This window comes from Neoarius graeffei, chromosome 6 (assembly GCF_027579695.1).
Source record: "Neoarius graeffei isolate fNeoGra1 chromosome 6, fNeoGra1.pri, whole genome shotgun sequence".
In the NCBI taxonomy this organism is placed as follows: Eukaryota; Metazoa; Chordata; class Actinopteri; order Siluriformes; family Ariidae; genus Neoarius; species Neoarius graeffei.
In genome coordinates this window covers 29,171,735-29,293,630 of record NC_083574.1, presented here as the reverse complement: position 1 = coordinate 29,293,630, position 121,896 = coordinate 29,171,735, and the positions used below count along the sequence as shown (strand labels likewise).

At 42.8% G+C, this 121,896-nt stretch overlaps 1 protein-coding gene across 1 annotated transcript; it reads left to right on the top strand.

Annotated features, from left to right (window-relative positions):
* Positions 1–1,627: 1,627 nt before the first annotated feature.
* Positions 1,628–63,717, top strand: akt2 (v-akt murine thymoma viral oncogene homolog 2). Its single transcript, XM_060923544.1, has 14 exons — positions 1,628–1,738; positions 25,310–25,513; positions 25,743–25,871; positions 26,027–26,138; positions 32,116–32,254; positions 32,369–32,500; positions 42,024–42,089; positions 45,292–45,360; positions 45,445–45,567; positions 46,078–46,206; positions 46,335–46,549; positions 48,524–48,611; positions 53,455–53,557; positions 62,947–63,717. Exons 2-14 carry the CDS (start codon positions 25,468–25,470, stop codon positions 63,024–63,026), a joined length of 1,431 nt encoding a protein of 476 aa, XP_060779527.1. The 5' UTR covers positions 1,628–1,738; positions 25,310–25,467; the 3' UTR covers positions 63,027–63,717.
* The last annotated feature ends 58,179 nt before the right edge of the window (positions 63,718–121,896 follow it).

The window sequence follows — 121,896 nt, the reverse complement described above, 5'->3', positions numbered from 1 at the left end:
GGCACCAAGTATCAAGAGAACGTACAGTAAGAGAAAGGTCTCAGATCACCCAGAAACTCCCCCAGACAGCCCAGTGTTTTGTGGTATTTACACAGAATTTCTTATTGAATGTTTGCTCACAATAATTATTTTTTAGTTTTTAGTTAATAACAAATATAGTTTGTTTTTGTTTTGTTATCTGTTCACATCCAATACAGTTTACAGTCCAGTTTACAGAAGAATCTAATGTATTATTTTATGAGTAGGGGGCACTAGATGACAGTTTAAGATGTTAGTGATGCATTGTACATTATTCCCACTGGTAATAACATTATTTCTTACTATGATGATTTGATATTTGATGATATGGGGATGGAGTACTTTTAAAAATTATATTGCTTAATTGTACCTTAGGCCTATATTCCTTAAAAAAATGTTATTACATTGCTCAGGATTGTTTTTTTTGTTTTTTTTGGACCAAATAGTTAAATAAAGTTGTTAAGCAAAAAGCCATTGACTTTGGAATTGAAATTTGGAATTATATGTTGTAATGAGGCCACTGTCACCACCGTCAGTTCTAAAGTCACCATCGTCACAGGGAGTTTTATTTGCTTTAAATGAATATGCTTACATGTTTCTTCACTGCTGTTGAGTTATGAAAGTAATAGTCTCTTTTAATGCAAAAATAAGTTTGTTAAATAAAAAAACATTACTTTGTCTCCTGAGGCTGAAAGTAAATATTGTATAATATTAGATCTTTAAAGGAGTCCACGTGAAAGTGTATAAAAATTTAATAAAAGTGAATATTCAACTTAAGTGTATGTGTGCTAAGAATGCCAGACAATTATTTAAAAACTCTAAATACATATTAGACCAAATATATACAAAATAATTTGCTTTTTTATTGTGTCTGACGGTGTTGACAAAAACAAAGTAATAGCTGAAAAAATGCCTATTTTATGAAAAAAATACAAAATGAGGAGCTTGTACCGGTACATTGCTGAACAGCCAAGGCCTTGTCCTATAATGATATATCTTTTAGATTTTGTAATTTAAGTAACTTTTTATTTTCAAAATTAAAACCTGTTTTATCCAGAATCCCAAGAATCAGTGACCTGATGCTCCCTACCAGTCAGACAGAACTGAAGAAGCCTTTCGGATGAGAGGTGAAACGTCTTCAAGAATCTTCAAGCAAGTCCAGTTGCTCTCTTTTACCACCCACAGTACGAGTTTACCATGACCTGGATGACTGAGAATCTTCACAAACTGATTATAAAATGCCTCTAGGTGTGAATGTTTTTGTGCGTGATGCCATGTGATGGCTCCACCACGACCCTGACCAGGATAAAGTGGCTACTTCAGCTGAATGTTCAACTCTTTCTGTCCACACATACAGCATTTCATGTTTCCCTTGAAACCCTGATTATATCAACCCTGCTTGGTGACTCAGGCCTCATTAATAATGTAAAAATACATGTTTAAAAATTAATTTAAGCAGTTACAGCATATGGGGTGCATTAACCTCAATACCACTCAAATCAACCGAGTTAAATATGAAGAAAATAAAACGGAGTAATAGTGAAACCGTGAGAAAATGGGGGATGTTTTTATTGTTGTTGACGTTGATGTGACGTCACATCCTGTTTGTGCTCTGGCGAGGAGCTGAAGGCCTGAAGCCTAAAAAAAAAAAAAACCCGCTCCATAGTAGATTTATAAACTAAACTAACAGCGAGACCGGCGTGGTGGAGTGTGAGCTGTGGTAAGTGAAATTAACAGTGAAGAGTGTTAACGCTTCATTATAATAGTACTTAAAAAGAAAGAAACTCAACACCGAGAATCCGTTGTGTGTCTGTTGATGAGCGCAGTCGCTTTAGCGTTTAGCAGCTAATCCACGCCGTGAAAAGTAAAGTGATCTCGGCTAAACCAGTAGCTGTGCTAGCGTTAGCATTAGTTGATTAATTGAAGTGATCAGGGAAAGGGATTGGAAATGTTACGTCCGAGTGAAGTTTCGTTATTTCCTTGTGTGTGGTGTTCTGACACACGCAGTGTCCTCCATTTTAAAGCGGGGAAGCTGTGAGAGTGGAAATGTGGGACAGCTGCTAGCATGTTAACTGAGCTGGAGAACTCGCAGCTCTGCATGCTAACTTTTCCTGTTCGAAGCAGATTTAGGTTTAATGTTTTGCTGCAGGAGAGCGCTTTAGCAAATTTACGGCTAAGAGAGTTAGTTCTCGTTTTTATTTTTTAAATGTGTTCAGCGACCTGGAGTGGAAGTTAGGCCTACTCACTGCTGTCCTGTTAGCTTAGTCCGCACTTTGCTGGTTAACACTATCTGGATAGTCGTTTTGTTTTGTTTAATTAACTTGCTTGTGTACAGTTTTTGTATTTATAGTTCTGTAAGTTGTACTTCTGCAAGTTTATTATACTTCAGCTAAGTTTTGTAGTTCTGTAGAGCAGTTAAGGTGATGTGAAGTAGCTCTCCGATAGTTGGAGCTTCTTTCTGTTTAAACCCGTGGAGTCGAGTTCAGCTGGAGTCCTTCACTAGGTGTGTGTGAGAGAGAGAGAAATGGAGCGGCGGCTACAGTTATCGACACCTTAATGATCTTTTGGCCATTGCAAAAGTAGAAAAGACTTTCAATACGTAAATTGTGCATAAATAATTACTCAAACTTCCACTGGGGGGGAACGAGTTGGTTCCAGGTTACTTGGCGTATCAGATCACGTGATACCGTTCCACAATTATTGACACCGAGATGATTGATTATAAAACAATAATCGGTATGTGGCATTAAGTTAACAAAACCATAGTTTTATTTAAAAGTTGTTTTACATAGACTTTATATTTAGTACAAAATCTTTTTATGTAAATATATCCATGTCGGTGCTTACGTAAATGAGGAAGTAATTCTGTTTGTAAACAAATGAACTGATAATGTTGAACCTGTGTCCGAAAATCTTTTTGTTCCACTTTCTAAGTATTTTCGTAGATCACGTTTTGTTAATCATTGGTCGTTGTTTGTATTAATTTCTAGTTTTATAGTTTAACAATAAATCTCAACAGGTAATTGACATTGTAACCACATGAAAATCCAGGTCAAGGGTCGCTTATCATTCTCAAACCAAAATATAAAATGTCTGCTGATATGTGGTAGATATTTACAACAAACTGCAAAAAAATATAAAATGTCTGCTGATATGTGGTAGATATTTACAACAAACTGCAAAAAAAATAAAAAATTCTGAACAGAATGGAAAAAACTGAATATTTCAAGCATGTAATTTTTTTTATATGCTAGGAATTTAATTCTGGTCTAATTCTATTTATTGCAATAGGATTCCAAATACTCTATAAGCATTCCATTCTGTTATGAATCAGGGGAAAAAAATTATAAATCATAGCAATTATTTTTTTTAAAGTACTTGATTTACTTCAGCAATGTTACACAAAGATTGATCCATAACAGTTGTAAATGTTACTTAATTCCACAGGGTGTCGATAATGGTAGACACCGGTGAAAGTGATTGATACCTCACGTGACTTCTCAAACGCACGTTTAGATACAAAATGGTGACTGTCAAATGAAAGGGTAAGAAATAAAGTAGGTTTTGACAAGGACATCATGAAATTTCGGTGAATTTGATAAGTAAAAACATGTCCATGAGCTTTTCACCATGCTTACCTGTGATGATAACGTCCGGGTTTCCCTCAAATTACTGATCGTGAAAAAAAATCCGTCTCTGGTACCGAGCTGTGTCATCAGACAACAAGATCAAAGGGTAGGGGGTCTTCTGGTTGATTGATTAACCAATAACTGTTGTAACTGAGGCTACGTTTACACTAGACCGTATCTGTCTCGTTTTCTTCGCGGATGCACTGTCCGTTTACATTAACCCCCCTAGAAAAGCGGGGAAACGGGAATCCGCCAGCGTCCACGTATTCAATCTAGATCGTATCAGCTCCGGTGCTGTGTAAACATTCAGAATACGCGAATACGCTGTGCTGAGCTCTAGCTGGCGTCTCATTGGACAACGTCACTGTGACATCCACCTTCCTGATTCGCTGGCGTTGGTCATGTGACGCGACTGCTGAAAAACGGCGCGGACTTCCGCCTTGTATCACCTTTCATTAAAGAGTATAAAAGTATGAAAATACTGCAAATATTGATGCAAATACTGCCCACTGTGTAGTTATGATTGTCTTTAGGCTTGCCATCCTTCCACTTGCAAGTAATAAGTGATATGCGCTGGGATCACACACACAGCGGCTCAGTCCCGAATCGTGGCTTGTTCACTTCACTCGCGCACTCTGTGAGCTGCGCAGGGCCGGAGTGCGCACCCTCCAGAGGGCACTCGCTGTTCAGGGTGGAGTGATTTGGAGCGCAGGATGCCTGCGGAGCCGAGCGTATCCGCGTATTGGTGTTGCTGTGTGCACGGCTAACGGTTTTAGTGTAAACGCGAATCATTTTAAGAACGTTAATCTGATGATCCGCTGATTCGACGTAATGTAAACGTAGCCTGAGACTCACCTTTGTAAAAAAATTTATTTTTTTTTAATTGGTAAATCTGAAAAGGTGTCAATAATTATGGACTGTCAATAATTGTAGCTGCTGCTCTATTAGCATAATGCGGTGATCTGTGGAGTGATGCTTCATTTTGATAAAAGGATTCCAACCAGGTCAATGAATCATGGATGATGGCAGGATTTCCCAAACTCGGGGTCAGCTTACTTATAAATAGGGTTGCAAGAGAACATCATTTCCTCCTTTCATTTCGTTATTTGATAGATTAATATTAAAAAAATATTGCAGATGGATTTTGACATGTTAGTGGGAGTCACATTCAGACAGGCCATGACTATTAAATGAATTGTCTTTTTCACTCTCCTAACATCCTGACATGCTGCACAAGTGCAGTTCAGCAAAAAAAAAAGACACATGTTCACGCCATCCATCTACTGCCTTAAAGCAAACTAGCATTGGGTTTCAAATCACACACTTGTGTACTATTTTACAGTTATTGAGTACTGAGTAACTGGTTTTCCGATTAAAGTTAGTGCTTGAATTAAAAACAAAATTTTGTATGTCACCTTCAAACCTACCAAAAAATGTTTTGCATGGCAGGTTTCTGGATTTTCAAAAATTGTAAATACTTGTGCAGTGTGGGAAATATCATATCGTCTCTAGCTGCTTTATCCTGTTCTACAGGGTCGCAGGCAAGCTGGAGCCTATCCCAGCTGACTACGGGCGAAAGGCGGGGTACACCCTGGACAAGTCGCCAGGTCATCACAGGGCTGACACACTCAGTGCGTTTACATGCACATAGAGAAAATCGAATTTCTACTGTAACTCGACTGAAATCAAAGTTCTAAATGCCATGGAAACACCTTAGCTCGGCTGAAATCGAACCGAACTGGATTTCTCGTAATCGAGCTACGCGACCTAGATTATGCGATTGTAGCCGAGCTACTTGGTGCATGTAAACCCTATCGAGCTACGTAGTTGAGCTACTTACTTCAGCACTGCCCCTTCCGGGAGTGACGAGACCACAAGCAGGAAACACAACAGCCTCGGTCGGCATGACAACAGTAGTAGAAACGTGCACTTCTGGAGCAATGAGGAGATAGAGTTCATGCTCGTTCAGCTTAAGGAGTTGAATATATATATATATCGATGTTGCTGTCAGTGCTTAATTTGTGAAGTGGGAGGTCCTGGAACGCAGGAGGTGGGTGGGTCCGGCGACTCAAAAAAAAAAAAAAAAAAAAGGCGGGGGGTGGTTTACTATAACTTTGCGCACACACGCCTATTGTGTGTGTAAAAAAAAAAATATCAGACATTATGATCTTAGAAAACGCTTTAGTGACAAACAGTTACAGACAGTAATATGTCGTGATGTGTTATAAAATATTATTTTTATTAGGCTATATGTTAAATTATATATTAAATTTATCTTCTAAAATAAGACTGTACTCATATCACAACCGGTTTATTTCACCATTGGAGATCAGATCGCACAAGACATGAGTTAAATGTCTCATTTTAAGGATTTAAGTAGGGTATTTAAAAGCAGTGCCAGCAGGACTTCGTGGCTCAGGTGGATAAGGCGCCATACCATAAATCCGGGGACCCGGGTTCGATTCCAACCTGCGGTCATTTTCCGAGCCCTCCCTGTTTTTTTCCTGTCTCTACATTGTCCTATCCAATAAAGGTGGAAAAAGCCCAAAAAAGAGAATAATTTAAAAGCAGTGCCAGCAAACATAAGTGCAATCAATTCAAGTAATAGTTAAGAAATAAAAGGTTTACAAAACAAGTTGGAGAATTCATTTAAAAAATTTTAGTAAGCTTTCTTGTTTTTTTGCCATTTTTTCCACAGCGCAAGCTAACGGCTACAAAAAACCCGGTGTTCTATTGAGCGGAAGTATACACCCCATGTCCCTCCCTCTTCCCCTTTCGCATAGATTTTGTGGATGTCATAGGAGAGAAATCAACAACAGATATCAAAATCAAAACCGAACACTAAACAAATTTTTATTTACTTATTTAATTTATTGTTTGATTTTTTTTTCCCTTTGTGATGGTCACGGAGGTGATCTGATCCATTTAAATAGTTGCCGGAACACAGAATGAAATGAAAATAGCTGCCGGATCCGACAACGGAGGTTACGGATCTTGTTCCGTCATGTTCGGGCTCAAATTAAGCCCTGGTTGCTGTCCTTGTCGTCGTTCTTCTTGTGAACACGGAACTGATAACTTTGTTTATACTCTTGAATAGCTCTTCTTCATGACGACAACCGGAAGTGTACCAACACGATGGGGCGTGTAGCGCCACCTGTGGCTCGGGTGCACAATGTACCTCACACAATAGCTCGATTTCCTTGTCTGCATGTAGGATTGGATTTCTCTGGCACCCCTGCTGGGACCCTTAGCTCGATTACCGACAGTAGCTCGATTTGGATGTGCATGTAAACGCACTGATAGACACAGACAACCATTCACACTCACACCTACGGTCAATTTAGTCACCAGTTAACCTAACCTGCATGTCTTTGGACTGTGGGGGAAACCGGAGCACCCGGAGGAAACCCACGGGGAGAACATGCAAACTCCGCACAGAAAGGCCCTCTCCGGCCACGGGGCTCAAACCCAGACCTTCTTGCTGTGAGGCAACAGCGCTAACCACTACGCCACCGTGCCGCCCAGTATGGGAAATAAGGAATTTTAAGCAGACTGTCACAGGACAGACAAGTCTGAAATGATGTCCGCTTGTCTGAATGACGGGCCAAAGGCCCAGAACAATGTGGCCAAGGGTCGCTGAAGGGCTTTAGATGCCTGGAGATGGCTTCTCATCTATTTCCAGGCACATTTTTGTGATCTTCAAAGACCAAATTACACTAGACATTAGTTGCTAATTACACTACAAATTGAATATAACTTACAATAAAAACATGCTTAAAGTTATACCCAAGAAAACAGTAGTACATACTGATCAGTTCCACGTCTAGAAATAAGTATTGGGGGGGGCAAGGATGTTCCAGTTGGTTACAATTTACTGGGACTCATATATAGGTGCTGTAATAACACTCATGAACCATTATGTCAACAATGACTATTTTTATACTATGTTTATAATAGGTCTATAAGAAATTTAGTAATTAACAACACAACTATTCTTACATAGAGTTAAAATTTTGAGTACGAAATTCCAAGTAATTTGTAACAAAATGACTTTTAAAATGACTCAAAACTAGACATGGTAATATCATTTGGCATTCAAATTAAAATCTGCTGGACTCGAACTTAGAAAATAGAAGAAAATATAAATCTACATCCTACAAAGCACATGACTATAACTGTCATTCTTATTATGAATTTTAAAAAATTGCACACAACCATTGATTGGCAGTTTGGCACCTAACCTAATACTGTACTGCAAAGTTTCATGTAAACTGAACTCCATAATCAACTGACTGGATCAGATACTATCAAACCAAAAACACCAGTTCAGCTGCATCGTACAATAAAAACAACAGTGAATACTGAGTGCATTATTATTGTCTTATTTTGTGTGACACTCGGGGAGAGGGAGGTGCCTGTAAAGTTTGGCAGGGCTAGGACTTTGAGTAGCTGAGTTCTGAGTTTTTAAAGGCTGGCTCGAGCCATGACTTAAAGTTTTAAGCGAGCAGCACAAGCATGGGAGTTTTGGGAGCGGATAACGGGCCAAGGCGGGGTCGTACCAGGCCGTGCCTGGGCTGGTTTGAAGGGGCTTGGGGAGAGGGAGGTGCCTGTACATTTTGGCGGGGCTAGGACCATCGGTGGCCGAGTTATGATTTTTTATTATTTTTTTAAAATCCCTGCGCACAAGAGCGGCTGGAGCAAGGGCTCGTGCTAAAGCTTTCCGCGATCCACGCTCACTCCTGATGTCGGGTTGGATCAGGCCGTGCCTGGTCTCATTCGAAAGGTCTTGGGGAGAGGGACGTGCCTATAAAGTTTGGTGGGGTTGGGACTTTTTGGGTAGCCGAATTATGAAATTTTTTTTAAACAATTTTATTTATTAAAATTTTTCATATACAGTTCACAGCATCATTAACAGCAGTAGAGCTTCAAATTCCACCCAGACCCACCTCCCTCCCAAGCAAGACCCCGTAGGCCAACTCTTGCCTTCATCCCTAAAGAAAATAAATAAAAATAGATAAAAAAGGAATAATAATCAATTAAATGATAACTAAATACATTAGTTAAATAATAAAGAAAATAAATTAAAACCATAAGATAAAGAAAATACAAAGCACAGCAAATTACGTGCAGCACAGGACATGACATTGGCAATGGAGAAGCGCAGCTACTCCTACAGGTGTGCTACAACCAACGACCACCGCCACATCATTGGCAGAACTCAACTAGTTAACTGTGAAAAGTTATCCAGGTACATTTTAAAGTCACTCCAGCATTTGTCAAAGAGATGGGGTTTCTTTTTCACATTGAACATAATTTTTTCAGAGGCCATGTATGATTAGCCTGGGCCCGCCCATCCTAAGTGTGACGCAACACGGGGGCTGTTGCGAACTTAGTCTGGCAAGGCAAGCTATCTCCAGCTCTTCCAAGCTCCCGAAAAATCGGGAGCCAATCAACTTTGAGCATCTCCAACGGCCCTGGGTAGAGGCGTGTTCAAGGCAGTGACGTAGTAGAACTGCGACCGGAAGCCATAGATTGTTTACAGAATCTATGCCGGAAGCGCTTCATTCACTAGAAACATTACGAACATGGAGCAGCGGCAAGCCTTTGACACAGCGGTAGATGCTGTATTGAAAGCATTCAACGGGAAGTTCTCATTGAAAACGGAGCAAAGAGCAGCCCTGGAGGTATTTATCTTCTTCCTGTTACTCAAGCAGTTTCCGTCGCGTCACATGCGTCAGAGGAAAGAGTGATGTGATTGGTTTAAGCTTCATCACAGCCTTTTCTGGCTTCGACCAGTAGCAAACTGAGGCATTTCAGGGAGGCGGGTCAACCACACGCTTTGGGAAACGGTTGGGCTTAATATCTTTGCCAAACCAGTGCTCGCAGAGCTTTGAAGTTGCGTTAGCCAGACTAATGTATGATGCAACTTCCTTAAGCCACATTGAGACAGTAGGTGGGTTATCACTTTTCCACAACATAGCAATGCATTTGTTTCCAACAATTAGGGATAGCCTAATAAAACGTGGAATTATGAATTTTTAAAGTCGCGCCTGTGGGGGCCCCTGTTTCACAGGCCGTGTTATGGCATAATGTGTCTGGCATAATGTGTCACACATAATGTGCCCAGCGTAACATTTGGAAGTAGATTAGACCCATATCTTTACAATTTTTCATGGGCCGTCTGGTCCAATGCTTTTGAAATACAGATGGACAAATGCGAACAATACTGGTAAATGTCTGCCTTTTCCCACACTGCTTGTGAATATAAGGTCAGAGTTTTCGATTTTGAGACGCAGCCCATGACAACAGCAGAAAGATTTAAATGGAGACGGCACTGGTCTGTGTTTAATTTCAACCTGCGATTAAACTGCTCACTATTTTGCAGCTGCAGTTGGAATACCAGGCTGGGAAATGTTGCCTCCGTCATATACATAAGATATGCAACAAGTGTGTGAAGAATAATGATGCTGCTTCTGTATATGTACACAAAATCGCGCTTCACGCATAAATCCGGCTGCTTTGCGTTGGGCCGTATCACACCACCCCGGTGTGGATTATTTTCTTAGAATGACGCAACACTTCCCAGTAGACTGGAGAATCAGTGCAGGCAATATTCCTTTTAATTTTTTTAATCACGTATGCTAAACATTACATATGTTACTGGCACAGTGTTGCAGTAATTGTATATCATTAAACCTGAATTCAAAAAGCTGGTTGGTGAAGGCTTGCAATTGCAGAAGGTTGTTAATGTCCATGTGGGGTTGTGTGCCCAAAAGTTTGGGAACCCCTTGGTAGGATTGCTCCAGTTACCAGTAAATTTGATATTTGCAACAATGCAGTGTCATCACTTCACATATTTTGGTAGTTAACGTTACTGCATTTTGATTCTTTCACTGTACTTTGAAAAGCGCCTTTGAGTTCACTCTTTCGCCCTCCCTTTAAAACTAAGCCGGCAGCTCATGATGCAAGTCTTAACACTAACAGTCGTCTCCCTCTGATTAGTGACCTGCTACACTGCCTCGACTTATCCAGCTAAGTTTGGGAAAATGCTATGGATTCAGCAACTAGTGATGCTAGATTGCTGAAACTTGTCAAGAAACAAGGCTCTCTGAGTTTTTATATATACAGGCCTAGAAATTCATATTTTTTTCACCAGTCAGCCGGACTAGTTACCTTCCACTAGGGATGGCGAAAACTAAAAAAAATCTTGACCGACCACCGAGCCTCATTAGCTGGTTAAAGTCGGTTAACCTATGAGTTTAAACAGGGATGCAAACGGCGCGCCTTTTGGCGGATGCCGCCTTTTTCACGGCTGAATCGTGCAGATCCGATTTTTTTGGGGGGGGGGGGGCGTTGGAGTGTCTGAATAATTTCAACGGCATTTGCTTATTTAGTAATTTTAATACAGAATTTACTCTGATGAAATTATTCAGACACTCCAACGCCCCCCCTTAAAAAAAAATCGGATCTGCACGATTCAGCCGTGAAAAAGTCGGCATCTGCGCCTTTAGTTTGTGTGGAGAGATGATCTGCAATAACATGCATTGTTGGCTACAGACCGAAACATACTTTCAGAATGCACTGGCCAAGGCAGGACTAAACTCGATGTGCCTTCTAATAATAATAAAAAAAAAAAAACAGAATAGTAATTTGTAAGCTAAAAAGCCTGTGTCTACACTTTTCTCTCGCTGAGTGGCAGCTGTTTTCAACTGGGGCAGGAGGGCGGGACATGACTGAACGGGTGTTTCTGATTTGTCAGCTGTCTTCAACTGGGGCGGGAGGGCAGGACATGACTGAATGGGTGTTTCTGATTTGTCAGCTGTCGTCCTTACACCGCATGACATGCCACAAGCGTTTACAACACAGAATTCTCAGGTTCTCCGCTCCAAAATCGGCAGCTTCAAAACGATTGATTTTTTTTTTTTTAACCGACAACCAAAAAAAATTAACCGGTTGACGTTGATTCGGTCAACCACCGGTCAAACGGTCATCGGTTAACATCCCTACCTTCCACTAGCCAAAATTTGTTCATGTATGAATTTTACTTCTGTCAAAAATAACGCAAAAGAGAGTAGTTACCATTGTTCATGACTAATGTGCATTTATTTCAAGACCTGAGTATTTTGATACTGTTGTTAAACACATAAATGAGAACAACACAGAGCACCATAATATAATATCAACAAATAATAATATATTGGAAAACTTGGCAACTTGGTGTATGAGTATTGAAAACAAATCATGACTATAGCACCCAAAATATGTCCAATATGCTTTCTGTATTTAACCATTTATGAGAGAGAAAGCATTAGGAGCTTCATATTGACTAGGAATCAACTTGAAAAAAATTAATTATTCCATAAAAATCGTATCGCAGCCAAGGCCTACCCTGCTCCCACATTTGCTTATAAGTCCTTTGTTGTTTCTCCTCTTCAGACCGAGGTCGCTTTGTCCCCATCTCTGGCGGTTTCTGTATACCTTTCAGAAAATTCCAGATCGCAACGTAGCTTTGGCAGATATAGATGTAAACAACAACAAAAACACGTGTTTAAATGGGTGATAATGTGGCCACATCTATTCAATTTGATAACGTGATGTGGCAGTGGGGGCGTGGCCAAGCGGCGGTCTGTAAATGGAGGGCGGAGTCAGGGAAGGTAAGTGGTGGAATCCTTGCACCTGATGGGGATTAACCTGTGTTTGTGTGTCTTCTCCAGTGACTGCGCCCTTTAAAAGGAGAGGAGAGCAGAGAAAGGGAGCTCTCTCTCTCCAACCAGAACACATGTGCGCGTGGGTGCGCGCGTGGGGCTGGGAAGTGATAAAAGGCTGAAAAGCTAGCAATAAATAGTTCATTGAGAACTCAGTTCTGGCCTGCCGTGCTTCTGTGCTCCACCCACCTGGTCCAATACTACATGTGATTACCGTGATATTCAACGAGATGCGTTATATGCATGCACAGTAGTGAAAAAACTGACAGCCTGACTCGTACACGATATGATTCGGAATTCTTCGGTATCTTCCGTCCTGCTGATAAACACATCGATTAACACAGACACGGCACACGCTTAATATGTGGCGGCTTTAGTTGACGGTGTGTCTGAATCTTTGCTTCATATGTTTTTTATTTTCACCTAGCCAGCCCGGCTGGCTAGTGACAGGAATTACCCGCCAAATGACAAATGAAGTCGCCTCGGGCAACCGGACCACCGCGAATTTCGAGCTGTGATATATATATTGAGGATATTACACGGTTGCATGAAGATATAAATTGGTGAATATGTGTATCATGAGCGACGCGAACAAGTGAGAATATTTTCAGCATGAGACAATAAACTTCATATCTTTGTGCCACCATGTAATGTTCTTTGTTATATGGACGCATCCACCAAAAAAAAAAGCAAGTTAATCAAAAGAATTTAAATTTTGAACTGGTTTGCCATTTTGACAACGCACCTTAAGTCAGTGGGAAAAACGCTGGGAGTGACGTCATCAGAGTGAAATATCAGGAAATGTCAGTCAGATCTGTAGTGTATTTCATATGAAACATGAGAAGATAAACTTCATATCTTCAAGCCAATGTGTGATTTTCTTTTTTGTGGCTACTGCCTCATAGAGGCAGGAGCTACTATATCATTGTGTTGTAAGAATGAGTGTAACAATCGTGCGTTGCGCAGACGCATACAGGTGTTCCTATTAAAATGGCCACAGAGTGTGTACAGTTCGGTTGACCATTTGAAATAAATGGACTAAAGAAATCGCTTTCCGACATGTTTATGCTTATTACCGAGGTAAAGTGCGTTCCTATTTTAAAATACTCGTATACTCCAGATTGGCCCCTTTTTCGTGCCTTCTTCAGCCAGTGGTCCCATGTGTGATGTAGGTGTGACGCACTTCCGAATTGTTATGGGAAGTTGTCGAAAAGCGTATTGAGACCACTGAGCTCTAGCGCTGGGCCTTTTCCGGGAAATAAGAGTTTCGGTAATGGCGACAGCGTGTGTATGTCAGCCTCGGTTTGGAGGTTTCAGTTTAGAAAACTGTAAGAGTAGGATAATATAAAGTACAGACACTTGGTATATTTTACTTCTGTGACTTTTAAATTGTTCATTTTTGGATTACGCTTCATTTTTGTGGCTACTGCCTCGTAGAGTAAATATGTATGCTATATTTACTGTATGGACATGGTATCAGAAAACAATTTTATTTATAAGTAGCCACCACATGTACCCATAGGGTACCTATTTTATTATGTAGACACGTTCACAAACAAAGTACCCAAATTTATCAAAGCAATTAATCTATTTCCTCACGGGTGTCATATGGAGAGTTATGTCTCACAGTAAAACACTCGTGTCCATATAATATATGGTGATTATTTTTCTTTTAGGACAAGTGATGGCAGCGAGGCGGAGTCCCCTTCTACACCTTTGTGCAAACGGTGCCTCAGGTCATGTATGGTGGGAGGAGGCAATATGTTTAATCTAATGAAACCTTTAATGCACATACTGCACATTCCAATTGGTACAAAGTATTCCAGGAATGGAAAGTGCACATGATGACCACACAAATAAATTGATGAAAATAAGCTTGTTTAAAGGATGGGTATTGACCTTTTGTCCATGTGTATTCACAATATTTCCTGTCCTGGATGTAGCTGACAGGCTCGCCAGCTTGTAATGTAAGTTTAGCCGACCTGATGTTCCATGGGGCGAGCTGGCAGCCAGCTACTGTGATGATGGCACTAAGGCTGCTGTTTGTCATCTGAGGCTACGTCCACATTAATACCATTTTAGTGTTAAAAGCATCACTTTTGCCATGTTTATGCATGGCATCCACACTACTCCAGAGTTTTTGGGCCTCAAAAACGGAGACTTTCGGAAATGCAGCTGGTCTCGTTTTAGTGTGAAAATTCCATGTAGTGTTTTAGTGTAGACGGGTAAAAATGGAGACATTTGGAAACGATGATGCAGACATCCACATTCGCGTCGTGACTGAATCCTTCCGTGATTCGTCACGCTTCTGTCGCGTGACCCTTTTCCGGAACAAAACAAACTGCATCAGCTGTTTACGCTGGTCCGTGCATGCCAAGTGTATGTGAACGGTCATGTGATATGTATTTTCAGGTGTGTTATGGACAGAGATGAATTTTGATTGTGCAGACGAGCATTTTAGCTGCTTGAGATTTTCGTTTGAAAACTAAAATGTATGAGTGTGGATGTAGCCTTAGCTGACTTAGCAGTGTTCTCCTTAATGAATTAATGAGCGAAAGAATAATGAGGATATAGAAATAATCATGTGTTTTGTAAAATTAGCCTACTAACCCTACGTTCATGTCAAATGCAGTGAGGGTGTCAAAACGACCAAAAGTCAGTCATTTTCTCTGTGAGACAGCATCTCTTGGTGGCAGAATCGTTGGCAGTGCGTCTTGAGCAGTGGGAGTGTCAGAATCAAGTTGAAGTCCGGGTGACTTTATGGTAATGAGCTATGATGCAGTTCGACGGCAACCAATCAGAATTTAGAAGTGCTCAGCTCTAAAGAATACTTTTTAAAAATCCTTTTAGACCCTAACAAGGCAAAAAAAAAGTTTACCTGGTCTCTAATGGTATTGTTAATTTTGAAAAATTTTAATTATTTAAATTTTTAAAATTATTTTATTAAGATGTACCGGTTAACGTGTGTTGGCTTTGCAGCCATTTTAAATGAAGTTTTCAAGACGAAGCTTTCTGAACGACTTTCTAGCCACCTATTTCATCAGTGTCCGAGTGTCCACAAACTTACCAGCATCTTTGGCAGGGCAGCCAGAGCGAATGTTGACACACTCGCTGTGTTTTTGGTGTGAATATAGAGTTATAAATCCATCTATAAATCCATCCATCTATCACAGACAGATAGATAGACACAAGCAGGAAGTCAATATTTTCACACATTTAATGCAGTGTTTAACCAATACAACTCTTGATTTGTATTAATTTCATGAGTTTGTATGAATATTTGATTGATCGCATTGGTACCAAACGAGTACCGTTGCCATTCTACCATGCCAGATACCATACCGTACCAAACCCAAACTTGTGGTGTCAAACCAACCCTGCCCCTGTGTTCTGGGGACAGATGAAGCTGAGCCAGCTGTAAGTGTAACACAGTAAAGGCAGTGAATAAACAGGCTGTTCATCCCTTTTCTGGTTTCATTAATAAGCATGACTACTACTCATCGCTTTTCTGTAAATCTACAGCTTGCACAGTCGCAACGTCTTTGTAGATTGTTTTAAGTGAAGTTCCGCTTGTGGAAAGTATGATTGTCATTTAAATTAATTTCTGTAGAGTTTTACAATTCACTTAGGACCATGCATAAAAAGATATAGTATGACAATGCATAAAAAAAGAGCCAAACTATTTGTGAACATAGCTGTCTATCATCATACTCGTGTGCAAATGAACTTGTCCACCAGGGTGAAGTAAATGAAAAATGAAACCAAAGTCTCGTATTTTAAATGGAGAACAAGCAGATGAATGGGTGCAATAAAATACTGAGATTCGCTACTTACCACAATGTTCAAAATCACCAGTTCTGTTAGATTTTAGATGATGATAGAGGTTTATCAGTCAGGCAAATCGCACATGGGAGAGTGTGTTTATAGGCAGCTGGAGGCATGAGCATGCAGGGTGAGTGCAGTCGGTAATTACAGCGGTGCCAGTATTCACTATAACTTCAAGACCGCAAGTGCAATTTTGCTTAAATTTGGTCACACCGATCCACTTATAAACGAGAAATGAATTTAGAATAACTGACATTTCAGACACTATGGCCAAATGTTCTGTTTATTTTTGCTCTGTTAGCAGAAAAAGCTCCAGAAGAAGCGATGTTCACTTTATAGCACATCAGCTAACTGACTAGCTCACTTGTGTTTTGTACGTTCCCGTCAAAGGTGCTTCTGGGTAAATTGGTGTCTGCCCCCCCCCCTTTTTTTTCTCCCCTTGTCTTCCTCCAACAGGTTTTCACATTTTAAGTAAAAATATATATTTCTGAAGAGTCTTGTTTGCCCATTGATATCACTGACTCTACTGTTGAGCCAACACTGGTTCGAATTAAGAAGTGGAATTTTGCATGGCAAACACGGATGAGCGGAGTGATCCACACAGTGAAATGTCTGAGCGTGATTATAGGAAATCAAACTACTGGACTGAAACTAACTGTGGTATTATTATTATTAAAAAAAAAAGACTAGCGCAGATGTGTACTCTTCTTGTCTCTGGTACCTTGGCGAGTGTGAATGTGTGAGCATTTTGTGTGCATGCTTCCAGGAGGATCCAACTCTCTCCTCCAACAAACCCCCCCCATCTGTCTGTCTATCTGTCTATCCATCTATAACCTCAAATCTGAAAACGTTGGGACGATATGTTGAAATTAAAAATGAAAACAAGGGTTTGTAAATAATCTTTGACCTGCCTGGCACTCAAAACAATACAACAGCACATTTGATGTTTTACCTCATGAATTTTACCACCACCCCCCACCCCACCCCACCCCCCAAAAAAAAAAAAAACATGCATTTCAAAAAAAGTTGGGATGGTGAAGCAATTGTTATTTTGTAATGTTGCCATTCTTCTCACAACACTTGATGTTGAAATATGTTTAGGGACTGAAGACACCAAGTGATGGTGTTTCAGGTGTTATTTTGTCCCATTCTCAGGGCTTGACATTTAAGGACTGCCCGATTGCCCAGGGCAAGTGAAACATGCATTCGGGCAAGTGGAATATGTCCCTGACATGCCCGACTGGGCAAGTTGGAATGAGCATATATTACGAACTAGCACCACAAAAATTAGGCTTTTTGATCTTTTATTTCAGTTCCTAAAAGCATCCCTCACTACGTATCTGCCATTACATCTTGGCTGTTTTCTTAGTCTCTGTTTCATTTACTGATTTGCAAGTTATTTTATAGACCCCTTGTGCATGATGTTACACATCACGTGATAATTACAGCTGGGGTCAGACAGACACCGTCGTTTCATGCAAACAAGGCATGTCTTCTGTCTTCAGTATGGTTAATTTTTGCGCTGTTTTTGCTTGTTCAAACAGAGAAATGGATAAAAGGCATAACCGTCTCCCCGCTATCAAGAAAAATAGAAGCAGATGCTTCAAGAATAACAAGGAAATGAGTGGTTAAAGAATACGAAGAGAGGAGCTAAGCCTGAAAACTCCAGAGAAATCCACAATTGTATACAATGCATTTTATAAAAACAAAGTCGGAAGTGAGGATGGAAGAGTTTGCTTAAGAATCTCGTTTTATTTTATTTTTTTCTGCTCGCATTAGAGTTAGCGCTGTCATGAAAGTGTTTGATTTGCTTACAGGTGAAGCAGCTTCCTTATTTGACACAGAAAACCCAGATTGGTTTCAAACAACTTGGGCATAAAAAACTCAATAAGGAGCGACATGCGTGATAAATCCTGAAAGAACAGATTAAGAGCAGAGAGAGCTGGAGCTTTGTTTCTGTTATCAGAGGAACAGCCTTGTGCTAAATATTTTTATATATTGGGTTTTTTTTTTTATATCATCCATCTCTAGGTAAAAAACAAAACAAAACCCCATGCTGCGTCATGACAGACCGGCTGCACTGATTCAGTTGCAGGTTGCCAGGTCTGTATAAAACACACTAAACCAGGGGTCGGCAACCTTTTTGCCATGTAGTGCCAATTAGAAATTTTCTTGTTAGTTAGTGTGCCATTCAAATAGGTGTTGTTAACTATGTGTAATTAGACGCCACACATTTTAGACGGATATGAATATTTAATGCATTGAGCAAATGTAAAACACCATTGCACTTGTTTTATGCCATTAACCTCACACACAAGGTTTAAGACACCCCCCCCCCCCCCCACACACACACACACATTGGATAACAACATTGTAAGCAGCTTATACAAATTCACAAAATAACATCCAAAATCTTTCAGTAGGTAACAGGCCCAAGTTATTCACAATAAAGACGTAGCAGCCTAATGGAAATGGAACTGATGAATAATAAAACTACAGAAAAAAATTAATGAGTGTCAGAGAACATTGACAAGTAGCCTACATAAAGTGGCTTAACAATAAACTGCAAATTTGAAGTAGCCTTGTTACAAAATAAATGTTTTGTCTATCAGCCAATGTGATCCCTGGCCCTGCTCCCCCTTAGGTGGTGTTTACATTAGACTGTATCAGCGGATCATCAGATTAACGTTTTTAAAACGATTCGCGTGCACACCGCAACGCCAATACACGATTCGCGTGCACACAGCAACGCCAATACACGGATACGCTAATCACGTGACTAATTAGACGGCACGTCACATGATCCCAGTGCATATCGGGCATGCACAAGTCACTCACCACTTGTAAGTGGAAGGATGGCAAGCGAACACCTTCTCCAGCAGATAAACACACCTGGCTGTTATGTTCATGTTCTCACTGAGTTTAAGCGCCTGAAGGAGGTAAATAAGTTGAAATGTGTAAATAAACCTCAGTGCGGCTCAGCGCTTCCTCCTGCGCTCCAAATCACTCCGCCCTGAACAGCGAGTGCCCTCTGGAGGGTGCGCACTCCGGCCCTGCGCAGCTCACAGAGCGAGCGAGTGAAGCGCACGAGCAGTGATTCGGGACTGAGCTGCTGTGTGTGTGATCCCAACGCCAGCGAATCAGGAAGGTGGATGTCACAGTGACGTTGTCCAATGACGACGTCAGCTAGAGCTCAGCACAGCGTTTCCTCGTTCCTCAATGTTTACACAGCACCGGATCAGATACGAACTGGGTTGAATACGTGGGCCCTGGCGGATTCAAGTTGTTCCGCCTGTGGAGTCGTTTCCCCCGCTTTTTAATGTGCACGGACAGTGCATCCGCGACGAAAACGAGACGGATACGGTCTAATGTAAACACCACCTTACTTAGCTCCGAGAAAGGGGGGGTGGTAATTGGCCACTTTGAGTTGGAAGCATGCTTCCGAATGGCCCGTTGTCAGACGACTTCGGGAGAGGCAAAGTACATTCTTCATGTGTGAAAATATCTGTTCACACAGATATGTTGATCCAAACACTGACAATAAAGCCAGTGCGATATTGCGAAGACAGTTGAACTTTTCGGGTAAAGATGCCCAGCAGGATTCATTGGCTTTAAACAGCAGAGCTCCTCTCTCAGTCACATCACAATATCTTGCCATCACTGCCAAACGTGCCACATCATTCACATCTACGCTTTCGTCAAGCGCAATGCTAAATACCGCTGCATCTTTTATGCCAGTTGTTTGCTGCACCCTTACGTTTTCTGCCATTTCACCAATTCGTCGCTCAACAGTTCTGGCTGATACGGGCTTGTCTTTTATTCTTGATTTTATTGTCTCTTTATTTGGCAGCCCCTCAAAAAGACTATCCGAACCGGAGAGAAAGGCCTCCTTAATGTATTCACCGTCTGTGAATGGCTTTCCATGTTTAGCTATGCAGTGAGAAATTCACTGCATTCACTTCAGTGGCATTGTTTTTAGCTGAGGCAAAGACTTTTAAAGTGTGGGCTTGCTTCCCATACCTGCATACTGCGCGTGAGATTGATTCGTCCCTATCTGCCTGATCTTTGAAAGTCTTTTCGTGCTTTGCCTCGAAATGACGTTTAACACTGGATGTTCGACACACAACACTTTCAAAACACAACGTGCACACAGCACGGTCCCTCTGAGAAACGAACCCATATTCTTTGGTCCACGAGGAGAGGAAAGCCCGAACTGTCGGTTTCTTTGCCATCTTAGCGCAACTGCTGCATCAAGTGGGCCCGTCTCGTGAGAAATATGGGGAGGGGAAAGTGTTGCCAGATTGGGTGGTTTTAAGTGCATTTTGGCAGGTTTTGAACATATTTTGGGCTGGAAAACGTCAGCAGTATCTGGCAACACTGGGAGGGGGGCGCTATATTGTTGTGTAGTCATGCTAAAAGAGCAGGCTCGCCATGCTACAGCAAATGACAGTTCAAGATGACATTTGAACATTTTTAATGTGTTGAATAATTAGGTTTGTGAATCATCGTCAGTGTGCCACTGGAAATTCCTCGGCGTGCCAGTTGTGGCACGCGTGCCTAGGGTTGCCGACCCCTGCACTAAACAATAATTTTAAACTCAAACATTATCCTGTCTGTTATAACGCAGCACGCGGGGGGGGTGTTTAAACCTAGAGGTGGATGATGTATTTTAAGAAAAAAAAGGGATATATTCTCAAACACAGTACTGTTCAAAAGTCTTGGCACCCTGTTTTCTTCATACAAACTTTGTTATAGATTTCTGTTTTATGATTTCTACATTACCGATTAATGAACCTGCAGTCAGAGAGTTCTACACAAACACGCCAAACTTTACAACAGATGCATATGAAATGAAAATAAATCAACTAAGCCAGGAAAAACTAATTTTGGATAAAATTCTTATTGTCCTTTACAAGTAAAAAGTAATCAATAACCAAACTTCAACTCAATTTGTGATAATTTTATGTTGCAATTCACAACTATTCTATGGTTTTCCAAAAAAAAAAAGTAGTACTCGCAAGATGGGGGGAAAGTGATAATATTGGGGGGGTGGAAATTAATCCCCACTTGCCCCCCAGGGCAAGTGGATTTAAAAGTTAATGTCAAGCCCTGATTCTTCCTTCAAACAGGTTTTAAGGTGTCCAAAAAACCAGGGTGGTTGTCATATTTTTCACTTCAAAATTCACCACTCGCTCTCTGTTGGGGACAGAGGGGACAGGCACCCTCTTTATCCGCAGCCATGCCTTTGTAATGTGTGCAGAATGTGATTTTGCATTGTCTTGGAAAAGATGTTGTCTTGAAGGCAGCATATGTTGCTCCAAAATCTCAGTGTACTTTTCTGCATTAATGCTGCCATCACAGAAGTGCAGGTTACCTTTGCCAAGGGCACTGACACAATCCCATACCATGACAGACCCTGGCTTTTGGACTTCTTGTTGGTAACAGGCTGGATGGTCCTTTTCAACTTTGGTCCATTCCTTCCAAAAAAAAAAAAGACAGGGAATACTAATTCATCTTACTGCACGTTTCCACTGTATGATGGTCCATCTGCGATTCCTCCGAGCCCAGAGAAGTTGATGGCACTTCTAGACACGGTTAACATAAGGTTTCCTTTTTGCACAGTAAAGATTTAACTGGCATTTGTGGATGTAACTCTGTATTGTAGTGGTTGACAAAGGTTTGCAGAAGTAATCCCAAACCCATGTGGTTATATCAGTTATAGATGAAGGATGATTTTTGATGCAGTGCCATCTGAGGGATCGGAGATCACAGGCATTCAGCTTAGGCTTGCGCCCTTGCCCAAATTCACCAAATTTCCTCCACATTCTTTGAGTCATTTAATATTATGCACTGTATAGGGTGGAATATCCAAATGAAATAAACATTGAAATAACTTTCTCATGCATTTGCTGACAAACTGATCCTCAGCCCATCTTTGCTTCTCAAAGACTCGGCCTTTCCTGGATACTACTTTTATACCAAATCATGATTACAATCTCCTGTTTCAAATCGCATGATTTTAATTGTTTAATCTCCATTAGTAGCCCTAAATTTACCCCGTCCCAACTTTGTTTAGAATGTGTTGTAGGTTTGAAACGCAGGAAGTTGACCAGACAAAACATGAAATGTCTTGGGTTCATACTGTCTGCAATGAAAAACGGGTCAAAGTAAAATAAGAAATCACTGCTTTGCTCTTTTTTTTTTTTTTTTTTAATTATTTGCAATTTCCATACTGTCCCAACTTTTTCTGATTTGTGGTTGTAGCTTTCTGCACATCAGCCCTTGGTTTGGGGTGAATTGTAGTACTGCTTCGGAACAATGCAGGGTTTGCAGTCAGAGTAAAGAATTATAAAACCTGGAGAAGAGGGTCTGATCGTCTCTTTGCAATGTTTTCGGGCATACAGCCACGTACCTCCTCACGGATTGGATTGAAAGCAGGTTGACGGGCCATGTTTTAGACATGCATGATATGCTGTTAAACCTTTCAAGGTGTGCACATCAGCTCGTCCGTACACCTCTGCATGGCACACTCGCCCATAAACCCCCTTTCTGCGTTAGGACACAAACATGCTTCAACGCAGAAGTCTAAACCAGCATTGATGTGTGTCTCCTGCAGCTGGAAGTGTAACTGTCATTTTTGTTATTGTTTTGTGGGGGGCTTCAGAAACATGTCTGATGTGAATTGGTGTTGAGTTTGGTGTGAATGCTGAAAGAAACTGATATGGCTGATTGTGGAGCCTGAGGCAATGGGCCTCATTTCTCAAGTAGGATACAAACAGATTCATTTGTAACTTGTTTGTATGATTTTATTTGTACCAGGCATGTAGTGATGTATCGTGCAACAATTAATTGCGCTTAAATTTTTGATGATTTGAATTGATGAAATAAACTAATGGCTATTATTATTATTATTAGGCTGTGTAATCACTGTTTTTCCTAGCTGTAATTGTGTTGTTAAGACAGCAGAGGGCAGAATAACGTACATTCGAGTGAATGGAGAGAGGGAGTGGAGAAACTCCTGCAAGCAACATTTTACAATTACTTGTCATCTCTAGCTGCTTTATCCTGTTCTACAGGGTCGCAGGCAAACTGGAGCTTATCCCAGCTGACTACGGGCAAAAGGCGGGGTACACCCTGGACAAGTCGCCAGGTCATCACAGGGCTGACACATAGACACAGACAACCATTCACACTCACATTCACACCTACGGTCAATTTAGAGTCACCAGTTAACCTAACCTGCATGTCTTTGGACTGTGGGGGAAACCGGAGCACCCAGAGGAAACCCACGCGGACACGGGGAGAACATGCAAGCTCCACACAGAAAGGCCCTCGTCGGCCACGGGGCTCGAACCCGGACCTTCTTGCTGTGAGGCAAGAGCGCTAACCACTACACTATTGTGCCACCCTTTACAATTACTTGTAAAATGTAATTGTAATTTCTACTCATATTGAGTGTTACAATGCAATAAATGGAAAGGTGATTGGCAGGCGAGTGAGTTTAAATACTCAAACCAAAGTTGAATTTACATTTCTATTTAATGTTTTTTTTTTTTAAATAAGCAATTCATGTTTTTTTTTGCGCTCTCTGCATTGTTTGGACGAGAATCAGGTATTTTTAGAAGTCATTTCAAATCTCATTCATTTTTATGATCATCCTTGGCCAGGTCATGGCATCAGTGATTGTCTTTCTAGTGTTTACTTGTCTCACAAGTAGTGCATTTTTTTTTTTTTTTAAAGGTGTTTATTTCAGTGCTGTTTGGTTGTGGTGTTAACTATTCACGTGAGCTCCCCGTGTTGTCTAGATTTCAGCACGCTCTTTGGGGTGCTTTCTTGGTGGTGAAAGTAGTTTTTGTTTCATTGACATGAGAATCTTGCCTTTGTGTATTTTGTAAATAAACATTGTGTGCACCATGTCTGTTATGCAAAATCCAGCAATCGACCAACTCCTCCATGTTTTCAGCCATGCTGTTGTGTTGCCAAGCAAGACTAGGAGGACGTGTAAGTCAAGGAGCTGCCTATTCTTGTTTCTTATTGGCTTCTATGTCTATCAGGGAGAAATCAAGCTGGAAACCTTAGACATGCATTCAGGCACTGCTTATTTCTGCTGGACTGAAAATGTATCATAGCAAGACACCAGTGTGTCAGATTGAATTTGAATCCTGTGCATCTACACTATCTAGTCCTGATGAATGAGGTCCCAGTCTTTCAACACTGTTTATTCTGTTCTACACGTGTGTGTGTGTGTGTGTGTGTGTGTGTGTGTGTGTGTTGGTAACTGGAGTTGTGTAATGCTGGGTGTTCATGGTGGTTGGGCAGTGTTCCAGGAAACTCACTGACACAACTGTTGTAGAGTTTATACCATACAGAAATATCATTAATAGGCATGTCATGATTCAATTCTATTCATGATATTGGGTTCATGATCAAATTTTGCCCCACAATATTTTTTGGGGAAAAAAAATTTAAAGAGAACCTGTATTACAAAAAAAAGCAACATTTATTTATTATTCTTTATTAGCCTAAATATTCCTTTTGTTAAGTGTAAAAAAAAAAAAACTGTTTCATTTTCTTAATAGCCAACAATAATTTACCCACATTTGTTGAGGTTGTAAAATGTAATAACCTATTAACGAAACTATTCATTTTATTAAAAATGAACCAGGTTATGAACAAATTGACTTTTTTCTTAATAAACTTATTTCTTCTACCTCTATTTTTCTTTAGTTTTCAGCAGTCTGTAAAGAGGGCTCCAATTTCTTTTTAAACCTATTTGTATAGTCACTCCCACAACAGCTCTTTCCCACTTTAGATCTGTGTAATGTATGGTGGTGGGTTTTTTTTTTTTTGGTGGCATTAGAGCTGTTACTTCTGCCTAGGATAAAGTCACGTGCATTCCTGCAGTTGTACATTATTGCGCCCTCTGCTATCTAAACAATGCAATTAAAGCTTGGAAAAACTGAGATAATGCAGCCAGATAATAATTGCAATTAATTTATTTAATTGATTCAGATAATCACATTTGTATTGCAGTTTGTCTTCGCATGATATATTGTTCCATGCCTTATTATTATTATTATTATTATTATTATTATTATTATTAATGAGCGTGTAATTCCTGTGTCTTTTCAGGTGCGTGTGTGTGCGTGTGTGCGCGCGTGTGCGCGCGTGTGTGTGTGTAACTGGTTGTGATCACTCATCTCACTCTGTCCTGCTGATCCTCCGACTCCTTCGCCCTGAACTGCGCACACACTGATACAGACACACACTGGGACACACACAAACACAGCATGAATGAGGTTAGTGTGGTCAGAGAAGGTTGGCTCCACAAGAGAGGTGAGTAACATTGCTAACTCACTGTTCACTCACTGTAAAACTGGATTAATACATGTTTATACATAGTCTATAATCTATAGCACTATGGAGTTGGTGTGATAGAATTTAATGGACTGACTCATAAACTACAGAAGCTTTTTTTTTTTTTTTTGAGTTTTTGCATCTTTTACCAGCTTCTCTCTCCCCCCGTATGTGTCTGTCTCCCCCACTCCTTGGGTTTCCCTTGTAGGTGAATACATTAAGACATGGAGGCCGCGGTATTTTATCCTAAAGAGTGATGGGTCGTTTATCGGTTATAAAGAGAAACCTGATGTGTCTGAGCCAAACCTGCCCCCCCTCAACAACTTTTCTGTAGCAGGTGTGTGTATTGGTGTGCATGATGATGAACTGAGAGGTGATGCGTGTGTATGTTTTTTATACAACCGGTAAACATCAAATCACACCTGCAGTACTGAGTGTTTTGAGCTGTTTTAATGAGCTGCTATTGAATGTGTGTTTTTTGTTTTCTTTCAGAATGCCAGCTGATGAAGACAGAGCGGCCACGTCCCAATACGTTTGTTATACGCTGCCTTCAGTGGACGACGGTTATTGAAAGAACGTTCCATGTGGACAGTAAGGTTGAGAGGTAGGGTACAGAGGGAGTAGAGACCTAATGATCCTTTTTAAGTCTCTGTTTATTCCCTTTAAGCACAAGTGTTTAATGAAGAAATCTTAAAATAGTATGTGGTTGGGACAGTGCATACTAGGGGTGATTTGATAACTGTGTGCATATGTTTGATAATCTTTCCATTAAATCTCTTACTTTGTCAGTATTTATCAGCTTGTCATTATAAGATGACAGGGTTTTTCCTGGTAGATGTGTGTGTTAACATTTAGTGGGTCCTAATTTTGAATGTTCTACAGCACTTTGCAGCAAAAGAATCTTGTACCATAGATATACTGTATCAACTAATGCATTCAATAGTGCAGTATATTAAAGCTCATCAGAGGACACAGGAAGGCTAAACACACAGGCGAATCCAATTTGTGTGTTCCACCATCTAGTGACACCGCCATTACTGCGATGGCAAGTTGTAGGGTACATTCATAACAGGGAAAATGCTGCCTCAGGAGGATGTCTTGCAAGACAGCCAGGCAGACTGTTCGATACTGATCGAAATCTCATTTCCTGTCTTCTGCCCCCAGTTGAAGGCAACATTGATGTATCCTTGATGCTGACAATTACCCATAAATCTGTGCAGCAGCTCCCTCAAGCAATGGAAAAAATAAAAAAAGATGGCAAACTGAACTTCACAGAAAAGTGAATTTGTATACAAATACAAGTTTTTGGGATTTTTTTTTGGCTTAGATTTTTGATAAGTTATAGAGAAAAAAAAAACATTGTACTCTCTTATAACTCTGAGTAACCAAAGAAATTCGTTTGGTATGACTTGTGAGGCATCTGTTAGCAAACTGTCAAACCCTTTGGTTAGGTTACGTGGTGGGCTGAAGTCACACATCATGCTTTCTGAAAAGGTCGTTTCATATGAACATCCTTAGAAGCTGCCTTCAGTCGAAAGTCCTGCCTTCTGAGACACCTGTCTATGGCACTGAGGCAACAGTGTTCTCTTTTGAAGGCAGTCGTAGGGACTCCGTGTGTGTGCTGCTACCTCAGAGATGCCAATCACTACGATTTGTGCGTAGTCACTACATTTTTGACAGTAGCACTACAAGGCTACGACCGTCTATTCAGTTTATATGGGATTCATACGATTTTAGCACAGATGCGGTTCGAAACGCGTGAATCTATAAGGGTTCACAATATTTTGCCGGTGTTCGGTACATTTGAGGCCAATTATCGCTTGATAATTCAATATTTTGATTGTATTTATGGTCAAAGTTTGCTTCGATGGGCGCCGCCATCTTTGTTGACAAGCGTTCTGCGCGTGCGCGAATTAATTATCGATGCCGCGATGGAATGTCGAGCAGCCCATGTCACTAGGTATTGAGGGGCTGTCGGGGTGTTGTAACCTCACAAACTATTGCTCAAAACATGAAATCAGGGTTGTCATCCACCCAAAACACCATGTTCCGAATATGCAATGAACATTTCACGATATATTCGCAAAAAGAAACGAAACACTGTTGGAACTGAAACAGTCATCTTCTGAAGTAAATCAATCAGAACTGAATAAGTAATCTGACTTGATATTGATGAGATTAAAAGTGAAAGGAAGTTGATAAAAATTAAAAGTAATCAAAGTGACTTGACATTAATCGTGGGAATAAAAAGGAAAGAGACATGTTCCAGTACAACTATGTGAGTATTGCTAATTGAGTGTTCCAGCATATTTTCTATAAACATTGATGGCATGTAATCTGCATTTGTTGAGTAAACTATTTGAGTATTTGCTAATTGAGTGTTCCAGTATGTTATCTATAAATATTGATGGTATGTAATCTGCATTTGTGTAGTAAAGTTAAGAAAATATTCACTGTTTGAAAGTTGATTGTATACAAATTACCAGAGAAGTCTTTACTTTGTGTGACTGTGGTGAGTTATGAGTATCATTCATGAGAAAATCATGAGTGATTGTGGTTTGGTTTTATTTTTCAGATAATTGAAAAAAAAAACCCAAATCAACAATTTTCTCCCCCCAAAACCAACATGTCCCAGTTCATTTTAGTCACCTGTATTCACTTCAGAATGGCCCTAAAAAAGCACCAATTTCCAAAATTTTCCGCTCGTATACATGTCACTACACATTGATTTCACAAAAGGTTGGCATCTCTGCTAACTGCTGACAGTGACAGCAACATAGGTAGTTGGATTGATGCTAGGCAGTGGCCCCAAATTGCTGATGGAAGTACCTTATGTGGCTGGTGATCTTAACATGATTCCAATTTTACATATTAGACATTATGACAAGAGCCAGAAAGGGAGTTGGGAAGTATCATCACTACTAGTAATCACTGTAGAATCACTGTGCTAGCAAGCATAATCAGTTATGAGTTGCATTTAACCATGACAGACTAGATACATTAGTACAACCCCAAAATCAAAAAAAGTCAGGAAGGTGTGGAAAATGCAAAAAAAAAAAAGCAGTAACTTCTGAATGTGTTTTTGACATATTTCTTTGCAGACATGACAAACCCAAGATATTTCATGTTTTGTCTGGTCAACTTCATCTCATATTTGTTAATATGCATCCATTCCTGCATTTCAGGCCTGGAACACATTCCAAAAATGTTGAGATGGGGCAATTTAGTGTTCGTAATGAGGTAAAACAATAAATCGTGAATTGAAACAGGTGATTTGTAATCATGATTTGGTACAAAATCAGTATCCAGGAAAGGCATTGTTTTTGGGGAGCAAAGATGTTAAAAGGGCACAGAGTTAAAATAAATATATATTATTTACCACCTGGAAGGTCCGTATCGTGAAATACCGTGACTGAGGTCTTGAAAATACTGACCAAGGCCTCTGGGCCAAGGTCAGTATTCAAGGCCGAGGTCACGGTATTTCATGATACGGACCACTCTTAAGCTGGTAAATAATATATTTATTTTTTTCTTTACCAAATCCTAACAGGAAATGAGAGCGCCCAAAAGGGAAAACAAAGCCAAGGTGAGCCGGCATTTTGAATCCTCATTCATAGCTGTAATGGCTTCCTCCTCGGTATACAAGTGCACTTCCATGGCAAGGAAAAAACTACATTTTGCCGCCTATGTAGTCCTCTATTTATACAAAATTGAGTCATTCAGGATTCAGCCATGTTTTTGCTTGGTGTTAGCAACAGTTACAGGTTTTCGGCTTTCTCCTGAAATGTTTTCTTTTATTTCGTCTTCATCAGGGTAGTAAAACTCACTTTTGCTGTGAAGACTGTCGTTATCGCCATCCATGCTGTAAAATTAATGCTATTATACTGAGAAATGCGAAAATAAATGTTGATGACAGATTGCTACCATGTTTGTTGTGAACGAGCGAGTCGCCAAAGGTCCGTATTGTAGGATTCCGGACCGCTCACGAGCCAATCTCCATCCTTGACTTTGTATGCTGCATAAATGGGAATTAAAAAAATATACATTTTTGCGAGTTAAAATCGACCGCAAGGTTGGTATTTGAGCTGCCCCGCTGAGCCAGCCAGCCCTGAGTGTGTGATGTCACATCGGTGACCGGTTTTAAGGTCGAGGCCTTTGACAGCTATAAACCAAAGTCATATAAATAAAAATTTATGGTGACAGTAAGATATACCGTTACCGACTTGCTCAACTAAGACTGATTTGACTTCATTGATTGTGGGTTGACGCTCATTAAAACAGGATAGGTGTTATAACTTATGCAACATACATGTACATGCATGCATTTTCACTTATAGAATGTAAAAAGCTAATTAAATAATCAGATGAACTGAGACAATCACATTCTGAAGCAAATTAAATAATCTTTTACCGATAACTTAAATACACAATACAAGTTACATGTATTAATCTAAATGCAGGTAAACAACGTGTTTTAGTGGGTTTTATTTTTTAAATCCAAATGAGAGTCGGAGATTACCCGTCTGTGTTCTCGCTTCTTGAAGGCTGATCTTGTGGCCGATTGTTTTGAAGCAATCTGACTTTCAGTTGTTTGTTCAGTTCTCCATTCATTCACTTCTTCCACGTAAGGGCAAGATGGCAGCAATGTCCAGTTTAAAAATAAGATGGCTGCTCCACTCATTCTATATTTTGTCCATGCAGAGTACTCCGCCATTACTACTGGGCTCAGGCAATTGCTAAAACCCGGGACGGAACGGGACGCCACCAGTTTTAGCAACAACCGCGGGGAGGTCGCTGCCCAAGCGATATGTCCCGTTCCGTCCCGGGTTTTACCAACAACCCTCAGCTCACTCCGGGAGGACTGGTGCAACTGAACTTTTGCTTTAAAAAGAAAAACTTTCCTTTTCTTGTAGTTTTCTTTTTCTTTCATTGTTGATACTGCGCCCTCTTTCAATATGGGCTTATAGCCAATGCTCCTCAACAGATAAGAGGTTTTGTATGCATTTTCAGTAAAATGTGCAGAGCAGAAGAGAGACAACTTCGTAGGTACCCAATATGCCCGTGAACTACTCGCAAAATGCGTCCAAATCTTTGCAATTTGAACATTCTTGGACCATGAATGCAATGTAAATCCACCTTCTGTCGTGTTGCTGGCAGATGCAGCAACACATCTATGTGGCATGGCAATAAATTGGCTCAAAATGGAGGATCGGAGTTGCAGTCAGCTTTGTGTTTTAGTATAGCGGAGATGGCGATGAGACTGAGAGACTTCCTGCTGTGACGTTACGGATGTCAAGGTCATTCATTCAGACCACTACCTATATGAGTCACTTTAATCGTAAAAATTACAATATTAGACTTATTGTTACAGCTTAAAACTATTCCTGTGCCATTCTTGAGGTCTCAAGGCATTTATAAATGAAAGCGAGGCCATGGTTCTGCGTATTTCCTTTAAAACCGGTTACCGCTGTGACGTCACGCACTCAGCTGGCTGGCTCAGCGGGGCAGCTCGAGTGCCAACTTTGTGGGCAATTTTAACACTAAAAAACAATTGTTATATATAATATAAAATTATTATTTTTTTAAATTCACATTTATGCAGCATACAAGAGTCAGGGATGGAGATGCTATCCACTCAGAAATTTATTTAAAAATAAAGGTTCTGCATATCTCCTTTAAGTGTTGAGAAAGAATGGCAACATGACAAAATGTTAAATGCTTTACCATCCCAACTTTTGTTTTGAAATGTGTTGCAAAAATTAAAATGGAGTTTTAGTAACCAGAGTTATGGTATAGTTGCCAGCGGGGGATATTGTGTTCTCAGCGCACTCTTGTGGGTGTTTTTTTTTTAAATAGCTATTCCGGTTTATTTCAGTAATATACTGGCATGTGATGAGCTGCTCTTGGTGAACATCTTGGTCCTCTGTATGTGCAGGAAATCTGTGTAACATGTACAGTCTCAGACAGGGGCACTCTTCATAAAGTAAAGGCTTGTGTAGTTTGCATTCAGCCCCCCCCCCCCCCCCAAAAAAAAAAGTGTGTGTATATATAAAATTGAAGTTCGCCACTACTGTTGGAGCAGCAGACAACTGCACGGGTTCTTCCCAGTTTCTTAGCCAGCATTGTCAAATGTAACGTTACATAGAAATTAAAACACAAAATAGAAAATTGTAGGCTTCTAAGGACAGCTTGCTTTCATACACATCCATATTTGGGGAGATGCCCTGCATTAATGGTGACTTGTTTACATCTGGTACTTCCCTGGATTCGTCTGTAACCTCTGTGTTAAAGATTGTCACTAACTTGTCATCTTATTTCATTAAACATTTTTAAATGTCACGTTCATAAGCCAGTTCTAAGTATTAAACCTGATGTTCAGTCACAGATCAGTGTATTATAGTTAACACCCACATTTGAACACTGATTGAACATTCAGATATATGATCACTATTTATTTCTCATTATATGAAGGGTTCACAGCCATAAACTAGTAATGAACTAACTAGTGTTTGAGACCAAGCCTTGAACAAATATACCTCTTTCTATCTGTGTCTTGATTTCTTTTTGCCCCCTTCTTTCAGGGAGGAGTGGATCCGATCGATCCAGGCTGTAGCAAATGGACTGAAGACGCGAGAGGAGGAGGAACCGATGGACATTAACTTCAGCTCTTCAGGAGACAGCAGCATGGATACATGTACAGCGAAATCGCGCAGCAAAGTGGTCAGTCTCACACATACACAGAGAAATTAGTGTTTTTGATAATGATTCAGTGAGTGTTAGTGCTTAGGACTATTCACATTTATAGAACATGTTTTTGTGTGTGGCACACTGTAGACAATGAGTGACTTTGACTACCTGAAGCTGCTGGGTAAGGGCACATTTGGGAAAGTGATCCTGGTCAGAGAGAAGGCAACAGGGGTGCATTATGCCATGAAGATCCTGAGGAAGGATGTCATCATTGCTAAGGTGACACACACACACACACACACACACACAAACACTTTGTAGAATTATCACAAAACCAAAATTTAGTCTCTGTACCCATATCATAGTAATGTGAAGTGGGTTTTTTGCCATATAAAAATCTTCATTACATGATGTATGAGCTGTTGTGAACTGTGCTGACAGATCTGTAATAGTAATTTACAGTCAGTGTGTCTGGGGTGACATTAGTTCCAAGCCCTGAAGATGACTGTTAAAAGTGCAAATGATATTGTTCAGTATTTATCGCCTGATGATATTTGGTAAGCACATATATTTTAAGGGTTCAACTAATAATGTGTGGGTGTGTTATTGTGGTATTTTACCTCCAGGTTTAAAAAAAAAAAAAAAAAGGCAAACTGAAAGCGCATGAGTGTGTCTGTCAGTAAATATGTCCTCCAGTCTGACTCTTTGCTCACAGTCTTACTTGGCTCTTTTTGAGGTGAATGTGGTTGTAGAGATGCTGCTAAGTGTCTGTGAAAAACTGTACATGCAGTGTAGAATCTGTATTAGGGCAGTGGGCATGTGCCGTCCTTGACCGCCATGCAGTGGAGTAGTAAGGCGTCTCCTTCCTTCCACTAGCCTCGGGTGGTGCCTTGAGCAAGCACTAGCAACCCCTCACTCCCCCTCGTCAGGGTGATGACCGAAGATTACTTGGCAGACTGTATGGAGGAGACCACCACCTGGTGGTTCAATGGGCAGGAAGTTGGACCAAGCAAAAGCGTTAGTGGAGCGCGATCAGGGCACAGTGCAGTTGGCCATCCATTGTATCTCGACCTAGCTCCAGCCATCTTGATTCTGTCTTGCCCCTGGACCCAGTTAGGTCAGGACAAGAGAGTGAGGCTGAGCGGAAACACTGGAAGCTGTGGTCATGAACCTGCACACTGGTGGCTCAGGGCATAGGGCCATTCTCTACTGGAACAAAGCAGCAGTGGAGTTCAGCAGCCCCCTGGGTGTCTGAGCAGTCCTGTTTAGGATTTGCTCTGCTCTCCTCCATGGGGCTAGAAAAGGTGCCCCAAACATAGCCTGTTTCACCTCATCCTGGCCAGCACACTGGCTGGCATGGATCCCACTCAGCAGTCGAATTACAACAAGTAAGAAAAGATGGTGAAGGTACTCAACATTGGCATGTGGAACATGTGCACTCTGCTGGATAACATCAAAGCAGACAAGCTGGATAGAACTGCACTAGTCGCCAGGGAACTAGCTTGCTACGATGTGGACATAGCTGCCCTCAGTGAAAAACATCTAGCCCACAAGGGCCAGCTCATGGAACATGGTGGTGGTTATACCTTCTTCTGGAGTGGTTGTAACAGCACTAGAGGCAGGTGTTGAATTTGCTGTAAAGTCCCACCTTGCCCAGAAACTTGCCAAACTCCCAGAGGGCATCAACAATTGCCTGATGACACTTCAGCTTCCACTTGGAGGCAAGAAGAATGCAATGTTGATTAGTGCTTGTGCTCCCACAATGACTAACTCAGACGACACCAAGGATAAATTCTACGAAGAACTTGATGCCATCATTGCAGTAGTCCCACAGTCAAAGAAGCTCTTTGTTCTTGGAGACTTCAAGGCCAGAGTGGGGTCTGATCACCAGATCTGGGAGGGGATCATAGAAAGACACGATATTGGCAAGTGCAACAACAATGGCTTACTGTTCCTCAGAACGTGCGCTTCTCATGATCTTATTACCAACACACTATTTCAACCCTCTACCTGTAACAAGACATCTTGGATGCACCTGCGTTCCAGACATTGGCATCTGATTGATTGATTGATTGATTGATTGATTGATTGATTGATTATATTATCACCAGGAAGAGGGACAGGCAGGATGTGAGAGTGACAAAATCCATGTGTGGCACCAACTGCTGGACTGATAATTGTCTCATTGTATCCAACTGCAAACTTTGCATTCTGCCCGCTCGAAGACTCCAAGGCCAGGAGACTGTAAAGGGAATCAATGTCTCCAGGCTTAAGAACAGTAAAATTGCAGAGGAATTCGCTAGTGACCTGAATAGCAGGTTGCCTGATTATATCTTTAGATCAGGACATTGAAGAGCAGTGGGTGGCCTTTAGAGATGCAGTCTCCTCTTTCACCTTTGAACACCTCAAATCAGCAACCTGCAAAAACCAAGTTTGGTTCAATGATGACGAGATACAGACATTACTGTCAGAAAAATATCAGCTGTTCAGAGCTCACCAGAATGATCCCTCTTCACAAGCAAAAAGAGACGCCTTTGCCAGCAGAAGGCAAAAAGTACAGAGGAAGCTCTGTGAGAGGCAGGATGCCTGGCTCAGCTTGAAGACCGACAAAAATCCAGGGCTATGGAGAAGGCCATGATAGCAAGTGATTCTGTGACACCCAGCTACTGACAGAGAAGAAGCAGATCTTGGACTGGTGGGCTGAACATTTCAACCACACCCTCAACCATCCTGCTGACCTCAACAACGAGGCCATTGCGTGCCTACCGCAGGTGGAAATCAACACTGACCTCGACAACCTCTCCACAGAAGATAAAGTCAGAAAGGACATCAAGCAGCTCTCCTGTGGCAAAATGCCAGGTTCAGATGCCATCCCTGCTGAAGTTAACAAAGCAGGAGGTCCAGCTATGATGCAGAAACTGACCCCTTCTAGTCCGTGTGGAAGGCAGGACAGGTCCCACAACAGCTTAAGGATGCAAATATATTCCACGTCGACAAGAGGAAAGGAGACTGCCGGTCATGTGATAACCACCGTGGCATCTCCCTCCTGTCCATAGCGAGAGAGATTCTAGCTCGTGCCATGCTCAGTTGCCTTCTCCAACACCTTGAGCAGGGTCTCCTCCCTGAAAGCCAGTGTGGTTTTCATGCTGAATGGGGAACGGTGGACATATTTGCTGCACTCCAGCTTCAGGAAAAGTGTTAAGAGCATGATGACCTTTTGTTGACTTGACCAAGGCCTTCAATACAGTTAGTAGAGAAGGCATATGGAAGATAATGGAGAAGTTTGGCTGTCCTGGCAAGTTCATCATGATGGTGTGGCAGTTCCACAATGGCATGATGGTCAAAGTACTGGATGATTGAGAGGAGTTGGAGGCAATCCCAGTAACAAATGGTGAGAAGCAAGGCTGTGTTCTTGCTCCTAAACTTGGCATGGTCATCTTCGCCATGCTGACAGATGCCTTCCAAGATCATCAGGATGGGATACGCCTCAGATATAGGACTGATGGCAGTCTGTTCAACCTCAGTTGCCTGCAGGCCATCACCAAGGTGAAGGAGACCATCATCCAAGACTTTCTGTATGCTGATGACTGCGCCCTCAATGCCTGTACAGAGCAGAAGATTCAGCATAAAATGGTCCTGGAAGGCCCTACCAAGAACCATATATTACAGTGAATGGGCAGAACATTAAGGCAGTCAACAAATTCATTTACCTGGGCAGCACCCTTTCCTGACTAGTGAACATGGATGTCAAGGTGATCAACAGGATTGCAAAGGCCAGCGCTGCTTTTGGGAGACTTTGTGAGAATGCCTGGGAACGGCAAGTGCTCAGCCTTACCACTAAGCTGAAGATCTACTGTACTGTGATGCTTGCCACCCTACTTTATGCCTGTGAGACCTGAACTGTCTACAGCAGACACACTCTAAGCAGCTCAATCACTTCCACTGGGGGGGGGCAGAAGAAATGCTTCAAGGACAATCTCGGTGTCCCTCAAAACTCTAGAAATTGATCTCAACTTCTGGGAGTCGCTTGCTCAGGATCGTCCAGTATGGTGAGCAAAGCTTACCAGTCGTGCACATGCAGCAGAGATGAAACACCTCGCTGAGGCCCAGAAGAAACAAGCTGTGCGGAAGGCTCAAACTATGATCACCTCCACTACAGCACCTACCTACATGTGCCCAACATGTGGGCGTACCTTCAGAGCTTGGATTGGCCTCATCAGTCACCTCCAGACCCACAACTGCCACGCACCAAATTGAAGTCATGGTCATCTTTGACCCTGAAGGATGAACATCACGTGGAAAACTGTTGAAATGTTTTGCAGATGCTTGCACTGTTTAACAATCAGCATTAATGATGCTGGTATGCAGACATATTTCATACCTTTTGTAGAAAAGTTGACAATTATCTTTGTCTCAGGATAGTTTATCAGTTCTTGATTATTTTTGTAAAGCAGGCAATTCAGACAGTTCAAAGCTTTATGGAGCAGCATTGCTAATTCTGTATCCAGCTTCATACCTTTCTCTTGTAAAAATGACGATCATGGAAAAGTGCTAGCAATATTTATTTATTTAATTGTTTACTCCCCCCCCCAGGATAATTATGCTTCATTTGACTTGGTGACACCTCCATTTTCCTCTTGTTACCAGCCAGCTAACTGTGATAAATATTCTCTGTAAAACGGTGAACTGTATAGTCAGTGGATCGAATAAGCGAATGTGTACCATATTTTCTGGACTATAGAGCGCACCTGTATATAAGCCGCATCCGCTCTATTTAAAAAAAAAAAAAAAAAGATATACAAGCCGCACCGGGCTATAAGCCGCAGATATCTATGTTGAAAAATTAGATATTTACTGCATGTACAGAACGATTTTGTACTGTAAATGTACATGTATGTACCTGAACAGATTCTTTCCGAACAGTGCCTTTTAACACGGCAGCAACTTTGCTGATTAAAACGGAACAGAACCAAGAGAAAATAACCGGTATTTTATTTACCTTCATTTCTCCTGTGTTTGAAACCACAAGTCACTTTAATCATCTTCGCTGGATTTGAAAATAATTACCAGTTAGTAATTTGTCGTGCGTGTTCTATCTGCTAAAGATCTGCTAATTCTTCTTTGCATTGATTTTTCATCTATCTTATTTTTGATTCTACTTCCGGTTAGAGCGCCCCTAGCGGTGGAAGAAAAATCCACAGAATAGCCGCACCTTTGTATAAGCCGCATGGTTCAAAACCTAGGAAAAAAGTAGCGGCTTATAGTCCAGAAAATACGGTATGTTGATTGTTCTAAAACAAATAATTGTATGCACAGCATAACTGATTTAAAGGTAAGAAATACTACCTTGTCTGCTGTTGATTCTGTGAGCAGCCATGTTGATTTGACATAACTTGCTGAATTTGAGGTTGAGGATATTGTCCTGAATTTACGAGTATGATTTTTGAGTTGAGAGGCTATTTTCTTGTTTGTTTTTTTCTTTTCCCTAGCTGGGAGTTGGAAATGATTAATTTTAGTCAAATATAGCATTATCTGGCTGTGCTGGACACTTGTTGATTTTCAACCATTGTTTAAATAATTATTTTTTAAAATCATCTCTGACATATTTTCCAGGTAATTTGTGCAAGTAAAACTAACTGTTGCATCTTTTAATATGTGCATCGTTTCACCTCTGTTAGCTTATCTGATGATTTCTGTTTATTCTGCAAGATTATATTTACACAGTTATTCAGTTGTGCATTTGATAAGGCAGTCAGCAAGCTCAAACTGGCTGATGGTAGTGAAAGGCAAGTTCTTGGTGACAAGTTTCACTCTTTCACCTGGTGCTGAGTAACTGTGTCAGTCACATTGATATGCACAACAAAGTAGTGTTATTCTCATAATACTTCACATAACACTTCTGCAATCCTGACCAATCATGAGTTATAAATACTTGAGTTGTGTCTCACACTCCATACGACTGTACTATACACTCACCAGTCACTTTATTAGGAACACCTGGACTGCTACTCATTCAAGCAATTGTCTAAGCCAGTGGTTTTCAAAGTGGGGGCCGCGGCCCCCTGGGGGGCCTCAAAGTTGGAGGGATGATAAAAAAAAATTGCGAAAAAATATACTTTTTAAAAATAATTATTATTAAATATATTGTAATTAGTTTTTTAATCATTATTATAAAATATAATTATTAATAATACATCATATCGAAACGTTGTTTGCCATGCTCATCTCTCCGATTGCCTGTGACATTGCAGTTTGCGCCATTTATCAAGCTGCTTTGCTCCTCAAGCTAGCGTATTGCTAGCGCAAAATGGACAGGTTTTTGAAGAAGAGACCGAAGGAACAAACCAACAGCCCTGCGAAAAAAACGAAGAAGTCCTGGCCAACTAAAATCCAAAAATATGAGGCAGCATACATTAAGTATGGCTTTACAGCCATACAGAAAAATGGCCATGATTGCCCGAAATGCGTCCTCTGTCTGGAGACCCTGTCAAACGAATGCTTAAAACCTTCGGAACTTCAGCGTCACTTGGTACAAAAACATCCGACAGATGCCGAAAAACAGTAGATTTCTTCAGACGCAAAGAAGAGCATTTGGTCAGGCAATCTGCTGCATTCACCCAGCAAGCTACTGTCCCCGAGCAGGCCCTGAAGGCATAATTTTTAGCCTCCTACCACATTGCTTGTGCTAAAAAACCTCACTCAATTGGAGGAGATTTGATTTTACCAGCCACCAAAGACATTGTCCGAGAATTGCTTGGTGAGGATGCTGCCAAAAAAATCGATGCTGTCCCACTCTCTGATAACACCGTGAGCCGACGGATTGGTGACATGGCTCAAGACGCATCTGCTCAGCTGTTGAAGCAGGTGAGAGCCAGCGAATACTTCGCACTTCAGCTGGATGAGAGCACAGATTTATCCAATGAGGCCCAACTGCTTGTGTACATCAGATTTATTTCACAGGAAAGATTTGTGGAGGAAATACTATTTTGTAAAGCACTTGAAAGAAGAGCTACTGGGAAAGACATTTTTCAAGTTTGGACGATTACATCGAGTCTAACGGATTGGACTGGACCCGTTGTGTGGGGGTGTGTTCGGACAGAGCTGCGGCAATGACCAGGAAGATCAGTGGAGTGACTGCTCTCAGTAAGCAGAAGGCCCCGCATGTAGTGGCCACACACTGCATGCTCCATCGCGAGGCACTGGTCGCAAAAAGGATGGATAACGAGTTGAATCGGGTACTACAGGAGGTTATACAGTTTATTGTTCAGTGCGAAAATATTTGTGTTGAAAACATGTTAGTTAATATTCTTATGCTAAACAAATGTAACAATTATTGACTATTGAATAAAAGTAAGATAAAACATTCTAAAAGTTGATGTTTCTTTACATATTTTGTAGCATTGTCTGTGGGTTTGCAAAGGGGGTCCCCGGCCAGAAGCTAATGCTGTTTGGGGGGCCTTGGCATGGAAAAGTTTGGGAACCCCTGGTCTAAGCAGCCTAATCCTGTGGCAGCAGTGCAATGCATAAAATCTTGCAGAATGTAGGCTGATGAGTCTTGATGTCTGTTGAGGCACATAGATGATAGGGTCAGAATGTGGCACCAACAGCATGAATCCATGGACCCAGCCTGCCTTGTGTAAACAGTCCAGGATGGTGGAGGTGGTGTAATGGTGTGGGGAATGCTTTCTTGGCACATTTTGGGCCTGTTAATACCGGTCAATCATTGCTTGAATGCAACAACTTATTTGAATATTATTGCTGATTGCGTCCCTTCATAGCCACAATTTACAATCTTCTAATGACTACTTCCAGCATGATAATGCACCATGTCATAAAGCAAACGTAATCTCAGACTGGTTTTATAACATGGTGAGTTCATTGTTCTTCAGTGGCCTTCTGAGTCACTGGATCTGAATTCAGTTGAACGTCTTGGGGATGTGGTAAAATGGGAGATTCGGCGCATGGAAGTGCAGAATTGTGTGACGCAATCATATCCACATGGACTAGAATCTCAAATGAGTATTTCCACCATCTTTTGGAATTCATGCCAAGAAGAATTGAGACTATTTTGAGAGCAAAGGTTGGCCTTACCTGGTATTAGTATAGTGTTTCTAATAAAGTGTCTGGTGAGTGTGAGTCATTACTATTTTATGTGGTTTGTAACATAGCCTTGAGTGCTATCTGAATGTGTGCTCTTGCAGTTGAGAGTAATCCTTGCTGTGGACAGCAGCACACACCATGTTATGGAATTTTCTTCCTCAGGTAGCTCACAATAACATTTTTCTACCAGAGGGTGAAATTAAGTCCTGCATCCTGTCGGTTTAAAGGTATACTGTCTCTTCAGATTTTTCAAATGTAGGTCATAAAAGGAATTTTCCCTAGCAACCAATTAATGTACCCTGCCTCTCGCCCATAGTCAGCTGGGATAGGCTCCAGCTTGCCCGCGACCCTGTAGAACAGGATAAGCGGCTACAGATAATGGATGGACAATTAATGAATTTAGGGCCACATGGCCCTAAATTCTTTTTTTTTTTTCCCTTTCCCCCCCCTTGCTTCACCATGACCCAATTCAAGATACTGTGTCATGCATCACGTGGTGGGCTTTCCCTGTTCATGCAAGGCATTGTGGAATCCAAATTTGAAACCAGAGAGAAAAATGGAGGACGTGAGTGTGCGAATGAAACATGAAAGCCCAACTGCAGTAACGGAAAGCAAGAAGAAAATGTTATGTTGCGAATGAAAGGAAGCGCAGGACCAAACTAATAAATATCGGCGGTCAGCAAGCACCTCTATGAGATCAGCTGTTTGTTTAGCGACAGAATGATGTAACGGTCAAGGTAAACCTGTAGATGGCTGTAATGCAACACTGGATGCCAGCTGCCGTAAAACCCAAAAGAAGAAGGAGCAAGTAAACCTGCACATGCCCACATGGACTTCCTCTGTCTGCTTGACTGCACGAAGCAAGTGATTTTCATGCATGTTATTTGCTATGGAATCCCCTCAAATTAAATAACTTCCCAGCCACAGAATGGCCTAGTGAGGGGCTGTTAAGATATTACACAAATAAACATATTTCAGAGGGAACCAAATTTCACCAATTTTTATGAAATCTGAAAGGCCATCAAGCTTTAAGGATTGCAATAATGGTGTGGAATAATACCATTATATCGGTAAATGATAAATATTTAACACGTGTTCATGGCTAACTAAATTAAAACCTTCATGACCTCAAGTTCAAAGTTTCTTTAATAGATAGGCATTGCTGAAAAATAACAAAGCCACCACCCATGTCAGTAAAGCCAGTTACGTACAGTGGATGTAAATTAGTCTGGCTTTAGTCATAGTGACGTGCGAGTTGAAAATTAGTCACTAAATCTCAGTTGTACTACAAAACGCTTAATACTGAAAGCCTGTGACCAGAATAGTGAGTGCCGTTTGACTGAAATACTTGCCATGGGGGACTACGTTTTCCTGATATTAATATAGAAATCAATGTGGAATAGAAGGTTGTTGGTATTTTTTCCTGCATTTAACATCTGAGGAAAAAATATGTTCCACAAACACTGTGCCAAGTCCATAGACTGTCCATATCAACTCCTATATTGGTTTTCTTGGCTGTAAAATGTGTCCATATAGCAACAGTTCTCTCATATCTTAACAGTAACGTTCTTTCATTGCACAAGATTGTAGTAAACACTTCTGTCATGTCATATTAAGGAGCATGATATAGCAGTTTTATTTTTAGTAGTTGTTGCTGCATGTTTATAGATGACCATTTTGTGTGTGTGTGTGTGTGTTTCAGGATGAGGTGGCGCACACGGTCACAGAGAGTCGAGTGCTGCAGAACACCAGGCACCCCTTCCTTACGGTAGGGCGTTCTGTGTGTGTGTGTGTGTGTGTGTGTGTGTGTGTGTGTATACACTTTTTTTTTTTTTTTTTAATATATATTCCATCTAGCATCCAGTCACTAAAAGAGGTCATTGTTGAAGAATGGAAAAAGATTGATGTTGCAAAATGTCGCCAACTTGTTCATTCCATGCCTAGAAGACTTGGTGCTGTCATTAAAAATCATGGAGGCCATACAAAGTACTAGATGTAGTTTTTGTTGTGGGGTGTACTCATTTTTGCACCACCCTAATTTGAGTTAAACTGAAAAATGTGTAATCTAAGTAAGTTTATATTATTAACCTTACTTTCACATTCTAAGTTAAACAGATGTTGTTATATTAAACTTTGACTTTTCAACATTTTGGAAATTGTTTGTCTTCACTGAAATATTGTTTAAAATGTAACTTTTCAAAGGGTGTGTACTCATTTATGCTGAGGTGTGTGTGATTTAAAAAAAAAAAATATATATATATATATATATATATATATATATATATATATATATATATATATATATATATATATATATAAAACCCCGATTCCAAGAAAGTTGGGACAAAGTACAAATTGTAAATAAAAACGGAATGCAATAATTTACAAATCTCAAAAACTGATATTGTATTCACAATAGAACATAGACAACATATCAAATGTCGAAAGTGAGACATTTTGAAATTTCATGCCAAATATTGGCTCATTTGAAATTTCATGACAGCAACACTTCTCAAAAAAGTTGGGACAGGGGCAATAAGAGGCTGGAAAAGTTAAAGGTACAAAAAAAGGAACAGCTGGAGGACCAAATTGCAACTCGTTAGGTCAACTGGCTTTTGTCATTAACATGACTGGGTATAAAAAGAGCATCTTGGAGTGGCAGCGGCTCTCAGAAGTAAAGATGGGAAGAGGATCACCAATCCCCCTAATTCTGTGCCGACAAATAGTGGAGCAATATCAGAAAGGAGTTCGACAGTGTAAAATTGCAAAGGGTTTGAACATATCATCATCATCATCATCATCTACAGTGCATAATATCATCAAAAGATTCAGTTAATCTGGAAGAATCTCTGTGCGTAAGGGTCAAGGCCGGAAAACCATACTGGATGCCCGTGATCTTCGGGCCCTTAGACGGCACTGCATCACATACAGGCATGCTTCTGTATTGGAAATCACAAAATGGGCTCAGGAATATTTCCAAAGAAGATTATCTGTGAACAGAATTCACCGTGCCATCCGCCATTGCCAGCTAAAACTCTATAGTTCAAAGAAGAAGCCGTATCTAAACATGATGCAGAAGCGCAGACGTCTTCTCTGGGCCAAGACTCATTTAAAATGGACTGTGGCAAAGTGGAAAACTGTTCTGTGGTCAGACGAATCAAAATTTGAAGTTCTTTATGGAAATCAGGGACGCCGTGTCATTCGGACTAAAGAGGAGAAGGACGACCCAAGTTGTTATCAGCGCTCAGTTCAGAAGCCTGCATCTCTGATAGTATGGGGTTGCATTAGTGCGTGTGGCATGGGCAGCTTACACATCTGGAAAGACACCATTAATGCTGAAAGGTATATCCAGGTTCTAGAGCAGCATATGCTCCCATCCAGACGATGTCTCTTTCAGGGAAGACCTTGCATTTTCCAACATGACAATGCCAAACCACATACTGCATCAATTACAGCATCATGGCTGCGTCAAAGAAGGGTCCGGGTACTGAACTGGCCAGCCTGCAGTCCAGCTCTTTCACCCATAGAAAACATTTCGCGCATCATAAAATGGAGGATACGACAAAAAAGACCTAAGACAGTTGAGCAACTAGAATCCTACATTAGACAAGAATGGGTTAACATTCCTATCCCTAAACTTGAGCAACTTGTCTCCTCAGTCCCCAGACGTTTACAGACTGTTGTAAAGAGAAAAGGGGATGTCTCACAGTGGTAAACATGGCCTTGTCCCAACTTTTTTGAGATGTGTTGTTGTCATGAAATTTAAAATCACCTAATTTTTCTCTTTAAATGATACATTTTCTCAGTTTAAACATTTGATATGTCATCTATGTTCTATTCTGAATAAAATATGGAATTTTGAAACTTCCACATCATTGCATTCCGTTTTTATTTACAATTTGTACTTTGTCCCAACTTTTTTGGAATCGGGGTTGTGTGTGTGTGTGTGTGTGTGTGTGTGTGTGTGTGTGTGTGTATATATTTATATATATATATATATATATATATATATATATATATATATATATATATATATAATGTGTGTGTGTGTGTGTATATATATATATATATGTGTGTGTGTATATATATATGTGTGTGTGTGTGTATATATATATATATATATATATATATAAGTGCTGTCAAAAATGTCGCGTTATTAATGCGTTAACTTGACTCAATTTTAACGGCGATAATTTTTTTTATCGCGAGATTAACGCTCTGTGACATGATGCCACGCCCCGCACAGCCAGAGTCCTCTGCCCTCCCCCGAAGAGCCACGGTGCTCGGCTTAAGTTTTTCGTTTTCCCATCGGCGGCTCCAGCCCCACTTTGCAGTGGCTGTGACAAGACGTGTTATGCTCTGCAATTAAAAAAAAACAAAAACATTGGTACAACCAGTGTTCGAACTATGCCGATATTTTCGGGGGGTCCCTTATTTTCCCTTGGGGGGGTGCTTGCGCTTGTCTCAGAGCGCGGCTCTCCATCGCGCGCTCACTTCGGATATGCAAATGCTTCCCGTTACACACGATTGCTATGACAGTAAACATCATTTTGCCAATATTTTAGAGACCCCCCAACATTTCCCAAATCATGTTTTCAAGGGATCTCATGTCTGTTTCAGGGGATCTCGGATCCCCCGCGTACCACCGTAGTTCGAACGGTGAGCAAGCGCATTCACTTTTTTATGCTGATAAGAGAATTACAATGGTTTTTCATGTGACAAAAATGTGCGATTAAATTGCGATTAATCGCGAGTTAACTATGACAGTCGCGACATTAATCGTGATTAAATATTTGAATCGCTTGACAGCACTAATTTTATTTTTTTTATATATATATATATATATATATATATATATATATATATATATATATATATATATATGCATGCACACAGACTCATGGACTATAGTCAGTGTTGTGATTAAACCCACAAGTGTGACTGTAATGATCTGGCGTTTTTGTGCTCAGACACTAAAGTATGCCTTCCAAACACACGACCGACTCTGCTTTGTCATGGAGTATGCTAACGGAGGCGAGGTACTTGACACCTACACATTGAGCATTATGCACACATCTTAATCCCACACATCTGACCCTGTCTTTGCCTCTGTTTGTGTCCAGCTGTTTTTCCATCTGTCCCGTGAACGCGTTTTCACAGAAGATCGAGCACAGTTTTATGGAGCTGAAATTGTTTCTGCACTTGAGTATCTACACTCACGGGATGTTGTCTACCGAGATTTGAAGGTCAAACACATCCTCACTCATGCCCGTTACTGACATAGCTTTGTATTATTTATCTTTATTTTTAAATCTTTTTCCGCATTCACCATTTAAATATTATGAAAACCAGAAAGAGTATCTGTTGCAATTTTAAACTGTACTTTTTATTCACTATATTGCATGGACTGAGATGCATTTTTTTTCTCTCTGACAAGTGCTCTCAAAGAAAAGCGGTATTTGCGTTATTTGTGTTTACTCTATTTGCATCCCAGCTCTGTCTGTTATCGGCATGCCACACCATACTGGTAACATGATTCAGTGGCGAGGTGTAAAGATGTACTTTAAAATTGTAATATTTCACTGACATTACCTGACCCTATTGGACACAGTTTCTATTTCTAGTACCATCTAGTCCTTTTTGGAAAAGGAAAGTGCTTATTACATTAATGTAGAACTCGGTGCAGTTCCTCTCTTGTCCCCGAGAGATGTTAATCAATTGATGTTCGTTAATTTGATTGCTTGTGTGTTTCACAGCTGGAGAATCTAATGCTGGATAAAGATGGACACATTAAAATCACAGACTTTGGTTTGTGTAAGGAGGGAATTACCAATGAAGCCACCATGAAAACCTTCTGTGGAACTCCAGAGTACCTTGCTCCTGAGGTACATGTGTTCACTCACTCACAAGTGTACCTTGCTTCTGATGTTCATGCACTTACCACATAATCTCCCTACACTACAATTTTTCTCTTTTGGTCTGCCTCTTTGTATCTCTCCTTATCAATCTGCAGGTACTGGAGGATAATGATTATGGGCGGGCAGTAGACTGGTGGGGTTTGGGTGTGGTCATGTATGAAATGATGTGCGGTCGACTGCCATTCTATAATCAGGACCACGAGCGGCTGTTTGAGCTTATCCTCATGGAGGAGATCAGGTTCCCCCGCAGCCTGTCACCTGATGCCAAGAGCCTGCTTGCTGGCCTGCTCAAGAAAGACCCTAAACAAAGGTCAGACAGAAATGCTGTACTGTGGTCAGCTTTACATATTTTATCTGTTAAATCTCTAATATCTGAAATCCCTAAATAAACACAACATAGAAGGTGTTTTTCTGAAACGTGTAGCCTAAATGTAAGTGTTGTACAACGCCAGATCTGAAAAAAGTTGGGACAGTATGTTCAAAACAGAAAACAGTAATTTGTAAATAATCTGGATTGTATTCAAAACGAAACAGCAGCACGTTATTTTATGTTTTTACTGCGTTCATTTTTTTTTTTTCAAACAAACTTAAAGAAGAATTGGGACAGTAAAGCATTTACTAACTTCATAATGTTACCATTCCACAACACTTAAAAGATGTTTAGGCACTGAAGACATCAAGTGAGAAAGTATTTCAGTTGTTATTTTGTCCCATCCTTCTTGCAAAAGTATGGGGTAGTTGTCATTTTTCATTTTAAAATTTGCCACACATTCTCTGTTGGGGACAGATGGGACGGGCAGTTTAGCTTAGGCTTGTGCCCTTGCCCTTTACACACTGAAACTTGTGCGGATTCCTAGCCTGGCAAGCCAGACTAAATGTGAATATTTAGTCTGGCCTCGATCCGTAGACATTTCCGAAGCGGGTAGGAGGAACAAACCGCTGTCTTTCAAACTGTCTCTGTGCGTATAGGCCAATGCTCTGACCAATCAGCGCAACAGTGTGACGTAGTCAGAGCGACAGAAAGCAGTAGGGGAGACCTTGAAATAAATAATTTTTTAAAATGCATATTAATTAATAAACAGGTTCTAGATATTAATTAGTTTGGAGATAATGACCACAAGTTTGGAGTCTGTACCACATACACATTTTTTTCCAAGTGTTTTTCAAGGGTTTGCTTAAACTGTTTTTGAGAGTTTTTATTTAGTGGTGTTTGGTGAAATAATGTCCCTTAAATTTAAAATAACGGGAAAATAAGAAACAATCAAAAAGTAATGTTTCAAAGCTGTTTATTAATTCTTCGTACTGCACAAACTAGCCCATCCTTTTGGCTACCAGCGGAGCCAGCTGGTAGATCAGACTTTTGCCATAGCCGGTCGGCAAAACAGCGAAAACGTCCTTCTTGAAAAGGAATGAGCGGAGAGCCTCTTCCTGCTCATGTTTCAACGAAAACTCCAAGTCTAATTCTTCTAAAACTGATTCCAAAGCGGAGTCAAACGCGTGCTGTTCACTAGCGGTAGCCATCTTCCCTGTTGCGCTTTCTCCAGCGTCGCGCAGCTTTGTCGTCACTCCTGCAAAAGCCCGCCCAAAGAATCCAAACAAAAACCTTGCGTTGTGATTGGCGGGCACGATTTGATGCCCGGGGTGTTTTTGTTTATATGGTGCGAGGCTAGACCCATTCGCTAGGCAAAAAATATTTTTGGCCGCTAGGCGGGTGGGTCTAGTTTACTAGGCTAGCGGATTCCTTGAATCATTTAAAAATATTATGCACTGTAGATGGTGAAATATCCAAATCCCTTCCTATCTTTCTCTGAGAAACATTCTTCTTAAACATTTCAATATTTTTCTCATGCATTTGTTGACAAACTGGAGATCTTCAGCCCATCTTTGCTCTCCAAAGACTAGGCCTTTCCTGGATACTGATTTTGCACCCAGTCATGATTACACTCACTTGTTGACATCACCTGCTTCAAATCACATCATTATTAAACAATTAAACCTCTTTACTAGCCCTGAATTTCCCCTGTCCCAACTGTTTTTAGAATGTGTTACAGGCCTGAAACACAGAAATGGATGTATGTTCACAAATGAAATGAAGTTGACCAGGCAAAACATGAAATATTTTGGGTTGATACTGTTTGAAATGAAATACAAGTCAAAGTAGATTTAGAAATCACATCTGTCTGTCTGTCTGTCTGTCTGTCTGTCTATCTATCTATCTATGTCTGTCTATACTGTCTCAACTTTTTTTTTCTGTTTTGGGATTGTCTTTTCTTGCTGAATGAAGGTTGGGAGGAAGTATTGAAGATGCCAAAGAAGTGATGGCTCACAAGTTTTTCTCCTCCATCAACTGGCAGGATGTACTGCAGAAAAAGGTGAGTGGTAAAAGAGGAGAAAAGCAAAGCAGGAAATGATGAGTGGAGTGATGTAGCTATACAGTGGTGCTTGAAAGTTTGTGAATCCTTTAAAATTTTCTGTATTTCTGCATAAATATGACCTGAAAACATCAGATTTTCACACAAGTCCTAAAAGTAGATTAAAGAGAACCCAGTTAAACAAACGAGACAAAAATATTATACTTGGTCATTTATTTATCGAGGAAAATGATCCAATATTACATATGCGAGTGGCAAAAGTATGTGAACCTCGAGGATTAGCAGTTAATTTGAAGGTGAAATTAGTCAGGTGCTGTCAATCAATGGAATGACAATCAGGTGTGAGTGGGCACCCTGTTTTATTTAAAGAACAGGGATCTATCAAAGTCTGATCTTCACAACACGTTTGTGGAAGTGTATCATGGCACAAATAAAGGAGATTTCTCAGGACCTCAGAAAAGGCGTTGTTGATGCTCATCAGGCTGGAAAAGGTTACAAAACCATCTCTAAAGAGTTTGGACTCCACCAATCCACAGTCAGATTGTGTACAAATTGAGGAAATTCAAGATCGTTGTTACCCTCCTCAGGAGTGGTCAACCAACCAAGATCACTCCAAGAGCAAGGCATGTAAGAGTCAGTGAGGTCACAAAGGACCCCAGGGTAACTTCTAAGCAACTGAAGGCCTCTCACACATTGCCTAATGTTCATGAGTCCACCATCAGGAGAACACTGAACAACAACGGTGTGCATGGCAGGGTTGCAAGGAGAAAGCCACTGCTCTCCAAGAAGAACATGTCTGCAGCTTGCTAAAGGTCACATGGACAAGCCAGAAGGCTGTTGGAAAAATGTTTTGTGGATGGATGAGACCAAAATAGAACTTTTTTGGTTTAAATGAGAAGTGTTATGTTTGGAGAAAGGAAAGCGCTGCATTCCAGCATAAGATCCTTATCCCATCTGTGAAACATGGTGGTGGTAATATCATGGTTTGGGCCTGTTTTGCTGCATCTGGGCCAGGACAGCTTGCCGTCATTGATGGAACAATGAATTCTGAATTATACCAGTGAATTCTAAAGGAAAATGTCAGGACATCTGTCCATGAACTGAATCTCAAGAGAAGGTGGGTCATGTAGCAAGACAATGACCCTAAGCACACAAGTCATTCTACCAAAGAATGGTTAAAGAAGAATAATGTTTTGGAATGGCCAAGTCAAAATCCTGACCTTAATCCAATCGAAATGTTGTGGAAGGACCTGAAGCGAGCAGTTCATGTGAGGAAACCCACCAACATCCCAGAGTTGAAGCTGTTCTGCATGGAGGAATGGGCTAAAATTCCTCCAAGCCGGTGTGCAGGACTGATCAACAGTTACCGGAAACGTTTAGTTGCAGTTATTGCTGCACGAGGGGGTCACACCAGATACTGAAAGCAAAGGTTCACATACTTTTGCCACTCACAGATATGTAATACTGGATCATTTTCCTCAATAAATAAATGACCAAGTATAATATTTTTGTCTCATTTGTTTAACTGGGTTCTCTTTATCTACTTTTAGGACTTTGTGTGAAAATCTGATGATGTTTTAGGTCATATTTATGCAGAAATATAGAAAATTCTAAAGGGTTCACAAACTTTCAAGCACCACTATATTTGACAATGCAATGACGCATGGGAATGCTTAATGCTTCCTCAGACCCAAAAGGACTGCACAGGCTTTTAGGTTGTTTTGGGGAGTTCTTTTATGGGTAAGGTACCAGCTGCTTCAGGACACAATGGTGTCAGAATAAATACGTAGCTATTTGTAGAGCTGCAAGGTCAATTTTGGCAGGTTAGGTCACTGGTTACCAGCAAATGGTCATGAACAGGCTTCTATTTTTTTGTTAAAAAAAAAACAGGCCGTTGATTATCTCATATTCAAGTTTAAGCTATAGTTTGTGTGTGCTATTTTGGCTCTGTCGGCTTTGTATCTCTGTCTGGCTAACAGCAACTACTGAAAGAAATAATCATTGAAGTAGGATGCTGTAACACACAGGTGAGAGCAGTTACTTGTTACTTGCTGGTTCAACCTGCCTCCTCCCTCTGCCCATTGCTAACACTCAACCACTACCTCTCTGCCACAGTCGAGTATGGCGAAGGTCACAACAAAGCACTGTTTATAGCTCAGTTAAGACAGCAGTCATACAAGTATTGTGTGTGTGTGTGTGTGTGTGTGTGTTAGATTGGGAAAGTTTGTGGAACATTACTGTGGCTAAATTATGACAAACAGAAAATGAAAGAAACGGAAGGTCAGTTTTTGGCCAAATTAAATATTAATGTATTCTGAAACTACAGCTTTTATAAGCCATTAGTATAATTTACCAATGCCAATTTTTTTTTCTCTTGCCAACGTTAGTTACACGTTTAAAATCATGTTGGCAATAGTGTGATTTGCTAACACAATGTCAGGCTTTGATCAAGATGCTAGATGGCTCCATACCATAGTGAAATGGAAATTAATTAATTCAGTTTGTAATCTGATATGAACTGTCAAAATGCCTGCAAATCTTGTGTACTGCAGTGGAGTAGAAACAGAATTTTAAACCAGCTTTCTCCTTTTTCACTCCTGTGGGGAGCCAGACTTTTAATTTTGCATGCTTCACAACCGCAAGTATTCATACAGGGCTCCTAACTTTTCCCACTTGTAGCACTGGTGCTTCTGACTGAAAATTTTAGGAGTACCAGTACAAAATTTAGGCGCACCACTTAGAAAAACATGTAATGGCTGCGTTCAAAACAGAAGGCCTTGTTGCCTCGCTGCCATAATAAACAGGTGTCTTATACAGCAGGACTTTTGACTGGAGGCATCTTTTCAGGACATTTGTTCTGAACAACCTTTTACGATAGCATTTACGGTAACGTGATGTCAGCACGCTGTGTAACTAAACCAAAGCATTAAAGGGCATATCACGGGTAAATTCAGGAGCAAGGTCAATGTAATTCTCCTATTTTCTATTAAACTTTGGTCAAATATCTAACATTCTTTATTCTCTGCAATTTTTTTTACCTTGCGCAATACCAGAAAAATTCAGTTGAAATCAAGCCATTTGAGGTGAATTGGTCTGCCTTTGAAAAAACTTGCCATTTGGATTTCCCGGCAAACATTGATTTTCATGACGTCATCTGCGGGACACCTCCCTCTGAATCCTACGTCAGCTCTGGTTTGTTTATGAGAATACGACCTGGTGGTTTTCTGCAAATTTCTTCAACGTTATCACGTAATTATTAAAATGGTTAACAGATGTATTGTAGGAGGGTGTAGCAACACCAATCTTGATGGGATTAGTACTCATCGTTTCCCAAAAGACCGGACAATGAGAGAGAAATGGGAGCGCTTCGTCTACACAGGCTGTGCACTAAAACCGTGCAAAGCTCTCGCAGCCTGCTGGTGCTTCCACAAGTAACGTCACGAATCTGGCTCCAGAATCCCTTGGGATTTTTCCAGACGCGTTTTATTTTATTTTTTTCTGCTGTAGACAGATGGCCTTGTGCAAAATTACCCTTCTGGATAAGTGTGTAAAGGGACGTGCTTTCATATTAAAAAAAAAAAAAGAAAGAAATTGGTCCAGAATATGCCCTTTAACTAGTTACCCATCAGGTCCCTCACAATTCATAATATCAATATTTAGGCAGTGATGATGGGGTTTGTGGGAATTAGTTGAAGTCAATGAAATCCGCATGGAACTTTTGTCTTTTTGTGTTATTTAGCGAGCTAATGATTGTTTACGTTTGGTAACTAGTTAAGTAGCTCACTAGCTAACTAGCTTTATGTTAGATGACTCGCATGATGGTGGTCATGAGCTCAAAGTCTCGCTGTTATGGTCACACTGTCTTTACTCCTATTCATAGTCGCTGTCTTAAATCATTCAATATTTGTCTTCTTCACGATAGTAGTCCTGTCAGTCACTTGTCAAACAAATTTCGCCCAACCAGACCAAAATTTTGCTTCCGGAATGGGGTGGCACGGTGGTGTAGTGGTTAGTGCTGTCGCCTCACAGCAAGAAGGTCTGGGTTCGAGCCCCGTGGCCGGCGAGGGCCTTTCTGTGCGGAGTTTGCATGTTCTCCCCGTGTACGCGTGGGTTTCCTCCGGGTGCTCCAGTTTCCCCCACAGTCCAAAGACATGCAGGTTAGGTTAACTGGTGACTCTAAATTGACCGTAGGTGTGAATGTGAGTGTGAATGGTTGTCTGTGTCTATGTGTCAGCCCTGTGATGACCTGGTGACTTGTCCAGGGTGTACCCCGCCTTTCGCCTGTAGTCAGCTGGGATAGGCTCCAGCTTGCCTGCGACCCTGTAGAACAGGATAAAGCGGCTAGAGATGATGAGACGAGACGAGACAACCGGAATGAGAGTGAAGAGAAATTTGCAGCAGTGGAAACATACCATTTAGCTCTCCACCCTCATCACTATCATGTGCGCGCACACCAATTTCTTGCTCCCTTCTGGTGTTTCACGTGATGTACTATTTTTTATTTATTTATTTTTTTTTTAAAGGCATATTTGCAAGTTGCAGTGGGGCACAGAGTTATACAATCACTGTCTCCAAAAATGGTTGCAGTCTGTGTTCCTGATACATGAAGCACAATTATTTAGTTATCTGCTGGAGCTGCTTTGTCCTGGTCAGGGACATATCTAAATTACATAATTGAAGCCATTTTTGGTCATGCTAAGCAGCCTCTATAGTGTATCTTTTTAGACTGTTAATGTCCCCAAATATGGTAGTAAAGAGCCAATGTTCTTAATTTGCATAGTTAGCCACTGTTGATTTTTTGATTTGTTCTCATAGACATTTTCTCTGTCTGTTTTGTTTTTAGCTCATCCCCCCTTTTAAGCCTCAGGTGACGTCAGAGACTGACACTCGCTATTTTGATGAGGAGTTCACTTTGCAGACCATCACTGTCACACCGCCTGACCAGTGTGAGTATAACAGCGGTGTCTGTTGAGTCAAATTTTGATGTTCACTGTCTCTCTTGATGCTGATTGTCGCCACACTTGGTGCTCACAAAATTAGATGTTGGGTTTAAAACAGACTCTTATCTGTTTGTGTAGTTTCATGACACTGCAGATTTTTTACAAAATGGAAGATAATGGATGCATTCTATCTATACACACTACCAGTCAAAGGTTTGGACGCAACAACTCCTTTCATAGCTTTTTCTATATTTTGACTATTTTCTACATTTCAAGAACTGCTCAACAAAGTAAAGGGAAACGACAGTCCATCACTGTTGGTTTTTTTTTGCATATAATATGTTTTTCTATATAATATTTATATTCCATGAATCATCTTTTAATTCATAAAAATAAAGAAAAACCATTGAATTTGATGGTGTGTCCATACTTTAGATTGTCTGTCTGTCTGTCTGTCTTCCTTCCTTCCTTCCTTCCTTCCTTCCTTCCTACCTACCTACCTACCCACCCACCGTGGAGATCAAAATTGGAGAGCAATTTATAAATACTTGATTTATTCTGAAATATTGTTAATCTTCATTGCTCCAAATTTAAAGGAATATCAGCTGTGGTTATATCACTGTTGTATTAGCATAGGTTTTTTTTTTTTTTAATAACCAAGGCACTTCAACAAAAACCTTTATTGTGTGTGAAACACGGTGATCAAAATTGGAGAACGATAACCACTGTAGCAGAATAGAAGATAAAAACTAAAAATTTTTGAGGGCTACAGGATTTAAAATTTTAATAGGAAGTGTAGAGGCCCTTGCTTTGAATGACTTCAGCACATCTGCACCCACAGGACATCACTAGTTTCTCACACTGCTCTGGTTTGAGCTTGGGCCATTCTTCTTGTAGTCTCTTCCACAGTTCGGTAACTGTAGTGGGTTTCTTCACCATCACTTTGTTGTCAAGGATTTTCCAGAGATTCTCTATAGGGTTTAGATCTGGACTCTGGGCTGGCCATTTCATTGTTTCAACGTTCTTAGCTTCAAGGAACTGCTTTACCCGTTTTGCAGTGTGACGGGGGGCATTGTCTTGCATGAAAATTGTGGGCCGATTGGGAGACGCTTGCAGTGAAGGAATTGCATGTTGCTGAAGGAGGTTCTGATAAACGTTTGCATTCACCCTGCTATGTAGTTGTACAAGAGGCCCAACTCCTGCTGCAGAAAACATCTCCAAACTATGACGCTTCCTCCTCCAAATTTAACTGACTTCTTTACACCCTTTGGGTTCAGTCTTTCCCCAGTTTGATGCTGAACATAATGTTTCCCCATCAGACCCAAATAAATTGAACTTGTGCTCATCACCTGACGTGAACTTTGGACCAGTTCTCCTCTGTCTACACAACATGCTCCTCAGCAAAGGCTAGTCTAGCCTTTTTATTCTTTCTACTTATGAGAGGTTTGGTCACTGCAGAGTGGGCTTTCAGTCCGAATTGTCTTAAACAGTGAGACACCGTATGCCGAGACCGATCCTTGCCCTGTTCAGCACTGAACTGGTGAGCAATTCCTGCTGCAGTGTTGAACCGATTCTCCATTGAAGGTCTCTGCGTGATCCTGTCCTCTCGTGCACTTGTCTTATGTGAATACCCAGCCTTTTTGGGGGACTTGAATGAATTGGTGTCATTGTAGAGCTTCAATATTCTAGAAATCACATACTTGGAACGCCCAACTTCTATTGCGATGGCTGAGAGGGTCATCCCTTTGGCATTCTTCTGGACAACCTGCTGTTGCAGGGTTTCAGTCACCTTAGAGCAGCTTGCCATCTTGCAAAATAACTAGGAGGGCTGCCAGATAAATGGGGCTTGTCAAATTATTAAGGAAATTGTCACCTCCTCTCAGTCTTTTACATGCTGTCGGACGGTCTGTTCAGCGCCGATGGTCACGACCGTGGGCAACTAGCCCAGCTCGACTCTTGCAGAGCTTGCTGCAGGTTTCACAGATGAATTCCGTTGTTTGGCAAGGTTCATGTCTCTTACATCTTCTGTCAGACTCCTTTGTCACCAGATAATTTTCAAGTTTTTTGGCGCCTTGGTGGAGCTTGTGCCGCCAAGAAATATGATCTTGGGTGAGCTTCTCACAAACAGCTCTGATGTTGAATAATTTCAGGTCGTGTTTGCAAATGTCGACAAAGCAAAGCTTTGGACGCCCCCTGTCGCGTTTGCCATCTGCAAGCTGAGCGTACAAAACTTGATGGGGGAGACGAGAGTGGGCCATGTGGGTCACGTGGCCCAACCAACGCAGCCTATGTTGTTTCAGGATTGGATACAGGCTTGTGTGTCAGTTTCCCAAACAGGTAGGCAGCCTGGCCAATGCGTGAGTCAACTTCACGGTTTAGATTTCCAGAAGACGAGACCGTGGAACCTAGGTAACTGAAGTCTTTGACCGTGTCGAGAGAGCTCTCACTGATGATGTGAGGAGGGGGTGCATTAGTTGAGAAGGCAACCATCGTCTTCACACTAATTGACCAAATTTGTCACAGGTTTTGTTATATACATCACACATGCCTTGTAGCTCGGCTTCACTCTGAGAGCAAAATGCGGCATCATCAGCGACCATTAGTTCGTGTATCAGGACTCTGCTGGTTTTCAACTTTGCCCTGAGGCGAGCAAGATTGAAAAGTTTGCCCTCGCTCCTGGTGCTGAGGGCAATGCCTTCAGGGTTTGGAGAAGTGATATATAGCAGAGTGGATAAGAAGATGTCAAACAGAGTTGGCACCATCACGCATCCCTGTTTAACTCCACAATTCACTGTGAAGGCTTCTGATAGGTCACCATCAAAATCTACGCAAGCAGACATTCCGTCATGAAATGCCTTGATAGCTAGGAGTTTAGGTGGACAGCCTAACTTGTGTAATACCAGATACAGGCCTTCACGGCTGACCGAGTTGAAGGCTTTGGTTAGGTCTATGAAAACAGCCAGCAAAGGTTTATTTTGCTCAGTGCATTTCTCCTGAAGCAGACAGAGAGTGAAGACCATGTCAATGATGAATCGATGCCTTCAGAAGCTGCACTGAGATTCAGGATAAATTCTGTCTGCAAGAACCTGTAATCTCTTCAGAATTACACGGGCAAAGAGTTTACCAACCAGACTGAGCAAAGCAATGGCTCTATAGTTGTCACAGACTTGTCTAGACCCCTTGTTCTTAAAGAGGGTCACCAGCTTTGCGTCTTTGAGATCCTGTGGGACGTGGCCTTCATGCCAGCATGATAACAGGTCGAGCAGGTGTTCTTTCAAGACAGGGACGTCAAGTTTAAGAAGGTATACCTCCAGATCATCACTCTCAGGTGCCTCGCCTCTTTTCATGTCCTTTAGGGTGCTCTCAATTTCTTGCAAGGTGGGATCTTCATCAAGGTACGTCAGTTCCGGGAGTTGTTCTATGCAATCCAACGCGGATTCATCAAAAAGTACGGGATTGCTGTAGAGAGAGTTAAAGTGATCAACCCAGCGTTTGAGTTGGTTGGGTTTCTCCAACAAGATGTTACCATCGGAGTCCTTCAAAGGTGCAGTCAGTCGAGGTGATGGCCCTAGAACAAACTTCAGGGCCGCATGGACACCTGCGATGTCACCACGGTCATTGCACCTCCTGAACATTTTCACAAACGTTGTCCCAGAACTCCCTCTGTGTCTCTCTGAGAACGTGTTGTGCATTGGCACAAGCTTTTTTCATGGTTGCTTCATTCACTGGGTTGGGTGCGTTGATGGGTCAGTCTGGAATTCCTCTTTTCATACAAAACTGGACCGATCTTGTCTAGATTGGCCTGAAACCAATCTGGCTGCTTCCTAGTTCGGAGACCGAACGCGTCTTTCCCTACTTGCTGCAAGGTGTCACGCAGCTTTGACCATTTGTCATCACAAGATGATGTGTCGTTGGCCGAAGGGGCATCAAGAGCCACTCATAGGCTGTTTCTAAATCGCTCAAGCAGTCCCGGATCACTAATGTTGTAGGTTTCCATTTTTGGGATGCAGCGCTTCTGAGGGGTATTGATCTTTTGGTCTCGTTGGCTTAGAGTCTCGAACTATGCACCGGATAAGAGTGTGATCTGTGTCACAGTCAGCACTGTGCATCGACACGGTGTGATGGACGCTTTGGAGCAACCGTTGACGGGCTAGTACGAGGTCGAGTTGATGCCAGTGACCGGATCGGGGATGGTGCCAAGACACCTTCATCTTACAGCCACTGAAATACGTCTTAGTCACACAGAGGTCTAATTCTGCATGTAGCTCTAGCACTCTCTGACCATTTTCGTTTACCTTGCCTATGCCATGGATACCGATCTGTCGGGGCCAAGAATTGTGATCAGCCCCAACTCTAGCATTGAAATCCCCGAGAACATGCACAGGATGCTTCTGGGGGATGTTCACAAGGGTGTTTCGGAGGAGGTCATAGAAGGAATCCTTTATTTCATCAGGAACCTGTAGAGTGGATGCGTAGACACTGATCAGATGGACCGGTCCTGAGCAGCTGTTGAGTTTCATTGTCATGAGTCTTTCATTTGTCAAAGTCGGGGTGTCGATGAAAGGTAAGAGGCTATTCTTAACAGCAAGGCCTACCCCATGGAGCCTTCGATCTTCAGCGGCTAGACCACGCCAGAAAACCATATATTCGTTTTCGTGGCTGTATCCCAACTCAGTGAGATGGGTTTCTGAGAGAGCGCAAATGTCAATGTTAAGTCTAGCGAGCTCTCTATCCAACTCGGCTGTTTTTCGAGTTGGGATTTGTGCACTGGGTAAGGTACTGAAACCCGGGCAAAGTGTGCGCACATTCCAGCACGTAATATTTAATTTGTTGAATAATGTTTTTGTATGACCAGGAGTGACCGGTGACTTTTTAGCCCACATTTTATAGGGCATTCCCTTTGCTTGGGTGAGCAGGCCATCCCTAAATAGGGCTGCTCGGATGCATAACACCCTACCGAAGGACCCCTATCCGATCGTTTGTAGTCCACCGACTGACGGTGTCAAGCCCTCGGCGCGAACACCTAGGCAAAATATAGTAGTGACCGCTTGCCCTAGGACTGTCACCACTCTCTCCTCCATCCATCCGCGGGCAGAAGGCAGAAAAAATCCGATGTCCTGTCCAAGTTGGATGGCCGCATTCGTTGGCCGACCCGGCATCCAATACAAAATCCAGAGCGCCCTAACTGACACGAAGGGCCAGATTAACACCAATAATTGGGAATTATGAAGGTGTTCTCTAACTTTCATCACATTTGTTCCTCAAATTTCCCATTTAAGTTATTATATTGTGCTCCAGAATATACTTAAATGATGAAATATGCTCAAAAACCTGCCCTTCCATTCCTGTTAGGATAACTTCAAATATGTATAAGCAGTGACTTTAAAATTTAGCAAATTATAGGTGGTTCTCTAGTTTTGATCTCCACTGTATGTATGTGTGAGAGACTGTAGTATATGTTTGAATTTCTTCTGTATACTGGGAAAATTTTATAAAAAAAAAAAACAGACATGGGTGTTTTACTGGGAAATGCACTACGCGTATTTTTCCTACGAGCTACATCTGGGACATCAAGAACCAAAACTGTGATGTTTTCCAATATCCTCACTGAGGATATCAATGAATTGTTTTGATAAATTTGGGTAAGCATGTAATATCCTCTCTTCTGTCTGTCTGTCTACCCATCCACCCACCCACATGTTTTTTTTTTTTTTTTTTAAACTGGGAAATATGCCAGTCTTATTGTTCATACGAGTTACATCCGGAGCATGAAGAATCAAAACCGTCACACACATTTGTCTGTCACTTGTGAGGAAACTGATTAATTGTTTTGATAAATTTGGGGACTTTGTTTGTGACTGTGTCTCAATAATAATAATAATATTATTATTATTATTATTATTATTATTATTATTAATAAGAGAATCACACATTGGCATGAAGATATGAAGTTTATCATCTTGTGTCAGGAAAAACATTCAAAATATTTCCTGCTGACTAGACGCACGTTGTCAAAATGCTGAACTCAGGGCTGTGAAAAATCCGTGGAATTCCACGAATTTGGCCTCCAAAAATATAATTTTAGTAAATCATCTAATTTTGCAATAAAAAATTGGGGGGGTGTTGTCTACCGACCGCTAGTAGTCTCGTACAGCGAGTGTCACCGAGCCGGCGAGTCTGGGAAAGAGCCTACCGCAAATTGTTCTTTCTGTAACGACATCGTAATTTTTTTGGTATCTTTTTTTCTTTTGCGACAATGACAGACCAGTTTACGGCATTTGTGCCATGCTTACAAACCACAGCAGGAATCTTGTGTTCTTTTCGTTTTACCATTGTGCTCTTTAAACACGCTTTCGATATCGGTGGTTTTGAAAAGGAGAATTTTGCGGTATGTCTGCGTCACGGAGGGACATCGTTCAGAGGGAAGACGGTGAGACCGACGATGTCAAAATCATTGACAAGGAAAACTGCATCAAAAATCCATGGAATTGCCGATGGCTGGAGTTTAAAGCCGGTAGTGAATATCTCCATGAGCACATACAGAAGATAAAAGAACCAGGGAAAGCTTACTGCATCTTGTGCCATCAGGATGTGAAGTATTGTTCTGGTGGAAGAACACGTTTGGTTGACCATGTTCATCTCATTATCTCTAGCCGCTTTATCCTGTTCTACAGGGTCGCAGGCAAGCTGGAGCCTATCCCAGCTGACTACGGGCGAAAGGCGGGGTACACCCTGGACAAGTCGCCAGGTCATCACAGGGCTGACACATAGACACAGACAACCATTCACACTCACATTCACACCTATGGTCAATTTTAGAGTCACCAGTTAACCTAACCTGCATGTCTTTGGACTGTGGGGGAAACCGGAGCACCCGGAGGAAACCCACGCGGACACGGGGAGAACATGCAAACTCCACACAGAAAGGCCCTCGCCGGCCACGGGGCTCGAACCCGGACCTTCTTGCTGTGAGGCGACAGCGCTAACCACTACACCACCGTGCCGCCTGGTTGACCATGTTAAAGGAAAAAAACATGCGGAATTGGTGAAATTGAAGCTGTTGAACTATAGATTACCAGGTAGACCATCTTGTTCACATTTATTATTTATGTAGTTTTAACTTATTGTTCATAATGTTCATTGTTATCATGAATATGTAATGAAAGAGAGACCAAAAGAGCAAGGAAAAGCCATATAGAAAGTCAAAGAAAAGAGTAGGCTTTCTAAGCTGAAGAAACTCCTAACAAAGAAAAGGAAATAAATATAAATATTGACTTGTAAATAGCTGTATATAGTTTTTGACTAGAATCTGTCTAACATGAACAAGAAAGACATTTTGGTATTGAATCAGTTCAAAAACAAGAACATTAGTGACTATTATTTAATAGTCAGTCTAGAATTTCCCCCCTGGAAAAGACATTATGGTACCCAATTAATTGATACAAATCGACACAAGAATATAAGTGAATTTACAATATGAGGTATGTTATTGATATATTTTCATTCTTCAAGTGAACCCTTATCAGTTAAAAGGTAAATCAGTTCATATTGTATTTAGTGCTGTCAAAAATGTCGCGTTATTAACACGTTAACTTGACTCAATTTTAACGGCGATAATTTTTTTTATCGCGAGATTAATGCTCTGTGACATGATGCCACGCCCCGCACAGCCAGAGTCCTCTGCCCTCCCCCGAAGCGCCACGGTGCTCGGCTTAAGTTTTTCATTTTCCCATCGGCGGCTCCAGCCCCACTTTGCAGTGGCTGTGACAAGACGTGTTATGCTCTGCAATAAAAAAAAAAACATTGGTACAACCAGTGTTCGAACTATGCCGATATTTTCGGGGGGGTCCCTTATTTTCCCTTGGGGAGGGGGGAGGGGTGCTTGCGCTTGTCTCAGAGCACGGCTCTCCATCACGCGCTCACTTCGGATATGCAAATGCTTCCCGTTACACACGATTGCTATGTCAATAAACATCATTTTGCCAATATTTTAGAGACCTCCCAACATTTCCCAAATCATGTTTTCAAGGGATCTCATGTCTGTTTCAGGGGATCTCGGATCCCCCGTGTACCCCCGTAGTTTGAACGGTGAGCAAGTGCATTCACTTTTTTTATGCTGATTACATTTGCTGAAACACTGAATTACAGTGGTTTTTCATGTGACAAAAATGTGCGATTAAATTGCGATTAATCGCGAGTTAACTATGACAGTCGCGACATTAATCGCGATTAAATATTTTAATCACTTGACAGCACTAATTGTATTATTTCAACATAATAATCAAATTAAATGGCATGGTTGAGAAAATATTTGCTTTCAGGAGATGCTTCAAATCTATCAATATACACAAAATCTGTTCAGCTTCTGGGGCCCTGCAGCCCCCAGGCCCACAGCTCCTGGAGGGCTGCGCCCCCCAGACCCCCTGCTAAAATTGTTTCCTCGGATTTTATCATTTCTATTTCACAGTCCTGTGAACTGGTTTAAAGGTAAAACTCAAACACGCATACAAACAATAATTAGTAAACAAACCAATAATGGGTAACAATAGGCAGTTGCTTAGCTTATGGTTTCTCCTTGTTATGTTTGGCAACATAGCAGCATGACCAACAGCAGGAAGGAGTAGGTGCCTGGACAATTCAACATCAGCTATGTGTAACCGCTGTATTTTCTGTAACAGACTACAAAATATGCAGAGGCAAGATTGGCATGTTGAGGAAAGTTGACCTATTTGTTTAACCACCAAAAATCCCCCCCAGCATTGTGCTGCTAACTTAAGTGCAACACCATCCCAGCCAGCAGTTGTGCTGAAGTAAAACATGGTCCCCATGGCTTCTTAGTCTTGGTGTTCGATTTAAGTCTTAAATTTAGTTTTTGATCTTCAGTGTCCTTAAAATGTCTGGAATTGTCGAAGGTGAGGCATTAAAGTTGAGCTGAAGCGGAATGAATGAGTGTCTCTGTTTTTTGTTTTATTTTACCAGTATTTTATGTCCCACCACAATGACCATTTCTGTAACATCCAATACCCAATTGTTTGTATGTTAAATGAGTAATGTACACTCGTTTGTTTGTTTGTTTTAACCATTTTGGAACCAGAACAGGGATCGATAAAATTCAAAAGATGTACAACCCTAATAGTCATTTTAAAAAAAAAAGTTACTATAAATTGAAATAAAGGTGTGATCAGGAACAACCTTTATTCAGGAAAAAAGAACAAGAGCACACTTTTTTTTTTTAAATAGGCTAAAATGTGGGATTTCCATTTTTAAAAGGAAATCAGTTTTTATTTAGAAATACACACTTAAATAATGCTGACATTTCAGGATGGAGCCTGTTGAGTGTATTTTGTGTTTATTAAGCCTTGTTTTATTATGTGTATGTTTTTCCATTTGTGCAGATGATGGTTTGGATGTGGAGGACTCGGACACACGCCCACACTTCCCCCAGTTCTCTTACTCTGCCAGTGTACGAGAGTGATGGAGAGACCTACACAGACATGCGCGCATACTCTCACCAGCAAAAAAGATATCATTGCAGCACACACCTACACTCGCGCGCGTGCACAGTCTCACCAGCGGCATAGACACCAAAAGAACATCCATTCATACACACTGTTACCAGCAAACTGGAAACCAGATACACATGCACACTGTCACCAGCAAATCAAATACCATGGCAACTAACTTACTGCATTCAGCAGTCTGTTGACGAGGCCTCAATAAGCTGCGTCTGATCCAAATTGGTCCTCCAGGTTGTCTGTTACACTACACACTGTTCACACCTTTTAATAAAATGAGTCATAGACTCATGGAGTTAAACACCTCAGAAACGGCATATGCTGTATGCATATACACACACACACACGTGCGCACACTTTCTTGTATGCACGTTTTAACAAAGTTTAAAAAGAAGTAGAACTTCAGATTGTTACAGTTTTTAATACAGGAAAAAAATGCACGTATGATGCCATCCTGCAGTGCAAGTGCCCTTTTTATGCATTGTTGTTACTGTGGTGTTTCAACAACGCCTACTGCTGATAGTGCGTGCGTGCATAGCGGTTTTGTGTGAGTGGTTGTGTGTGAATGTGTGTCTATGTTCTGAATGTACATCAAGTGTGTGTTTGTATTGATTGGATTTTGTACAGGACCCATGATGGGGGGGGGGGGGGGGGGGTTTGGGGGCGGTTGCTGATATGTATGTACACATGCGTGCACACAGTAAATGTGTAAAGGGAAAAGAAGCAGCTGCAGCTCTGTGGATGAGTGTGTGGAGTGTGTCCGCTTTCTGCACCTGTAAGGCTGTGTCATCACTGTGTCACCCAGGGGTCTGCTACAGAGGGCAGAATTCCACACAGTACAAGCACTGGGAAGATGTAGTCTTAGTTTCATTATTTAGAGGCACCAGAGTCAATCAGCAGGTGCAGCAGAGGAATCACTAAACTGTGCTGTGCAGGACCCTGCAGATCTCTGCACAGTTCTGCGTGACTACACCCCACAACTGCAGCCGGTCTCCTGCTGTTAAACACCCAGTCACTCAGCTGTACAATTCTGCAGACTTTGATGTAAAGAGATTTTTATTAAATGAGAATTTGAAATGTTTCTCTCTCTCTCTCTCTCTCTCTCTCTCTCTCATATATATGCTGGTTAATGATCTCAGTTAGGATGAGAGCTGAGTGAGTGAGATGGAGTGAGTTTTGTGTTTTGGTTTATTTTGCAGATGTTTGTTTCTTGAACAGATTGACATTTTCCTTCTTTTGTTCCTCAAATCATTCTGATGAGCTCAATATAAATCTAATCTGTTCTACTAGTTCACTGCTCTCATGTCCTTTGTGAAATACTTTTAACTGCAAAGTATATTTCAAGTTTATGCTGACCATCACGCTTCCTGGAAAAGATGTGAAGTGGTGACTTGAACAGCATGTTAAGTTTGGCAGGTTTACACCACCTGGACCGCCACTGACCAGGACTGATATGCTGTATGAGCAAAAATATGTGGACATCCTACTATCACTTGCACATGTGGTCCTTCTCAAAAACACAATTGTATAGGATGTCTTTATGCTGTAGTTTTAAGATTTCCCTTCATTGGAGTTAAGCGGCACAAACCGGTTAAAGCATGACCATGCCTCTGTACACAAAAGGAGCTGCATGAAGACATGATTTGCTGAAGTTGGTGTGGAAGAACTCAAGTGGCCTGTACAGTGCCCTGAGCTGAACCACCCTAAACACCTTTGGGATGAACTGGAACACTGACTCTCCACCAGGCCTCTTCACCCAACATTAATGCCTGACCTCACTAAAGCTCTTGTAGCTGAATGAGTTAAAATCTGGTGGAAAGACTTCCTAAAAGAGTGGATACTCTCAAATAGTGGAGCTCAAACTTGGAGAACAACCTATGATTTGCTAAATTTTAAAGTCACTGCTTGTGCCATCACTGTGTAACCCAGGAGTCTGCTCCAGAGGGCAGAATGTGGTTGTTCTGGTGGTGAACACTTGATGAATCAGATTTATTATTAGTAGGTGATACGAAATCTGCCCACTTCGTTTGCACAAATCTCATTCACTGTTGCTTTAGTGTCATTTCTCGGAAATTTGTGAACTGAATGTCCTGTTGTATATGGATTTGAACATCCAAACACAACGCAGCGCTTTCCCATCATTATTTTTTGTCATTCCATAAGATTCCAACAACAATATCCAATTTCAGTAAACAAGCATAGAGTCCGATGAACCGAAATGACCCAGATAACCAGGGTTCCATGTGTGCCATCATGCAAGGTTTGCCTTGGGGAAAGGCTGCCTTTTTCCGGGATCTGGAAGCCGCAATTTTATCGATATTTTTGTGCTTGATACTGAAATAACATTTTTCTCCCTGCTTTATTAATTCATTTTGGTCGTTACTAATGACATATATTCATTTTAAAGCATTACAGTAAGGCATTACATACACTTTAAATGATAACTTCGCTCTTAGCCAGTGTATTACTATCAGGCTTGTAGGACCCGAGTCTGACTTGACTTGGACTTGAGCACTGATTACTCGGACTTGGACTCGTACATTAACTGCATTCGGACTTGTAAATTGGAGATGAGGACTCGGATATTTTCTTTATTTTTTGTAATGTGCCATAATAATTTGGCACAAGATAGATATATCTACATTAATTTTTGTACTAATTTCGTGCAAGAATGTCACACCTGCGCACCTTGGAGTGTGCATCAGGTAGACTCTTCAATGTGCTCCGGACAGCGCGCGCACCAAGTGGACTCTTGCATGTGTGTCGTAAACAACTCGCACCTACACTGGATTAAGGTGCAATTAGCACACCTATATAAAAACTGAAAACACACTGTAACAGATCCCTGATGTGGGTGGGGCACAGAAGCACAGCAGGTGGGAGTTGATTTCACACACTCTTTATTTTCCTTCTTTTCTTGGCTTTTCAGCTTTACTCGCTTGTTTTACACACACACACACACGTGTTCTGGTCAAGAGAGCCCTCCTTTTATGCTCCACCATCCCTGCAACAAACGCGTGCACACACCACTAATTGATACCAGGTGTAATGACTTAGCCACTCACCTTCCCTGACCCCACCCTCCATTCACAAACTGATGCTCGGCCGCGCCCTTGCTGCCACATACCCCCCCGGCCTGCAGTGGACACCACCCCCCTCCTTGAAGGGACAGGAAGTCCACCACCACCATCTGCGAGCTGTGAGACCTGCATTCCTCAATGACTCTAGGACGGCCCTAAGGTGTTCCAGATGCCACAGCCAATCACTGCTATAAGTGATTGTCATCGAGGTACGCGGCCGTGTAAGCAGCGTGAGGCCGGAGGATCTTGTCCATGAGCCGCTGGAATGTAGCAGGCGCCCCAAATAACCTAAAAGGAAGCGTGACATTGGTGTAATCCAACTGGTGTGGAAAAGGCCATTTTCTCTTGGGATAAAGGAGTCAAGGGGATCTGCCAATATCCCTTTATTAGATCCAGTGTCGAATAAAAGCGAGCAGCGCCTAAACGATCGAGCAATTCATCAATGCGAGGCATTGGATATGCATCAAATTTAGACACTGCATTGACTTTTCTATAGTCCATATAGAACCGGACCAACCCATTGGTCTTGGAAACCAGGACCACTGGGCTGCTCCAGTCACTGTGGGACCCCTCGATTATGCCCGTTTGGAGCATGGCCTTGAGTTCATCCCAAACCTTTTTTTTTTAAACCTCCAGCCCCAACTCCACCTTCTCAGGAACTACCGATGCCAACGCCATGGGGACCCCCTCATTCTAACGTTTTAACAGGTAGATAGATAGGTAGACCGGTAGATAGACACTGGTGTGGATAGACTTCATTCCCAATAACCCATACAGTTTGCACAGTGTGCGTGACATAAATATAATGCCTTGGTCTGTCAGGATTTCTTTCGAGATCCCGACTCGGGAGATAATACAGAAGAACGCTTCTGCAATACTGCATGCTGAGATATTGCGGAGAGGCACCACTTCTGGATATCACGTTGCATAGTCCACCAGAACTGAAATAAAGCAATATTCCCGTGCTGACCGATCTAATGACCCGACGAGATCCATACCAATTCTCTTAAAAGGGATCTCAATTAGAGGGAGTGGCTGCAGGATTTACTAACTGGTATTCGCGACATGCTGCACACCACCAACGGTCATCCCCGCGAATCCCTGGCCAATAGAACCAGGACATTATTCGGGCTCGTGTCTTATCCTGCCCCAAGTGTCCGGCCATGGGATTAAAGTGAGCCGCATGAAATGTGAGTTCCCTATGGCTCTTTGGGATCAACAACTGGGTTATCTGTTCACTGGTTTGAGTGTCCTGCGTGACTCTGTACAATCTATCCTCAATAATTGTGAAATATGGGTGTTGTGCTTTGCTTGAGAGTTTGACCATCGATTACTCTCACTTGGTCAAATGCATGACACAGAGTCTCATCTCGCAACTGGTCTAATGGGAAATCCTCAAGGGAATCCCTGAGAGAGGGAGGAAGGGAGAGATGCTCCTCACTCCTCGTATCATCCTGACGTGGTGCTGACGTGGACGGCTCTGTGACAGCTTCCCCAGTCAATGCCACGCCGGGATCCTCCCATGATGTATTAATGCAGGACCCATCTCTCACTATGTGTTCCATCAGTTCTTTAAATCCTAGTCAATCAGTCCCCAAAATCAGCGAGTGAGTGAGATGAGGATTAACCGCCACCTTAATTCTATGCATTTGGCTCCGGAACAGAATATGGATGGACACTAGAGGATAATTGTGAACATCCCCATGCGCACACACCTTTACCACTTATGAACATCCCCATGCGCACACACCTTTACCACTTGTGCTCTCCCCAATGCCTCACCTTGTACCAGGCTTTGGTGAATTAAGGTCTGATTGCAACCAGAATCCACCAATGCGTGATATGTATCCCGTTGAACGCTTTCTGGTATGCAATACATTCCGGCTCTATCAGGGGTGGTCTCTGGTGCATCGGGGATCCGGATCACAGCTCCCACCTCTATTGCAGAGCCCTGACTCTGGAGATACTCCGGCTCCCCACCGCGCCAGCACACCAGCCCAGGCTTTCCCTCTGCACTGGTGTTATGGACGTCACTCACCTGAGAGGGAAGAAGACACAAACATGGAAGAGGGAGATGGGAGAACACCACGGGTGCGGCAGGCCGGCTGGGGAGGAGCCGGCCACCGCCTCCGTGGTGGGGAAATGGGGGGGACAGGAAACGAGGAAGGGTGCTTCGTCCGCCTGCCTTTCGGAACCACCTCCAGATGGTCCTCTGCCAACTCGATGGCTCATTTCTAGCGAGGCCGGGCGTTGACACTGGACCCATTCCGCTGTTCCTTCCGGAAGTCGAGAAATGAACTGTTCCAGTGCCACCAGATCAACGATCTCATTGGCATTGCGGTCTTCCACCCTCAGCCATGGCCGGCAGGTATCCCGGAGTTGCTGGCCAAATGCGAACAGCCGGCTGACCTCCAATGCCAGCGTCCGGAAGTGCTGATGATGTTCCAGGGAGCGTCCGACACGCTGCAGGATGGCTTTCTTCAGGTCGGTGTATGTCAGTTGGCTATCAGCAGGGAGTTGCTGTGCTGCGAGCTGTGCCTTGCCAGTCAGAAGCGGGAGGAGGCATGCTGCACGCTGTTCAAGCGGCCACCCCCACATTTCGGCCGCTTGCTCAAAGAGGGTGAGAAATGCTTCTGGATCGTCCTGTGGGCTCATCTTTGTGAGGGTGCCTGCGGTGGTGATGGTTGAAGCCCCTGCCGACGCGAGCAGATGCCAGAAAGCCTGGCGATCTTCCTGCTGGGCCAGCATCAAGGCTTCAAAGCGTTGCTCTTGCTCCTTCCGGAGGGCGGTCAGCGCTTGATGCTGGTTCTGCTGGGTGGTAGCAAGGGCATGGATGAGCTCTTTGAATGGGGAGGACTCCGTGTGGTGGTTCCCTTCTGCAACACCCGGGTTTTGGCACCACTGTAACAGTTCCCTTATGTGGGTGGAGTGCAGAAGCACAGCAGGCGGGAGTTGATGTTCACACACACACACACACTATTTGTTTTCATAGCGTTTCAGCTTTATGCACTCACACTCTCAGTCACACATGCAACACGCACGTGTTCTGGTCGGGAGAGCTCCTTTCTCTCTGCTCTCTCCCTCCTTTTCTCTCAGTCACTGCAACACAGAGACACAACATTAATTAGCCACAGGTGCATTGATTTTGCCACTCACCTTCCCTGGCCTCGCCCACCATTCACAAACCGATGCTAGACCATGTCCCTGCTGCCACAGTGACATTTCTGACACAATATGGCCAAATATTCTTTTTATTGTCACCACTGTAACAGATCCCTGATGTGGGTGGAGCATAGAAGCATGGCAGGATGGAGTTGATTTCACACATGCTATTTTCCGTGTTTTCTTGGCTTTTCATCTTTACTCACTTGTTACTCACACAGTCATACATCACACATGTTCTGGTCGGGAGAGCCCTCTTCTCTGATTTCGCCCTCCTTTTATGCGCCACCATCCCTGCAACAAACACACACACACTAATTGACATCAGGTGTAATGACTTGGCCACTCACCTTCCCCGACCCCGCCCTCCATTCACCAACTGAAGCTTGGCCATGCCCCTGCTGCCACACACACTTTGCGAAGTATTGAGTTGTGTTGCTGACACATTACCAGCCTTGTTACCTGAGCCCCAGTTTCTTGTTTCTCGTCTTTGATTCTGCTTTGTCTGCGATAGCCTGTTTGTGCCTCACTCAACCTATTGCCTGTTTCACTGTTTTACAATTTTTCTTGCTGTTCTGCATTGTTTGCCTGTCTTCACTTGTATTAATAAACACACCTTCTGCACTTACATCTGTCTCCCAACCATCTCTGACAGAATACTTCCCACTCCCCGACAAAGAGAATGCACATTCACCTGTTCATACATCAAGTCAAGTTTATTTTTATAGTGCTTTTAACAATAGACACTGTCGCAAAGCAGCTTTACAGAATTTTAGTGACTTTAAGCATGAGCTAATTTTAGCCCTAGTATATCCCCAATGAGCAAGCCTGTGGTGATGGTGGCAAAGAAAAACTCCCTCAGACAACATGAGGAAGAAACCTTAAGAGGGACTAGACTCGAAAGGGGAACCCATCCTCATTTGGGTGATAAGACAGCGTGATTATAACATTAAGTTTTAAAATGAAGTCTGTTTTGTTGATATTATAAACTGTTCATTGATGGAAACTTGAGTGCAAAACTGTTCATGACAACTGCAGTCCTCAACCATAAAAGCATTACTATAAGTGTCCAGAGCCATCTTCCAAGTGCAACTTTCGACTGCCCGTATGGGGCCATCCTCCACAGGAGCAATATAATGAGACTCTAGCCAGACATAGGGCATCAGGATGGATCAGGCAGGTCCGAGGAGTAGAAAAGGTCAGCGTCTCTATCTCAGGACTGACATGTAACTCAAAGGGACAGACAGAAAGGAAGGGAGAAAGGTGAGTGGCAAAGTCAATGCACCTGTGTCCCTCCTTTTCTATCCTCAGTCACTGCAACACAGACACACATTAATTAGACACAGGTGCATTGACTTTGCCACTCACCTTCCCTGGCCCCGCCCTCCATTCACAAACCAACCCTAGACCACCCCCCTCCAGGTAGCTATGACTCTCACTCTCTAATTACTAATGAGAGGCTAAGTGGAAAATCCTGGTTTTAATAACCCCAAATAATGTACTCATCTCATCTCATTATCTCAAGCCGCTTTATCCTTCTACAGGGTCGCAGGCAAGCTGGAGCCTATCCCAGCTGACTACGGGCGAAAGGCGGGGTACACCCTGGACAAGTCGCCAGGTCATCACAGGGCTGACACATAGACACAGACAACCATTCACACTCACATTCACACCTACGGTCAATTTAGAGTCCAAATAATGTACTGAGATATGTAATTGAGCCTATTCAGTTGTACAACATAAGAAACAATGCCACAAACACCAACAGTATCTCAGTTTCAGCTTGTATTGACAATGTAGAAACCCCTACATCAGGATACCAAACTCAATATGTATATAAAAACATAAACAAAACATGACCCGGGTAAAATTAGTCTGTTAACCAGAGTGCACTCTTTATTTTGGTTTATCCTGTAAGTAAGCCTGCAAGGTCCTGTAAGGACCTTAATCCGATAGAAAACTTGTGGGGTGACATCAAAAATGCTGTTTCTGAGGCAAAACCAAGAAATGCAGAGGAATTGTGGAGTGTTGTCAAATCATCCTGGGCTGGAATACCTGTTCACAGGTGCCAGAAGTTCTCAGAAACTGTGGTTATACAACTAAATATTAGTTTAGTGATTCACAGGAATAATAAATCCTTAAGATTTTTTCAGTTTATACAGTAAATATTTGGAGTTTGTAATGAAAAATGCAGACACTGCTATTTTTTTGAACAGCCCAATGTTCATTTTTCTTCATTTTCTGTAAAGTAATTAAAATATTGATACATTTTTCTTCATGTTTTGATGTAGAATATAATGTGCATTGTTCCCAATGCATGGAAATGAAAACTATTATCAGTATTTTGAGCTTTACTCACGTTTTTAAACACACTGCTATTATTTTGAACACAACTGTATACACACACACACACACACACACGTGTGTGGGGGGGGCGGCACGGTGGTGTAGTGGTTAGCGCTGTCGCCTCACAGCAAGAAGGTCTGGGTTCGAGCCCCGTGGCCGATGAGGGCCTTTCTGTGTGGAGTTTGCATGTTCTCCCCGTGTCCACGTGGGTTTCCTCCGGGTGCTCCGGTTTCCCCCACAGTCCAAAGACATGCAGGTTAGGTTAACTGGTGACTCTAAATTGACCGTAGGTGTGAATGGTTGTATGTGTCTGTGTCAGACCTATGATGACCTGGCGACTTGTCCAGGGTGAACCCTGCCTTTCGCCCGTAGTCAGCTGGGATAGGCTCCAGCTTGCCTACGACCCTGTAGAAGGATAAAGCGGCTAGAGATAATGAGATGATATATATATATATATATATATATATATATATATATATATATATATATAGTGTGTATATGTATGTATATGTTAATGTAATTAAAAGCAAATTAGTAAATCATTAAAGGATATGGGACATGAAACATAAAAGCATGTTATATCAGTTTCTTTCCATTAAAAATATGAATTAATTGCATCAACAAATACAAAATCATCTATTAAATTCAGCAAAATCGTTATATTCGTGATGATTATATGGCATTTCTGCTCGACTTCCGATATGCATTTTTTGCAACCGGAAGAGCCGCTGTCACGTGATCATACGTCACAAAAACTTTTGGGCACAGCACAAGCGGGTAGATGAATGGAGAAGTGGATGACAAGAAAATTGTTTTTATAGTCTTTAAAGTACATTGGACATCATACATTGGACATCATGGTGTATTGTGCTGCTTATGGTTGCAATAATTCCAATGGGAAATGCCCTGGAGTAAGTTTTTTTGCATTCCCCAAGGACCCGAAGCTGAGGAAAGTGTGGGCTCACCTGTGCATCCGCAGTAGGCTTCGTGCATGCGCAGTAGGCTTGGTAGGACAACTTTACAGAACACCTGTTGAAAAAACTTTGCACCTACTGTTTCCCACAAACTGTATTCGGACCATTTCACTGAGGATTCTTTCAACATTAATACTCAGGTACTGAGTGATATTAATACATGAAACAGGAAGCATAAGGATGAGAAAAAAAAAACAGTTCAAATCGGGAAGCTGCGCACACCTGCGCCAGGCTGCACAAATGCGCGCAGCTTCCCGACCCAAACCGCCTCTCTCTCATCCTTACACTTCATGCCTCATGCTCCATGAACCAACATCGCTATTATTATTTTTTTAAAAATCGGATCTGCGCGATTCAGCCGTGAAAAAGGCAGCATCCGCCGAAAGGCGCGCTGTTTGCATCCCTGCACGGAGGCCAGGGGACAGGGAAGGAATATTTTTGTTGATATGAGTGATCCGGTGCGATTTCGCGACCCCCCTGTTGAAGACCTCTGCGCTAAGCGACTGAAAGCCGAGGTAAGGATTAGTATTATAATTTTGGGTGTATCAATTATTGATTATCATAATTCTGACTCGTTTCGCCATTTTGAATGTTTTCATCTCGGAATCTGGAAGCATTGTATCTCAATCAATCTCGAAAAATATCAGCAAAAAAAAAACTAGCTTGCAACGGACTTTAGCTAGATCCATGATGAACTTTCAATGTATGATACAAAAATAATACTTCTTTCAACAGATCATTAGCCTTTGAGCAGAATTGTTTTTAACTTACCAGGAAGTGTTATCGAGCCGACTGCTTTCAGTTTCATGAGGGCTGAATGAACTCTCACTCTCAGAATCATCTGACCCGTCAGAGTAAAGACAAGATCTATGTTCATGTGAATTTCCAGCTATCGGTTGGAATTGATAAGGTCTAACTTCACATCTCTGTGAAACATCGGGAATGTCACTGTCGATGGTGTCCGTTTCGGTAACCTGTTTACATTAGATTCCCAAGTGCTGGCTCCTTGGAAAGTTTTTGTGACGTCACGGGTCACGTGACCACCTAGCTCATTAACGAATCCTTGTTTTATGCTGATGTATAAAAAAACTTGAATAATGTGATGATTTTCACATTTTTGACACCCTGCAGTGATTTAGATGGCATTTCTTATGTCCTTTATACATAATTATGCCCAGAAAAAAATCCATGTCCCATATCCTTTAAACAGAGTAATATACAGAACGTATATGGACAGTTGAAGGATGAATCTTATAGATGCACCAACATTTCAATAATTGCCAATAATTCCCATATTTAAGTTGAAAGGAAAATACCGAATAACTAATAATGATGTAAATCAGGTTATTGCATCTGTTTGAATAATCGTGTAGGTAAGGGATCTAGTACACAAGTTGATGTGGATTTTGATGTGGAGATTAATGAAATTAGTTCAAATTCTCTAAGGGAAGTAAAACATTCTATTTGCTGATCTGATAGTTATATTGTTAACTACAGGGTTACTTAAATTGACTGGCCTTAAATTAGTAGTTTGAATTTTTTGTCGGATATTTTCAATTTTATCATTGAAAAAATTCATGAGGGGCAGCACGGTGGCGTAGTGGTTAGCGCTGTCGCCTCACAGCAAGAAGGTCTGGGTTCGAGCCCCGTGGCTGACGAGGGCCTTTCTGTGTGGAGTTTGCATGTTCTCCCCGTGTCTGCGTGGGTTTCCTCCAGGTGCTCTGGTTTCCCCCACAGTCCAAAGACATGCAGGTTAGGTTAGCTGGTGACTCTAAATTGACCGTAGGTGTGAAATGTGAGTGTGAATGGTTGTCTGTGTCTACTTGTCAGCCCTGTGATGACCTGGCGCCTTGTCCAGGGTGTACCCCGCCTTTCGCCCGTAGTCAGCTGGGATAGGCTCCAGCTTGCCTGCGATCCTGCAGAACAGGATAAAGCGGCTAGAGATGTAATGAGATGAGATGCTGATTTTCATGTATGCTTCAGCTATTGACGCCCAGAAGTGAGGACATTGCAATCCCATCATCGCTGTCAGGCCATTGTGCCATGCTCAGTGATAAGGACAAGGACATCCCGACACCCCGTCCCACCACTCAGCAGGAGCAGGACAGTAGCTCGGAGTCAGTGTCAAAGTGTGTTTCAGAGCTCAAATTGTTGGGCTACTTAGTTGGGATTTTTTACAGTGTAATAAAATGCGTTATTCCCTTGTACTCATGTTTTATTATTTGATGTTTACATGGTAAATTAAACATATACTCAAATAAAAACAGCAGTTGAGGTGGTCTTCTTCCTTTCTACAATGCTATGCGCTACACGATCAGTTCCTTGGTTCCTCCCCAATATATACTGTATACCCAGAGTCTTGCCCCTCGTGTCGCGTGCAGGTCACATGTAGGTTGCATGCGCTGCGTGCACACCACACATGGGGTAGAAAGTGAGATGTACTTCTGTCTTGCGTGCCGCACAATTAGCAAGTGTGGAATACTTGTGTAGTACTTCTGAGGCACGTCACTCATACAATGACCGTGCGTCACTCATGAGTCTTACTGTCACCGCAAAAAGCCCCTACTAGCCGTGCTGCTGACTTCGTTCAGGTGTACAAAAGGAGTACGGGTCCTGTACATAGTGTATGGGTTCTTGATTTGTCGCAAGACCCGTAGAATTTGCATGTGCAGGACCAAAAGTTTCCACGGGCAGTCTGCGACCTTCTACGGCGCTGAACACATGCAAGTCTCAAGCACAGTTTTGCCAATTTTTTTTACCGTAGACCGCCCGTAGCAGCCCATACGGCAGGTTGTGAGTGAGGCTTAAGGCATGCAGAAAAACAGATTCTGCCAGTTGGTCAACTGCACAATGGCAGAAAGGAAACAAAACATTATTTGGAGCAATTTCACTCTCATAAATTACAGTGAAGCAAAGTGTAACATAAAGTGGTGCTTGAAAGTTTGTGAACCCTTTAGAATTTTCTATATTTCTGCATAAATATGACCTAAAACATCATCAGATTTTCATACAAGTCCTAAAACTAGATAAAGAGAACCTATTTAAACAAATGAGACAAAAATATTATACTTGGTCATTTATTTATTGAGGAAAATGATCCAATATTACATATCTGTGAGTGGCAAAAGTATGTGAACCTCTAGGATTAGCAGTTAATTTGAAGGTGAAATTAGAGTCGATGTTTTCAATCAATGGGATGACAATCAGGTGTGAGTGGGCACCCTGTTTTATTTAAAGAACAGGGATCTATCAAAGTCTGATCTTCACAACATGTTTGTGGAAGTGTATCATGGCACGAACAAAGGAGATTTCTGAGGACCTCAGAAAAAGTGTCGCTGATGCTCATCAGGCTGGAAAAGGTTACAAAACCATTTCTAAAGAGTTTGGACTCCACCAATCCACAGTCAGACATATTGTGTACAAATGGAGGAAATTCAAGACCATTGTTACCCTCCCCAGGAGTGGTCAACCAACAAAGATTATTCCAAGAGCAAGGTGTGTAATAGTCGGCAAGGTCACAAAGGACCCCAGGGTAACTTCTAAGCAACTGAAGACCTCTCTCACATTGGCTAATGTTAATGTTCATGAGTCTACCATCAGGAGAACACTGAACAGCATGGTGTGCATGGCAGGGTTGCAAGGAGAAAGCCACAGCTCTCCAAAAAGAACATTGCTGCTTGTCTGCAGTTTGCTAAAGATCACATGGACAAGCCAGAAGGCTATTAGAAAAATGTTTTGCGGACGGATGAGACCAAAATAGAACTTTTTGGTTTCAATGAGAAGTGTTATTTTTGGTGAAAGGAAAACACTGCATTCTAGCATAAGAACCTTATCCCATCTGTGAAACATGGTGGTGGTAGCATCGTGGTTTGGGCCTGTTTTGCTGCATCTGGGCCAGGACAGCTTGCCATCATTGATGGAACAATGAATTCTGAATTATACCAGCAAATTCTAAAGGAAAATATCAGGACACCTGTCCATGAACTGAATCTCAAGAGAAGGTGGGTCATGCAGCAAGACAACGACCCTAAGCACACAAGTCGTTCTACCAAAGAATGGTTAAAGAAGAATAAAGTTAATGTTTTGGAATGGCCAAGTCAAAATCCTGACCTTAATCCAATCGAAATGTTGTGGAAGGACCTGAAGCGAGCAGTTCATGTCAGGAAACCCACCAACATCCCAGAGTTGAAGCCGTTCTGTATGGACGAATGGTCTAAAATTCCTCCAAGCCAGTGTGCAGGACTGATCAACAGTTACCGGAAACGTTTAGTTGCAGTTATTGCTGCACAAGGGGGTCACACCAGATACTGAAAGCAAAGGTTCACATACTTTTGCCACTCACAGATATGTAATATTGGATCATTTTCCTCAATAAATAAATGACTAAGTATAATATTTTTGTCTCATTTGTTTAAATGGGTTCTCTTTATCTACTTTTAGGACTTGTGTGAAAATCTGATGATGTTTTAAGTCATATTTTTGCAGAAATATAGAAAATTCTAAAGGGTTCACAAACTTTCAAGCACCACTGTATGTCAAAAGTCAGTAAGGTATTGTTAATTTCACTTCAGGGTAGCTGATTATTCAATTTTTCAGTTTATGTGAAGAATAACTCCTGAAAAGATTACAAAGATAAATGAACATTTATTGTTCAACCTGTTTATGCTAAGAATAACTCTTGGAAATGGAAGTAAATAACACTAATAAAAACACTTGCTATACATTCTTGAACCTGATGTAGCCTGTGTTTTAACTTGCTGTTATTAAAAATTAAAACAAAATAGAGAAGTCTAGTGCCAAAACTTTCAAATATGACTTTGATGTCTGAATTTACCAAATTGCACTCTAAAAATCACAAAGATTTCCTCCTTTTCTGTATACAAAAGACTTTTTTAAAGTATCTGCATTAGGATGCTAGCCTTCACTTAGCCAAGCATTACTTGGCATCTGATCGAAAAGTAAATCAGTGGTAACACCCATCCCTGGTTCATGGCAGTTGAGTTGGATCACCCTGTCTTGACAGAGATGTACTCCGTATGCTTTAAGACCATTGTCCTTACAACAAGAGAATGGGCCTTTAGGAGAGCTGTGTTTAATTCTTGGACCATTTGCAGAAGCAACATAATTAACAAAGGGAGACAATACCACCACAATCAGTATGGTTTTTCCAACAGTGCTTGAACTAAATATACAGTTAACTAAGATGGACTCACTAAGGAGCCCCTGCAGATCTCTTGTGAATGCATTTCAGTGTGTTCATCATGCACCTCAGAGCGGCTTTGGTTATAACACGTGAGGAACAACAGAATAATTATGAGCATTATTATATGATGGACTGAACGTGTACTTCATCTTACTGTTACCGATTCTTCCAAAGCACTCACCTCTCTCAGTAATGTTTGTACGCTCTGTCTCTCGAATCTGTTCAAACTGGAAAGGTTCACAGTTGACAACTATTAACTAGAGAATAAAACTCAAACCAGAAACAATTCTAAGGTTATATGTTGATTAAATGTTGATTAAATGTTGATTATAACAGTGTCACTGAATTGTTAAATGCTCTTGAAGATCTTGAATCTTCTTTTTTCTGGCTTGTTTACGACTTCATGCCATGTAGAACAATCATGCATAGGTTAATTGGGGAGAGGTTACTAGCACTTTACCCAAAGACTTGTCATCGTGTTACTTCTTTCTGTTGTCATCTGGATTGTCCACCAGCTTCATATGTGTTGTGAATCCACCGTGGTTTTCCTTTCACTTTCACTGCTGCTTCAGTGACGAGGATAATCTAATAGGGTCCTTGAAACTTTGGCTCTAGTTGTGTTTGTAAGTGTTGTGGTTTGGAGATCAGAACCCACTGTCCCAGTATCAAGCTGTGTCCTCTGGGTCCAGGCAAGGTCCAAATGTCTGTCACTTGCTTTCTTGCTGTCTGAATTGAGTCTGTAAGTTGGGAACAGTACTTTTTCAGTGCATCACTAGTCAAATGGACATTGGCAGTACACAAATCAATTGTTCCCAGTAAAGACATGGGTTGGCCCATAATGATTTCATAGGGGCTGAGTCCAGTGTCTTTGTTGTGGGTGGCTCTTATACTGCATAGCAATATAGGGAGTGCCTCTGCATTTTGGACAGTCTCTCTTTGATAGTTTGATTCATTCTCTCCACCATTCCTGATGATTGGGGATGATGTGGGCAGTGGAGCTTCCATTCCATGCCTAGCATCTGACTCACCTCTTTACAGACTGTCCCCATGAAATGGGTTCCTTAGTCAGAGTCCATGGTCTTGGGGAGGCCCCAATGAGGGATGATGTCTTTGATCAACACTTTTGCAGTATGAGTGGCTGTAGCCTGCCTTGTGGGGAATGCTTCCACCCACCTGGAAAACTTGTCCACCACAACTAGAACTTCAGAGTATCCATGTGACTTTGGCAGTGTTTATGTAGTCTACCTGTAAATGTTGGAATGGGCCTGGAGGGGCTGGATTTCTTATCATATGTGCTTTCATTTTACCCCAGGTTGTTTTTTAGACAGATAACACATCATCCACCCACATTTTTGGCTTCTTTTCTGAACGCTGGATTCCACCATACCATTCTGAATTTGGAGACCATTTTCTCTACTCCCACATGACTCAAGGACTGTATCTGTGTGGCCAGATATGGTAATAGTTTTGGAGGAGCAACAACTTTTGTCTCCATGTTTCCACAATCCACTGTTATGTCTCTTTGCCCGATTTTCCATCCAGGTCCATTTTTTTCTCTCAGCCACAACTGTCTTGTAGCTCTTTGATATCATTTAGAGTACATGCTTGTAGAATCTTCAGATTTGCTGTATCAGTTTGATTGTCTGCCGCTTTATTAGCCTCTTTCTTGGTGGCTAATTTTGCAGCCCCGTCAGCTAGCGCATTTCCTTTTGCCTCATATGTGCTTTGACTTTGATGATGGACACTTCTTTAGACAGCTGCAATGCAGCTAATAGTTCTTGGACCAACTGTCCGTTCTTTACTGGAGTTCCAGCAGCAGTCAAGAAACCTCTGTTTTTCCATAATTGTCTGAAATCATGTGCCACTCCAAAAGCATATCTGGAGTCTGTGTAGATGTTTGCGGTGCGCCCATTGGATAAATTACAGGCTCCAATGCAGGGGCGCAGATACGTTTTTTGAACTGGGGGGGACAAAGCTGCCAGCAAACCAACCCCACCCCCACCCCCACCCCCAACATGTGTTGTCAACATGTGTTGACTTTCTAACTATGCCTGTGTGTTGCGTGAGCGGCAGTCAGTCAACAACTCTTCGCAAAGTTTCCTTATGAAACAATATGCTCGCTGAAATTATGGCAGGGAACGCCAGATTAAACATTAAAACTGCCTTCTGAGCACTGTATCTACAGGCTACCACCGAAAGAAGGAGGCTACCAGAAAGGCATCTCTACTCCGTATGATTTTACTTTCACTACGACATTACTTTGAACAGACTATCAAAAAATTGCAAGGTGATATGATAAAGTAAGGCACAGTTTACTTACAGTCGTTGTTTTTTTAAAAAACGATGCAATTGTTTTCTGCCTTTTCGGTTTGGCACCCTTCATCATGCCGTGTTGGGGTCCTGAACTAGGAGCTGTCCCCAATATGCCTGTCAAACTTGTTGTGGGTAACCATAGCAACCAAGCTCGAGCTCGCAACCTGTGCAGTCTGCGCAGCTCAACCAACCGAATATCAGTCTTTGTTTTGTTTTATGTGAGTTGTTGCAACTATGTATGTACTGCTGTGCACCTCAATAAACCGAATGGTAATTAGTCTTTTGATTTTTCCGTGAGGTTTGCCTTATGCAAAGAAAGACAGCATAGACGTTTTTTCCTCCCTATAAGTGGGGGGACCGAACGAAGTGAATTTAAATCTGGGTGGGACGAATCCCACCCGTCCCACCCTCTATCTGCGCCCGTGCTCCAATGAGTGCTTTCAGTTCTGCTTGTTGTGCTGATGTGTTTGTTGGCAGGGCCCCTGACACCAATACTTCATATGTCAATGTCACTGCCCAACCTGCCACTCTCTGATTGCTTACCACTTGTGAGGACCCATTTGGAAATAACACCAGTTCTGAATTGTGCAGAGGCTCTTCCTTGAGTTATCTTTGTTCTTCCATCATCTGAACAATTTCAACACAGTTGTGGTCTTCATCGACTTGTAGCTCTGGTGTGAGTGTTCCTGGGTTAACAGGGGATGCTTTTTCAATTATGACATTGGGCAGCTCCAGAATGGCTGTCCATTGTGTCCATCATGCTGCAGTAACTTGTGACACGTAACTTATGGTGATCATTGTGTATACAGCATGTGGGCATTTCAGTGTAAATCTTTGATCCATCATGATGGTCAAAACAGACCCCATGGCTAGACATGTGGCTTGACTCGCACTCAGACATGGCCCCCATCCTTGTGACACTTCATCCAGTCTTGCTGAGTAATATGAGACTGGTCTGTTCGTTCCTCCATGTTCCTGGGTCAGGACTGCTGTCATATACTTATCATGTTCATGAACATTCAGGATGAATGATTTATTAGTGTTGAGGATTCTGAGAGTGGGTGCTTGGCACAAAGCTTGTTTGAGGTTTTTGAATGTTTCCATCTGTTCACTGCTCAGCTGCTATTTTTCTTTGGAGTCCTTTCTTGCCAAGAAGTCCAAGGTCATCAGTACGTCCTTCTCATGTTGTTCTTCTGTTTCAGGCACAATCAATACCACGGGCGATTGCTCTAAGACAACGAGGGAGGCTCAGCCTCCTCTAAAAATGATGAACATAGTGTAGGATGAATTGTGCTAGGCTTATGTTATAGCCGACCTTATAACATTGCTATTTCAGATCCAGAATCATAGAAATATATGTGCTCAACCCAACTACAGTGCGAAATCATTCCGTTATAACTTTCCTCAGTTCACCTAATGTGTGCGTGAGTTTTTCCCCCTCGTGACAACGCGATGCAGCCCAGCCTCAGTGGACTTCAATGGCATTTGGGAGCTATGCGCTTTTCAATATCAAAATGCAAGACGATTATTGGACAAATACTGCGAAAACGCCTGCCCACGGACTCCCAGCCTCACAGTGGGAAGGACATGGCAAAGCTTTCCGTGAGGAGACTGATGATTGGTGAAAGCGGCCGGATATTTTCTTTGATTGACAGCTCATTTCAAATATAGACAGGCAGCGGTGAATTTCAGTTCAGTCCCATGCGGATTTGCAAGTGCTGTGGTGTATTGTAAGAGATCAGCTTACATTTCGATTTCATTAATTACATACGGTTTCTACCAGCTTTTTTAGTTTGTATATATTTTCATTGTAAATAAAGTGTAAATATAGTGTTGTCAAGTTTGCTATCTTAGTTCCAGAAATTTCGTTTATTTGAGTGACTGAACTTGAACTTGAGGGGGCTAGTCAGCTAGCAAGAAAGCTGCGCACGGAGGCCAAGCATTGCTGATTTAATTTTGGCGAAGCCATTTGCCAGTCTTCCTTTCGAGGAAAAAATTAAAATTAAAGAGCAGGGTAGACCAACGCCTCAAATTGACTTGGTGAAAAAGGTAGGGAATAATACTCGTTCCTTTCAGCTCTCCTGGTACGAGAAAGTGAATTGGCTAACAGCAAGTGACCCACATCAACAACAGTAAATAGGCTACTTTAGTAATATGTCATGGATGGACCAAAAATATAGAATCTATTTAAAATGTTTATGCTGAGTATATTATATTGGAATATATATTTTTCTGGATATGAATTAAACACAGCTACAATTTGGAAAACATTTTTAAACAAAAACACAGCCGAGAACATTTCATACTACAGACCTGGATTAAAAGTGAAGGGTTATCAAAAGTGTCAATAAAACATTTCTCAGTCAAAATAAGTAAAATATAGGGAAAGTGTCATTGAATGAAATGTACCCAGCTCTATGTTTGGCTCCCCAAGGTCAGTGCTTGTGCCTATTCCAGAACACTCTGCTGTTACTGCTGAGGTTCCTGACAAAGAGCTGCTTTCAATAACGATTAATTTTTAAACAACGTGCCACATGCCACAATTTTAAAATATAAAATGTTAAAATACACCCCCCCAACATCACCATCATGTATATTGGACAGTAGGCTAATGGGCCAAAAGAACCTGTTATTTCACAGTTTGTGACCCTGCCAACAATCAGCCAGATCAGAGGCAAGAGTATGGGCAAAATTGATGTGTTTTTTCTTTTAAAATCTGGAAATATCGTAACCGACCAGCCTCCCCTGTTTGAAAGACTATCAGCCGCCACTGATCAATACATCGTCCACATAATTCATGATGACAGATGATGTTTCTGAAGCTTCTCTGGACAAAGTTGAGCTTTCACTCTGTGTGTTTTTCCATAACAGTTTGCTTTTCCACCTCTAGGGGGCGACTAGGGTTTCTGACTTCATCTCAGAAAAAGATGGTGCGCTTGGCTCACTGAGCTCTATGTAAAATTTGGAGAGCTCATCGACTCGTCAGAGTGAAGCCATCTGGCTGCCATCTTACCACTCACATCGCGTGTATTTGGCTTATGTGTTAAATCATTGTATCCGATCAAACTTGCCCCAAGAAAAGTATTTCCTGACTTTTTTCCTTTTATTACCTCCTCTCATTTTCTCCACTTTACCCACATTCCTTACATATCTTTATAGCGCTCCCCTTCACTGTTCTCATCTCATCTCATCTCATTATCTCTAGCCGCTTTATCCTTCTACAGGGTTGCAGGCAAGCTGGAGCCTATCCCAGCTGACTATGGGCGAAAGGCGGGGTACACCCTGGACAAGTCGCCAGGTCATCACAGGGCTGACACATAGACACAGACAACCATTCACACTCACATTCACACCTACGGTCAATTTAGAGTCACCAGTTAACCTAACCTGCATGTCTTTAGACTGTGGGGGAAACCGGAGCACCCAGAGGAAACCCACGTGGACACGGGGAGAACATGCAAACTCCGCATAGAAAGGCCCTCGCCGGCCACGAGGCTCGAACCCGGACCTTCTTGCTGTGAGGCAACAGTGCTAACCACTACACCACCGTGCCGCCCCTCAACTGAGATTATTTCAGGTTTTCTCTTATACAGTATATCTTTCTCTTTCATATATTTCTTCTTCCTTTCTACTCATTCATTCATTCATTTGTATTTATACCAACACAAAGGCTATAAAATACTTCCTTTCTATTTAGGACAGTTGTTGAAACAGGATTATTTTCTCATGTTATTTGCCATTTCCACTTCATTCTCATGCCTTAACAGTATTTATTGGTCACATAATTCACTGTCATTTTAGACACAAATGATTCAATTTAGAGTTTTTTTTTCTTAAGAACACAGTGTTTAGCAAATGGGGTAGCCTTTAATGTGGTAAACAAATGCAATGAGAAATACAACTTGGCAAACAATATGACAAACAAATGCAAATTTGATCAGAATTATGAATGATGTATGCATTGGAAAATGAAATCATTCATGCCAGTGCAAGATGAGTTTTGTTAACTGCTTGTGGAGTGTGGGTCCAGTCATCTTCTCATCGAAGCATTTGGCAAGATGGTGCATCCGAATCTTGATACAGCATGTTCCTACAGAGCAGTACACAACTTGGTCATTTGCATATACAATCCAGTGTATGCCTTGGCACTGTCACTTGCAAACTCAACACTTCAGGAAACAAACATCCACATTCAACACAGCTGATCTGATCTTTGATCAGAATCCAGATCCACACAGAAGCTTCACCAGGAAGCGTTCCACTTAAGCTGAAGATTTATTCCCTTTGCATGCAGGAGCCACCCACAAAAACTTGCTTGCAAACTTTATTTAGCCTTCACTTTACTCCACACTTTGCAGGTTATTTTGATATGGCCTGAGACATTAACTGTTCCACAGTAGAAAATAAGATGATGATGGCTTTCCTCCGTGATGCACGCTTTGTTATTTCCCATTGAAAAACACTCACTGGATCTCAGCCAAATTCATTTGTGATGTCAGTTTTTAGATTATGAAGTAAATTTTCTGTTTCCCCTTCAATAAAGAATTGCAAGAAGGCACCAAGACTTAAGGCCCGGTCCCACTGCACTTATGGATGCAAAGAGGATGTAAAACGTAAAAAAATCTTTGCCATCCGTTGGAAAACGCTACGCATCCGTTGTGTACTCATTGCATACGTGCTTCATACGCTCTATCCATCGAGCATCCGTCCACTGTGATTTCATCCGCGCAAAAAGTTTTGAGCTGCACAAAACTTTTAGAACGGATGAACTTTCCGCCGTGTACGATGTAAATCCACGACATATATGAGCAACAAACGTTCTATGTCCGTCATCATCCGTTAAACGTCTGCTGTATCCTCTCTGCATCCTCTGGGCATCCTCGCAACTCACATCCGCTGCAGCTGAAAACGGAAAGAGGGAGGAAAGATAAGGTACATGAAACGTCTATTCATCGTTAGTAGCACGGAAATAGAAAGGATGTAAGCGTATGCATCTCGTATATAAAGTATTCAAAACGGACAAAGCGTTTATATCTGGGATGTATCTCGTATATTTAGGATGTCTGGAGTATGTCTAGAGTATGTAGAAGGACACCTAGCGCAGTGAACGGTCTGCATCCGATATACATCCGCGCAACATCCCCTTTGTTTCCGTTAGGCGTATGTGATGCAGCCCCTTCACCCGCTATGCATCCGCTCTTTCTGCTATGCGTCCGCTTCTCAGTTATCACCGGTAACCCCTTCGGAGCTGTCATCCACTTCCATCCGCTTTCATCCGCTAGGCTTCCTATGAACATGCGTTTAACATCCCCGCTATATACTACCCACGTCCGTTCTTTTCCGTTCTGTTTTTGCAAATTTTGTCCATTTCTGGAGCGGATGAAAACGGATAGAGCCACCCCCGAAATTTTGCTCGTCCGCTGTGTCCTTTTTGCATACGTTTTGTGTCCATCGGCCAGTGGGACCGGGCCTTTAAGGAGAGAGATGATTTTATAAAAGAAGCTTCATGTATGTACATCAGTGCTGTCCGAGACACTCTCTCTGCCCCAGATGTGCTCTCTCTGCATGCCCAAAAAATACCACCTTCACTCACTCTCTGGTTTCTCACGACAAAAAGTCTCTCTGAAAACATTTATTCCATAACACAGATAAGGATGCTACTGTGGACACACACATACACACCATTTTTCTCCATCAGGCAAAGGACTACAGATATTCTGAAATAATAAGAATTTTAAGAAGCCCTTAACCATTCTTCGCAGGTACTGTATTTCTTTTTTCCCTGTATTGTGCCTAAGTATAATATTATGTAAAGCAATAAATAAATAATAGAACATAATTTGTCCTGTTATGTCAAATTAAATACTTAATCATTGCAAGAATGTTTGGATATAGTGCTGAATCATGGAATCATGGTGCCCCTCGAGGCAGATGTGTTTGCTTGCGCCACTCTTGAATGCCGGCTTTTCCTGATCATTGCCTTATTTTTGTATTACGCTACCTATTTTGCACTACATTTACCTTTATTTTGTACTATACTGGTGTTTTTGTTGCTTTTGCTTTTCTTTTTGCACTATATTGCCTTTACTTTGTATTACTTCTTCCGCCTATTTATTTATTTATTTATTTATTTGTAATTGGCATTCATGGTGGACAGCAAACTAAGAATTTCATTGTGCAAGTGGACAAGTCCTTACTATGCATATGACAATAAACACTTTGAATGTAAGGGTTCTCCAGTCCTAGGCTCATGGGCGCCGCCAGGGGGGGAAAGGTTAGAACAATTCTAGGGGCCCAGCACTACCATGGGGCCCTTTAAGGGGCTGATAATATGCTTTTAATGATTTTAATAAGACTTTTGAAATAACAACAATGCAATATTCCATCTGGTAAAATGAGCTAATTGAACAAGGTTGTCTATTTCTTGAGTTCTTCAACATATTGTCATTTAACCCTCCCCCTTTTGCAAAATGGTACGGTCCAGTTCTGGTAGAAGCGCGATGCGTTAAATCTGTGTGCTGATCAGTGCAATGCAGCCAGCCAGCCAGCAGTGGAGTGCGTACAGTCTATGATCGCTAAATATGAAGAGTGGCTGTCAAAAACGTAAAGAAAGGCAGCTGAAAGCTGAGAGGGACCGGAGAGGCAGGCAACTGGTCACTCAGTTTTTCCCAAAGAAAGGTAGCTATTGCTCACATGTGTGTTCAAAATATTAGCGAATGGTAAATGAACAGTATGAACGTGGTTGGATTAGCCTATCAGGAGAACACTTTTACAGTTTGTACAGTGACATTTTTTCCATTTTAATAACTGAACTGACTTGTGTGATAAACAAGATGAAATATTACATTATGCTGGTGCTAATAACTAGTGCTAATAACCAGTTTCATAACTAATGGGGTGCCCTAAATATGCACAGATTCAGCCTCAGGGGCACCTCCCCCCTACCAAACCACTGAACCCCCCTTTGGAGAAGGAGGTAAGCAGCAATACAACCCATAAATGCTTTAGGATAGAAGTTTTTAATGAGCGAGCGCTATATACAGTTTGCTAGATTAAAGTGTTGCTAATAACGGATACCAGTCAAGTGTTTGACATGGTTACGTGTGTGGAATGTTCACACGTTCTAAACCATTGGTTTCAAATTGAGGAGCTGGAGAAAGCGCAGCACACATAAAAGAGGGATAGAGGTTACAACATATGAAGAAATATGTATGTAATTGATCAAATTGAAATGTCACTCCGTGTCACTTTGAAATAAATTTATAATAAGATGTTTCCTTGCAATTGTGATGAGGGTGGGCAAAGTTGGGGGGCCCAAACTTCTAATCTTTCATGGGGCCCAAAATTTCTGGCGGCGCCCCTGGCAATAGCTAATCATATCCACACTGTCATACAGTTATAACCACACCATTGCAAGTGTGATATTGCTTTTACGCAACAGAGGGTAAGTGACTGTAACAGTTCCTTGATGTGGGTGGAGTACAGAAGCACGGCAGGCAGGAGTTGATGTTCGCACACACACACGCACGCACACTTTATTTTATTTGTTTTCGTAGCTTTTCAGCTTTACGCACTCACACTCTCACAGTCACACATGCAACACACACACACACACACACGTGTTCTGGGACCTGTACTATGAAGCGGGTTTTCTGGCTTACCAGGGTAACTTCGAGAGTAACTTGATCACGTGCAGCGTAACTTCCCGATTAACCCATACTACGAAAGTTGGCTATGTTCAAACCGAGGTATGCTGCCATGGCAATTTATGCTGCATCTCAAACCTGCTCGTCTCAGGTTATGTTCTTGGTTAACCCGAGGTTTCCGATTAACCACACCCTTTTTAAACACCACCTCTCCACCGACATTTCCTCTAGAGACAATGCCAGCGTACCTGGATGACCCGTGCGATATCGGAGCGCAGATTAGAGATGGGATTTATGGCTCTTTGATGGGATCCGCATCTTTGTGATCTGTTCTTTGAAAAGAGCCGTTCAAAAGACTGGCTCATTTGGCTCTTTTTAAATATTTATTCAGTTTTAAGAAGACAGCGTCTAAAGAAGCCAGATCCCTCTGCTTAGACAGTGACATCAATATTTCTGGACATACCTTTTATATAAAGCAACCTAGACTTACATTATTGTAACCCCTAAACGCTCATAAATAACCATTAAAAACAATGAGGGCTTCAATGAATGTCCATGCAGAACGGCTTTTCTGTAAAAAAAAAGAACCCACTCAAGAACATAGTTATCAAGAACGCAAGAATATTTTATAAAAAACACTTGTTTTACAAAAATATTTAAGTCTGAGATACAAAATAGATACAACTACAATAAATATAACACAAGAACTAGTTATCACACAAGAACATTTTAATAGAAAAAAACAAACTTTCTATATTAAAAATATTGAAATTGTAACAAAAATAGATACAACTAAACAGTCAGATAAATAGATAAAGTTATAACAAGAACACAAGATTATTTTAATAGGAAAAAAACAAACTATTAATGCAAAAAATATATTATTAGAAAAATAGATACAACTAGACAAACAGATAAATAAATAAAATACACAAAAATAGAACAAACAAAATGACGATAGAATAAATTAAATGAACGTCCGTGCAAAGTAGTTTTCCCACAATATTATCATTAATATCAAACAACAACATTATAAACTATATACAAAACAATTTGAACTATTAGGCAAACAGATAAAACTTGAATAAATAAAAGGCAAATGAATGCTTGCTTGCACGCGCACACACACACCATTATGAATGATGTTTTTATATTTCATTTTCACCTGTTGCCAGGTGCGTTTGGCACTGCTGTTGCCTCTGAAATGTTCACAGGACATACACCAACTTTAGTCAAAGGGACTGAACAGTCAGTCATCCTAATTCATGTGACTCTGTGCACATATCAGCTTAAGTAGGCTACTCCATGAATTTACCATACCAAATTTTATTCAGGATTTTTCGGACATTAAACAAGCTATATATGACTGGGTCCACGTCGAAGGACCATTTTCTGTGACTTGTGATTGATCATGAAGCTTTCTCTCATCCTATACTTCTGTTCTGGAACATGTAGAAGGGAGAATGTACTTACACATTTACCCGATCGGCAATTCGTTGCCAACATGCTTGCCGCTCCTTATTGGCAGCCGCTGTGTTAGATTTTGCTCTTAATGTTGCTTTGAACTCCTCATAGCTTTGCATTATGACAGCGCATTCTTCCTCCGTGAAGTACGGCGACCGTGCCATTGTGAACAGTGGTGATTTGCGCTGATAACCTCCCCTTTAACGTGAACGCGCATTAACCCTGATTAGGTTAAACCAGGTTCAACAAATCAACTTCATAACTGGTGTCGTAGTACCGTTTAACCCCAAACAAGATAACCAGGTTTTGTCAACCCCGGTTTAGCGGGGGAACCCTGGGTTACTTCTGGGTAGGTTAACCTCCGTTCGTAGTACAGGGCCCTGGTCAGGAGAGCTCCTTTCTCTCTGCTCTCTCCCTCCTTTTCTATCCTCTGTCACTGCAACACAGACACACAACATCAATTAGCCACAGGTGCATTGACTTTGCCACTCACCTTCCTTGGCCCCGCCCTCCATTCACAAACTGACGCTAGGCAATGGGAGCCATCCAGCCTGCAGTGGACTCCCCCGCTGCAACAGGAAGTCCGCCACTACCATCTGTGCCCCCGGCCTGTGGACCACCTCAAATTTAAATGGCTGGAGGGCTAGATACCAATGGGTGATCCGTGCATTGGCATCTTTCATGTGGTGGAGCCACTGGAAGGGCAGGTGGTCCGAAAAGAGGGTGAAAGGGTGCCCCAGCAGGTAGTACCGGAGAGTGAGGACCGCCCACTTGATGGCCAAGCACTCTTTCTCAATGTTGCTGTACTTACTCTCGTGCATCGAGAGCTTGCGGCTGATGTACAGCATGGGGTGTTCCTCGCCCTCCACCTCCTGGGACAAAATGGCCCCCAGCCCTCTGTCTGATGCGTTCGTCTGCAAAATAAAGGGGAGAGAGAAGTCAGGGGAGTGTAAGAGTGGCCCCCACATAGTGTAGCCTTTACCCTGGTGAAAGCCTGTTGGCACTGCTCCGTCCACTGGAGCGGATCTGGTGCTCCCGTTTTAGTGAGATCAGTCAGTGGGCTGGTGACGTCTGAATAATTAGGTATGAACCTACGATAGTAGCCAGCCAGCCCCAGGAACTGTCTTACAACCTTTTTGGTCTAAGGGCTTGGGCAGGGCGCAATCGCTGTTGTCTTGTCAATTTGGGGACACACCTGCCCATAACCCAAGTGGAAACCCAGATACCGTACTTCCACCCGCCCAGTTGCACACTTTTTCAGGTTGGCTGTGAGATCCACCCACCTCAGCGACTCTAGGATGGCCCTAAGGTGTTCTATGTGCCGCGGCCAGTCACTGCTGTATATGATATCATCATCCAAATAGGCTGCCACATAGGTGGCATGGGGGCGGAGGATCTTATCCATGAGCTCCCATGCGGGACAAAGCGGGAGCCCCAAATAACCCAAAAGGAAGTGTGACAAACTTGTGTAATCCAAACGGTATGCAAAAAGCCGTTTTCTCTCGGAATAGAGGAGTCAAAGGGATCTGCCAATATCCCTTTGTCAAATCCAGTGTCGAATAAAAGCGAGCCGCACCTAACCGATTGAGCAACTCATCAATGCGAGGCATTGGGTACGTGCCAAATTTAGACACCGCGTTGACTTTTCTATAGTCCACACAGAACCGGACTTGGGTACCAGGACCACCGGGCGGCTCCAGTCACTGTGTGACTCCTCAATTATGCCCATATCGAGCATGGCCTTGAGTTCATCCCGAACCACCTTTTTTTGTGTTCGGGTAAGCGGTATGGGCGGCTACACACCACCACCCCTGGGAGTATTTTGATGTGGTGTTCTATGAGGTGGGTGCAGCTGGGAAGGGGCAAGAACACATCAGAAAATTCTTCCTGCAACTTGGCTACCTCTGTGAGTTGGGCCAGTGAGAGGTGGTCTCCACAAGAGACTGGAGCAGTTTGGGTTGTGGTTTTGATTGTTTTTACCTCTGGCCCCAGCTCCGACTTTTCTGGAACTACCAATACCAATGCCACAGGTACCCCCTCATTCCAATGCTTTAATAGGTTGAAGTGGTATATTTGTAGAGGCCTGCCCCATCCATTCGCCTTACCTCATAGTCAACATCCCCGACTCGCCGTGTGACCTCGAAGGGCCCTTGCCACTTGGCAACTAATATGGAAGTCGACGTGGGCAATGATACAAGTACTTTGTCTCTCGGAGTGAACTCTCTAAGGCACGTGCCCCTGTCATACAGCCGGGCTTGATGTTCTTGTGCCTGCTGCAAATTCTCCTGGGTTAAGTGCGCGAGTGTGTGGAGCTTTATGTGCAGCTCAAGAAGTTTTGTTTTTACTAAGTGAAGGTCCCTCCTTCCAATATTCCCGCAGCACATCCAAGATGCCACGTGGTTTTCGCCCATATAATAATTAAAACAGGGAAAATCCTGTGGAGGCTTGCAGGACCTCTCATACTGCAAATAACAGGGGCTCGAGCCATCTGTCCCAATTACGTGTGTCTTCACTTACAAACTTCCAAATTAGATTTTTAAGTGTTTGATTGAACCTCTCTCACAAACCATCCATTTTTGGGTGATAAATGCTGGTGCAGATAGATTTAATTCCCAACAACCCATACAGCTCGTGCAGTGTGTGTGACATCAATGAAGTGCTTTGGTCTGTCAGGATTTCTTTTGGAATCCCAACCTGGGAGATAATATGGAAGAGCCCTTCCACAATACTGCGCGCTGAGATATTGTGGAGAGGCACCGCTTCCGGATATCACGTTGCATAGTCCACCAGAACTAAAATAAAGCGATATCCTCATGCTGACCGATCTAATGGCCCGACAAGATCCATACCAACTCTTTTGAAGGGGATCTCAATTAGAGGGAGAGGGCGCAACGTCGCTTTTGGAGTGGCCGCAGGATTTACTAGTTGGCATTTGCGGCATGCCGCACACCACCAACGAACGTCCCCGTGAATCCCTGGCCAGTAGAACCAGGCCATTATTCAGGCTAGTGTTTTATCCTACCCTAAGTGTCCGGCCATGGGATTAAAGTGAGCCGCATGGAATACGAGTTCCCTACAGCTCTTAGGGATTAACAACTAGGTTATTTGTCCACTGGTTTGAGTGTCCTTCATCACTCGATACAGTCTATCTTTAATAATTGTGAAAGTATGGGAAGACAGATGCCGCATTTGGCTGAAGAAGAAACCTTTATTTGTCACATGCACACTTCAAGCACACTGAAATTCATGCTCTGCATTTAACCAATCTGAAGCAGTGAACACACACACACACACACACACACACACACACACACACAGAGCAGTGGGCAGCCACACACAGCGCCCGGGGAGCAGTCAGGAGTTAGGTACCTTGCTCAAGGGCACTTCAGCCCAAGGCCACCCCACGTCAACCTAACTGCATGTCTTTGGACTGTGGGGGAAACCGGCGGACTCGTAGGAAACCCATGCAGACACAGGGAGAACATGTAAACTCCACACAGAAAGGCCCTCGCCTTTCTGTGTGGAGTTTACATGTTTGAACCCAGAACCTTCTTGCTGTGAGGTGACCATGCTAACCACTACACCACCGTGCTGCCCACCGGCTGGAGAGTTTGACCATTGATTACTCTCACTTGGTCAAATGCATGCCGCAGAGTCTCATCTTGTGACTGCTCTAAAGGGAAATCCTCAAGGGAATCCCCGAGAGCAGGAGGAGGGGAGGACTGCTCCTCACTCCTCGCATCGTCCTGACACGGTGATGACGTGGATGGCTCTGTGACAGCTTCTCCAGTCAATGCCGAACCGGGATCTCCCCATGATGTTTTATGGCAGGACCCACTCCCTACTACGTATTCCAATAAAGTTTGAAACCCTGGCTATTCAGTCCCCAAAATCAGCAAGTGGGTGAGACAAGGATTAACTGCTGCCTTAACTTAATGTTTTTAAAGCCTTAATGCTTTTGGCCCCAAAATAGAATATGGACAGACACTAGAGGATAGTTGTGAACATCCCTGTGCACACACAACACCTTCACCGCTTGTGCTCTCCCCAATGCCTCATCTTGCACCAGGCTTTGGTAGATTGAGGTCTGATTACAACTGGAATCCACCAACGTGTGATATGTATCCCCTTGAACACTTACCGGTATGCGATACATTCCAGCCCAATTGGGGGCGGCCTCTGGTGCATCGTGGATGCGGATCACAGCTCCCACCTCCGTTCCGCTTCTCCAGTCAATGCCAAACCGGGATCTCCCCATGATGTTTTATGGCAGGACCCACTCCCTACTACGTATTCCAATAAAGTTTGAAACCCTGGCTATTCAGTCCCCAAAATCAGCAAGTGGGTGAGACAAGGATTAACTGCTGCCTTAACTTAATGTTTTTAAAGCCTTAATGCTTTTGGCCCCGAAATAGAATATGGACAGACACTAGAGGATAGTTGTGAACATCCCTGTGCACACACAACACCTTCACCGCTTGTGCTCTCCCCAATGCCTCATCTTGCACCAGGCTTTGGTAGATTGAGGTCTGATTACAACTGGAATCCACCAACGTGTGATATGTATCCCCTTGAACACTTACCGGTATGTGATACATTCCAGCCCAATTGGGGGCGGTCTCTGGTGCGTCGTGGATGCGGATCACAGCTCCCACCTCCGTTCCGGAGCCCTGACTTGGGATATGCTCCGACTCCCCGCCACGCCAGCACACCGGCCCAAGCTTTACCTCTGCACTGGCTTTATGAGCATCACTCACCTGAGGAGAAGACACAGACATGGAAGAGGGAGATGGGAGGACACCGTGGGTGCAACGGCCTGGCTGGGGAGGAGCTGGCCGCCGCCGAGGTGCTGGGGAACAGGGTGGGAAAGAGAAAGCGGGAGAGAGGGGGAAAAGAAGAGAGAGAAAGAAAATGAGGAGAGGTGCCTCATCTGCCTGCCATCGGAACTGCCTCCAGATGGTCCTCTGCCAACTTGATGGCTCATTCTAGCGACGCCGGGTGATGACACTGGACCCATTCTGCCGTTCCTTCTGGAAGTCAAGAGGTGAACTGTTCCAGTGCCACCAGATTGATGATCCCATTGGCGTTGTGGTCTTCCACCCTCAGCCACTGCTGGCAGGCATCCCAGAGTTGCTGGCCGAATGCAAACAGCTGGCTGACCACCTCCAACATCAGTGTCTGGAAGTGCTGGCGATGTTGTTCCGGGGAGCAGCCGACACGCTGCAGGATGGCTTTCTTCAGGTTGGCATACCTGAGCCGGCTGTCAGCAGGGAGCTGCAGCGCTGCGAGCTATGCCTCGCCAGGCAGAAGCGGGACGAGGTGCACTGTGCGCTGCTCAAGCGGCCACCCCCACGTTTCGGCCGCTTCCTCAAAGAGAGCAAGGAAAGCTTCTGGCTCATCCTGCAGGCCCATCTTCATGAGGGTGATGTGAGGAGGGTCTGCCATGGTGATGGTCGAAGCCTCTGCCAACACGAGCAGATGCTGGAATGCCTGGTGATCTTCCTGCTGGGCCAGCATCAAGGCTTCAAAGCATTGTTCTTGTTCCTTCCAGAGGGCGGTCAGCGCTTGATGCTGGTTCTGCTGGGCGGTAGCGAGGGCATGGATGAGCTCTTTGAACGGGGAGGACTCCATGTGGTGGTTCCCTTCTGTAACAGCCGGGTTTCAGCACCACTGTAACAGTTCCCTGATGTGGGTGGAGTACAGAAGCATGGCAGGAGGAAGCTGATGTACACACACACACACACACACACACACTTTATTTTATTTGTTTTCGTAGCTTTTCAGCTTTATGCACTCTCACACTCACAGTCACACATGCAACACACACGTGTTCTGGTCAGGAGAGTGCCTTTCTCTCTGCTCTCTCCCTCCTTTTCTATCCTCTGTCACTGTAACACAGACACCCAACATTAATTAGCCACAGGTACATTGACTTTGTCACTCACCTTCCCTGTCCCCACCCACCATTCACAAACTGACGCTAGACCACACCCCCGCTGCCATAGTGACATTTCTGACACAATATGGCCAAATATTCTGTTTATTTTTGCTCCATTAGTGGAAATAGATCCCAAAGAAGCCATACTCTTTTTATAGTACATTGGTTAGCTCGCTAACAAGCTCACATTGATTTGTACATTCCCGTTAAATGTGCTTCTGGTAAAATTGTCTCTTCTGCCTTTTCATGTTCAACTGTTGAGGTTTTATATTTTAAGCCAAAAGTTATATTTCTAAAAAGTATTTGTCATGTCTGCTGATGATGGCGCCAACTCTATTGTCGTAACCATTTCGAACTAGGAAGTGGAATTTTATGTGGTGAACACAGACAGAGTGATACACACAGTGAAATGTCCCAGTGCAGATATAGGTAGTCCAGGCACTCTTGAAACACCCCGCAACCAATCAAATTAGTGGACTGGAACTGTTGTATGAACTAAATTGAAATACAGGCTTTGATTTAAAAAAAAAAGGATTTGATGGCTTTTCAGTCTCTCTTTCTGGATTTGATAGTCTCTCTATCAGGATTTGATAGACCCCCTTAAGACTCAGTCTTGACTCATTCTCAGCCACTCCTTGACTTCTCTTGAACTCACCAATAGTGGTCTTGACTACAGCCCTGGTGTGTTGTGTGCCAACAGTGATACATTCCCTTATGTTTTTCCAACATGTTGGGGAAGGAACATTAGGGAGAGAGAACTGTGCTTAGAATTTAAAAGATTTTTTTTTTGGTGTTCTACCCAGAGTGTACCCTGCCTGTTGCCCTCAGTCAGCTGGGATTGGCTCCAGCTTCCCCCACAGCCCTGACAGATAAGCAGTATAGATAATGGATGGATACATATATTGTATACCTTATACGGTATCCATCCATCCATTATCTGTAGCCACTTATCCTGTACAGGGCAGCAGGCAAGCTGGAGCCTATCCCAGCTGACTATGGGCAAGAGGCAGAGTACACCCTGGACAAGTCGCCAGGTCATCACAGGGCCATTATATGGTATGATATAAAACATATATCAGTCATAAGTTTAAAATCACTGACAGTTGGCATGAATAACATTATTTCACAACAATGGCACCTGTCAAAGGGTGGGATATACAGTATTAAGCAGCAAGTAAACAGTCAGTTCTTGAAGGTGATGTGTTGGAAGCAAAAAATATGGGCAAGCATAAAGATCTGAGTGACTTTGACAAGGACCAAATTGTGATGGCTAGACAACTACACACACTGGCCAGTTTATTAGGAACACCCATACACCTGCTGTTTTATGCCGTTATCTAATCAGCCAGTGCCTTGACAGCAGCACATAAAATCATGCAGATACAAATTAAGAGCTTAAGTTAATGTTCACTTCAAACATCAGAATGGGAAAAAATGTGATCTCTGTGACTTTCACTATGGCATGGGTGTTGGTGCCAGATGGACTGGTTTGAGTTTTTCAGAAACTGCTGATCTCCTGGTGTTGCAACGCTGGCTCCAGCAAGGCAACATAAACTGGGAGACCACACAGGTTTGCAAATAATGATATAATTTATTATAATAAAGGATTAAATAATGATGTGTAGTGCAAATCAGTAATAATGGAGTGTAGTGTGGTCAGTCCCAGTGTCATGCAAATGAATCCAAAAACCCAAGGAGGACAGCAACACTCCTGGAATGTTCTGGGGGGGCTTTTATAGCTCCTCCCAATCAGGCACACCTGAAACACAATAAAATGCCTGCCACAAGGCAGAGATGTAATTAGGTAATCAGGTACACCAGGTTACCAATTGGCAGACCTGCCACGGTTGTTACATTTTCCTCCCCCTTAAAACAGAAGCCCACCTCAGTGGGATTCTGCACCGTACACCAAAAGAGGAAGAAAAAAACAAAAACAAAACCAAATTCAAACACTATTATCAGCAATAGATACAAGTAGGCAATAAACAAGATGGTTAAATACACAATACCACTACTATAGGACAGATGTACACAACCCCCATTTACAATCAGACATCTATCCCCCACTTCTCACCCACTCCTGGCACTCTGACCTCTTGGCCCTCCGCAATTCCTAGCGCCTGGAAAAGCAACTTTAAGGTGGACAAAAGAACAGAGACACCGATCAGGCAAGAAAGAAATCAGGCAGTCTGTGCATTTGTGCTTGGAGCGCGGGACAGTGCATCCGCCACAACATTTTCAACACCTTTAATGTGTCTGATACAAAGATTATAGGGCTGCAGGAACAGCGCCCACTGCATCAAACGTTGATTTGGGTTCTGAAGAGAATGCAGAAAAGTCAGTGGATTGTGGTCTGAATATACAATAACTGGGTGAGCCCCACCACCCACATACACATCAAAATGTTGTAATGCCCAGACTAAGGCTAGAGCCTCTTTCTCTATTGTGGAATAATTAAGCTGATATTTATTAAACTTACGAGAAAAATAACTAACCGGACGATCAACAGTGTAGCTATCCTCTTGCAACAGCACAGCACCCGCCCCCACCTGGCTGGCATCCACCTGGATTTTAAAGGGACAGTCAAGCCGTGGAGCCGCCAGGACTGGTGCTGTGCTGAGCAAAAGTTTGGCGTGGTCAAAAGCCTTCTGACACTCAGAGGTCCAAACAAACTGACTATTTGCCTTCAACAGATCTGTGAGGGGTAAAACAACAGAAGAAAAATTACAACAAAAAATCCTGTAGTACCCCACCATGCCCAGAAACCTCATTAGCTCCTTCTTATTTACAGGAGGCGGAAAACAATCAATTGCAGCCACCTTAGCACGCACTGGCCGCACCTCACCTTGACCCACCACCTTCCCTAGGTAGACCACGGTGGCCTGCGCAAACTCACATTTTGCCAGGTTAAGGGTCAACTTGGCTGCAACCAACCTCTCCAGCACTGCCTTGAGCCTACCCAGATGTTCCTCCCACATATCTCCCCAGGTCACCAAGTCATCTAGGTACACCGCGCACCCCTCCAGCCCTGAGATGACATAATTCATCAGGCGCTGAAAAGAGGAAGGGGCATTACGTAACCCAAAGCTCATGACTTTATAAGAGTAAAGACCTGATGGAGTGACAAACGCTGCAATTTCCTGTGCGCATGTAGTCAGGGGAATCTGGTAGTAGCCCTTTAGGAGGTCACACTTTGTCACAAATTTTGCTGCACCCACATGGTCTATGCAGTCCTCTATCCTAGGGAGAGGGAATGAGTCAGGCTTACTTATGGCATTAAGCTTGCGATAATCAGTACAAAATCTATACGTGCCATCAGGCTTGGGCACCAACAAACAGGGTGATGCCCAACTCAAATAGGATGGTTCAGCCAATCTGTTATCCAGCAAATACTGGACCTCAGCATCCAGCACTCGCTGTTTAACAAGTGGCACATGATAGAAACGCTGTTTAATAGGCATGACGTCATCAAAAACCTGGATGTCATGCACTATTAAATCTGTGCACATGGGTACATCAGAAAATAACTCAGGAAAAGACAAAACTAAAGACTGCAGTTCACCCCTCTGTTGAACAGGCAAATAATGTAACACACAGTCAAGATTTTTCAACACTTCAGAATTTCTAAGACGTGGTAATAACACTGCATCGTTGGGGACAACCTCATCCTCCACCTCAGCTGCCACCTGAGACGAGGAGCACCAGGCGCTCCACCAACGGCCAACGTTGCAGACTGAACTGCATCCTTAGTTACGTCAGACTTGGAGGACGGGGCATAATACGGTTTTAACAAATTCACATGGCAAAGCTGAGACGATTTCTTCCGATTAGGTGTAGCAACGTCATAGTCCCGTTCTGTAACCTGTCGGATTACTGTATATGGACCAGAAAATTTCGCATGGAAAGGAGAACCTGGAATTGGCAGTAAAGCCAAAACCTGATCGCCAGGGTTGAACACTCGGAACTCAGCTCGCCTGTCAAAATATCTTTTCATTCGACCCTGTGACTTAACAAGATTTTTAACAGCACATTTCCACACTAAAAATAGTCGGCAACGAAACCCATGGACATAATCAATTAAATTAACAGGAGGCTCAGACTCTTTCAAACCATCTTTTAGGACAGTCAACGGACCTCGGACTTGGTGAGCGAAAACTAATTCATTTGGGCTAAAACCCAGACTGTCTTGGATGACCTCCCGGGCTGCCAGCATCAGCCACGGGAGCCCCTCCTCCCAGTCGCGCTGTAGCTCTAAACAGTGCGCGCAAAGCAGAGACTTCAATGTGAGATGAAAGCGCTCTAAAGCGCCTTGGCTTTGAGGATGATAAGGGCTACTTCATTTATGCTTTATCTGAAGCTGCTGTAGTATTTCAGAAAACATTTTTGAAGTAAAATTACTTCTTCGATCAGACTGAAGCACTTTGGGTATACCAAACGTGGAAATAAATTGGGAGAGGGCTTTAACAACAGACCTGGTGGTAATACTCCTCAACGGAATAGCAGCAGGATATCTCGTTGTCTGACACATCACCATCAACAAATAAATTGACCCAGACTTGGAAGGTGGTAAAGGACCCACACAATCGATTAACAGGTGTTCAAATGGTTGGCCAACAGCCGGGATGGGATACAATGGCGCAGGCTTGATGTCCTCGTTGGGCTTACCAACCAGTTGACAGGTATGACAGGTCTTAACATACTCTGCCACATCTCGTTTGAGCCGCAGCCAATAAAAGTGTTGAAGTAGACGATCATATGTTTTACGCACACCGAAGTGTCCCGCCCCACCCCCATGAGCGGTCTGCAACACTGATTGTCGATATTTGCTGGGTACGACAATTTGACATAAACCCTCCTTCTTGTCGCTGTCATAAAATATAAACTTACATGCCAACAACCCATCGAGCTTAAAATATCCTCTCTCTTCACTCTCCCATTTATCAGATGGCATAGCTTCACCCCACATCTCTGACAAGGACGCATCCTCTTTTTGAGCTACAATAAATTCTGCCTGATCAAAAGCTGATGGGAACACAGGCCATGGAGAAAACACGCGTTTGCACTTTTCATCATCAGCTTTTGAGCGAGCTTGCGCGCGGGTCACCACGCAAGCTTTAAACACTTCAGAGAAGTCAGAAACACAATTATCTTGAACATTCTCAATAGGCTCATTGGATACTACAGGTGGTACAGAACCACTGGGCCAAACACAATCTTTTGCCAACACATTGCCCAAGATCACATCCACACCCGATACAGGCAAAGACGGGCGAACAGCAACAGTTACTTCCCCCTGCACAAGATCGGAATCCAAAACAATTTTGTGCAGAGGAACAGACAAAGTTTGCATACCAATACCTCGAACTAGGACATACTGACCCGTGTTAGACGCAGAGGAAAAGGGCAAGGCAGTCTGGGCCACAAGCGTTTCAGTAGCGCCTGTATCGCGCAATATCTTGACCTTCTTACTATATGCACCACCTAGTAAGGAGATGGTACCTTCAGTAATAAAAGGGCCGAAACTCTCACCGACCTGCTTTTCTGAAGGATCACAATCAGTTAGCTCATCTAATGGCGGATTCGGCACCTCGCAGCCGTCACCAGTCACCAGCGCTTTAATATCAGGTGCAGGTGATAGAGTTACCTTAGTTTGTAGTCTCACAGGAGCTGCACAACCTACAAACTTAGAGTTGTTGGATTGGTTAGGCTTCCGGTTCGGTGAAGAATTGTTAGACATTGTGGAAATGCTGGACATTTGTCTTTTATTGTTTAACAAAGGACATTCATTCTTCCAATGGCCAGCCTCCAGACAATAATAACAACGATTTTCAGAGTCTACATTAAAGTGTTTAGACACATCCCTTCTACCTTCAGACCAATTAAATCGGTGTTCCTCCTCAGAATAATCCCTGAACCGCGACAAACCCCTACTTTTACCTCTATGCGTAAGAACGTATTCGTCCGCGAGCACAGCAGTGTCAGCCGCCGTGCTGATCTTATGTTCACGAATAAAGATAGCAACATGCTCGGGGAGAATATTCACAAACTGTTCTAATACAATTAAGTCACATAATTGTTCAAAAGTTTTAACACTTACCGAGGAACACCACCGCTTGAAAAAACTAACAAGGTCCCTAGCCACTTCTGCATAAGTCTGGCGCTCGGATCTTTTCCAGATCCGAAAATGCTGTCTATAAAATTCAGGCACCTGTTCATAGGCTCTCAGCACAGCCTCCTTAACACACACATAGTCCCTACAATCATCTGTTGAAAGGGCAATAAAGGCATCCTGAGCCCGGCCAGTAAGTGTGGTTTGAAGTAGCAAACACCGTTGAGAGCTGCTCCAACCATGTTCATCCGCCATATTTTCAAAAAGTGAAAAGAAAATGTCGGGGTCACGGTCATTAAATTGAGGTAAAAACTTAATCATGGTGGACAGATTTACATTTGACCCTGCTGTACCCAGAGACCCACCAGAACCATTACCCTCCCCAGACATTTTCCCAGCAGCAATTAGTTTCAACCACTCATTCTCATGTCTTAACTTTTCATATTCCAAAGCCCACTCCTTATCTCTATCCAGCGCCTCCAACTCTTTTTGCGCTGGCAGCAACTCAAACTCATTTTCTCGTTCCCTGCACTTGAATTCATTCTGCAATTTTAACAGTTCCACCTGTTGTTCAAAGCTTAAGTTACTTTGAGAAACCTCAGGCTTCGATGTAGAAATGGCAACTGGAACCGGCTTTACAGGGATAACCATTAATTCAGCCAACTTAGTTTTCACCTGATCCTTTAATGCCTGTTTTTTAAGATCTTTAACAAGATCCTGCTCAAATTTATAATGCTCAGCCACCTTGCGCAATTGATATTTAGTGAGACCATCAAGCGCAACTTCGGATGGCTGCGCAACAAAATCCTCCACTGCTGACATAACTAACCACAATGCAAAGACGAATGCCACACAAAACAAATTACCTAATCAAAAATGCCACACTGCGCAACACCAAAAAATTATTAGGCACAGGTAAACCACCCCAGTATCCCACAGACTAAAGAGCTGCCCTACTAAACACACAATCCCTACCTATGTCTAATGCTAGTCTTCGGTGAGTCCACATACAATTGAACTGCAAAGCAGAACCAGCGCGTCTGACCCACCAAACACAACAAACTAAAACAACAAAGGAAAACAACAAAAAGCGTTAAGCGCTCTTCACCTGCCGCGGGGGTTCACGTGTAGCTCGGTAGGGTCTAACCTACCTTCCCTCCCCCTAATCGAGACACCTGTGCCCAATTAAGCTGGTATGCACAGAGAGTCCTGCAGAAAAAAACAAAACAAAAACAAATTCAAACCGGATGAGCCCCCATTATGTTGCAATGCCGGCTCCAGCAAGGCAACATAAACTGGGAGACCACACAGGTTTGCAAATAATTATATAATTTATTATAATAAAGGATTAAATAATGATAAATAAGTATAGTGCAAATCAATAATAATGGAGCGTAGTGTGGTCAGTCCCAGTGTCACGCAAATGAATCCAAAAACCCAAGGAGGAGAGCAACACTCCTGGAATGTTCTGGCGGGGCTTTTATAGCTCCTCCCAATCAGGCACATCTGAAACACAATAAAACGCCTGCCACAAGGCAGAGATGTAATTAGGTAATCAAGTACACCAGGTTACCAATTGGCAGACCTGCCACGGTTGTTACACTGGGGTTTTCACACACAACAGTCTCTAAAGTTTACACAGAATGGTGCGAAAAACAAAAAACATTGAGTGAGCAACAGTTCTGTAGGTGTAAATGCTTTGTTGATAAGAGAAATCAGAGGAAAATGGCCAGATTGGCTTGATCTGCCAGGAAGGATATAGTAGCATAGTAGATACTCATAGCAACTCTTTACAACTGTGGTGAGCAGAAAAGCATCTTGGCATGCAACAGCAGAAGACCACATTGGGTTCCACTCCTGCAGCCAAGAACAGGAATCTTAGAATGAAGAACAAGTTCCTATTAAAATGGCTGGAGAGAGTATATATACTATTGCATCTCAAAATATTGGAATATCATGAAAAAGTTCTTTTTTTTGTAATTTAATTCAAAAAGGTAAACTTTCATATATTCTATATTCATTACACATAAAGTGAAACATTTCAAGCCCTTTTTTGTTTTAAAGGGATCCTCCAGTGGATTTATTCCATCCATCCATTATCTGTAGCAGCTTATCCTGTTCTACAGGGTCGCAGGCAAGCTGGAGCCTATCCCAGCTGACTGTGGGCGAGAGGCGGGGTACACCCTGGACAAGTCGCCAGGTTATCGCAGGGCTGACACAGAGACAAACAACCATTCACACTCACACCTACGGTCAATTTAGAGCCACCAATTAACCTGCATGTCTTTGGACTGTGGGGGAAACTGGAGCACCCAGAGGAAACCCACGCAGACATGGGGAGAACATGCAAACTCCACACAGAAAGGCCCTTGTCAGCCGCTGGGCTTGAACCCAGGACCTTCTTGCTGTGAGGTGACAGTGCTAACCACTACACCACCATGCCGCCCCCAGTGGATTTATTCTCAAACTTATTTTAAGTAAAAGTAGTCGCATATTTCAAAAATTCAACTTTCATTTTCGGAGACCAAATAGTGTTCTAGAAAAATGTATTTCCTTTAAAATGCCAGATGGACTTCATGCGGTGGTGACGTATGCGATGACGTCAGGTAGTGGTTGCTTGAGCAACTCACCTGTTTATAGTCTCTGTTTTAGGGATGGGAATCTTCATCATCAACACGATACGATACGCATCTCGATGCACTGCCAACGATTCGATACATTAACGATTCATGAAATTACTAATGGAAAGATGCGATACGATTTTCCAACCTACTGGGATACAGTGCGATACTGTACGATTTCATTTTAACACAATGCGATGCAGTGAGATTCGATACGATGCGATGCAGAAGAAAATTATACCATGGAATACATAGTATTTCTCAAGTACTGGCACTTAAAGCATTACCACTGGCTGTGCCTTTTATTTTAAAAAACAGGAATTACACAATTTCAAAATTCAGACCTGATTAATGAACAATTAACTTTCTGCCACATTTTTATGTTAACCTAAGCAGCTCAGGCTGCGTTAAGTTTTTGAAAGAGGTTTAATAAAGAATTAGATTTATACTAATAATAAAAAGAAAAAAGCCATGAGATTTTAGGATAGTGGATCCCATCCAATATAATAACTAGTAAATTAACAAAAAATTAACCTTACTTTGTCGTACAGAGCAGGAATTATCCTGTCAGTGAAAATCTTCCTGTCAGGTATGCTATATCTTGGCTCCACGACTTCAAGGAGGTATTTGAAAGCCTCGCTCCTGGTTATGCTGTAAGGTAGCATGTCTTTGCATATAAAGAAGGATATGGCTTCTGTTATGGCTTTCAATTGAGCAGAATTACTAGACAGTGGGGGTTGAAAAAACTGTGGGCCTACCACTACTTTGCTCACCAGGTGCATTAGTAGCACTACTGCTAGCTGAAGTCGACGATACATTCAAGTCGTGTCGCCGCTTCAGGTGAGTAGTTAAGTTGGTGGTGCTCCCTGTGTATTTAATCGCCGCACGGCACAGTGTGCATATCGCAGTAGATTTGTCCAGCTCTCCACCTCGCTTGTAAAAGCCGAAACTTTTCCAAACTATTGATTTAAAGCCAACCGGTGAATGTATTACTTCAGATTCTTCCATGTTTCGCTGGCCGCCTCTGACTCAAAATCTGACCGCTGTTCTTCTGCTGTTTGCTTGGCCCGCCTCTTCACGCGAGATGAGAGTTGGGCTGAATCAGCCAATGACGGCTGCATAGATAACTCAACCCAGAAACAGGCCAGTTTTTAAAAAGTTAAATAATAGATATTATTCGGTTCGTATCGATGCAGATATTTTAGTCGCGATGCATCTCGATCCCATTTGAATTTTTAACCGATTCAGACGTTTGCCAACCGATGCAACCGCATCGTATGGTTCGCATCGATTCCCCGATGCAAATCGGTGAATCTTCCCAACCCTACTCTGTTTACATCATAGTTTTGCTAGTTTTACAAGTATTTTACTGAATTTATCAGTCTTTAAATAAGTATGCCTCATTGTGTAGCATATAAATGCCACAAGGTTGCTAAAAAGAAAGCACAAGCTGGAACTACACTACACTTCCGCAGAGAAAATGCCAAGTGTGCTTGCTCAGCTGTGGCAGAGGGTCACCGACAGAAACTGGATCAGACATGAGACCTCGCGCTGCAAAATCTTTTTTACATGATCTACAGAAAGTGTGTGTGGCAAAGTGTCACCGACAGAAACTGGATCAGACATGAGACTTTGCACTACAAAAGCTTTTTTTTTCATATGATCTACAGAAAGTATGTGTGGCAAAGTGAGTGTAGTGTGTATAGTGTGTGTGGCTGCGCGCTCTAAAGTCTTGGTTTAACCCTTTGGGGTGAGAGCTTCGCCGGCGAAGCTTGGCAGGTTTAGAATGAGTAGGTCATGTGTTGAGATGAATATCTTCGTGAGTTTTTTTTTAATCATACAAGCATGATAAACATATTAACAGAAACTTTACACTTTCCTATGTGCCTACTGCCAAATAATATTATAGTTAATAAATTAAATGAAACATAAAACTTGTCACCTTCCTCAGTCACACTGGAGTCAGAGTGCTGAGTGCCCAGTTACACATTCATAAAAGACTATTCACATGGTAACGGCACTTTCACTTTTTCGGTTTCGATTGGTTTCTCTTTCGCATTGGGAATGCCCACCGTAAACAGGATAAAATCTGTCAGACATAATTTGGGCTATTTGGAGGTAAAACTTGTTGCGAGATTGCACAAGGATTTTATGCACTTCGGATGATTCAGGACAGTGATTCAATTCATGATTCATTTCATGATTCAGAACAGCAATTCAATTTCAGGACAGTGAATCAATTCATGGTTAATTTTATGATTCAGGACAGCGAGTTGGTTCAATCTTGAGAACTGCAACACTGATGATGAGTGGTGGGTTTTTTTTTTTACTTTAACTCGATCCAGTCATAGATCAATTTGAGTAAGTTATTATTTTTTCTATTAAGTTTATTAATTTTTTCTATTTCTGATTAACAGATTTGTTGATAAGCATGCGCTGTAGTGCATACACAAGAAAAATGACTGAGCAATTTTTCCAGAGTTAAAACTATTTTCCTCAAAATAGTTAATTTTGCTCTATTTTGAGTTTAGAGAGTAAACTTTGGAGTTGGAGTGGGAGCAAAATTACAGAGTAATTGTGTAACAGAATAACAGAATTGGTTGTGGCTCTGAACTGAGTAAAATAGTACAAGAGTTAATTTCAAGACAACTGAACCCTTGAGTCAAATACCAAAATAAAGTCAAATACCAGATAAATGAAGCTGTTGTAAAAAGCAGTTTTTGAACTGTGTTGGAATGTGTGAAAAACATTACCTTACCCATTGTGACTTGACCTGATGGGATTAAGAGTTAATCTGATGGGATTAAGAGTTGGCAGTGGGAGGGGTTTTCACTTTTCTCATTGAATGAATGGAATTTTTAAAAAACTTCTCATTGAATACCCCTCCCACAGCCAACACTTTATCCTAAAACAATAGGACATAATGTTTTTGATGGCCAGTTAATTGTCCAAATCAATAGAACAGATTTAAGTTAGAGTGCTTGATACATTCCTAAAACTGAACAGAATCACCTCAAGTGACTAAAACGGTTTGACAGAATGGGTAAGGTCATGTTTTTTTCACACATTCCAACACAGTTCTAAAACTGCTTTTTACAAGTACAATCATGAAATACATACTCCATGGATATTATTGTAGCTGAACTTGTGCTGAATACAAAAAAAGTCATATGACTTTGAAAATTCTGCTTAGATTTGTTGAAATTGACAAAATCAGAGCATGGCAAAATCATTAGAGTGCCAGAAAATACCTTCAGACCCCAGAGAGTTAAAATGGTTCAACTCACAGCGCAACATGACACTTCGCAGTCTAAATTTTTGTTTAATTATTATTTATTTATTTTTATACATGATATACAGCTAGTGCTGGGTAAATTAACAAATACAGTGTGTGATGGTTTAAAACAGAGATTTTAGAGCTCAGCTGGGCACTGAGCCACTTAAAGGTCTGATGACACGTTTTTGACATCTTTGGCGATGTTTTATAACATAAAAAGTAATTCCCGATGATCCATATATTAATTCACGAAGGCGCCTATTTTACAAGTTATGATAAAAAACGCGGCTATTTGGGCAAATTTGACGGGGCTGCAGCACCCAGGAGACGAATGAGGAGGAGGGGCTATATGACGTCAGCGAAAGAATCTTCCTCCTCACTTACCAGTTTGTTGTTGATGCGATAGGTGTTCAGTTTGTCATTATTAGTATTATTATTATACATTATTAGACATTATATATATATATATATATATATATATATATATATATATATATATATATATATATATATATATTTCAGTGGCGGCTGGTAGTCTTTCAAACAGGGGAGGCTGGTCGGTTACAATATTTCCAGATTTTAAAAGAAAAAACACATCAATTTTGCCCATACTCTTGCCTCTGATCTGGCTGATTGTTGGCAGGGTCACAAACTGTGAAATAACAGGTTCTTTTGGCCCATTAGCCTACTGTCCAATATACATGATGGTGGTGTTGGGGGGGGGGGGGGGGGGGGGGGTTATATTTTAACATTTTATATTTTAAAATTGTGGCATGTTGTTTAAAAATTGACCTCGGCTGTGTTTTTGTTTAAAAATGTTTTCCAAATTGTAGCGGTGTTTAATTCATATCCAGAAAAACATATATTCCAATATAATATACTCAGCATAAACATTTTAAATAGATTCTATATTTTTGGTCCATCCATGACATATTACTAAAGTAGCCTATTTACTGTTGTTGATGTGGGTCACTTGCTGTTAGCCAATTCACTTTCTCGTACCAGGAGAGCTGAAAGGAATGAGTATTATTCCCTACCTTTTTCACCAAGTCAGTTTGAGGCGTTGGTCTACCCTGCTCTTTAATTTTAATTTTTTCCTCGAAAGGAAGACTGGCAAATGGCTTCACCAAAATTAAATCAGCAATGCTTGGCCTCCGTGCGCAGCTTTCTTGCTAGCTGACTAGCCCCCTCAACTTCAGTCACTCAAATAAATGAAATTTCTGGAACTAAGAAAGCAAACTTGACAACACTATATTTACACTTTATTTACAATGAAAATATATACAAACTAAAAAAGCTGGTAGAAACCGTATGTAATGAATGAAATCGAAATGTAAGCCGATCTCTTACAATACACCACAGCACTTGCGAATCCGCATGGGACTGAACTGATGTTGCCAGATACTGCTGGCGTTATCCAGCCCAAAATATGTTCAAAACCCGCCAAAATGCACTTAAAACCGCCCAATTGGGCGGGAAACTTCCCAATCTGGCAACACTGTACCGCCGCCTGTCTATAGTTGAAACGAGCTGTCAATCAAAGAAAATATCCGGCCGCTTTCACCAATCACCAGTCTCCTCGCGGAAACTGCCATGTCCCTCCCATGTGAGGCTCGGAGTCCGTAGGCGGGCGTTTTCGCAGTATTTGTCCAATAACCGTCTTGCATTTTGAGATTGAAAAGCGCATAACTCCCAAATGCCGTTGAAATCCATTGAGGCTGGGAGTCCGTGAGACTCCGTGGGCGGGCATTTTCGCAGTATTTGTCCAATAATTGTCTTGCATTTTGAGATTGACAAGCACATAGCTCCCAATCCACTGAGGCTGCGCTGCATCGCGCTGTCACGAGGGGGAAAAACTCACGCACACATTAGGCAAACTGGGGAAAGTTATAACGGAATGATTTCGCACTGTAGTGGGTTAAGCACATATATTTCTATGATTCTGGATCTGAAATGGCAATGTTATAAGGTCGGCTATAACATAAGCCTAGCACAATTCATCCTACATGATGTTCATCATTTTTAGAGGAGGCTGAGCCTCCCTCGTTGTCTTAGAGCAATCGCCCGTGATATATTTATTATGCCTTCGCGTTGTGTTGCCGGCTTTTGCTCCAAAACCCACAAGGATGGGGTAAGTTTGTTCAAGTTTCCCAGAGATCCTGAGCTGCATGCGAAGTGGGTGAAGCAAGTCAGGTGCACTCGTGACAAGTGGGAGCCCTCACCAACATCCATCCTGTGCTCTGAACACTTCGATTTGGATTGTTTTGACACCCTTCCCAGCTTAAAAGAATCTCTTGGGTGTGCAGTTCAGCACAAATGTGTGTTACTACCATCAGCAGTGCCTACAGTATTCCGGAGGGGGTCTACTAGTAGCTATGCCGGATCCAGCAGTCGCCTGGGACAAGGCGACTCCTCCAAAGACAGTCCTCCTGTCAGAACATGTGTTGAGAAACGACATAAGATAAAGGTACGTAGAGCTATAGAGTGCTCCGACATGATGCTAAAAATAGTAACACTGCGGTCTGCGCGGCCATCTTGGAAGTCACTCGCTCCAGAGCGCTCATAGAGTACACATCATAGAGTACACATTCATGATAATCATAAATGTAATCATAAAGTCGGCGTGATATCAGTCATGTATTTGCTTGTGAAAGCTTGCGGCTTTCATGTAACTGCCGCCTAGCAACGAGAGGCAAAGGGTAAAGAGGGTAGGCTATCATAGATTCTATTCGGAAGAGATCAACACATGATTGCTTAAAAATTAGGTATTTTAACAATTTGCATCTGTTTTGTGATTATCGTGACACTTGTGTGTTATATAGAACTGTATGTCTTATCAGCACATCGAGGATCTTCCACCGGAGGCTTTAGCAAGTACTCGTAGCAACACTACACTTTACCCTTTGCCATGCGTTGTTAGGGAACGGTAGCAAGTACCCCGATGACCGACTTCAAGAATATGTAGAAAAAATTTAGAAATTATACTTTCCAAAAGTCATTTGAGCTTAGTGTATTGCATTTCCATTTATATTGTAGGTTCTTGCTGATGTTTTTGCGGAGTATGACGCAGCTGCTGAATCAGAAGCTGCAGAGTTTGTATGTACTAGTTGTGAACATTCACATTATTATCAATCTCATTTATTTAAAATCAGATAAAATCATGCCATCATGATAACTGCTTAAAGTACCAGTATTTGGTTGTTCTTTTGTTCAGAGGAAGAGCTAGCACTAGAGAGTTCACCGGCGTTTTCATGTGCCATTTCCATTGAGTAGAACAGCCAGTGAATCGCAGTGTGTTCTTCCGCTGACGTCACAGCATGGCCGTGAGCCACGGACCCAGTTTTCTTGCGCTGTGCAATTAAAAGTTGGATATTCGCATAACAACAGCTTCTTTTCATGTAATTACAACAGAAATCTAACATGTTTGCCATGTTGTATAGTTTATTTAAGAAATTGCATAGAGTCATGTTCGTGTCATCAGACCTTTAAAACTGAGATTATAGAGTGTGCAGCCACACACACTACGCCACACACACACTTTTGTGCCAATTTTAGATTCAGTAGGGATTAATCAGAATGTCATAGGACCGACCCATAATGGTGGTCACACCCTTGATCTAATACTAACATTCAGGTTAAACGTAGACAATATAGTCACACTTCCACAGTCTGAAGTTATCTCAGATCATTATCTCATCTCATTCAAACTATGTCTGAGTAATAATATATGCACCTCACCACGCTACTGTATTAAACGTACATTCACGTCAACTACTGCACAGGGCTTTATAAATGATCTCCCAGAGTTATCAACTTTGATTGGGTCACTGTCAACCCCTGCAGAACTTGATGAGGCAACTGAATGCTTAGAGTCAACATTCCGCCATACCTTAGATAATGTAGCTCCTCTAAAAAGGAAAACGGTCAGAGACAAAAAATTAGCACCCTGGTATAATGATGACACTTGCACATTAAAACAGACCACTTGAAAATTGGAACGTAAATGGCGTCAAACAAAATTGGTAGTGTTCAAATTAGCGTGGAAGGAGAGCTTCCTGAAGTATAGAAAAGCTCTTAGTGCTGCGAGATCAACATACTGTATCTCTCCTCCCTAATAGAAGATAACAAAAATGATCCTAGATTCCTATTTAATACTGTAGCAAAATTAACAAGGAATAAGTCCACTATAGACACATGCACACCTGCAGTATATAATAGTAACGATTTCATGAATTTTTTTAATAACAAAATTGAGAATATCCGACAAAAAATTCAAACTACTAATTTAAGGTCAGACAATGAAAGTGACCTTGTAGTTAACCATATAACTCTATCAGATCATCAATTAGAATGTTTTACTCCCCTTAAAGAAACTGAATTACTTTCATTAATCTCGGCATCAAAAGCCTCAACTTGTGTACTAGATCCCTTACCTACACGTCTATTCAAATAGATAATACAACCCCGATTCGAAAAAAGTTGGGACAAAGTACAAATTGTAAATAAAAACGGAATGCAATGATGTGGAAGTTTCAAAATTCCATATTTTATTCAGAATAGAACATAGATGACATATCAAATGTTTAAACTGAGAAAATGTATCATTTAAAGAGAAAAATTAGGTGATTTTAAATTTCATGACAACAACACATCTCAAAAAAGTTGGGACAAGGCCATGTTTACCACTGTGAGACATCCCCTTTTCTCTTTACAACAGTCTGTAAACGTCTGGGGACTGAGGAGACAAGTTGCTTATGTTTAGGGATAGGAATGTTAACCCATTCTTGTCTAATGTAGGATTCTAGTTGCTCAACTGTCTTAGGTCTTTTTTGTCATATCTTCCGTTTTATGATGCACCAAATGTTTTCTATGGGTGAAAGATCTGGACTGCAGGCTGGCCAGTTCAGTACCCGGACCCTTCTTCTACGCAGCCATGATGCTGTAATTGATGCACTATGTGGTTTGGCATTGTCATGTTGGAAAATGCAAGGTCTTCCCTGAAAGAGATGTCGTCTGGATGGGAGCACATGTTGCTCTAGAACCTGGATATACCTTTCAGCACTGATGGTGTCTTTCCAGATGTGTAAGCTGCCCATGCCACACGCACTAATGCAACCCCATACCATCAGAGATGCAGGCTTCTGAACTGAGTGCTGATAACAACTTGGGTCGTCCTTCTCCTCTTTAGTCCGAATGACACGGCGTCCCTGATTTCCATAAAGAACTTCAAATTTTGATTTGTCTGACCACAGAACAGTTTTCCACTTTGCCCCAGTCCATTTTAAATGAGCCTTGGCCCAGAGAAGACGTCTGCGCTTCTGGATCATGTTTAGATACGGCTTCTTCTTTGAACTATAGAGTTTTAGCTGGCAACGGCGGATGGCACGGTGAATTGTGTTCACAGATAATGTTCTCTGGAAATATTCCTCAGCCCATTTTGTGATTTCCAATACAGAAGCATACCTGTATGTGATGCAGTGCCGTCTAAGGGCCTGAAGATCACGGGCACCCAGTATGGTTTTCCGGCCTTGACCCTTACGCACAGAGATTCTTCCAGATTCTCTGAATCTTTTGATGATATTATGCACTGTAGATGATGGTATGTTCAAACTCTTTGCAATTTTACACTGTCAAACTCCTTTCTGATATTGCTCCACTATTTGTCGGCGCAGAATTAGGGGGATTGGTGATCCTCTTCCCATCTTTACTTTAGAGAGCCGCTGCCACTCCAAGATGCTCTTTTTATACCCAGTCATGTTAATGACCTATTGCCAATTGACCTAATGAGTTGCAATTTGGTCCTCCAGCTGTTCCTTTTTTGTACCTTTAACTTTTCCAGCCTCTTATTGCCCCTGTCCCAACTTTTTTGAGATGTGTTGCTGTCAAGAAATTTCAAATGAGCCAATATTTGGCATGAAATTTCAAAATGTCTCACTTTCGACATTTGATATGTTGTCTATGTTCTCTTGTGAATATAATATCAGTTTTTGAGATTTGAGCAATTCCAGCGTTATGGACGTGACACTTGAACTCAAAATGGCAACAAATGACCCAGTGCATGTTTTATTGTCTCCCAGTATTTAAACAGGTGTTGCATATTTTAAGGCTGTACCATACTGGAGAAGTGATAGAACAAGAACAATTCCCATAGTACATCTAGGGCATGCCAGAAAATGCCAATAAAAGATGCGTTATGGATGTGACAGAAAAAGTATCACTTTTCTTGGGTGACACTACATTTTTATCAAACTCTGTGAAATTGTAAACCTAATGTCGAAATGGAGATATCCATTTGATAGAGGGGTCCAAGGTGAATATTAAAAAATCTTTGTTTAAAATATTTTGTATTTCATGCAGAGTTTCGGAAGGAAAAGTCAGCGTTATGGATGTGACGAAATTCCGTTATGGATGTGACGCGTCTGAAATGGACATGGCATATGTTTAGAAAATCAGCAATTTAACCACTATAACCCTTTGAAAAACTCTCTAAATATCAGCTAAAACTATCAAAGTTCTTAAATAATATTTAGGATGGCTATTGTTTTGCTGTTTTGTGGATTTTAGCATACATTTCTGTGGCTTGTGGCAATAATATAGAATTGTACATGATCAAAGTTGATTTTAGCTTGGGTTTTACATTATAAGAAAGAAAGACTGACATATTAAGGTGAAGGGAACAATTCTTGTGACAAATTGGTTCAACTTATTCACATCTGTAAAATACAGGCCTAGGTGATATCTCTGGGAGTGGTTTTGATGTATTACATGTTGCTTTATTCTTGCATGGTGAGGTTGACATTTACATGGAATTGTCCATTTGTAAATTATTGCATTCTGTTTTTATTTACAATTTGTACTTTGTCCCAACATTTTTGGAATCGGGGTTGTACCTGAAGTAACTGAACCGCTTCTAAAAATAATACATTCTTCTCTCATGATTGGCTATGTACCCAAATCCTTTAAACTAGCAGTTATCAACCCCCTGATTAAAAAACCTGACCTTGATCCCTGTCAGCTGTCCAATTATAGGCCAATATCAAACCTCCCCTTTATCTCCAAGATCCTTGAAAAAGCTGTGGCACAGCAGTTATGCTCATATTTACATAGGAATAACATCCATGAAATGTATCAGTCAGGATTTAGACCTAGTCACAGCACAGAAACAGCTTTGGTTAAAGTAGTAAACAACCTACTGTTGGCGTCTGATCAGGGCTGTGTCTCGCTGCTTGTGTTGCTTGACCTTAGTGCAGCATTTGATACCACTGATCATTCCATTCTTCTGGATAGACTAGAAAATGTTGTGGGAGTTAAGGGAACGGCCCTCTCCTGGCTCAGCTCTTATTTAACTGATCGTTATCAGTATGTTGATATAAATGGTGATATTTCTAGACGTACTGAGGTAAAGTTTGGTGTTCCACAAGGTTCTGTCTTGGGTCCACTGCTTTTTTCTCTATACATGTTACCTCTGGGTGATATTATTCATAAACATTGTATTAGTTTCCACTGTTATGCTGATGACACACAGTTGTATGTTTCTGCAAAACCTGATGAGAGACACCAGCTTAATAGAATTGAGGAATGTGTTAAGGACATTAGACACTGGATGCTTATTAATTTCCTTCTGCTTAACTCTGACAAGACTGAAGTACTTGTACTAGGACCACATGGAGCTAGAAGTAAGTTTTCTGATTACACAGTGACTCTGGATGGCCTTTCTGTTTCTTCACGTGCAGCAGTAAAAGACCTCGGGGTGATTATTCAGGTAAACTCAATTCAAGTTTATTTGTATAGCGCTTTTAACAATAAACATTGTCGCAAAGCAGCTTTACAGAATTTGAACGACTTAAAACATGAGCTAATTTTGTCCCTAATCTATCCCCAATGAGCAAGCCTGTGGCGACGGTGGCAAGGAAAAACTCCCTCAGACGACATGAGGAAGAATCCTTGAGAGGAACCAGACTCAAAAGGGAACCCATCCTCATTTGGCAACAACAGACAGCATGACTATAACATTAACAGTTTTAACATGAAGACAGTTTTGTTGACGTTCTAACTCTTCACTGATGGAAACTTGAGTGCAAAACTGTTCATGACAACTGCAGTCCTAAAGTTAGCAAGTCAACTGTAGTCCTCAGCCATAAAAGCATCACTGTAAAAGTCCAGAACATCCTCCAGGTGTAACCCTAAATTGTCCTCATGGGGCCGTCCTCCACAGGAGCGATGCGATAAAACTCCAACCAGACACAGGGCACCAGGATGGCTCAAGCAGGTCCGAGGGGCAGAAGAGGCCAGCATCTCAATCCCAGGACCAACATGTAACTCAGAGGGACAGATTGGGGGGGGGAGAGAAAACACAGGTTGTTAGGTATGCCCTAAAAATGACAAGTATTAAATCTGTGTGGTAGGCTCGCAGAGACAAGAGTCTTGACATCAGGCATAATACACAATAATGGCATGTTAATATGGTAAAAAATATCATGACCTGCTCTGGCTGGATGCTTGATTGGGTGATGGGAGCACACTCCTCAGCAATGATGGGATGCAGATGGGACCCTTAGGGCTGGCCAAGACAATTCAGTTACATTTCACCGGGTCTGGGACATGCGACAGAATGTCTGATGGCCAATTCCCTGCAGGCTACGAAAGCCAGTCGAGGTCTCCACCCTCTCCACCAAAAGATTTTCTGTTGACTCCATGTAACTCAGAGGGACAGATTTTGGGGGGGGGGGAGGGAAAGAAAACACGGTGTGGCAGCAGGGGCGTGGTCAAGCGCCGGTCTGTGACAGGAGGGCGGAGTCAGGGAAGGTAAGTGGCAAGAATCACTACACCTGAGAGCAATTAACCTGTTTGTGTGTCTTCCCAGTGACCGCGGCCTATATGAGGAGGGAGAGCGAGAGCAGAGGGGAGTCTCTCCCGCGCCAGATGACTTGCGTGTGTGTGTATGCATGTGGCTGGGAGAGTGTGTTTGCGAAACTGAAAAGTCGAGCAATAAACGCTATTGTGAACCTGATCTCTGTCCCGTCCTCTGTGCTCCACCCACCAATAGTGAACCGCTACAGTGGTGCCGAAACCCAGGATCTGGAGCACAGCAGCCTCACAGCCCCATGGAGTCCTCCCCGTTTGCTGAACTGGTCCACGCCCTCGCCACGGCCCAGCAAAGCCAGCACCAGGCACTACTCACCCTCCGAAAGGAGCAAGAAGAGCGGTTCGAGGCCCTGGTGTTGGCCAAACAAGAAGATCGACAGGCGTTCCGGCACCTCCTCGCGTCGGCGGGGTCCACCAGCGCTCCTACCGCGGGCCCGTCTCCCCTCACTGTCACCAAGATGGGCCCGCAGGGCGACCCCGAGGCATTCCTCACATTATTTGAACAGGTCGCCGAAGCCTCGGGGTGGCCGATGGAGCAGCGTGCGGCGCGCCTTCTCCCCCTGCTAACGGGAGAGGCACAGCTGGCCGCGCTACAGCTCCCCGCCGACCGCCGGCTGGCCTACGCGGACCTCCGCCGGGCCGTCCTCCAGCGCGTGGGGCGCACACCGGATCAGCAGCGCCAGCGCTTCCGTGCGCTGCGGTTGGAGGAAGTCGGCCGGCCGTTCGCGTTCGGCCAGCAGCTCCAGGACGCCTGCTGGTGGTGGTTGAGGGCCAACGATCGTGACGCCGAGGGAATCGTCGACCAGGTGGTACTGGAACAGTTCATTGCCCGCTTACCAGCAGGAACCGTGGAGTGGGTCCAGTGCCACCGCCTGGCGTCGCTGGATCAGGCAGTCGAGCTGGCGGAGGATCATCTGACGGCTGTCCCGGCGGCAGGACAGCAGATGACATCATCTCCTCTCTCCTCTTCTCTCTCTCTCTCTCCCCCTCCTCCTGTGTCCCGTCCTCGCCCCATTCCCCCACCGCGGAGGCGGGGGCCGGCTCCACCCCAGCCGGCCTGCCGCACCCGCGGTGCCCTCCCGTTTCTCCCTTCTGTGTCTGTCTCTCCCCCACCTCAGGTGAGTGAGCCCCAGATCACCGGTGCAGAGGGAAAGCCCGGGCCGGTTTGCTGGCGCTGCGGGGAGCCGGGCCACCTTCAACAGCAGTGCACAGCAATGGAAGTGGGCACGGTGGTTCGGATCCCCGACGCGCCAGAGGCCGCTCTCGATCGGGCCGGAGCGTATCGCATACCGGTGAGTATCCAAGGGGCTACATATCAGGCGTTGGTGGATTCTGGTTGTAATCAGACCTCAATTCGCCAAAGCCTGGTTCAAAACGAGGCATTGGGGGGAGCACAAGGGGTGAAAGTGTTGTGTGTGCACAGGGATGTTCACCGCTACCCTTTGGTGTCGGTCCACATTATTTTCAGAGGGGAAAAATTTATAGTGAAGGCGGCGGTTAATCCTCGCCTTACCCACTCTTTAATTTTGGGGACTGATTGGCCGGGATTTCGGGGTTTAATGACGCACCTAGTAGAGAGTGGGTCCTGCCATTTGACAGGGGGAGGTCCAGGTGTCACTTTGGCGGGAGCAGCTGTCACAGAGCCGTCTAAGTCATCTCCGCGTCAGAGTGAGGAGCCGCCGGCTCCTCCTCTCTCTCTTGGGGAATCCCTCGCGGATTTCCCATTAGAGCAGTCGCGAGATGAGACTCTGCGGCATGCGTTTGACCAAGTGAGAGTAATCGATGGTCAAACGCTCCAGCCGAACGCCACCCCGTCCTTCCCCTACTTCGCGATTATGAAGGATAGATTATACCGAGTGACGCAGGACACTCAAACTAAGGAGCGAGTCATGCAGCTTTTAATTCCGAAGAGCCGCCGGGAATTGGTATTCCAGGTGGCTCACTTTAATCCCATGGCTGGACACTTGGGGCAGGATAAAACACTAGCCCGAATAATGGCCCGATTCTATTGGCCGGGGATTCGCAGCGATGTCCGTAGGTGGTGTACGGCATGCCGTGAATGCCAGTTAGTAAATCCAGCGGCCATTCCAAAAGCGCCTTTGCGCCCTCTACCGTTAATCGAGACCCCGTTTGAGAGAATTGGGATGGATCTCGTCGGGCCATTAGATCGGTCAGCATGACGGTACCGCTTTATATTAGTTCTGGTGGACTATGCAACGCGATACCCGGAAGCAGTGCCTCTGCGCAATATCTCAGCACGCAGTATTGCAGAGGCACTCTTCCGTGTTATCTCCCGAGTTGGAATCCCGAAAGAGATTCTGACTGATCAAGGCACTACGTTTATGTCACGAACACTGCGCGAACTGTATGGGTTATTGGGGATTAAGCCGATCCGCACCAGCGTGTATCACCCACAAACGGATGGTTTAGTGGAACGGTTCAACCGCACCCTCACAAATATTATTAAGAAATTCGTAAGTGAGGACGCACGTAATTGGGATAAGTGGCTCGAACCCTTGCTGTTCTCAGTGCGAGAGGTCCCCCAAGCCTCCACGGGGTTCTCCCCGTTCTAATTATTATATGGGCGTAAGCTGCGCGGCATCCTGGACGTGCTGTGGGAAAATTGGGAGGAGGGACCTTCACAAAGTAAGAATGAAATTCAGTAAGTTATGGACCTGCGCGCAAAACTCCACACGCTCACCCACCTAACTCAGGAGAATTTGCGGCAGGCCCAGGAATGGCAAGCCCGCCTGTACAACAAGGGTACGCGCCTTAGAGAGTTCACACCAGGAGATAAGGTACTCGTACTGTTGCCCACGTCGAGCTCCAAATTGATCGCTAAGTGGCAAGGACCCTTTGAGGTCACACGGCGAGTCGGGGACGTCGACTATGAGGTGAGGTGAACGGACAGGGGTGGGGCGCTACAGATTTACCACCTCAATCTGCTTAAACTCTGGAACGAGGAGGTCCCCGTGGCGTTGGTGTCGGTGGTTCCGGAGAAGGCGGAGCTGGGGCCGGAGGTTCAAAAAGGGACATTGGCATCACGTACCTCTTCGGTCCCCTGTGGAGACCACCTCTCCCCGACCCAACTCATGGAGGTCGCCCAGTTGCAGACCGAGTTTTTGGATGTGTTCTCGCCCCTGTCCGGTCGTACTAACCTCATAGAGCACCACATAGAGACGCCCCCGGGGGTGGTAGTGCGTAGCCACCCTTCCAGGCTACCCGAACACAAAAAAAAGGTGGTTCGGGAAGAACTTCAGACCATGCTCGAAATGGGCATCGTTGAGGAGTCCCACAGTGACTGGAGCAGCCCGGTGGTCTTGGTACCCAAGGCCGATGGGTTGGTCCGGTTCTGTGTGGACTATAGAAAAGTCAACACAGTGTCTAAATTCAATGCGTACCCAATGCCTCGTATTGATGAGTTGCTCGATCGACTCGGCACTGCTCGCTTTTATTCGACGCTGGATTTGACGAAGGGATATTGGCAGATCCCCTTGACTCCACTATCCCGAGAAAAAACGGCCTTTTCCACACCGTTTGGTTTACACCAATTCGTCACCCTTCCGTTTGGGCTGTTTGGGGTGCCCGGTACGTTTCAGCGGCTGATGGACAGAGTCCTCCGCCCTCACGCCACTTACGCAGCCGCGTATTTAGACGACATCATCATCTATAGTAATGACTGGCAGCGGCACCTCGAACATCTGAGGGCCGTCCTTAGGTCGCTGAGGCGAGTGGGGCTCACAGCCAACCCAAAGAAGTGTGCGTTTGGGCGGGTGGAAGTACGGTATCTGGGCTTCCACTTGGGCAACGGGCAGGTGCGTCCCCAAATTAATAAGACGGCAGCAATTGCGGCCTGCCCGAGGCCCAAGACCAAAAAGGGGGTGAGACAGTTCCTGGGGCTGGCTGGCTATTATCGTAGGTTTATACCTAATTATTCAGATGTCACCAGCCCGCTGACTGATCTCACTAAAAAGGGGGCACCAGATCCGGTCCAGTGGACACAGCAGTGCCAGCGGGCTTTCTCGGAGGTAAAGGCTGCACTGTGTGGGGGGCCACTTCTACACTCCCCTGACTTTTCTCTCCCCTTTATGTTACAGACCGATGCGTCGGACAGAGGGCTGGGGGCGGTTTTGTCCCAGGAGGTGGAGGGGGAGGACCGCCCTGTCCTGTATATCAGCAGGAAGCTGTCGGTGCGTGAGGGGCGCTACAGCACCATAGAGAGTGTTTGGCCATCAAGTGGGCGGTTCTTGCCCTCCGGTACTACCTGCTGGGGTGCCCTTTCACCCTCTGTTCGGACCACGTGCCCCTCCAGTGGCTCCACCGCATGAAAGATGCCAACGCGCGGATCACCCGTTGGTATCTGGCGCTCCAACCCTTTAATTTCAAGGTGGTCCACAGGCCGGGGGCGCTGACGGTCGTGGCGGACTTCCTCTCCAGTCAAGGGGGGGGGAGTCGGCTGCAGGCCGGACGGCCGCCCGGCCTGAGTCAGGCGGTGGGGGTATGTGGCAGCGGGGGCGTGGTCAAGCGCCGGTCTGTGACAGGAGGGCAGAGTCAGGGAAGGTAAGTGGCAAGAATCACTACACCTCAGAGCAATTAACCTGTGTTTGTGTGTCTTCCCAGTGACTGCGCCCTATATGAGGAGGGAGAGCGAGAGCAGAGGGGAGTCTCTCCCGCACCAGATGACTTGCATGTGTGTGTATGCATGTGGCTGGGAGAGTGTGTTTGTGAAACTGAAAAGTCAAGCAATAAACGCTATTGTGAACCTGATCTCTGTCCTGCCGTCCTCTGTGCTCCCCCCACCAATAGTGAACTGCTACACACGGGTTGTTAGGTATGCCCAATGTCACCTGAATAAGTAGGAGCAGTATACATATTGCACTGAGTACAAGCAGGGACTCCGGCAACTAACTATGACAGCATAACTAAAAGGGGAGAGCCAGAAGGTAACACAGGCATGAGGGAGCCCCGGGACATAAAGCAGCCAGCCACTACGCCGTCAATGGAACTCGAGTGAGCAAGCGAGTGGGGACTGACAGCATCCATACATCCCAGTTTACCAAAACACTATGTCTGAGGACCCTCTAGATCTACACCTTTACCTCATAAACACCATTAACAAAAATCTTGACTAAACAGACATGTTTTCAGCCTAGACTTAAATGCTGAGACTGTGTCTGATTCCCGAACATTACTTGGAAGGCTGTTCCATAACTGTGGAGCTTTGTAAGAAAAGGCTCTGCCCCCTGATGTAGCCTTCACTATACGAGGTACCAGCAGATAGCCTGCACCTTTTGATCTAAGTAGGCATAGCGGGTCATAGAGGAGCAGAAGTTCACTCAGGTACTGTGGTGCGAGACCATTTACTGCTTTAAAGGTCAATAGTAGTATTTTATAATCAATACGAAATTTGATTGTGAGCCAATGCAGTGTGGATAAGACAGGCGTGATGTGGTCATATTTTCTAGTTCTAGTAAGGACTCTTGCTGCTGTATTTTGAACTAACTGGAGCTTGTTTATGCACTTATTGGAACATCCAGACAGTAAGGCATTACAATAATCCAACCTGGAGGTAACGAAAGCATGGACTAGTTTTTCCGCGTCATGTAGTGACATTAAATTTCTTATCTTAGCAATATTTCTGAGATGAAAGAAAGCTATCCAGGTGATGTTATCAGTGTGAGTTTCCAATGAAAGACTGGGGTCAATAATCACTCCAAGGTCTTTTACTGCTGCACGTGAAGAAACAGAAAGGCCATCCAGAGTCACTGTGTAATCAGAAAACTTACTTCTAGCTGTATGTGGTCCTAGTACAAGTGCTTCAGTCTTGTCAGA

Excerpts from the sequence above, each read along its gene's own strand:
- akt2 (XM_060923544.1), top strand. The coding sequence starts at position 25,468 with ATGAATGAGGTTAGTGTGGTCAGAGAAGGTTGGCTCCACAAGAGAG. Across the intron at positions 25,872-26,026 it reads CAACAACTTTTCTGTAGCAG|AATGCCAGCTGATGAAGACA; the intron begins GTGTGTGTATTG and ends GTTTTCTTTCAG. Across the intron at positions 45,568-46,077 it reads TTGTCTACCGAGATTTGAAG|CTGGAGAATCTAATGCTGGA; the intron begins GTCAAACACATC and ends TGTGTTTCACAG.